The 144,179-nt window shown below is 43.7% G+C and overlaps 4 protein-coding genes across 13 annotated transcripts in view; 2 read left to right on the top strand and 2 right to left on the bottom strand.

Moving 5' to 3' along the window:
• The window catches only part of suz12a (SUZ12 polycomb repressive complex 2 subunit a), a 17,647-nt gene extending 13,397 nt beyond the window's left edge, over nucleotides 1-4,250 (top strand). The window contains exon 16 of one of the 2 annotated variants that reach the window (XM_066641806.1): nucleotides 608-4,250. In XM_066641806.1, the coding sequence (XP_066497903.1) occupies nucleotides 608-854 (247 nt within the window). In that variant the 3' untranslated portion in view covers nucleotides 855-4,250. Of the gene's footprint in view, nucleotides 27-607 lie in introns of those variants that run through there. The other variant, XM_066641803.1, reaches the window with a different exon arrangement.
• A 682-nt stretch (nucleotides 4,251-4,932) lies between these two features.
• crlf3 (cytokine receptor-like factor 3) lies at nucleotides 4,933-34,832 on the bottom strand. 3 transcript variants are annotated; one of them, XM_066642625.1, is made up of 9 exons: nucleotides 34,691-34,832; nucleotides 29,405-29,532; nucleotides 15,529-15,736; nucleotides 13,288-13,375; nucleotides 12,408-12,585; nucleotides 12,072-12,294; nucleotides 10,444-10,582; nucleotides 9,275-9,387; nucleotides 4,933-7,810 (listed from the first exon to the last, which is right to left on the bottom strand). In XM_066642625.1, the coding sequence occupies exons 2-9, from the start codon at nucleotides 29,519-29,521 to the stop codon at nucleotides 7,545-7,547; spliced, it is 1,332 nt and encodes a 443-aa protein (XP_066498722.1). In that variant the 5' UTR covers nucleotides 29,522-29,532; nucleotides 34,691-34,832; the 3' UTR covers nucleotides 4,933-7,544. The 3 variants fall into 3 exon arrangements, with proteins under 3 accessions (XP_066498722.1, XP_066498721.1, XP_066498723.1); XM_066642624.1 differs by lacking the exon at nucleotides 34,691-34,832 and adding an exon at nucleotides 34,462-34,639; XM_066642626.1 differs by lacking the exon at nucleotides 34,691-34,832 and adding an exon at nucleotides 32,293-32,311.
• Nucleotides 34,833-43,987: 9,155 nt separating this feature from the next.
• caskin1 (CASK interacting protein 1) lies at nucleotides 43,988-135,266 on the top strand. Of its 6 annotated transcripts, none has more exons than XM_066641710.1 (22): nucleotides 43,988-44,658; nucleotides 87,032-87,083; nucleotides 93,042-93,139; nucleotides 95,196-95,341; nucleotides 96,330-96,425; nucleotides 97,002-97,132; nucleotides 105,288-105,396; nucleotides 106,510-106,618; nucleotides 107,156-107,250; nucleotides 109,739-109,865; nucleotides 113,202-113,390; nucleotides 116,377-116,460; nucleotides 119,171-119,289; nucleotides 119,612-119,708; nucleotides 120,664-120,764; nucleotides 129,498-129,599; nucleotides 130,302-130,440; nucleotides 131,076-131,251; nucleotides 131,454-132,473; nucleotides 133,034-133,817; nucleotides 133,979-134,465; nucleotides 134,671-135,266. In XM_066641710.1, the coding sequence occupies exons 1-22, from the start codon at nucleotides 44,565-44,567 to the stop codon at nucleotides 134,765-134,767; spliced, it is 4,452 nt and encodes a 1,483-aa protein (XP_066497807.1). In that variant the 5' UTR covers nucleotides 43,988-44,564; the 3' UTR covers nucleotides 134,768-135,266. The 6 variants fall into 6 exon arrangements, with proteins under 6 accessions (XP_066497807.1, XP_066497805.1, XP_066497808.1 ...); XM_066641708.1 differs by having other exon boundaries at nucleotides 133,034-133,865; XM_066641709.1 differs by lacking the exon at nucleotides 43,988-44,658 and adding an exon at nucleotides 81,156-81,315 and having other exon boundaries at nucleotides 133,034-133,865.
• A 6,262-nt stretch (nucleotides 135,267-141,528) lies between these two features.
• traf7 (TNF receptor-associated factor 7) overlaps nucleotides 141,529-144,179 on the bottom strand; it is a 21,996-nt gene continuing 19,345 nt past the window's right edge. For both annotated transcript variants that reach the window (XM_066642665.1, XM_066642666.1), the window contains exons 20-21: nucleotides 143,477-143,596; nucleotides 141,529-143,362 (exon numbers count right to left, since the gene is read on the bottom strand). In XM_066642665.1, the coding sequence (XP_066498762.1) occupies nucleotides 143,348-143,362; nucleotides 143,477-143,596 (135 nt within the window). In that variant the 3' untranslated portion in view covers nucleotides 141,529-143,347. The remainder of the gene's footprint in view (nucleotides 143,363-143,476; nucleotides 143,597-144,179) is intronic.

Genomic DNA, 144,179 nt, shown 5'->3' with positions numbered 1-144,179 from the left:
TGACAAAAGTACTATGTTTCTTGAACTGGTTCCGTTCCTGGTTCTGGAATATTGGTGAACCTGGCTTGAGTTTAGAGGGGAACTGAGGATACATCATCAGCGGGTGGTGCTGTTCTGGCTGAATACAGCACCAGAGCCACAGATAAACTGTTAGAGTCATGACAGAGTCATTGTTTATTCTGTGTTTACCGTGGAGTCAGATCAGAGTGAGATAAAACACTGTAAATGTTGCTGAGTTCAGAGGTGTCCTGCTGAGGTTGTGAACTGCGGAGAAACGTAACCAACGCAGAGCTGCGGCTCTGACCAACGCACACAATGTCGCACCAAACACAGACCCAGAAACACCACAAACGGAGCATGTTCCTGTTTTATTTCATATTATTTATTTATATGAAACAGTGTAAATGACCCCAGGCTCTGAGCTCTTTCTTGAGTTACTGACTCTCCACACGCCCTGGAACTGTACCGGTTCCTCCTTGATGGAAAAGCACTATAGGTTTCAGTGTAATGAGGTCAGAGTAGAACCAGTTGAGAAAATCATGATTTACTGGTTTTAAACCTCAAGACAACTGGAGGAATCTGAGTGAATGCTTGTCTTCTCCTCCAGGTTCATAGCTGACAATCAGATGAACCAGGCGTGCCTACTGTTTGCGGAGAAGTGTGGCCCCATCATCATGGAGAAGAACCTCTGCAGGAACTTCCTCCTGCACCTCGTCAGCATGCATGACTTTGGCCTGGTGAGCACCATGACCATTGACAAGGCCATGGCTCTACTCCGGCAGGTCCAGCTGCGCAATGACGAGATCCCAGGCAGCACCAGTCAAACCTCAGAACCTGGGAAAACCCAGGCTTGAGGAAGCTCACCTTGGGTGGTACCTCTGATTCTGGCTTGAATTTCTGGACTAATTCTGCTCAGGCTCTGGGCTTTTAGGGGGAGGGCTTGTTTCTGGGTTTTTTCTTTTTCTGGAAAAAGGGAGAACTGTGGAAAATAATGGGATTTTCCCATTTTCTGCATCCGAGTTCCCAGCTCCCTGTGTTTTAACCTCAAATCCGTCGTGAAATTGGAGCAGAAACCTGAACAAAGTGATGTTAACAACCTTTTTCAGCAGCAATCAGCGTTAAAAATAAACGTTAAAATATGTTTTTGTGGATGTGACCTCTGGCGTCTACCCTGAGACCTTGGTATAAACTTTAAGATTTGGTGCCTGTTTTGAAAAAGACTTGGAAAGATATTTTAATATATTTTAAATATGGAACAAAGTGGAGAGACTTGGTTTCCTTCTCCATCTTCAGTGGCATTTGGGGAGTTGTTTTATTTTGTACAAATCATTGTCTAAAATTGTTGCTTGGTTTGTCAACGTCGCCCAAAACCAATATCTGGCTGGAATTTGGGAGTGCAGTCCTGGAGGACTGGAGGATGGTGTGACTTAGCATTTAAAGCTGCTTTAAAGAGCAACACCAACTTCTTCTCTGCTCCCTTCACACTCCTTGAAGGTTTTGGACTGTAACTCCCCTCTGTGATTTCATTTTGGGTGGGGCAGTTACAGATATATCCCTCAACGGTCAGATGAAGGTGGGAATTTTTGCCCTTGGAACCTCTTACATCAAAAGTTATTTAATTATAAACCTATCTTGAAATAACTTTCCACAGTTGAGACGGTCAGCAGATTAACCACCAGACCTTATTTCTGTTTCTTTTTCTATATTTGGCTGGTGTTGCTCTTTAATAATTCTGGGTTCAGCTAATTACCAAGGAATATTCCAGCAGTTTTAAACACTTTAAAAACCTTTAATGGTCAGTTACCACCAGCACTTTCAGGCTTTTCCTGAATTTGGGAAAGAACAGAAAACATTCTAAATCTAAACTTGTTTTTACTTGTTAAACAGAAACAGACAACCAGGAGTGGAGTTCTGTCTCTAGAAATTCTGAAAATGTGTATAAATATTTGGTAAAACTAATTCCTGAGGTTTTGTGAAAGATTTCAAATGAAGTTTGAAAGTATTCAAATGAAGGGCATTAATCAGGATTGTATTCCTCTTCACATTAGTAACAGTCTCTACCTGGGAAAGCTTTAGACCATTTGTTGAAACTATGCTGTGAGGATTTGATGGTATTCAGCCTTCACAAATATTGGTGACAATAGCTGTTGATGTTGGATGATTGCTTCTGGATAACAAACACATTCACCACCATCAAGCTGAAGACTTGTGAACAAATATTAATTCATCCCATTAAAGTCATTTAAAATTATGATTAAAAAAGGTTTATCCAAAGTGGTTGCTAAGGAGTTGCCAAGACATTTCTAAGTGTAGTCATCCATATGTATGTTAGGGATTTTGGTAGGTTCTGTGGTATCCCGGGTGGTTGCTAGGGTTTTGTTAGACAGGGGCTATCATATGCATGGTTGTTGCTAAGATGTTGCTAGTTGGATGCTATGGGTACTGCGGTGGTTGCTACTGTCTCCACACCACTAGAGAAATTTGAATTTACATTAACATGTCCTGTTGGGGACACACGTGAACGTTATCAGATCAGGGAGCTAACCGTAACCCAAATGGGTCAGAACTACTGTGTGAGCCAGGGGTCCACTCCAGATGCAGAGGTTAGAGAAAAGATGGACAGTTGTACTAATGTACTCCAGGGCTGAAGTTCTGGAAATGTTTCCTGAAGAGAATTTACAGCCTGGGACACAAACAGGGTATTAATAACACACTCGGGGGAGAGGGTATCAGCCTCCTAAGCAGGAACTAGAACCCTGCCACAATGTTTACACTTCTTTTCCCATGAACCTGTTGGGTCATGGGCTTGGAGCCGCGTTCAGGACATTTTTAACTCAACTTTTTAATCATGCACCGCTTTTACAGGAGCTCCAGCGGTCTCTCTTTCTCTCTCTCGCTCCTCTCTCTTGCTTTGTGTGTGTGGATGGGATTAGTTTTCCGTGGGGAGAGGGGTAATGTCATTTTTCCACAGGACGTCAATAATGTTGATGGTAGATTCTCACTAGAGAAGAAATCTTGAGATGGGAGCAGCTATTCGAATTCACACAGTGGGTCAGTCACAGCGGAGCTACTGGAATTTTTAGACTACCAGCCCACCAATCAAATGTATTATCATCTGCTGTTATTATCCATTTATTTGTAGTAACTTAATGAGTAAGACACGTTCATAACATGTCTGTAGCTGCTGTTGTGCAAGAATCTTCTCTACAGCTGCCAGAATTATCCTGAGATTATCCTCGTACTTGAACTAAATATTTCGCATAATGCCTCCTGCCCCTCCATTCTTGGAAAAAACATTGAAATACTCCTTCAACCCGGGATATGATGGCATATTCCCCACAAGTCAATTCAGAAGGAATTAATATCCTTAGAGTAGGTAAAAGGGCAAGACGAAAACCACTTAGATACCCACCGTAATACTTACTTTAACCCACGTCCACAGGTAAAACTAATTCTGTCTGAATCTGGTTCATGTCTGTTTTCTCTCTGTCTCTGGTTTAGTTTGAGTTGAACAGTTGTTTGAGCTCCTGTTTCTTTTCCCTTTTATGGCAGAGAGTGTATTTGTTTTGACTGCTGTTTTTGTGCCATTCTCCTTCCTGAAACCTGACAGGAGTGTGTTCCACAAAGCAGGATTTCTCAGTTTAGCCAGATAACTTAAGCCACAGAACAGAGCTGAGGGACAGTCGCTGAGCTCCAAGCTGAAGTGATCTGGCCGACAGGTTAATCCTGCTCTCCTGTGTTTTTTTTTTTTATTTTTTATTTTTTTAAATGGCTCTGTTTATTAATTTGTACATAATCTACGTAACAGGGAAGAGAATAGCGCTTTGGGGAAGATTTAATCTCTTAATGGCTTTGTTCTGGGATGTCTTGGGTGGAATTTTACAAACCAAAGGAAGCGACACTGCTTCAACTCTTAATGCGTTCCTTGCTGTTCTCGGGCCGGAGCTTCAGTTCCCGAAGGCGGCGCCGTGTTTCAGACGAAGTGGGACCTGGACCTGGCCGGAGGATCAGCGCAGAGGGATTTTTCTGATTTTTGACTTTACCAGCTTCAGTGACTTATCTATGCTTTCAGTGACTCCAAAAACAAATACAAACCAGCATCATTTGCACAAGATGTGTTGGCCATGAAGGTTAAACAGATTTTAAAGAGATGAAGCAAACTGCCAGGAGTCAGGTCCAACGGCTGCGCTGAGGATGGTGCTTTTGCTCTTTTTAAAGAGTGACAAGAATTTTTTTTTATTATTTAAAAATAAAGATTTTTTTCCATTATTGAGAACTTCTGTTACTTGTCAGTTACTGGAATATGTATTAATTCATGCACTCATTAACCATTTTGTCAGGGTGGTACTGGGTCTAGAGACCACATGGAGGGCAATGACAGGAAAACACTCACCTGTGAACCGCTTCTCACACACACCTGGGGACAGTTTCTCACACACCCAGTTACACCTGTGAACCGTTTCGCACACACTCACCCAGTCACACTTGGGAACCGTTTCTCACACACTCACGCAGTCACACTTGGGAACCATTTCTTACCCACTCACACATGTGAACCGTTTCTCACACACTCACCCAGTCACACTTGGGAATCGTTTCTCACACACTCACGCAGTCACACTTGGGAACCGATTCTTACCCACTCACACATGTGAACCGTATCTCTCACACTCACCCAGACACACACCTGTGAACCATTTCTCACACACACCCACCCACTCACACCTGGGGACAGTTTCTCTCTCACACACACACTCACCCCTGTGGACCTTTTCACTCACTCACCCAGTCTCTCTCACACCTGTGGACCGTTACATTCACCCAGTCTCACATTCACCTAGTCACACACACTCATCCAGTCACACTCACACACAGGATCTAACTTTTAAAAACGCTTAAATGTTACAGATTAAAGCACACTGGTTTGTTCTGAAATGTTACACTTTATTTTTGTGGCGAATGTTCAGTTGTTTCCAGAAGGCACAAACACTAATGAGGTAAAACACAAACAGCCATCACAGTTTTAGATACGTGTCCTCCAGCGACCTGTCAGTCTCGTTCAGGGCCGGACCGATATGTCCACTGTCTATTAACGCCGCTGGAACTCAAGATTACCCAGGAATTACAAAGGTGTTTGGTCGAGGAATAATGGATGAGGAATGTATTAAGATTGGCTGAACTGTTTCACCAAACCTCCTTGACCAATGCATCGGTTGGGATTCAGGCTGTGTGACCTCTGGTGGTTGGGTATGAAAACTACAATAACGTTGTCAGGCGAAATTACCTACTGTACCTTTAATATTTTAATATTCTGTAATTTACTGTAGATTATGATTATGAAGTCTGCTCCAGGCCTGTAGTATAATGTACGTGCAGTGTTCTGAAATTGTAATTGAAATTTGATTTAAAGCAAAGCTTTCAGAGTCGTAGTTGATGTTTATCAGTGATAAGGATCAATTTTAAGATTGTGGGTATCGTATTGGTCAGGCCCTGGGGTGGTGTTCCCCTCCAGCAGTCTCTCCATGGACAGTAGTACGCGATCCAAGTACCTTTTATTTTGAGCCATTCCGGACATTAATGATACTCTAAAAGAATCAATTAATAATCTAATTCTCCGACAACATGGACCTTGCATAGATAATGTCCTTTTATTTTAAATACACAACAAAGCAAGTCAAGTTTTATCAGAGACAGGACTTCAACCCAAAACACTGAAGTTAGTTGTGTTAAGTTTTTTGCTTAATTTCCATCTTCCCCAGTGTTTAGGACTGTCCCAATCCCTCAGGAACATTGGCTAGCATCGTTCTGAGGGATGATTCAACAATAGGAAAACTTTCAGAAAGCTCAGAGAAAGGGCGGTAAGTTGTGGAGAAGAGACTGTCCTGTGTGGAGTCTTATTTGGCAAAAAGAAAAACTAAAAAACAACACCCAACACAAGTATTTTAACCGTTTGTAAACACTGACAGGCTTGTTTTCACATCAGAGGAAAGGTGTCGTTGCGCTCAGACCTCATTGCAAAAAAAAAAAAAAGCTGCTGGTTCACTTTGATCTCTACAGTTTTTTTTTCATACTTTTTTGTGGTAAAACCTGAGCAGCGAGTTTCTGCAGAAAGGCCTCTTCCTGACGATGAGACCAAAAGCCCCATAAAGACTCAACCCAAACTTTAAACACCTCAGAAACACGTCCAGATTTCAGAAGAGCTGCTGAGCACGTTATTAACTCTTGACTTTATATATGAAAAACCTCGAATACACTGTGTAGATAAAACTAAAGGAAGAAACTGATAGCAACTGAAAAATCAACAGTCTTCAGTTACAGAGAAACTTCCAAATAAAAAGGAGATAAACTAAGAGTTTGGGGAATGGTTCCTGTCTCTGAGTTTCAGAGCTGAATTTAGGGTGTGTTCTCAGTGGCACTTTTATAAAGAGCATGTTGGCCTTGTGTTATGTTCTGTATACATTTTCTCTATTACTCCAAGCTTTGGGGGCGGGTCACATCACAATGTTGGACAGTGGCATTGCCATGGCAATGTCAACATCCCTGCGAATCCGCAACGAGCAACCAAGCTGAACACAGCCTGGTACAATCTAACAGGAGAAAATGAAAAAGCACATTTAAACCAGCAGTGTCACTGTCGTGATGCCCAACAGCGTCCCCTTATGGAGCAGGGTCCCTAAGCAGGAGCCAGTGGCCAATCTCTGGTCAGGTTTAAGACGAGCCCCAAAAACACCACGTGACTTTAACCAAACACTAAACACATATGTCTCTGAGATATCGCTCAGCGAAGAGACGTTCCTCTCATCAACATCGACAACAATCAGAGTAACATGAGAGCGCCCCCTAGACCGGGATTCTGTTCCAGATTTTTAAATCAGTCAATATAAACAATGTTCCCACAGGCATGGGCGTAGAAGTTATTTTTTCTTGGAAACCTGAAAGGTTACAGTTTTGTTACACATAGTTGTTTTTGTTAGTTTTTTAAAGGGTTGTAAACAAATAAAGCAGAAACATCACCAGAGCAACATGCAAAGATTCAACTGTGTGACACAGAGAAATCCTTGCATCTCTCCTTGCAAAGTTCTCTTCTTGACTGAAACCTGAACTTAGTGAAGTGATGTTTAAAGGTGCACTCCACTTCTTTTTTCTTATGAAATTCTATATACTGACACCTAGTGGCCTGGATGAGAGATTGTATTTAAATTTTACCTCTCAGAGTCGCAGCGTATTTTCTATAATCACATTCATGTATCTCGTTTGCCTCTTTTAGTTAAGAGTTAAAATGGAGTTGTCTAACTAAAAAATGTCTAACTGCACCATTAAAGATGGGAAATATTAACGCTATGCTCAGAAAACGAAGATGGAGAGTTTATCATGAAGACGATTTCACATCTTTCTAATAAAAGAAAACAATTAAAATAAAACCAATAAAAAACTGCTCACATTAAAAGTCAGATGTTCTGGAGGGTGTGGTCTTTAAAGCTGGAACAGTTTACATTTTAAAATCATTAGAGAGTTTAAAAATCACAGGTAACTCCTCCTTTCCCTCAGAAGACGAGCACCTTCCAGCCGGGGTGAACGAAGGAACAGCCGAAAAACAGGCTGTCCACCACCTGCTCCAGCAGCCAATAGAATACCACCTCCCGGTTCCCTGAGCCAATCGTCACCCTCAGTTTGAAGCTGGCACTGTCACTGGGGTTGTTGTTGTTGACGGGGAATAAACTGACCGCCTCCATGTCGAAGGTCACAGAGGAACCCACACTGATAGCTGGCAGCTGATTGGTCATTTCTTTACCATTTACAAACACCGCACCTGAGAATAAAAAAACAGCGGTTAAAGTTAAAATCACGATTCATATCTTTAACTCATCAGACTCAACACGCTCGGAGGAGAACACTAACCCCTGTTCAACAGCTCAACACGCTCGGAGGAGAACACTAACCTCTGTTCAACAGACTCAACATAATCGGAGGAGAACACTAACCTCTGTTCAACAGACTCAACACACTCGGAGGAGAACAATAACCTCTGTTCATTAGACTCAACACGCTCGGAGGAGAACACTAACCTCTGTTCATCAGACTCAACACGCTCGGAGGAGAACACTAACCCCTGTTCAACAGCTCAACACGCTCGGAGGAGAACACTAACCTCTGTTCAACAGACTCAACATAATCGGAGGAGAACACTAACCTCTGTTCAACAGACTCAACACACTCGGAGGAGAACACTAACCTCTGTTCATCAGACTCAACACGCTCGGAGGAGAACACTAACCTCTGTTCATCAGACTCAACATGCTCGGAGGAGAACACTAACCACTGTTCAACAGCTCAACACGCTCAGAGGAGAACACTAACCTCTGTTCAACAGTTCAACACGCTCGGAGCAGAACACTAACCTCTGTTCATCAGACTCAACACGCTCAGAGGAGAACACTAACCTCTGTTCATCAGACTCAACACGCTCAGAGGAGAACACTAACCTCTGCTCATCAGACTCAACACGCTCGGAGGAGAACACTAACCGCTGTTCAACAGCTCAACACGCTCGGAGGAGAACACTAACCTGTTCAACAGACTCAACACAATCGGAGGAGAACACTAACCTCTGTTCAACAGACTCAACACGCTCTGAGGAGAACACTAACCCCTATTCAACAGCTCAACACGCTCGGAGGAGAACAATAACCCCTATTCAACAGCTCAACACGCTCGGAGGAGAACACTAACCTCTGTTCAACAGCTCAACACGCTCGGAGGAGAATACTAACCTCTGTTCATCAGACTCAACACGCTCGGAGGAGAACACTAACCGCTGTTCAACAGCTCAACACGCTCGGAGGAGAACACTAACCTGTTCAACAGACTCAACACAATCGGAGGAGAACACTAACCTCTGTTCAACAGACTCAACACGCTCTGAGGAGAACACTAACCCCTATTCAACAGCTCAACACGCTCGGAGGAGAACAATAACCTCTGTTCAACAGCTCAACACGCTCGGAGGAGAATACTAACCTCTGTTCATCAGACTCAACACGCTCGGAGGAGAACACTAACCTCTGTTCAACAGACTCAACACGCGTGATGACAGACTCATGATCACAGATTTCAAAAACATGTTTGTTTATTTAATATTTAAAAATAAATATGAATTAAAATTAAGTCCCATCATAGGGAACAGTGACAGAATCTGACAGCTGTGGGGTCATAAATTTCTCCTTTAATTTCCTCTGATTTAATTTCTTTAAAAATGAGGAGATTAGTAGTATACCGTTGGTGGAGATACAGACGGCCTGGTCTCTCTGGAGAGACTCGGATCCTTCGCAATTGTCCACACACACACCAACACTGTCCAGTTTGTGCATCTGGCCAGCTGCAGAAATCCTACACACACACACACACACACACACACACACACGCAGGATGTTAAATGGTACATATGTACATAATGGCGTTAGTCCCCTGGTCACTGCCGTCAGTCTCGGTTCTGTTTCAAACCCAACCCCAGAGCCACCCCCACTCTGTTCCAGAACCTGTGTCCATCTCCCAGAGCAGAACCGGGAAAGTGGGGGGAGCATTAGCGCTGTGGTCATGTGATCTCTGTTGTAAACACAGCAGCAGTGAAGGAGGAGCTTCAGGTTCTGCTCCGTCTCCTCAGTGTCTGGGTTTATTGGAAGACACAGAGACAGCTGAGAAACCACTTGGACTGTCCTGGACTCCAGATCCGGACCTGCTCTGCTAACCACACACAGATAAGTGTCCCTCAGCATCAACCAATCAGAGCTCTGTGTTGTGTCCAGAGACTCCAGCCTGTGTCCTGTTGAGCAGGAGTGGACAGAACACATGATCATGGACCTGAAACAGGACCAGACCAGGCACTGACCAGAGGATCAATGGCAGAACTGTATCAGCCCCCCTTTACACACCGTAATTAGAATTTAATGTGGTATTGAGCAGGATGCTGTTTTTAAGGTAGTATTGAGAGGGAAGCTGTGTTTTTTGAGGTATTACTGAGTGATGTACTGTTTTTAAGGTGGTATCAAGCAGGAGGCAGTTTTTAACGTGGAACTGGAATTAAAAAAAAAAAATTTAACAAGTAGAATATATTTTAAGGCGATATTGTGCAAGATATATATTTTTAATGATAGCACTGTAATGTAAGGATTTTAAAGTGGTAGACATAGACATGAGGCTGTGTTTTTTAAAGGTGGTATCAAACTTTAAATGGTTCTTGGGCGTTGTTCTCCTTGCTACAAGTCTCAGATGGGCATCACAAACTAACCACATTTATAATCACCTATTAGACAACTTTTTAAATCAAATTTAGTCTCATTTTTTTCTATTTTGCTAAATAGTGAATAGACATTTTTAAAATTTTGACAATCTGTGATCTGTGCTGAAAAGGGTGCGTACGTATGAGTGTGTGTTCCAGAGTCTTACTTGAATGTGAGTGTTTGTCCGCAGTAGTAAGTTGGAGAGCTGGAGTAGAGCACTCCACCTCCTCCGGAGTTAGAGTCGCTCCTCATGGCAATGTTCTTCCTACTGCTCAGGATATAACCATCCACTCCTGGACACCACTCTAAACCAGACACAAACGGCAGAGAAACAGAGAACATAATAAAACTGTAAACAACAGCATCTGTGATAAACATCAGAGAAAAAAAAAGAATATTAAACCAACTACACAACAGCATCCACCATCAATCTGTGTCCTCTCTTCACTTTAGTTACAGCCTCCTTTCATTTCATCATGAGATCTGCAAAAGTTCACTCTCAGAAGTTGGTTGTATTTGTTATTACTGATACTCACAATCTGAAAATTCCACAATTAGACAAATATGGACTCATTCATTAAACAAATGCAGTGTTAAGGTGGTATCAAACAGGAATTAAGTGTTTGACTCCAGCAGGAAACTGAAACACTGTGTTTTTAAAGTGATACCAAGAAGAATATCGTGTTTTTAAGGTGGACTCCACATCTGAGACCTCCAGGCTTTATGCTCTAGTGCAGATATTCTTCATTTCTTTCTGTTTCTTTTCTTCCTCCAGCTCCATATGCATGAAACAGAAGAGCTGGATATTCTCTCTCTCAGATGATTGGACGGTAGAGAGATTCAGAACATTAAAGGCATAAAATTAGATGAGGATGTTGCTCTATTCCTACTCCATATGTGAGTAACACTGATTTATTTTTGCTGTTAGTTAAATTATTTAAGGTGGAACTGACTCTAAATTTGGGAGATCACTAACACAATGAAAAAACACACAGCGTGGGGTTTGAATAGCTGCGACAACTGAAGTTCTCCAGAATCGTTTGCAGTGCTGGACATCTGGCAGATATCGATGTGACGGTTTTTTGAGAGCAACACCGGGTCCCACTTCCTCTGTAACTGTGATCAGTTTTAGAACCTCCTTGAGGTTCTTTTTCATAATGCAAGTGTCTTATCCCTCACCCGATCTCCTCAGAAACACCCCAAAAACAGGCTGCTTTAACTGTGTCACACCTTGCTCACTGGTGAGGGTAGTGTGTTCCAATAAGGTTATGGGTTGAGAAAAAAAATATATATATAAATTAATTAAATGATAGCCACAATAGCACCTTCAGTGCAAGGGTGTTTTATTTGGTGAAAGGTGGAAAGGTGTCCAAATTAATGAAAAGTAAGAAAGACAAAGGAAAAAAATATACACAGGGGATAAGAGGAAGCAATCTTTTTCCTTCAAATATACAGTTAAATTCTTGGCACAACTATTCAACCAACTAACCAAACCTCTCTCTCCTACATCTGTATTCAAATCAGTCCTTATATAGACTGGAATCATTGGGCACAAGGTGGGAATACACCCTGGAGGGCCCGCCAGTCCTTCACAGGGCAACACACACACTCACGGACACTTTTGAGTCACCAATCCACTTACCAATGTGTGTTTTTGGACAGTGGAAGGAAACCGGAGCACCCGGAGGAAACCCACGCGGACACAGGGAGAACACACCAAACTCCTCACAGACAGTCGCCCGGAGCGGGACTCGAACCCACAACGTGTGTGTGTGTGTGTGTGTGTGTGTGTACCATGGGGTGTCAGGGTGGTGTATCCCGTCTGGGGAACACTCCATGGGCTCCACTCTGTTCGTCCCTCTCCTCGAGCACACACTCTGAACAGATAATCTGTGTGTGGGTCCAGGTGTAGCACCAGGAACTCACACTCTTTACCCACATAAGCATCTTCATACTGTGTCCCGTTACTACGGCGATACTGCAGGCGATAATCCTGAGGGTTAAAATCCTCATCCACCTGCGCGCACACACAAACAAACAATGTTTTTATCCATCATAAACATCTTCCTGTGGCTATGTGGCCTTCAGGATTCCCAAACGGTGTTGTGTTCTCCCTGTCTGTCTCCCCACCTTGCACCAGCGGACCAGCACTCCTCCGGGTCTCTCCACCAGCTCCTCGATCTGAACCGGAGGGTGGGCAGAAACACTGCCGTGTCTCAGCACTCGCTCTCGCATCACATGCAGAAGGGAGTCGTCCAGCTGTGCAGACACACAGGGGACGTCCACCAGTGCAGGGACCTCCGGCAAACTACACGGACACACACACACACACACTTTGAGACCCAGCTCTACACAAAACGCTGCTATAAATCATAGTCACTGTCATAAATGCAATGAAAATAAGTATTTAATGGTAAGGGCTCTTTAATACAGACCCTTGTTATTCATGTAATCCCCCATCAGCCGAAACTGAACTGCAGTTAAAGAAACCCTAGGTAAGATTTGGTATTTTTGCTCCCCCTAAGTGTAAGCAAAGTGTAATTCACTTTTACAGCACTGTCTTGGGAAAATTATGGTGGTTTCCTACCATCCTACAAATGTTTCATAGTGCAGTTCTGTAGTGCTGAGCCCAGAGGAGCAAGGACAGAGGCTATATTCTCCGTGTTACAGCTCAGTGGAGCATCACAATGACTTTGAAGCTGTAATTTTAATATAAAAACATTACATACTGTTGCTTTAATTCCTGAGAAGACATAAAGCTGATCTTCTGTAAATCTCAGCACAGAACACACCTGCTCACAGATTAACACAGCGTGTGCCAAATGTGTGTAGACACACTTTATAATGAGCTCAGCTGCTTTAAGCCACTCCCGGAGTGGGCAGTGTGTGTGTGATAATCTCTACAACCGAGAGCAGGACACTCTGGAACAACTGCACATGAGTCTGTTACTGCAGTAAAGAAGTGATGCTGCAGGAGCCACTGTCTGGGATTTTTTCAGGTATGTCTCACCTGTCCAGTTGGATGTTGAGGGCTTTCTTAGCGAAGCTGCAGAGTTTATCCTCTTTGTCACTGATCCCACAGCGAATGGCAGCTTCTCCTGAGAACAAAAAAGAGGAAAGAATAAAATGTTATTCAGATGATAAACAAGTAGGTGACATTCTGTACAAGCCACTCGTTTATAAAAAGGTGCTAGAATTAAAAAAAAAAAATGTTCTTTAAAAGGATAAGTCGGCCCCTTTCTCCTCTGATTTTTCTTCTAAGTATAAAACCTGGGTGTGTCAGAGATTCTGTACTAAACCTAATTCATTTATTCCGTCCATTCATTTTCTGTAAGCACGTCATAGTGGATCTGGAGTATATCCAGAATCACTGGACAGGAACACACCCTCAACAGGGTACTAGTCTTCATTCATTCATTAATAAAATTGCTAACTCCATGTTAAGGTAAATTATTTTTTTTTCTAAATAAAGGGTTTGTGTTACATGACTTTTTTTTTGATGATTTTCACTCATTTCACCCCTGATTACCTCTCTCAGAGAGAGAGAGAGAGAGAGAGAGAGACAGAGGTGCTAAACATTAAAACGTGCTAAACATTGTCTCCTGCAGCAGTGGCTTTTTCGTGATGAGTTTTGCCTAAATCAAGTATTTGTATAAGTGTTTGAAGTCAGTTACGCTCTAACGGTGGTCTGTCCTCATGAGATGGATTATTTAGACGCTGTAGTTGGAGAGTGATGATGTCATGGCTTGTTCCCACCCACTGCACATGACCGGTGTTTACTTCCCTCAGCGTTTCAGCGCCATGGAGTCTGCTCTTCACGTGTTCATCCCAACTTGAATTATTTTTGCTCTGGGAGTAGAGATGCGAGTTGTTCTTTCCGCATTAATATTCTGCCAGATTAAGGTATCTCAATAGACAGCATAATAAGGTGTCTAAAAAGTGACAGCCTACACATCAGTAGTTAAACAGCTCACTGGGTTTTGGGACAGTCTCATAATGTGTCCTGGGGCATTGTGAGATATTTCTGCCTTGGAGACGTGTCTCAAACACAGTTCAGTCACAGGTTCCTTCATGTCAAAATGCTGCTTTCTGAGGCACTGACTCATGAGAGAGAACAGGCAGTGAGGCATCAAGTCTCTGCCTTTAGTTTCAGACGTAGTCGAAGACTCCAGTTCTGAACTGAAAGACTGTTAACAAAGGGGCTGAAAATCAAACTGCTCGTGTCCAGCGTCCTCCTTCCCTGCCACTGTCAGTACCTTCTCCAGTCCTCTTTGTCCTCTGTGTGTTTGCTTTGGGCTCTGATAATAAAAGTTAACTGAGCCAAAACAGTGAGTGCTTATCTAAACATGCTTCTGTTATGTCAACATCCTGGACCTCAGATCCCAGAAATACCTCGTAGACTTATAAAATATTTACAGAGCTCGCACATGTGTGGATACAGGGGTTTAATTATAGATGCTGCATCTCACTATGGGTGTGAGCAGAGGCGGCGAATTACTAGTCTCATTTACTTCTACTGCAGGACTCTCTTCTCCGCTCATGCTCCATCTCTAATCCTCTCTCCTGATGCTCTGTGATCGGCTCGCACCACTGACTCTGGAGCTTCAGCTTTTTATTTCAGAGCAGACTGATCCAGAAAGAAGTGAGAGGTCCACTCTTCAGCTCCTGTGCTGAGAGACGCTGGACGCTCTGAAAGTCCACACTCTCTCTGGACTGAAGGGGCTTAAAGTTCAGTGCCACTCCAGGAGCGTTGCCTACCGTAATTCCACTGATCTCACTCCTTGGTATCCTTGGTTCCCATCAAAACAGCAAAATGGCGGAAATGTCGGGGCCTGGTTTACTAGAGAGAAACAAGGTTCTAAGAATCCTAAAGAGTTCTTTGGGTGGAAAAGGGATATCAGTGACTATTAAGCACTGAATAGCACCCCTTGTGGAGCAGTTCCTAAATGTGACTGTGTCAGTGTGTGTGTGTGTGTGTGAGAGAGAGAGAGACACAAACCCATTCCATGAAGTGCTTGCACCTGAAAAAAAGGCCAGTGATTTACAAGTGGGTGTATCCATTACATAAGCTCCACCTCCCTGAGTAGGAAGGGTAAGAACCGTAGGAGAGTTCTGATTTAGACATAATCTGCTCGAAGATTAATATTTATCCATATGACCTATTGTCCAGTCTTTAATCTCAGATGTGTTGAAGCTGTGTGAAGAACTGTGTGTATATGTGTGTGTGTGTGTGTGTGTGTGTCTGTCTCACCCTCTCTCAGCAGCTCGTCTGCGATGCTGACCCCATGTTCAATGAGTTTCTGGCAGTCGTCCAGAGGACTGACACTGTCCTGCTCGATGGCGTCCACCTCCTGCAGTAGCGAGTTCAGTCTGTCCGTCAGGAGACGGTTCAGAGCCGTCTGCAGCTCCTGAAAATGTCTCCGCAAAGTTTCACGAGTGTGAGTGGAGCTGCCTCGAACCTAAAAGTGCACACATGATAAGCACACACTGATTCTCTTCATTCATTAAGTCATTCTTCCCAGTAACACCTTCATCCTGATCAGGGTCACAGTGGGTCACAGTCTACACACACACACACACACACAGTCAGAACAGAGAGTTACAGTGAAATATCCCAATTAAAGCTGAGTGGTGCATGTGCAGCAGTGAGGCATTGGGGAGCAGCTGTTTGTTGTACATTTTAGAAATCCGACAGAATTCTGAGGATAATTTCACTATTTGCACAAATTTGTTAAATTTATCACTGGTTCTTTTAGAAACAGGAAGTTCGTCTGTGTCTCGACGTCATCAGAGTGAATCAGAACTGTGGGACACGCTTTAACACGGGTTTATAACAGTGAGGCCTGTTTATAATGACTGAGCCAGTTTCCGTGTGTGTGTGTCAGAGATCCAAAAAGAGAATAAGAGTGTAAAAGAGAAAGAACCAGAGAAAGAAAACACACACAGAGAGGAGTGAAAGAACAGAGAGAGAGAACAGAGAGAGATGCCATCTCTGTTCACATTTCAGAATTAACTGCTCTTCAGATTCACTCACAAACACAGAGGCAGGAAGTTGGCGGTTTCTGAGTGTGAAGAACACAGTTCCGTTTACAGCAGCTCATAGAGGAACAGCGTTTAGACGCAGAGCAGGACTTTACACTCCTTTAACACACAGTGTCACTCACTGAAACTTACACACCCAATCCCTGCGCCAGGGGACAGTTGTGGATTCAGTGTCCTGCTTAAGGGCCCCTCAGCCGTGGATGTTGAAGGAAGAGACAGCACTGTTCCTTCAATTCTCTCAAATATTCCTGATAAATATGGGGATTAAACCAGCTTTTAAATTTAGCACTGGCCAAATCTTATGCTCCTCGCTCCTCACTGCTGTGCGCTCGGGATCAGGGTGAACAGCGAGTGGATCATTATCATTTAAAGGAACAGGCGCTGAAAGTGGGCGTTCTGAACAGGGCTGTTTAGACAGGGGGAGAACGCTGCTGTGGGGCTTGCAGGTCACAGACGTTTAATTAAGAAACAGAACTGGGTTCCACTGTGGAGACGAGGGGGTATGTGCTTTTTAAAGTTTAATAACTGCTGGGCACTGTGTCCTGTGTAAACACACATCAGGAATGTTTACTCTTTTACAAACAGTGCTTCATTTGAATTTAGTTTCAACCCTAAAACTGAATCGGGACTTTAAATGACCTCTTTAAATGAGAGGAGCCTGTGTGTCGATTGTAGGTCAACTGCATCATTTAGGGAACAAGGAAGATTTCAGTTCTACACTCTCCTCAGGGAGGAAAACACACACACACACACACACACATTCTACAGTGCTATGAAACATTCAAATATCAACACCATGTTTACTTATTTTCCAATAAAATTTGTAATGAATTAAAATATATTTTTATATTATATCTATTTATAATTTTTTTTTTTCAGGAGATACTTCAAAGGGCATCAGATTACTTCAAAAAGGATGAAAAAAGTGAGTATAAAACAAAGTCACTTTCACAAACTGATAAACAGCTGCAGAGAGAGAGGGACCCATAACAGCTGCACAACACCTGGACACTCTCAACAATACCGTCCCCTCAGATACACAACATTTAAAGCATTTATCTCTGAGGAAGAGCAAAAAATCCAGCTCCACTCTCTCCACTCACAATTCAGGTCTGCTGTGGGTCTGAAAATACGTGAAGATGGAGAGAAAAAAACGGCACTGAGGAAAGGGATACAAAAGTAGAACATTTGCACCAGAGTAAGTTTTATGGAATAAATTTAAGAATGAATTTGAAACTGGCTTAAATTTGACTGTGAGAAGCAAAGAATTTCCACTGCATTGTCTTGTCTCTACCAGAAAAACTGTCACTGTGGTGGTACTCTTGAGTGTTTAGGGATCATAATTGTACTTTATACTGTATTAAGATAAGATAATCCTTTATTAGTCCCACAGTGGGGAAATTCAATTAATTAACTGTACATTTTAAATATGTGTTGATGTCATTCACCCAGTTTCATCTCCAGGACTTTTATTGTGTTCTTTATTCTCCACAGTTGTATAAGGAAAGGTTACAGAGATCCCCCTCTCCTTCTGGAGAAGAGAGTGTAATGAACCTTTAGGGAACACAACTGGACTTTAACACCAGTGCTGTACATTTAAAGATACACTACACTGTTTGTACCTTTAGTGACAGTAATGTACCTGCAGGGTACCATTTTTTTTTCTGGGAGTAGATTCAACTCTACCCGACGAAGCTTACAGCAGACTTTGGGCGTTAAACTGCTGGATGTCCAAGTGGTGTTCCGAAAATCAAGTGGGCTTTATAGACAATTGGCTATGTTTTGAGGGCAAGCCTGGTCTTATAGGTAGGGATGGTATCCACCCCACGCGGGAGGGTGCTGCCTTACTTTCTTGCAGTATAGCACATAGTCTTTTAGTTAGTCAGCAGAGTAGTGTAGATAGCTGCTGACAATCCAGAGCCGGGACCAGGCCGCAGACAGACAGGCTAAACCGACCGTCTGCGAACTGTCTTGAGACGTCACCCAGGTTCAACTGTATTGAGACTGTGTCTTTCCCCCGAACTAAATGTAAAAGTAGAAAAACAAAATCAGCCTGTTTCAGCAACCTAATCAATATTAAATCATACACAACACCTAGCAGCAACACCTCAGAACTAAAATTTGGGTTACTCAACATAAGATCACTAAACTCAAAAGCACTCATCGTAAATGATAATATAAGTGATCATAAATTCAATGTTTTCTGTCTCACGGAAACGTGGGTTAAACCAAATGAATATTTAGCACTAAATGAAGCCACCCCCCTAGGCTATAATTATGCACATAGCCCAAGAATATCAGGCAAAGGAGGTGGAGTATGTGTAATTTACCAAAATACCCTAGAAATTAGTCTTAAACAATGTGACACCTTCTCTTCTTTTGAGGTTCTCTCCACTATTATTACAAATCCGGTCACAAAAAAGGACGCATTTTTATTATGCAACATTTACAGACCACCAGGGCCTTACTTAGAATTTCTGAAAGAATTCAGCGATTTTGCTACAAACCTAGCGGTGTTGTTACGGGTTGTATGCCTGTCTCTCTTCTTTTCCTTTTCTTGTTGTCTTGCTATCCCTCCCTGTCTTTAGGTGGAGCTGTGGAGATTTCTGGGATTGCTGGCTACTGAGGTGTTTCCTGTATCTGCCTATAAAAGAAGCAGGAAGCTGAAGATTGACACGCCCCTTTTTCCAATTGTGAATTGCCATGTGTTGTGCACTTGGTGATTGCTTTGTCTCTGTGTGAGGACTATGTATTTCTGGAGACTGTGTGTTTCCCTGTGTGTGTTAACTTGGTGATTGCTCTGTCTCTGTGTGGGAACAGTGTATATCTGGAGACTGTGTGTTTCCTTCTGTGTGTTAGTTGTGAACTTCTGGAGACTGTGTGTTTCCTTGTGTGGGTTGATTGTGTTTTGTTTATTATTTTGTGGTCACCTGTGCCGGAAGGGGGTAAGCGCCTTTTGAGTTTATCTATTTTCTCTTGGTTTATTGTTAGATAGGGAGTCAGGGTTATTTATTGTCATTTATTTGTTTATTTGGTTTGAATAGCAAAGTTAGTGTTGGGGTTGGAGTTAGTGTTGGGTTATGTTTGTTATTTTGGCCGTGGCTTACCCCTGGAGATATGGCTTTAAGTTTTGTGTGTTGTGATAAGATTTGTTTGTTTGATTTTGTTTAATATCAATATTTTCTTTGTAAATACAAGTTTTTTTCATTTATTCTAAACTGTGTGAGTTTCTCTTTTTTTTTTTTTCTCCTCTTTCTACCCATCCCCTAGACTGAAACGTAACAAGTGGGGGCTCGTCCTATTTTTTTGTGTGGGGGCAGGTGTTGTGTGTTTCCATTGGGTGCAGTATGGAGTTTGACCTGGAGAAGTTTGTTTTGTCTCCATCAGTAGAGGATTTGTGGGATTGTCGAAAGGCTGATTTATTGTTGATTGCTGAGTTTTATGACATTTCAATACCTCGCTCAGCTAGAGTAGGTGAAATACGGGATGTGTTGATTTCTCGGCTTCGTGAAGACAGACGTGTGCCTGTGTCCCCTGATACAAGGAGTGCTGCAAGTATAGATCCAGCCATGTTGTCTAGTGTGGACGGTGTTGGTGTTGCCTCAGGTGAACCAGATGTCTCGACAGTGGCGGAGGCTACTGAACAGTCACCAGGTGTACCATCTGGCATAGATCCGGTTACTTCTCCATCTGGAGTTGGTCCACTTAGTGAGATGAACTTGAACTTGGCTATTAAGCTAAAGGAGTTGGATCTTGCTATAAAGCAGCAAGAGCATGCGACACAGTTGCTGCGGGTTCGTGCCTTGGAATTGGAGGCTAATAAGGGTTCCTCCTCCAGGCATACTGCTTCACACTTGCCTGAATTCGATATCAGTAAGCACATCGCTCTAGTGCCTCCATTTAGAGAATCTGAAGTTGACTCCTATTTTACTGCATTTGAGCGAGTAGCAGCTACCTTGCACTGGCCTAAAGATATGTGGTCTTTACTTCTCCAGTGCAAATTACATGGTAAAGCTCAGGAAGTGTGTTCATCCCTGAGTGTTGAACAGAGCCTTGATTATGAAAAGGTTAAGGCTGCTGTTCTAAGAGCCTATGAGTTGGTGCCTGAGGCCTACCGTCAAAGATTTAGGTCACACCGAAAATCTGCAGACCAGACATTTGTTGAGTTTGCTCGTGAGAAAACTGTCTTGTTTGAGAAGTGGTGTTCAGCGTCTAAAGTGACTACTTTGCCTCAGTTGAAACAATTACTATTATTGGAGGATTTTAAAAACTCTGTGCCTGAAGTTATTGTAGTCCATCTAAACGAGAAGAAGGTGTCTACACTGTCAGATGCTGCTGTTTTAACAGACGAATTTGTTTTAACCCACAAAATGGTTTTTCCGTCTGGTAATGCTACCTCTTCTGTAATTGGTGGTAGGGACAAAAGGGGTAAAGCAGGGTGGTCTCCGGTGACTCAAACCTTCCAGAGGTCACCAAGACGAGAGAAGTCTCCTAATACTCCTGCTGTTCAGTCTTCCTTACAAACTTCTGAGAAGCGTGTGTGTTTTTATTGTAGGCAAGCTGGTCACTTGATTGCGGACTGTAAAGTCTGGAATGAAAAACAAAATCAACCTAAGAATGTGGCTTGTATGTCTGCTGCCGCAGCTAATACTATGGAGGCTCTACAAAGTCAGGAGATATGTGATGTTACTTTCCAGCCTTTTATACTGGATGGTTGTGTTTCTCTGTCTAAAAGTGATGAGGGTACTGTGGCAGTTAAAATTTTACGGGATACCGGGGCAGCCCAGTCCTTTCTTTCTAGTGATGTGCTTGATTTGGGTGAACACTCTTTTTGTGGCTCTTATGTGGTGGTATGTGGGATAGATTTGTCCCCCATGAGTGTGCCATTGCATTACGTTCATTTACATTCCGAGTTGGTCAGTGGAAGGGTTAGAATTGCTGTGAGAAATAGATTACCTGTTGAAGGGGTGGATATGATACTAGGTAATGACCTTGCTGGTGGAAATGTGTTCCCCATCCCAGAGGTTGTGTCTGAACCTTCCTTAAATAAGTTGGATGAATTACAAGAAGAATTTCCTTCTGTTTTTCCTGTGTGTGTCACAACTAAATCCCAATGCTCTAACAAGGATGTACTTGATCTTAGCAACTTATTTACAAGTAGTCAGGAAATGAATGGAGATTCCTCTGTTCCTTTACCGGCAGACCACTCTGTTTGTAAAAGGGACTTGGCATTAGCTGATTGTTGTGTGTTGTCTCTTCCTGTTAATCGTGCTGGTTTGGGAGCACTGTGTCGGCGGTGTGCGGATCTGTTCACGGATGTGCCGTGGCAAACAAATGTTAATATTGGTAAAAGTGTTCCAATTAAGAAGAATTACTACCGGGTGAATCCAGCCAAACGAGTTATGCTCTGTCACGCTCTCTATACCCCTAATGAATTTTTTTTGGTGGGGGGGTGTTACGGGTTGTATGCCTGTCTCTCTTCTTTTCCTTTTCTTGTTGTCTTGCTATCCCTCCCTGTCTTTAGGTGGAGCTGTGGAGATTTCTGGGATTGCTGGCTACTGAGGTGTTTCCTGTATCTGCCTATAAAAGAAGCAGGAAGCTGAAGATTGACACGCCCCTTTTTCCAATTGTGAATTGCCATGTGTTGTGCACTTGGTGATTGCTTTGTCTCTGTGTGAGGACTATGTATTTCTGGAGACTGTGTGTTTCCCTGTGTGTGTTAACTTGGTGATTGCTCTGTCTCTGTGTGGGAACAGTGTATATCTGGAGACTGTGTGTTTCCTTCTGTGTGTTAGTTGTGAACTTCTGGAGACTGTGTGTTTCCTTGTGTGGGTTGATTGTGTTTTGTTTATTATTTTGTGGTCACCTGTGCCGGAAGGGGGTAAGCGCCTTTTGAGTTTATCTATTTTCTCTTGGTTTATTGTTAGATAGGGAGTCAGGGTTATTTATTGTCATTTATTTGTTTATTTGGTTTGAATAGCAAAGTTAGTGTTGGGGTTGGAGTTAGTGTTGGGTTATGTTTGTTATTTTGGCCGTGGCTTACCCCTGGAGATATGGCTTTAAGTTTTGTGTGTTGTGATAAGATTTGTTTGTTTGATTTTGTTTAATATCAATATTTTCTTTGTAAATACAAGTTTTTTTCATTTATTCTAAACTGTGTGAGTTTCTCTTTTTTTTTTTTCTCCTCTTTCTACCCATCCCCTAGACTGAAACGTAACAAGTGTGCAATCATAAAGTTATAATTGTAGGAGATTTCAATATCCATTTTGAGAAGGAAAGTGACCCACTAAAAAAGGCATTTACCTCAATCTTAGACTCTATTGGTATTACTCAAAATGTAACAGGGCCTACACACTACTGCAGCCACACTTTAGACTTAGTTCTGACACTAGGTCTTAACATTGACAAAATTAATATCTTACCGCAATCCTCAGCAATCTCCGATCATTACTTAATTTCATATGAGCTATGTTTTATCCATAATATATGTAAGAACCCTCGCTATTCTACAAGGCGTATAATAAAACCATCTACCGCCCTACAATTTATAGAAAACCTACCAGAACTATCGACCCCAGTTCCAACTCCATCAGACCCAATAGACCTAGATGTACTAACTGATTACCTAGAAAATACCTGTCGATCTACTTTAGAAAAGGTAGCACCACTTAAACATAAAAGTATAAGACAGAAAAAGCTCGCACCATGGTATAATGATAAGACCCGTACTTTAAAACAAACATTACGAAAACTAGAGCGGAAATGGCGATCAACCAAGCTTGAAGTGTTCCATTCTGCCTGGAAGGACAGCCTTATAGAGTATAGAAATGCCCTCACTAAAGCTCGCTCAGCATATCTGGCCTCGCTGATCTCCCATAATAAAAATAATCCGAGAGCACTGTTTAGTGTGTTTTCTAGAATTACAAAAAATCAAGCAGGTTCTGAACAACTAATTCCAGCAACTCTCACCAGTAAAGATTTTATGGACTTTTTTAATAATAAAATTGAGAATATTAGACAACAAACTCTAGCCACAGGATCAAATCCATCCTGGCTGCCACCTGATGTGAATGAAATAAAACATAATATAACTGTAAAAGAAAGACTTGAAACCTTTTACCCACTCCCACAATTAGAACTAGAGAAGATTATCACCTCCGCAAACTGTACAACTTGCACACTTGATGCAATTCCCACAAAGTTGCTCAAAGAAGTACTACCAGCTATTATTGATCCTCTTTTAACTATAGTAAACTCATCGCTTAGTCTGGGCCATGTACCCAAAGCTTTTAAACTAGCAGTTATTAAACCTATGATCAAGAAACCAAATCTTGATGCTAGTACACTGTCTAATTACAGGCCTATTTCTAATTTGCCATTTCTGTCTAAGATCTTAGAAAAAGCTGTGGCCCAACAACTTAGTTCATATCTACATAAGAATCATATATATGAAAAATTCCAATCTGGATTCAGGCAACATCATAGTACAGAGACAGCTCTAGTCAAGATAACAAATGATCTTCTTCTTGCCTCTGATCAAGGCCACGTATCCCTGTTGGTGCTTCTTGACCTAAGCGCAGCCTTCGATACAATAGACCACAATATTCTCATAGAAAGGTTAGAAAACATCGTTGGAACCACAGGGACAGCCCTATTATGGTTCAAATCTTACTTAACGGAACGTTATCAATTCGTAAAAGTAAACAATCTAAATTCAAATTATTCTAAAGTAAGATTTGGAATTCCACAAGGCTCTATTTTAGGACCATTATTATTTACATTATACATGTTACCGCTAGGCACAGTTATAAGAAACCATGACATTAACTTTCACTGTTACGCAGACGACACACAATTGTATATTTCAGCCAAGCCCGATGACAAACACCGATTAAAGAAAATAGAGGACTGTGTAAAAGACGTGAAAGGCTGGATGTTGCGTAACTTCCTCCTTCTAAACAGCAACAAAACAGAGGTCCTGCTTTTGGGTCCAAAAGTGACAAGAAATAAATTATCAGACTTAATTTTAAATCTAGCTAACTTTCCAGTTAAACCTGGTTCAGCAGCAAAAAATCTTGGTGTCATAATTGACCCGGATTTATCATTTGATCAACACATAGGTAGTATCACTAGGACAGCTTTTTTACATCTTCGCAATATTGCTAAGATTAGAAATGCCTTATCCCTCCAGGACGCAGAAACATTAGTACATGCCTTTATTACTTCAAGGCTTGACTACTGTAACGCACTACTGTCAGGATGCACCAGCAGCAATTTAAGAAAACTTCAACTAGTTCAAAATGCTGCAGCTAGGGTCCTCACTAAAACTAGAAAATTTGAACATATCAGCCCAGTTTTATCATCACTTCATTGGCTGCCTGTTAAATTCCGCATTGACTACAAAATTTTGTTATTAACATATAAAGCTCTACATGGGCTTGCTCCTGAATATCTTCAAGATACAATTTCCTATTATGAGCCTCCACGTTTACTCAGATCACAGAATACTGGATTTTTAAATGTTCCCAGAATTCAGAAGGCCTCAGCTGGGGGAAGAGCCTTTTCTTATAAAGCCCCCCAACTCTGGAATGATCTTCCAGAAAATGTTCGGGACTCAGACACAGTCACAATCTTCAAATGTAGGCTAAAAACTCATTTGTTTAGTTTATCATTTGGTAGCTAATGCTCCCCCATAGATAAAGGCGGCAGATCCGGGGGGCCCATGGACACAGGGAATTATAGTAAACTGAGACGCTGGTGCTGTCGTCCCGCCGCTTCTCGCGATCACTCAGGTTTGTTGACGGTGGAGCGGAGGGATGCCAGTGTTTCAGGATGCTCCCGTGTCTGTGTGTCCTCCTGGTTCTCTCCTTTTAGTTAATGCTGTCATAGTCAGATCTGCCGGAGTCATTAGCCACACTCTGGAAATTTTCATATTTTCTACTTTACAAACACAAAACAGTTCAAAACTAATTCCATCCCTTTACATCTTTCCGAGTAAACGACTGCCCACCTGTCTGTCTGGACACTGATGTATGACTGTCGAGATCCTCCTCCACGCTTCAGACCAGCTGCCCACGCTCCAGCAACCACCAAGTGCCTTGAAGCTGTCCCTACACTGAAGTTCTCATGGACTACTAACTATCATCACCAGTAGATTGACCAGAGGAGGATGGGTCACCCCTTGTGAGCCTTGGTTCCTCCCAAGGTTTCTTCCTCAGCTGGGGGAGTTTTTCCTTGCCACTGTCGCCCCTGGCTTGCTCACTTGAGGGTTTTACATTTGTTTTTACATTTCATGTCAAATCTTTGTCTTACTGGAATTCTGTGAAGCTGCTTTGTGACAACATCAGTTGTGAAAAGCGCTATATAAATAAATTTGATTTGATTTGATTTGAACTCTACCCAATTGTAAAAGCAGCTCATAAAATTACGCCATGGTCTTTCGAAGAGGTTAAAACGCACAATGGATCTCTGGCTGACATATTGGCTGATAGCTGTGGCATTGGGAACAAACTCGCAATCTCACGACGGGACCAACTCTTTGAAAGTTCTGTCACTCTAGAGCACCTACATGTGATTTTTCACAAGCACAAAATACCGATTAAGAGAGAAGCTGAATGATGATGATGATGATGACGATGATGATGATCATAGTTCATAGATGATAGTGTGCGTGAGTGAGTGCGTGAGTAATGATTAAGGGATTATCAGGGTAGTTGTAGCCTGTGAGTGATTTGGGCTGAATGTGGGAGAGAATGAAAAGAAGCAGAGAGTGAATTTTCTAAACATATCTAGCACTTTCAGATGTGTTGAATAAAGTTTCTTCAGATGGAGCTGATATTTATATTTCAGTAAGCATGTGGATGCATTTTACCTCTTCATCTTCAAAGCCACAACACTTTAATTGATTTGTGAGTGGTTATAAAGGGGGCATGGCCTTAGATTGTGGTGCATTTCAGAGCAATCCAGACCCAGAAGTTTAAGTTCCATAATAAATAATAATATAATTTCGAATAAAAATGTTTACTGTGATGGCCTTGATCCAGATGTTAGTGTATTCCTGGGAACGTTTCGGCTTATCTTGATTTTGCCCGGTGCTGTCCTGGGACTGACAACTCAGCTTCTTCATGTCCTAACTCCACTTCAGACAACGATGTTAAGTGACCACAGAGATAATAAAGGTTAAAGGTTATAACTCCAACACTGAGTCTACTGACTGACACATGCTGCTGCTGCAGTGTGTGTGTGTGTGCTTCTGCAGGTTTATCTGTGTTATTTTAGGCTCTGTCTTTCCGTTTCCTGCTGCAGTGCTATCTCTCTCAAAATGACTGCCGCTGTGTTTGAGTTGATCAATGTCCACAATCCATTTACTGTTTTTTTTGTGTGTGTGTATGAGCGTGCCAGTGACAGTTACAACAGATACCTTGGTTCCTAAGTACATTTTCAGTTTTGACTCTGTCCACACTTTAACTTTGTCACAGCTTTCATTCTTTAATAGACTCACTTTCAGTTTCGTAAAGAGCTCTGCAGCCAGTTCAGTCACAGATAGAGCTTTTCCACTGTGTGGAACGTACTCTACTCAGCTGTACTAGTCTGGTCTGGTTGGTTTCCACAATAAAGGCCCTTTTCCCAAAATGTATCTGGTGTCGTCTCTAAACCCCGTCTCTAATGGGAACAGCAGGCTTTGGAAACCACAACAATGGCAGTGGTAAAATTAAGCTGTGTTGTTTGGGACTGAACACAGCTCCATCATCAGTTCAGACAGATCAGTAGAGTTTGTTCCTTCCTTGTTGCAGAGTCCAGCTCTCACTTCTTTCAATTCTTTCGTTGGCCACCAATTCAAGGAGCGTTTGAACCTCTTCAAAAGACCACGGCGTAATGTTATGAGCTGCCATCGTGAGTCGGATAATTTTGTTGCCAGCAAGTGGCTTCTAATACTTTTGGTATTGACAGTGACTGTAATTGTGGGGCCAGGTCAGGTGTCAGCTATTTTTCTGGTCTTGCTGCCTGGGTGAGGTTATGTTTATCAATCATCTTGTTATCATGAGGGGTGGAGTGGGTTTTTTTTTCGTTAGCTAATGGGTGGGAATGGCAAAGACTAAAATCTGGGTAAAACTGACTCAGTATTTATGGTCTGTAAAGAACTACATTTGTAAATATTGCTGTCTGAGAGAATAAAGTGATGTCCATTGAGAGTGTGTGAGGGGTTTAGACTCTGTATGCAGGATGTTTGGGCTTTTCAAGAATCTCTCTCTCACTCACACTCACACACACACACACACGCACACGCACTTATTTTTGAGTGGTGACCTCATATAAAGACACTACTGCTGCTTCTCTAGATAACAATACAAAGATGTGTCTGATGTGTGCTATAATAAGCGTGTCTGAGTGTGTAGTAAAGAAAAAAAATCAAGAGCAGATATAGTGGAAGTAGAGCAAGAACTGCAACTACCCACACCAGAACAGAACGGATACAGTTTGTGTGAAGACGGAAGGACAGACAGAGTCACTCAGGCCACTTTTGGTCAGTACTGACCACTCACCCATCCAACCCACACATGGGGTTGCTCTGACTAAAACATTATAACCATCACAATGCAGCCATCAGATCCTTACCCTCACCATTTCTCCTGCTCCAACATCAACTTCAAGAACTGACCATTCATTCTCTGCCTGAGATGACCCTTCCACACTCAACAGGGGGTCCCTTCACCTGGCAGTGGTTTTAATCTTGAGGCTGATCAGGGTATGACTAAAAACCCACTAGCACACTAGGCTAACGCACCAGATAATCAAAAAATTAGCTAATAGTGTGTGTGTGTGTGTATGTTTGTGTCAGTGTGAGACAGCTGCTTACCCCCACGGATAGGGTCAATCTGTCAAACTGGAATAAACACACAATCAAAATAGAGAGAGAGAGAGAGAGAGAGAGAGAGAGAGAGACTACAAAGAGAATCATAAGAAAAAGAACAGTGACAGGGAGAAGAAAGATGAAAAGAGAAAATGTAGTAAAGAGTAAGGAACAAGGGACAAAGATAATTGAGAGGAGGGAAAGGGGGGGAAGCTTTTTTCCTAATACACGAGAAAGAGGGGACAGAAAGAAAGGAATGAGAACAAGCAATAGGAGGTGAAAACAGAAAGGAGAAAGTATAAATCAGATGAAAAAGAGAGAGAGAGAGAGAGAGAGAGAGCTGTGTATCTGAGTGAGTGTTATTAGTGCTTCAGGAAATAGATGCATTGTTTACGTGCAGTACGTAGTGTGTGTGTGTGTGTGTGTGAGGAAGTAGCTGGAGACAACATCAGACGGAAGGACACACACTCAGTTTGCCAAACACATACACACACACACACACACACAACTTTATTCAAGAACCAATGTCCCCTCAGATCCAAGTTTAAACTGCCTATTAGACTGAAAAATAAATGAGCAGTGCTCCAATTTGCTGGAAAAGACCACTGTGTGGGACTGGCTTAACAGGGCTGTTTCCCATTATATGAACAGCACGAGGTCTAATCAGTTTCCCACATAGGCCCTCCAACTCGGTACAGCCTGCAGGAACAACGCTCTACAGCACTTCAGCAGCAGTGGGCGGGGCTAAGCTGCTGTATGCTGAATGTGTGATTGTGTGCAATATTTTCATGGGTGTGATGTCACAAGCTGGTTTCTGCCGCTTAGATGCCATATATGGACTGGATCTCTGGCTGATTTCACTTCCTCTCTCTGTGGTAGACTGTGGTCTTTTGCGTTTACATCTCTGTGTATTTATATTTCCCGTTTTTGAGCCTGGCTGAGTCCCTGGAGTCTCTGTGTCGTAGTTTGTTTATGTTTGCATTTACCTGTTTTCAAGCATTGCTGAGGCCCTGGAGTCTATGTGGTAGTTTGTTAGTAATTGTGTACTGGTTTTATTTGTGTTTACCTGTTTTAGAGCCTGGTTGAGGCTTTATATTCTCTCTCTGTGGTAGTTTGTTTATGTTTATTTTTTCCCTGTTTACGTTGGTGTTTATTTGTTTTCAAGCCTGGCTGAGGCCCTGGAGCCTACCTCTCTGTGGTAGTTTGTTTATTTTTGTGTTATGTTGGTATTTACCTGTTTTCGAGCCTGGCTGAGGCCCTGGAGTCTCTGCTGTAGTTCACTCCTGTAATTCTGAGCAGCTTCTATACTCTCCTTCGCCTCCTGCAGCAACACCTCCGCCTCCACAGACATCCTTCCTGCACCTACAACCAAATGTAAAAAATGTATCTATTAAATACATTGTAATTTATTATAAAATGCTGAAAGAAACTTGTGGTTTATGCTTTTTATTGTTTTTCCTCTAGCGATGTAAATAAAGTGTGCAGCTCTTAGCACTGGAACATGAACTTCACTTTTCCAGTCAGTTAACCAGTTTTACAAAAAAATAATAGATTTACGTATTGAGTTTATTTCAGTATCACACAGCACATCGAGTAACAGTGTTCCAAATCTGAGGTTTTTAGTTCTGCTGTTCACACTGTCTCCATAATGTGATCTGTATCTGACACCAGTGTGAACACATCACGCTCCTAAACTAAGCTGCATGCACAAAAGCATGACGCTTCAGGGGCTGAGCAGAAGAAAATGTCAGTTTGTTTCTTACAAAGCACTTTTGTTTTGAACTGAAGGAATGGAACTGGACCGGTGTTTTACTGCAGTGCTGTCACAACACAGCCCGTGCTTTATTCCAGATCAGCTCTGTGTTAAAAACAGAGTATTAATTAAAGACTGTAAAAAATATTAAAATGTAAAGAGATATTTCTTTCACTCCAAGCGCAAACCTCCCAGGTCTCTCACAAACACAGGTATCCAAAGAGAACTAGACGAGCACCAATGAAATGAGTTTAATATTTCCATGATCCATATTTAAGCAGCTTCATACTGACACTTACAATATACAACTGATAAAGAACTACTAAAATAAAAAGCTCTGTGTGTGTTTTATTTTCTCATAACTGAGAGACAGGAAGTTTAAGAAGGATTAAGTGGATTAAGACGTTTCACACGTTTTTCATTGCTTAATATTTTTTACAAAACAAAACTGACCGGATTCTCCACGTCCTAAACACCCCAAGTGAAAATGTTTTGATCGTAGACCGTAGATCATTCTCAGCACCGGAGTGATGTCACACAGAGTCGCATTGCTGCAGATCATATTTCAATACCACGTATGAAAGTGGCCCAAATCGGATTTTAAAAAGTCAGATTCAATAACATTTGTGGTGTTCACACAGGCACACAAACCACACGTCTGTGTCACATGAAGAAACAGATCAGATTTAGGCCACTTTTACCTGCTGTGTGAACATATCCATAGACTTACCTTACAGTGACCCCACAGCCATCTAATGTAAAACCTCAGATCTTACATCACACTGGCACACACTACATTAACCATGTCAGCTGCAACACATGTGAAAATGTTTAATCATTTAACCACTAACTGAATGTATTTTAATTATTTATTGATTAATGATAATGTGGTGTACTGTAAGGTATGAAATCACTACATTCATATTCTAAAGTCTGGGCATAACCTTTACCGTGATGTTTTCAATAGGTTTTCTGACATTTTCACTATTTGGCAAACAACAGTTCACTGACACCCTTTCCAACTGTGATGTTATAAATTATACATTTTTATGTGTTTACAACCTAATCAATAAGCATTTAATAAACAGATTTTAAGCCATTTATATATCTTTATAAACGCGGTCTCATTTTAAAATGGTACTGAAGACAGAAACAAAAAAAATCATACTTTGGACACAAACGGAAATACGTTCTATTCCTCATGAAAATTTAGCAGCAGTGAAAAAAACGGTTATTTCCAAATAATATTAAAACAACATCATAATATCACTGAGGTGCAGCACTGAATGCGAAGCCTCCTTGTACAGCTAATCTTTTCATGTGATTTAAAAGCCAGTTCCATAAGGTGCTTTATATACAAACCTAAAGAAACAATTTGTTCTGATAGAAATTATTTGCCTAAAAAACGTTAATAAAGCATAAAATCATAAAGCCTACAGATGTGTCACTGCGATTTTTCCTGCTCCTATTAAAGAATAGGAGCATAAAATCCTAAAAGGCAGTGTGGAAATGTCAAGCTCTGGAATAACAATAACAGGAACCAAAAATTCCATAAAGAATAAAAAAAAAAAACAGATTTTTTTCCCCTAATAAAACAGAACCTGGTCATCACTGTGGAGTCCACAACTACAGAGAGACTTTGAGAGTAACACACTAGTAAAGTGAAGTCCAAAAATGTTCAATACTTCCACAACACTGTGTATAATCACTGTACATAATGTAGAAAAGTGCTGAAATGACATGGGATGTTCTGGTGCAACTGCACATGAGCAAAAGGCCCCCATACCCAACGCCAAGAGTCCACCAATGGGTATAAAGCAGTGGAGCAGTGGAACAGTGTTCTGTGGTTTGTTCCATTCAGTACTTTTTGGGACGACCTGAAGTGAAGTAGAACTAATGTTTGTGGCTGAATGCCAGCAAATCGTCACAGCAAATGTTCCAACAGCTAGAGTAAAACCTTCACAAACAAGGAGACTGTTACAGCAGCAAATAAGAACAGACTCTTGACTACTGCCCTTCCGTTCAGAAAAAATGCTGTGGGACCAGGTATGGTGTGTGTGAGAGAGGATGTGTGTGTGCTGAATCATAGCGGTGCTAGCAGCGTCCGTTTCCAGGTTTTTGTCACTGGTAAAAACATGATGCAATCAGTTTCGGTTATGACTAAACATGAATCCAAATTGGACTTCACCATTGCCATGGCAACCGCATCCAATCCAACTATGCGTCTCATACAATTGCCAAACATGGTCTGCCATTTTAGCCAAACCAGTCAGCAAGACTCTCTATTGATTTATACTCTACATTCCAAGAAAATAAAGGTATAGTACCTGTATATTATTGTCGTTAAAGGTATAACAGTGTAAATGTACCTTTAAAGGTGACGTTCAGGATCTTAATTAAAAAAATTGTTTATAAAACCCTGAGTGTGTCTCCTCTCCGTGTGCTGCTCTGCAGTCAGTTTGCGCAGGAAACAGCTCTAATGTGTTTATGAAGCCCCAGTGTCTCTAAATTAGTAAAAAAAAACTTCATTGTTTCACTCTGGTATGCTAGGTTTTCTCTCTCACTCCAAACACTGAAAAGCATGAACCGAAATGAGGATGTTACTCTATTTCTGCTCCATAGGGGGGTAACACTGATTTACTTTTACTGTTTCGGCTCACTTAAGATGGTATGTCTACAAATTTGGTAGATGGCTAACTGCCCCACGTACAAACAACAGTTTCTTCCCCTCAAACATATCTTTCATAATTGTGCAAAACTGTGTAAAAATAAAAGAACATAATGTAAGTCCTGGAAATAAAATGAGGTGTATGAAATCAACACAAGTTTAAATAGTAGTTATGTTCCCTAAAGATACTGAATATGTTCACCTAAGGGTACCACCACATTGCCAGATGCATGTGCTTAACCCAGACCTGATTATAAATTACCTGTTTTGAATAGTAACATTGACTACCCAGAATCTATTCTTAAGTACAATACACTTTGCTGGGCTTTTATAAGCTGTGTGTATTATTCAATTCCACCTACATAAGCTTCTGCCTCTTTTTCTCCCTATTACAGCTCACAATGTTTTTTACTTTAAATGCTTTCAAAAACAGCTAGGGCTTTAAATATAAGTGAAAACTTCAGCTACACCATCAGTCCCTGTTATAACTTGTTACTAGAGTAGTAGTAGGTTGTTACTACATGAGCGTTTTCACTTTTTATCTGAATTTGAAAAATGAGAAAAGCACTGCCACTGAGTGAGGACTACTCCCATACAGTGAAAGTGACTGTGGTCCAGAGAAAGGGAGTGGTTGCCAGAGCTAGTCCTCTAATCCCTCTGGTTAGCAGCTAGGGTTCCTTTTCATTCCCCAGAAGTTCCAATCCCATAATCTGGACAAAAAGAGCTTGAAAAAGGCAAAGAATTAATTGATCTAGCTCCGGTCCAGTTGAACCTTTTCCCAAAACTGAGAGGGGGTCAATGGTTGCTGACCTAGTTTTGGAAAAAAGAGGCTCTGCCAAAACAACGATGCTGGGAATTCCAGCTCAGGCTGTTTTTCTCATTTTCACAGCAGTGTGCACATCACACAGAATATATTTATGGGATGAACTCACTGAGAGGTTTTTTTATAACAGTGCTGGATCTTTTGCAGGCGGTATGTCCTGAAAACTCAAGGCCTTCAATTATCACAGTATACTGTTCAATTCTAACAAACAAGGCTGTTTTTTTTATATCCAGAGTGTTTTGTTAAAGTCCATCCAGCACTGCCAGACATTTCACAGCCAGTATGTGTTAAGTGACCTAGCTCAATACAAAATACAAATACAAATATAATAATCTAAAATTATCAGTGGCCATTAAGACCTACCTCATATAAAACAAACAACAAAACAGAAGCACAGTCCCTCAAATTAAAATAAATAAACCGAATAACAGATGCCATTAGGTCCATACTTTAAATAAACCAACAAAACCCCATACATAAAATAAACAAATAAAACCAGAGGTCTGTAAGCCCCTACCTCAAACAAATAAATAAAAAATAGAAGCCTACAGACACATACCTGAAATAAACAAACAATGGTCTTATACCTGATGTTTAGAGATGTAAACAAAAAGATAAAATGGACGAGTAGACAAATTAGTACTAACAATAAAAGTAGCTATTTCTTTCACTCCTACACACTATGCCAAATTAATACAATCAATGCACTGTATGAGGATTACAATAATCCAATGCTTTATAGATAGTGATGCAAACAGAAAAGTGAAAACAGAAGCAGATAGATGAAGAGATATTTTTTGGATAAAACTGCATTTGTCCTTCTAGGAGACTGTTATTATCAGTGAATGTCTGTTGGCACAAAGCTGCTTACACAACTCCAACATGTTCAAACTCGCTTTATAGAGACAAAAAACTTCCCTAAAACAGAGAAGTACCAAACCCTTTTCAGGAACACTGAAAAAATAATGTTTCAAACCAATTTAACCACTTTTATTATCTTTAAAAGTAAAAAAACATGAAAAGATATATTAAGAAATCTCGCCTCACTTCTCCTCGACAACTTGTAGTTGGTTCTCGTTGTAACTTTCCCTTCCACCTTAACTGCTGCCATTTAAGGTGGACCGGGAAATTATTTTCAGAAAATCCACTTCAGCCTCATGTTTTAAACTCTTTCTCCTCGTACCGCTCTTTTAAATTGAATACATATAAAACCTAAACAGATTACACGTTTAGATTATATTAATGCATAAAAAACGAAAAAATGTGTAAAATTTACCTCAGAAAAGTTGTTCTTTTCTCATGCTAACTGCACTGAGGCTATGACAACAGTAATGGCTGGAGCGCGACGGCAGGCGGATTCATAGCAACATAGAAACCAATCAGGATCAAAACCTCCTATTACCTAGCCAATCACAGAACACAGCCTCTACTTAAGTCCCACCTCCTCAAAAAACGATAAACCAATGTTTATTCCCACCCGTATTCGGAATAGTCCCGCCCTTTCTTCGTTGTGATTGTCTTATCCACATTGCAGATCGTTTCACTTCATGCTATGATAGGTTTAAGTGTGTCAAATTTTAGCCAATCACAAATTGAAAAATGTGACGAGGCCATGTACATTTCGCTAGTATTTGCCTGAAACGGGTGGGAATAAAAGCGCCCAACGACGCCTGTTTTTTAACTGTGCTTTATGGTGAATTCAAAGCTGTATATTTGTCTTTAAATTTAATGGTCGTGAAACAAGTACTGAATATTAAACACAAATGCTTTACAATAATTTATTCATCTTCTGTAAGTGAAGTGGGTCTATAGCCCACCCAGAATCACTGGGCAAAATACACACACCCTGGAAAGATCGCCACACACTTACCCGTTCACTCACTCACACCTGCAGACATTTACACATACAGTCACTCATACACTCACACCTGTGGACATTTACACACACAGTCACTCATACACTCACACCTGTGGACAGTTTCACACACTCACCCAATCACTCACACCTGTGGATAATTTCACACATTCATCCAGTCACTCACACACTCACACGTGCAGACAGTTTCACACACTCACCCAGTCACTCACACGCTCACACTTGTGGATAATTTCACACTTTCACCCAGTCACACACTGACACCTGTGGACTATATTACACAGATATAATCGGTCTAAAGTCGTGTGTTTGGACTGTGGGAGGAAAGCGGACCACCCAGAGAAAACCCGCACAGACACAGGGAGAACACACTACACTCCTCACAGACGTAGTAGAGGCTGGAATTGAACCCAACAACATTGAACACCGTGAGATCCTGGAGCTTAGTGGCAGTGTGCAGGGTGATACCCTACAATTATTTATATTTATAACTACATAATAAATATGTCCCATTGTATTTCTCAGTTTACTTCATTTTGAACCAAAAAGTAGCAAATACTATTTATGGAAATGATTTATTTATTTTTAATATAAAGTACCAATCATGGGCGGCACGGTGGCGCAGCAGGTAGTGTCGCAGTCACATAGCTCCAGGGACCTGGAGGTTGTGGGTTTGATTCCCTCTCCGGGTGACTGTCTGTGAGGAGTTGGTGTGTTCTCCCCGTGTCCGTGTGGGTTTCCTCCGGGTGCTCCGGTTTCCTCCCACAGTCCAAAAACAGTAGGTGGATTGGCGACTCAAAAAAAGTGTCCGTAGGTGTGAATGTGTATCTGTGTGTCTGTGTTGCCCTGTGACGGACTGGCGCCCCCTCCAGGGTGTATTCCTGCCTTGCGCCCAATGATTCCAGGTAGGCTCTGGACCCAACGCGATAGCTGGATAAGCGGTTACAGATAATGAATGAATGAATAATGAATGAAAGTACCAATCATGATCATGTGAGATGAAGATAAACATTGCTCTTCTGTACCTGAATAGAGCAGTTCATTTTTTAAAGAGTGGGGACCCCCCCCCACACACACACACACAGTACAGCCAATTTACCATAGATTTAGTGAAGTATCTCAGATGTATCCCTGCTGTGTAACAAATCTTTCATAATGTCATAGAGAATCATGACTGTTTGCTTCTTATACAAATTTAATATTTGATACTGAAAGAACACTATTACAGCTCAGTGGATCATCGTAATGATTTTGAAGCTGTGATTTTAATTTTGGGCGGCACGATGCTGCAGCAGGCAATGTCTCTGTCACAGCTCCAGAGTCCAGGAGTTCCTAAAAATAGGAACATAGAACAGAAGGCTGATACAGTCAGGGGTGGAAAGGACCAGGGTTCTTATTTTTAGTTCTCCCTGTGTCCGCGTAGGTTTCCTCCGGGTTCTCCGGTTTCCTCCCACACTTCAAAAACACACGTTGGTGGTGGATAGGTGACTCTAAAGTGTCTGTAGGTGTGAGTGAGTGTGTGTCACCATGTGAAGGACTGGCGCCTCCTCCAGGGTGTGTTCCTGCCTTGCACCCAGTGAATAAATGAATGAGTTAATTAATTAATTTTACATAGTTTTCCTTTAAACACATTTATTTAACAAAAACAAGAGAAATTCATTTTCTATGAGATGGATCCTTTAAAAAATTAGTTTCATTTTAATGTTTCATTCTTGATACTTTTTGTTTTCTGAAACTTAATATTCAGATGCAAAGCACCACACAAGACTGGCTTTTAACTCACTCAGTCATTCACTTATATACATACTCACTCTCTCAGACTCTTATTCATTCACTCATATATACTCATATTCATTCACTCAGAGACACACTCTAATAGGCACTTACACAGCAATAGGAATTGCACCACGTGAGGCACTATTTATCACATACTCACAATTAGAAACTCCACCAGGGAGTACTGTTCTGCTTCACAACAAAGTCACTTTGTTTCTTTACACATTTGAACAGTAAGAAAATGTTTAAAAGGACTCAAATCTATTCCACAATAAAGTAAATAAATGACTTTAAACACTTAATAAATAATCTATATTTTTTATTAATATGTATATGTATGTATGTATATACACACACATACATCTATCTGTTTGTTTGTTTGCTTGCTTTGAATTGTAAAGGGACCTTGGATAAGAGAGAGAAGACGTAAATTATAATAATTCCTTTTAAAATATTTGTGTATAGCGGTAAATAGTCAGCGCTAGAGGACGCCAGAGGACCGTGCACCTGGAAACAATAATAACTTTACATATCCCATTGATGTCGCCATATTCCCAGATTCATACACTCAGCGCGATTTACAAAAAAATTATTTGTTTGCTTAGATTAGTGATCAGAATCTCACTGAAGTGTACGTGATTAATAAGATTAAAATAACATGAAGAAAACGAGGGAAAGATGATGAGTTTAAAAAAAGAAAAAAGGAGAAAAAAGTAGTGATGAAGAGAAACATTAATAAGAGAAAAAGATGAAGAGGATGAAGGAGGAAGAAAATTAAGGGAATAAAGAGGAGCAAAAATGAATAACAGAAAAAGATATCATTAAGGTAAAGGAGAAGGAAGAGGAAGGAGATGAGGGTGTTGAAGAACATTAGCTCATATATGAAAACATTTATATATTTAAACATTGCTTTGTTTACTGTTTGTTTTAATTTTTGTTTTCGGAGTGAGAGTCCCATCCTCCGCTGAACAGAGCTCACTGCAGCAGACGCTGGAACATCAGTTCTGCTCTCTCAGAAATAAAGGTACGATGCAGGAACATTACTGTCACTAAAGCTACAAACAGTGTAGTGTATCTTTAAAGGTACAACAGTGGTGTTAAAGTCCAGTTGTATTCCCTAAAGGTTCATTACCTTCTCTTCTCCAGAAGGAGAGGGGGATCTCTGTAATCTTTCACTATACATCTGTGGAGAATAAAAGAACACAATAAAAGTCCTGGAGATGAAATGGGGGCAAATGACATCAACACAAATTTAAGTTCCTAATTAAAGATACTGTATATGTTCTACTGAGGGTACCACCATGGAGACAGCTCCTCTGACAGTGTTCTCACATCCTTGGATCAGAACCCGTGAGAGAACAGATCCAGACACAGGGCAGTGATCTGTGGACGCACTTTGGCGTGTTTGATGGCAGTCGGTGTGAGCACAGGAGCTTCATGTTGTATCATTCCATTCCATTATCTGTAACAACTTATCCAGTTCAGGGTCGTGGTGGGTCCAGAGCCTATCTGGAATCATTGGGCGCAAGCCGGGAATACACCCTGGAGGGGGCGCCAGTCCTTCACGGGACAACACACACTCGCACATTCATTCACACACTCACACCTACGGACACTTTTGAGTCACCAGTCCACCTACCAACGTGTGTTTGTGGACTTTGGGAGGAAACAGGAGCACCCGCAGGAAACCCACATGGACATGGGAAGAACACACCAACTCCTCACAGACAGTCACTCGGAGCGGGAATCGAACCCACAACCAGGTCCCTGGAGCTGTGTGACTGCGACACTACCTGCTGTGCCACCATGCCGTCCCATGTTGTATAAGTTCAGCTTTATTTTATTTGTAAACACCTCAGTTCCTGCTCCTTAGGCCTGCAGCACTTCCACGCACAGCAGGGGGCAGAGGCTGTGTAGGGTGAGGGATGGAACAGTGATTATTTAATGATGGGATGAGGACCAGGTGATGTCCACAAGTGACTATGGTCAAGATTTGGTTCAAAAGCCATGTCCAGAAACAACATGGACATTCAGGACGAGAAAAAACGAGCAATGCATCACCACTCCGCAAACGTGTGACAACATTATTGAGATGTTTAGGAACACTGTTCCTCAAAGATTGACAGGCAGGGAGTTTCAACATCTATGGCTCTAATGGAGCTTTTCCACTGCAGGGTCTCTACTCATCTCGACTTGTCTGTTCTCCTCATCCATCAGGTAAATCAGGTCCTGGTTCTGGAAGCGGGTTCATGTTTAGTCGCTGTTCTGTTGTGGTTCAGAGCAAGCTGAGTAGGGACTAAACCATGGCGTGTAAACCTTGCAGAGCGCTGATTGTCAAGAGAGAGTCGTCACTCTACACCACACGATGCAGACGTCCAGCACCAACTCTCCATCTGTAAAATCTCCAGCTGGACACTTTCAAGCACTCACCCAGTCACTCACACACCTGTAGAGAGTTTTAAGCACTCACCCAGTCACTCACACACCTGTAGACAGTTTCAAACCCTGACACAGGTCACTCACACCCCTGTGGACAGTTTCAAGCACTCACCCAGTCACTCACACACCTGTAGAAAGTTTCAGCCACTCACCCAGTCACTCACACACCTGTACACAGTTTCAAACACCCGGTCACTCACACACCTGTAGATAGTTTCAAACCCTCACCCGGTCACTCACACACCTGTAGAGAGTTTCAAGCACTCACCCAGTCACTAACACACCTACACACCTGTAGACAGATTCAAACCCTCACCCAGTCACTCTCACACACCTGTGGACAGTTTCAAGCACTCACCCAGTCACTCACACACCTGTAGAGAGTTTCAAGCACTCACTCACCTGTAGACAGTTTCAAACCCTCACCCGGTCACTCACACACCTGTGGACAGTTTCAAGCACTCACCCAGTCACTCACACACCTGTAGATAGTATCAAGCACCCACTCAGTCACTCACACACCTATAGACAGTTTCAAACCCTCAATCGTTCACTCACAAACACTCAGACACCTGTAGACAGTTTCAAACCCTCACCTGGTCACTCACACACACTCAAACACCTGTGGACAGCTTCAAACACTCACCCAGTCACTCACACACCTGTGGACAGTTTCAAACACTCAACAAGTCTCTCACACACACACACCTATGGACAGTTTCACACACACACACACACCTGTGGACAGTTCAAACCCTCACCCCATCACTCACACACATGTGGGTAGATTCAAACCCTCACCCGGGCACTCACACACCTGTAGACAGTTTCAAACCCTGACCCGGTCACTCACACGCCTGTGGACAGTTTCAAGCACTCACCCAGTCACTCACAGACCTGTAGACAGTTTCAGGCACTCACCCAGTCACTCACACACCTGTAAACAGTTTCAAATCCTCACCCGGTCACTCACACACACTCACACACCTGTAGACAGTTTCAAACCCTCACCCGGTCACTCACACGCCTGTGGACAGTTTCAAGCACTCACCCAGTCACTCACAGACCTGTAGACAGTTTCAGGCACTCACCCAGTCACTCACACACCTGTAAACAGTTTCAAATCCTCACCCGGTCACTCACACACACTCACACACCTGTAGACAGTTTCAAACCCTCACCCGGTCACTCACACACCTTTGGACAGTTTCAAGCACTCACCCAGTCACTCACACACCTGTGGACAGTTTCAAACCCTCACCCAGTCACACACACACACAAACACACACACACACACACACACACACACAAACATACACACACACCTGTAGACAGTTTCAAACTCTCACCCCATCACACATACACACTCACACATTTGTGGACAGTTTCAAATGCTTCCCCGATCACACACACACACACACACCTGTGGACAGTTTCAAACACTCACCCGGTCACTCACACACCTGTAGACAGTTTCAAACCCTCACCCGGTCACTCACACACCTGTAGACAGTTTCAAACCCTCACCTGGTCACTCACACACACTCAAACACCTGTGGACAGCTTCAAACACTCACCCAGTCACTCACACACCTGTGGACAGTTTCAAACACTCAACAAGTCTCTCACACACACACACCTATGGACAGTTTCAAACACACACACACACCTGTGGACAGTTCAAACCCTCACCCCATCACTCACACACATGTGGGTAGTTTCAAACCCTCACCCGGGCACTCACACACCTGTAGACAGTTTCAAACCCTGACCCGGTCACTCACACGCCTGTGGACAGTTTCAAGCACTCACCCAGTCACTCACAGACCTGTAGACAGTTTCAGGCACTCACCCAGTCACTCACACACCTGTAAACAGTTTCAAATCCTCACCCGGTCACTCACAAACACTCACACACCTGTAGACAGTTTCAAACCCTCACCCGAGCATTAACACACCTTTGGACAGTTTCAAGCAATCACCCAGTCACTCACACACCTGTGGACAGTTTCAAACCCTCACCCAGTCACACACACACACAAACACACACACACACACACACACACACACAAACACACACACACACACCTGTAGACAGTTTCAAACTCTCACCCCATCACACATACACACTCACACATTTGTGGACAGTTTCAAATGCTTCCCCGATCACACACACACACACACCTGTGGACAGTTTCAAACACTCACCCGGTCACTCACACACCTGTAGACAGTTTCAAACCCTCACCCGGTCACTCACACACACACACACACCTGTGGACAGTTTCAAACACTCACCCGGTCACTCACACACCTGTAGACAGTTTCAAACCCTCACCCGGTCACTCACACACCTGTGGACAGTTTCAAGCACGCACCCAGTCACTCACACACTTGTACACAGTTTCAAGCACTCACCCAGTCACTCACACACCTGTAGACAGTTTCAAACACTCACTCAGTCACTAACACACCTGTAGACAGTTTCAAGCACTCACTCAGTCACTCACACATGTAGACAGTTTCAAGCACTCACCCAGTCACTCACACACCTGTAGACAGTTTTAAGCACTCACCCAGTCACTCACACACCAGTAGACAGTTTCAAACCCTGACCAGGTCACTCACACACCTGTGGACAGTTCAAACCCTCACCCCATCACTCACACACATGTGGGTAGTTTCAAACCCTCACCCGGGCACTCACACACCTGTAGACAGTTTCAAACCCTGACCCGGTCACTCACACGCCTGTGGACAGTTTCAAGCACTCACCCAGTCACTCACAGACCTGTAGACAGTTTCAGGCACTCACCCAGTCACTCACACACCTGTAAACAGTTTCAAATCCTCACCCGGTCACTCACACACACTCACACACCTGTAGACAGTTTCAAACCCTCACCCGGTCACTCACACACCTTTGGACAGTTTCAAGCACTCACCCAGTCACTCACACACCTGTGGACAGTTTCAAACCCTCACCCAGTCACACACACACACAAACACACACACACACACACACACACACACACAAACACACAAACACACACTCAGTCACTCACACATGTAGACAGTTTCAAGCACTCACCCAGTCACTCACACACCTGTAGACAGTTTTAAGCACTCACCCAGTCACTCACACACCTGTAGACAGTTTCAAACCCTGACCAGGTCACTCACACGCCTGTGGACAGTTTCAAGCACTCACCCACTCACCCACACACCTGTAGACAGTTTCAGCCACTCACCCAGTCACTCACACACCTGTACACAGTTTCAAATCCTCACCCGGTCACTCACACACCTGTAGATAGTTTCAAACCCTCACCCGGTCACTCACACACCTTTGGACAGTTTCAAGCACTCACCCAGTCACTCACACATGTAGACAGTTTCAAGCACTCACACACCTGTAGACAGTTTCAAACCCTCACCCGGTCACTCACACACCTGTAGACAGTTTTAAGCACTCACCCAGTCACTCACACAAGTAGACAGTTTCAAACCCTCACCCGGTCACCCACTCACTTGTAGACAGTTTCAGCCACTCACCCAGTCACTCACACACCTGTACACAGTTTCAAATCCTCACCCGGTCACTCACACACCTGTAGATAGTTTCAAACCCTCACCCGGTCACTCACACACCTTTGGACAGTTTCAAGCACTCACCCAGTCACTCACACATGTAGACAGTTTCAAGCACTCACACACCTGTAAACAGTTTCAAACCCTCACCCGGTTACTCACACACCTGTAGACAGTTTTAAGCACTCACCCAGTCACTCACACACCTGTAGATAGTTTCAAACCCTCACCCGGTCACTCACACACCTTTGGACAGTTTCAAGCACTCACCCAGTCACTCACACAAGTAGACAGTTTCAAGCACTCACACATCTGTGGACAGTTTCAAACACTCACCCAGTCACTCACACACACTCAAACACATGTGGACAATTACAAACGCTCACCCGGTCACTCACGCACTCACACACCTGTTGACAGTTTCAAACCCTCACCCGATCACTGACACACACCTGTGGAAAGGTACACACATTTATCCGGTCACAAACACACACACACACCTGTGGAAAGGTTCACACCCTCACCCAGTCACACACACCAGTGTTGTGAAAGAGTGTGTAACCAGAACAGTACAGAAGCATAGTTCTGTGTGCAGTTGTCTTTGGTGTAATATCAGTAGATCTGTTTGTTGTGTAGACCCTGTAAAGTGTTATTTAAAGGACCATGACTGTGGACATATGAAGAACACCAGCATGTATTAATTCCAGTGGTCCTGTTAGCACCCAAATGTTCAGTAGAACCATCCTTTTAGGGTCTACCTCTAAAACAGAGGGCCTTATACATGACGTAAGCAATGTTGCCCAATCAGAGCGCAGGTGGGCGTGTCTTGTCTGAAAACGGGTGGGCTCTCACACGCTGTTCACAAAAAACAAAACCCACCAGAGAGCGAGAGACCAGCTCTCTCTCTCTTTCTCTCTCACACACACACACGGCGCAGCTATGGCAGCACGCGGCGGTTCGCCACGCCTCGGCGCTACGCGAGCGGAAAAATAACAACCACAACGTTTACTGCATTCGTTTTTTTCTCTCTCCCGTTTTCGTTGTTCCGCTACTGTCAGCGAGACTCCTCGGTTTGGCGTCTGCGTTTTCGCCTCGCGCCTTCGACAACGCCGTGATTTCTGGAACAACCAGCGCACTGAAAACAGCTCGAAATTCATGCATGTGTGGGAATGATTAGGGAAACGCACGCACGCACGCGCGCGCGCATGCAGGGGATTGTGGGAGAAGCTCATTTGCATGCGGGGTCTCGAGGCTGACGGGGACCGGAGCTCACGCGGCTGTTGATTTGAGCCGGGATTTGTGGGTGCTGAGGATCTGTGAGGACCTGGTTTCGTTTGGGGGGATTTCTGTGGGCCCTGAGCATCCCGCTCCCCGGCCCTCCCCCTCCCTCTCCCTCTCCGCCCGCGCGCTCTAAGAAGATGCTGCGGATGCTGTGGGAGTGAGAGCGCCGCGCCGAAGGAGCCGAAGGATGGGGAAGGATCAGGAGCTGCTCCAGGCCGTGAAAACCGAGGACCTGCTTACGGTGCAGAAGATCCTGCAGAGACCCAAACCCGGGAAAGCGAGTAGGTGCAGCTTCGGCATCAGAGTGGGCTTTGATCTGCTCTGATCTCTACACACATGCAAAAACACACTCCCGCCCACACACACACACACACACAGTGAGAAACAGGGCAATACATAAACCGTTTATGATATTCTCTGTGACAATTCACAGTGTGTGTGTGTGAGGGGGGTGTAGTTGACGATGGTGGATTGTGTATGTATTCCAGTTTTCTGTGGTTTATTCTCACACCTACACGTATATATATATATATATATATATATATATATATATATATATATATATATATATATATACACATACATATATATATACATACATACATACACACACCCATCTGTGTCAGTGTGATCAGATTTTAATCCGGTGCAGCTCTGCACAGAGGACATATTATATTTATACATTTATATATTTACATTTGAACTGGACTCTTGGTGTTATTTATTCCCTTTCTTGTGTGTGTCTTTGTGTTGGAATATTGATGATATTCCCCTTCTGATCTCGGCTAAAGACCAGTTTGTTTTTGTAGAGTATGTACATTTATATTCACTGGACACTAATGATGTTACATTACACACACACACACACACACTATATATATATATATATATATATATATATATATATAGGATCAATATAGTCTCATCTCAAACACACACACACACACACACCCTGTACACATCTATATATATATATCTATAGCTGTCTCCTGTGTCTCTGTATCTCAGCTGTGTGTGTGTGTGTGTGTGTATGTTTGTGTGTGTATGCAGTGGATCACTGGAGATTATTCCTCTCTTGAAATAAACTGAGTCTGATCTTGGGCTCAGGATGATTTTATCCCTGTGTGTGTGTGTGTGTGTGGGTGGGTGTGTGTATGGGCAATGAACCATGGTGTAAATCATATTCTGCTTTATTTATTATTAATAATGATTACCTTCTAATAAAACATGTGTATTAACAGTACTTTAGAAGAGTCCACAGCGCATTACAGTGATCCACAGAACAAACAGCATCAACAGCAAACAGGAACACAGTAATACTGAGGAACAGAGCACACACACACACACACAGATACACACTTGCACACACATTTGCACACAAACACACTCACGCACACATACACACACACACATCCGCACACAGTGAATCATAGTTCAGGAAACTGACCAAAACATTTCTCAGCAGGTTTCATTTTGTGGCTGATTGGTTCATATATAAATGATGTAGGTGTAGACAGTGTCCTGAGAACAGAGAACACGCATGTGTGTGTGTGTGTGTGTGTGTGTGTGTGTGTTAAAACACACTGGAGCCTCATGGTTCTATCTCGCCCAGTTCTCCACAGCTGTCCGTTCTCCTTTGAGTGAGGACCTTATTTTTCTCTTTATATTTGTCTGTGGCACTTACATCTCTCACCTGGGATCAATAACACTATAATACAGGCTGTGTGTGTGTGTGTGTGTGTTTTATATAGACACTATCCAGATGTTATTAAGGCTCCTGATGTGTCCAGGTGATGTTTGTTTGATCCCGATTACAGTGTTTCTCCTGAGCTTTGATGTCCTTGTTTATGAACTGTAGCTTAAAGGAATAGTCCATCATTTTATCCATGTTATTATACAGACATTATACTGACTCTTATGGGTCTGGAGGTGTCAGAGATTGTGAACTAGAGGAGGGCGATGGTTCTGTAAGGAGGACGGTTCTGTGAGGAGGGGGATGGTTCTTTGAAAAGAGAGAGAGAGAGAGAGATAGAGAGAGAGAGAGGGAGTATTTGGGAATTTGAAGTCTTCAGCTTTGGATGGGTTAAATCATCTCCATATGTTCTCCAACATCTGCATCTCACCTGTTTCACTCAGTTCCACTCAGTTCTACCTGGTTCCACCTGTTCTTTACCACTCCACCTTCTTTAACCTCATAACAACGAGACAAACTTTGGAGTCATGGTTAGTGTGTGTTGTGCTGGTGTGAGTGGATCAGACACAGCAGTGCTGCTGGAGTTTTTAAACCCCTCAGTGTCACTGCTGGACTGAGAATAGTCAACTGGCCAAAAACATCCAGCCAACAGAGTCCTGTGTCACTGATGAAGGACTAGAGGACGACCGACACACACTGTGCAGCGACAGATGAGCTACTGTCTCTGACTTTACATCTACAAGGTGGACCAGCGAGGGAGGAGTGCCTCACAGAGTGGACAGGGAGTGGACACGGTTTAAAAACTCCAGCAGAATTGCTGTGTCTGATCCACACACAAACACACACAGTGTTCTCCTCTCAGTCTTTGTCCTGTGAGTGAGTTATCAGTGAGAACAGCTGTGTTGGGTATTAATTGTGTGTGTGTGTGTGTGTGCGCGTTTGTGTGCGTGTGTGTGTGTGCGTGTGTTCAGGATGGTGTGTGAAACAGTGTGGAGTTGCTGTTGCACTGGAAAATGACCGTAATCCATCAAACCCTCAGTGATTCAGCAGCTGATCTGAATCCTGAGTTTGTGATGTCAGAGCAGTGTCCACCTGTGGTCACTAATCATTTTAATGTTTTTAATCATTTAAACTCTGCTGTTATTGGCTGATTGTCCGCTGTTTGTTTTCTGCAGTAATTCACACTTTAATTATTTCCAAAGGGTGAATTACTCTGGCACTTTTCTTTAAAGAGCTCCTTCTTCAGGGGCCTGTATTTCCCTGCTCTGATTAACAAGGGCTGGGTTCCAATCCTTTAGGGTGCTCCCTTGTTCCATGCTCCCTACAGAGGCAGGTATAATAGGGTTAAGCACTCCCACCTGCTGCACTAAATCATTTTACTATGACTCTGCCATGTGGGGGACCCACTCTGTGGAGAATAAACTGGTTCAATCAGAGACGACAGCAGCTCGACCCTTGGACTTCTGTGGGCGTTTCATATTGAACGCAATACAGAAATAACTAATAATTGTATTCACAAATGTTTCAGAGATTTCCCATTAAAGGGGAATTATTATGAAATATATATATGTGTTCATAGCATGTGTACAGGTGTACCTGGAGCCCACGACCCCACACACTGTGAAACAAGACCCCAGTCAGTTTACTGTCCGCTGCCTAAATCAGAAAACACGGGATAAAACGAGCTGCTCTGATTCTGCTCCACTTCTGACGTTAAGTGCAGAGGCTTAGAATGGTCCTGTCCCCTCGTCTAAGTCTGTTCAATCACATCGCTGGACCTGCATTTATGTGAGAGTGCAAAGATGAAGTTAAACAGCAAAACAGACACATCGAGTGTGGAAAAATAAGAGCACTGAGTAAAAACGGAGAAAATGGAGAAGGAGAACCGAGCGAAAACCGCTAAAAACCAGAGCTTCTGCTCCTCGCTCCTCACTGCTGTGCACTCAGGGTCAGGGTGAATGGCTCATTGAGTAGCTCATTATCATTTAAAGGAACAGGCGCTGAAAGCACAGGGCTGTTTTGGCCTGTGATAGGGCCACTAAAACAATAATAATTATTATAATAATAAAGAGGCGAGTCTCTGTTCTCTGGTCTAGGGTTAGGACGGTTATTTCTGGCTCGACACGTCTCTGTCTTTTCACCAGCTGCTCATTAACATGATCTTCATGCTGCATCTCTCACTTTATAAAAGGACAGCATTCTGCTCTGACACAGAAAACAATGGCTGATCATCGAGATCATTCCACACACACACACACACACAGAGTAAATAAGCACACTCAAAGACAGAGGAGAGTGTGTGTGTGAGAGATGTATGAGGGAGAGGGAGAGAGTCTGAGAGGGAAGGAAAGAATGAGAGAGAGAAAACACACACACTGTACTACACACATTGGGATGATCGAGTTACAATACAAAAGGTAGAGAGAGAAGCAGAGGAGAAAGAGAGAGAGGGAGATGGAAATGGAAAATAGAGAGTGAGAGAGAGAAGGGGAGAGAGGGAGGAGAGAAGTAAAGAGGGAGAAACATAAACAAATGAGTAAAGGATGAGAGCATGAAAGAGATACAAGAGCAAATGGAATTATGATAGAGACGAGAGAGAAGGTAAAGAGGCCAGGAATTTGTGTGTGTATGTAAAAGAGAGAGAGAGAGACGTTAAAGTCTGTCCGGATGCTGAGCACCGCTGGGAGATGTGAGTGGTGTTCAGTAACACTGTGGGAAGGTGGGATAAAAGCATGAAGGCGGTAAAATGAGAGGTATTCCCTTTAAAGGGCCCATAATCCACATTTTTCCTGCCAAATGTTTGTGGATACCTGCTTGTCCAGCGTTTTTCTGAGGGACATTAACCCTCTGGTCAACACTTGGTATTGGGCATGGTCTTAGCCTCATGTGCAGCTGCTCTTGAGTATCCCATTTTTTAATGCTTTGCTATGAAGAAGTAGGCAGGGATAAAATGATGGGTGTTTACACACTACCTTAAGAAACAGGTATGTTAAATCACTGTATTTCTTGGTACTGTCTCTTTAACTGCAACGTTAGGGCATGTCTCCTCAGAGCAGAGGAGAAAGGGTTCTGTAACTTGGCTCCAATCCTCTCTGCTTCCTTTCTGCTCCTGTTTAAAGCTACAATCTATGATTTTGGACCTGAATCTATGTCTCCTGTTGAATTAGAGGAAGGGTGGGAGCCATCTATGATAAACTCTGGGGAGAAAAACAAATTCAGAAATTTCATCCAGTTCATCCACTCAGTCACGAAACACCAGCTATGGCTTTAAACTAGAGCTGCCTTTAAATTAGAACCAAACAAACACCACCAGGCAGTGCTCACACAGAAAGATTCTTTACAGCTTTTATGTTTTTTATGTTTCACATTCTATACATTCAGTGGTCTACATGTGAAACTCTGGCACCTTCATTCATTCTTTGATCTTCTGTAAGCACTTTATCAAGCCCACCCAAAATCACAGGCAGGAACACCCCCTAGGCATCACACACTCACCCTGTCACTCACACACTGACCCAGGCACTCACACACACTCACCCAGGCACTCACACACACTCACCCAGGCACTCACACACACTCACCCAGTCACTCACACTCTCACTGAGTCACTTACACACACTCTCATTCAGTCACACACACTCTCACCCAGTCACTCACACACTCAACTGTGGACAGATTCTCACACACACACACACCTGTGGACAGTTTCACACACTCACATAAACACACACACACACCTGTGGACAGTTTCACACACTCACACACACACCTCCCTTACTCGCCCCCTTGCTTCTCTCAGTGGTATAGTCACTGTATATGAGACTGTAAAAGGGTAAACAGTTCTTTAATAGATTTGAATCAGACCTGACAATAATAACATAAACAGGATTTATTCCACTATAGGCCCTGTGTGTGTGTGCAGGAAACCCTGAGGAAATTCCATATTTGCAAGAACGATGCATTTATAAACATCCCCCGTCCAGATTCAGAGCTGTACTCATCACAGAGCTGCAGTTCCTCCTCAGTGTTCCCTCATACGGCCTAAAGTCACCATGATCAATGCCAAGAGTCCACCAGAGGGCTGTGAGACTGTAGCCTCAACAATACACAACCTTCCTCAGTTTCACTCCCCTTTTCTGACTTTAATCTCAGAATTATTCTGAATGTTTTATCTGTATAATTTGCTCTTCCAAGTTCATAAAATTCATTTCAATAGAAGATTTGAAAATGCAAACATTAAATAGTTGCATGAAGGTTTGTGTCTTAAACTGTGCCTTGTTCACTGTTCCCTACAGTGGACCACTAGATCACTACATAGTGCACTGTTGTAAACAGCAGTGTTAGTGAAGGCAAGGCAAGGTTTATTTACAGAGCACCTTTTAAACACAACAGCAGCAATGTATTAAAGCATTTGAACATTCTTGAAGTCCTCAGAAAGGCTTTTGCATGGAGAGTAACATTTATAAACAAGATAAAAAGGAATATTGAAAGAGAGATTATATGAAAAGATATTAGTGAATGATTTGGGACACCACCTCTTTCTCTCAGCGCTCTGTTCTCTGAGCTGCGTCAGCACCTTCACCCGCCGTCTCCAACTCCAGTTCCATCTGCTCTTGGTGCATCTCTCACCAGTTACATAGCAGTTGTCACACCAAAACAATGCAATGAACTGTGGGTAGTTTTGTTACCTCTAGGGTACATCGTATGAGCTGTAACTACTGCATTGTGGGATTGTTGTAGTGCAATGTAAATTCTGCACTAGGGTTTGTATTTGTGTTCTGCAGAGAAAACATTGTTGAGAGTTTACCTCAACAGCGGCCTTGTGACACTGAAACATCGATTTTTCTGGTGGCTCTCGTTGGAGATTCCTGAAACAAAATGTCCCTGTTCCTCAGGTCAGGTCTGGACCAAACTCTGGTCCACTGTTTCTTAACGCGAATGTCATTGTACAATGTTCAACAAATATGTCTCCTGCATTAAACCCTTCATGGCGTGAACTCACACACAGCAGAGATTAAACTATTACAACAAGTATTTATTGAAAACCTGTTTTTCATAACGAACAGAAGGTGAGAACTAAAAACGGTTCATTTGAAGATGAGAACTATGACAAAATATTTTGCACTTTTTCTGAGTAAATAAAAACTAAATGATAATGTCAAAGGCTGATAAGTGACCTATAATTTCTGATTAAAAACAGAAGAATGCAAAGACGTAAAAACAGGAAAATGCTCTGTGTGTTTGCTGTTGTCAGGACAAGAGAACTGCTGGGCGAACAGCGAAAAGGAGCACACACACTATTGCAATAGGGACAGTGAACACATACCTGGAGCGGCGGGCAGCCATTGTTGGCGCCAGGGGGGCAGCTGTGTGTGTGATGTCTTGCTTAAGGGCTTCTCAGCTGTTCCTTCACCCCCGTCCCCAGTTTTCCTGCCGGCTGTGGAAATGGTACCAGCTCCTTTCCATTCACCCTGCCCCAGTGTGTGTGTATGTGTGTGTCTATATCGGATCTGATTTTCTTTTTCCTTTCTTTGTTCTTGGACACGTGAACATAACTTGGGCTGTGGATGTATTTTGACGTCCAGCAAAATCCAAAAAAAGTAAACCGGCAAACTGAAACCTGGCACGTGTTTATAGACACCACTACGAAGGGCGCAGAGTCGGACACGGCAGTGGTGAACCCGCCTGGCTAACACACTGTGTGTGTGACGTGTGTTAGAGCAGGAACGCTCGTCATCAGAAGAGTGGGAGTAACCCTGCATTGAAGTGGGGGGAATGGTTCTCTGCTGACGACTGTTTTACGACTGTGTTATAAAGAGCGCCTCGCTGGTTATTAGTGGTCATTGCCTGATGAGCTGTAATGATTTATGGCGAGGGCCTTGTGCCTGTTCCTTCGGTCCCCAGTGGTGATTAGGACAGAGGAACTTCAGCTGGAGGAACACATGGAGCTCCAGGAAAAGAGGAGAGCATTCATTAAGCAGCTCAGATACTGTGGCTTCTCTCTGCAGCTGTGTTCACTGTCAACAACTAACCATCACCAATCATCCTCATATAAGGAGCAGTGGGTGTGGCTGGATGCCCATATAAGGAGTTGTGGGTGTGGATGGATGTCCAAAGAAGGAGTTGTGGGTGTGGCTGGATGTTCATATAAAAAGTTGTGAGTTGCTGTATGTCCAAATAAGGAATTGTGGCTGTGGCTGGATGTCAATACAGGGAGTTGTAGGTGTGGCTGGATTTCCATATAAGGAGATGTGGGCTTGTCAGTATTTATATGAGACAGAAATGTACGTGGTGGTTGAAAACTGTGGTTTATCATTTATGTAGACATCTGTTTTAAAAACGTCTTAGGATTATCATAAGACCCGTGTTTAAGGACATTATTATGAACTTCTTGGTGTTTATATTAAGATCCTTCGTAGGTTTTTCCTGTTCAGTAAAGGTGACGTTCATGATTTTAATCTAAACCCCTGTGTATAAAGCTCTGAGTGTGTCTCCTCTCCATGTGCTGCTCTGCAGTCGGCTTGCGCTGGAAACTGCACTAATGTGTTTACGAAGCCCCAGTGTCTGTAAATGGGTAAAAAACAAAGTGTCTGTGTCTGGTGCGAGGCTTTCTCTCTCTCTCTCTCTGCTCATTGCAGAGAAACTCTGGATCTTTTTAGACAACAAAGAGACTCCAAACGCTGGAAAGCACCAACCGAGATGAGGATGTTGCTCTATTCCTGCTCCATAGGGGGGGTAACACTGACTTATTTTTGCTGTTACAGTTACATTACTTAAGGTGGAACTGACTCTAAATTCAGGAGTGCGTTAACTGCATGAAAGTAAACAGCGAAAGTGCTACAAATCTAAACAGCTCGAGTTACACATGAGTTTCTGTGGGAATTCAAACAGTGAATAAACACTTGCAGACAATTTACACTTCAGACACCAACAAGATACGGTTGTTTTTCTCCATCTTAGAATGTCCTGTTCGTTTGTGCCTTAGAGAACTGCAGCTCAGACCTGGAAGTCCTTATATTGGCATGATGTCCACTGTGTACTGGCCACATGGTTTCCCCGGTGCATTATGGAGCTGTCGCTGGTTCTCCTCTGTTTTTCCCTCTTTTCTCCGGTGCTGGTTTCTCTCTGCAGGATTTTTTTCTGTAGATTTAGAGGGAAATAAATTTGCTGAGTGATGGAGGGCCTGCAGTGCAGAGCTGATGGATGGATCGCACTTCAGGAAAGTGATGATGCTGCTAAAATGTGTGGGAGGAATGGAAGGAAGTGTGTGTGTCTATGTGTGTATGTGTGTGTGTGTGTGTGTGTGTGTAGAGCTGGACATTTTCCTTCCCAGGCCTCAGCAGCAGAATGCTGTGTATAATTATCAAAATTAAAAATCTAAAATGACGATGCTGTTTCTTTCTGTGTCTGTGCACTAACCTGATTAACACACACACAGCTGCAGGGGCTCAGGGTCCTGGGTGGGACCCTCTCCTCGGGTCACGGTGAGGGGTGTGGTGTGTTCTCTCTGTGTCTGTGTGGGTTTCCTCCGGGGGCTCAGTGTGAAACTGTCCACAGTGCTGGGTGAGTGTGTGATGTCCATGGTGGGTTCCTGCCCTTTTTCCAATGACTCTGGGAGAGCTCTGGACCCAGTGTGACCTGGATCAGGATGAAGAGCTTACAGAAGATCAATCAATCAATCAATAACTTAGTAAGACCTTTTTAAATGGCAGTGAGTAAAGGCAGTGGTGTTCAGATGCTGTTTATTCTGAATGTTATTTCTCAGCTCTATTTGAGTTCTCCATTCCACAGTAAATGTTGTTTTTCTGTATCATCAGATGATGTCAGTTTGAGTTTTCATTAATCCGAAAATTCAAACTGCACACTGCAGCCGTGGGTAATTAAAGAAACTTTATTTTGAACAGTGAGTTCCTCTATGCCATGTAAGTAAGTAAGTAAAATGTATTTCTAAAGCACTTTTAAAAACAACGTTTTTTGACCATTTCTGTAATGGGCTTTGTCTCACTGCACCCCCTCGTCTCCACATGACCTTAATCTCGGACCCATCCCTCTCTGGGCTGCTTTAGATCTCAGTCACCTCCCCCTGATGTGGCTTAGGACCACCCAGGACTGTCCCCAAACATGTGGCATGTCTCTCCTCTGTGCTACAGTGGACCAGTGGTGGGGCAGATTTAAATTTGATCAAAGTAGGGCAGCAATGTCAGACAGAGTGTGCGGGTCATTATACATTGAGGGTAAAATCCATATTAACACTGATGCTTAACTGGCAATATCAAACAACGTTGATACAAGCAGTCATTCTGACAGCATGTAATACACTACAGGAAGAGTAGGGAGCGATATGACACTCTAATATTCTTATGATCTTTACAGTCATTCTGACAGAGTTTAATACACTACAGGAGGAGTAGGGGGTGCTATGATTTGTTCTTGTTCTCTTTGGCCACGTGAATGTGGAGGACTCGCTCTATGGACTCCATGGTATTCTGCACCTTTGTCTAGTTTGAGTTACTCTTTAGTAAAATATGTCAACATGAGAATCACTTGAATAGTTACTTTGCTACGTTTTGGTGGTATAAATAACTGATCGCTCCTTTAAATGGACAGAGTAACACTGGCCGGGCAGAAGGCCAGGATATTACTGGGCGAATGCAAATGACAATGAAGTGTCGGATTCCCAGCACAAATGGAGGAAAGGGAGGTGGAAGAAGGCCGATGGAGCTGTTATATAAGAGCGGTAACAGTGGAGTGGGGGGGGGGGGGGGGGGTGGATACATAGCTGGATCTCTGTTTTCCTTCTGGAAAATAACCTGTAACTGCAGTGTGATCATGAACCAAACTCTCCACTTCATAAAGTGAGTAATATCTACACTCGTCCTGCTGATGGAGGAGCTGTGTGAGCTCTGAGCAGAGATAACACAGAATTGTTTATGGGTGCGGCTCTTAACAAGAATGGTGTCAAATTAAACACAGACTTTAGTGTCCTGAATGAATCTAGACAAGTATTACCTTTATAAACCACACTTTTTGCACAGTCTCTTCATACGGGAACAGGGACCGGTCAAACACCAAGTGCTGCTGCAAGGTTAGAAGTACAAGGTTTACCTGATTCAGAGGGTGTTTGTTTTTAATTTTATCTGTGGTTATGGGGTAAAGTAAATATTCTCAGATTATTTTAGTGTTTTAATCAGAGTAAAATATTTCAGTCAAGCTGCCGTTTCAGGGAAGACTCCTGAGCCTTTTACCTACTGTAAGCATATTAATCCCTTCTGAATTGACTTGTGGGGAATATTCCGTCATATCCCGTGTTGAAGGAGTATTTCACTGATTTTCTCGAGAATTGAGGAGCAGGAGGCATTAAGTGAAATATTCAGTTAAAGTACAAGGATAATCTCAGCTGCTGAACAATGCACCGCCCTCACATCCATGAAACGACCGGAAGAATCAGTGGAAAGAGATTTCTGGCAGCTGTAGAGAAGATTCATACAGCAGCTACAGGCATTGTGAATGTTTTCCTACTGTTAAATGTGTACGTTCTGAAGTAGGTGACACTCTGAGAGTTTCTGTGGGGTATGCTTTGTGGCTAAGCTACTATGTACCTGCATGTTTTCTTATAGTTATCTAGGGCAGCTCTAGCAGGGCAGAAAGTGGCATCTTTAAAGTCACCTAATGGTACTTCTGCTACTTGGTCCTAACTCTACACGACTCAAATCTACTAGTTTTTTCCACTTCTCAACCAGGTAAATCAGGTCCTGGTTCTGGAAGCGGGTTCTTGTTTAGTCGCTGTTCTTTCGTGGTTCAGAGCGAGCCGAGTAGGGACTAAACCGTGGCGTGTAAACCTTGTAGAGCGCTGATTCCCCAGAGACTCGTCACTCTGCACCACACAACGCAGATATCCAGCAAAAAACTCTCCATCTGTAAAATCTTCAGCTGCAGCAGAGATCACATTTGTTTTTATCCGACTCATGATGGCTCCTTGGATCGGTGGCCAATGAAAGAATCCAGCAAGAGCTGGACGCTGCAACAAGAAAGGATCAAACTCTACTGATCTGTCTGAACTGATGACGGAGCTATATTCAGTCCCAAACAACAACAACATGCCAATAGACCATGAGTAAACACTGCTTAACATTACCACTGCCGTTGCTGTGGTTTGCAAAGCCCACTGTTCCCCTTAGAGACGGGGTTAGAGACAACACCCAATACATTTCGGGGGACAGCTGTGGGAGTGGAAAACCAACCAGGGACCAGGACTGAAAAGCGTGTAGAGCCAAGTTGAGTTGAGTAGATACCATGCAGTGGAAAACACCATATGAAAGAGAGAGAGAGAGAGAGAAACCTTACCCTGGAGTCACAAACCTGAGGCTGGGACAGAGACAGACAGACAGATACAGAGACAGACAGTGTGATGCAGTCTGGTGTGAACTGGGTCTGAACAGAAATAGCTCAGCTGTTCTCAGTTAGTGCTCAGTGGACTCTCTGCAGAGAGAGAGGGAGATTAAGGGATGGGGAGGGGTTGGAGGTGTGTGTGTAGATACAGTGGGCGGATGCAGAAGCTCAGTAAAGTCTACCAGGATCCAGCAGGACACACAACTGCTCTTTTACTCAGAGATTACACACTGGCCCTCCTTTACCACAGCTGTGTAAACCCCAGCGCAGGATCAGAGTGCTGAACCACACACAAATTCTTTAGCATCTGATTCTGGAAGCTTTTATAGGATGTGCAGCGAGAGCAGATCTGAGCGCAGTTGTTAAATCAGCTTCAGTCCCTGAAACCAAGCTCCACCTACCAGCGCCTCATTTACATATGTATCATTTACATAAATCATGCATATATTTAAATAGAAAGAATTAATAGTTCAGAGGCTCCTGAGCCAATGGCTGCACTTGTAGGTGGAGTTTAAGGTGAAGTGGTGAGTGCACTGTGCCCCCTACTGACAAAACTGTATAGAGTTAAACTGAGGGCGGAGAGTGGAGTAAATGGAGCGTGCTGTAGAATGTAGAATGATGTGATGGAGACGTGTGACTGTGTAAACAGTGTGTTTAGAGGCTGTGGCTCCACCCACTGTGTTTAGGGTGGAGTTTGTGGGTGGGGTCAAGTGTCTTTAACTGGAACATGGAGGAGGAGCAGTGTGTGTTTATATCAGTGCACATGGAAATAAAACTCCACTTCTGGACTGGAGCCGTGTGGAGATTATTAGTGTTTAATTAGTGTGTAATGGACTTTGAAGTTTGTTTGGGGCATTTCTATTGGTCTATGGCTCCTGAAATTTTAACCCAATGTAAACAGCCACTCTCAAAATTAAATGCCATTAAAATAAAATGAAACTATATGAAGGTGGTGTGGGGCAGCGCTGGTCCGTGTACAGCGTTAGAGCTGCTCTCAGACAGCGGATCAGTAACGCTCGCCCTGCGGGAGATTTTCATTTATTTTGTTAGGGACTCTTATGTAAGCTGAGCGTCTGCTGCTGCAAGAGCTGAGCGGAAAATAAGCAGGACACATTTTTCCATGTCCTCCCTGCTTTTTTCTCCAGACCCTGGACTGTGTAAAAGCAGTGTCCACTGGAGAGGTATCTACTGTCCTTTACTTGCAGAGACTCTCCAGGCTCCTCACGTGTGGGGAACACATGTTGTTTGAGTTTCTGATTTTTCAGGGTGTATCCAAACAGCTCCACGCTGACAGCCCTCCCCCCGAACTCCTCCCCCTCGTCCTCAGACCCCTGTGGAAATTCCTCCTTCTCGTTATAAAGCCATAGTTCAGTGATAAATCGGATTTATACACGTTCTCTCCCCTCCTTTATTTCAAAATGCAGAAAGTTCCACTGACCACACAACACACACACTCCGGACTAAAGCAGCTCAAAGAGCTCAGATGTTTTGGCTGAAATGAGTGGATCAGACACAGCAGTGCCGCTGGAGTTTTTAACCCTGTGTTCACTCTGTGAGACACTCCTCCCTCGTTGGTCCACCTTGTAGATATAAAGTCAGAGACAGTAGCTCAGCTGTCGCTGCACAGTGTGTGACGGCCTTCCTCTAGTCCTTCATCAGTGACACAGGACGCTGTTGGCTGGATGTTTTTGGTTGGTGGACTATTCTCAGTCCAGCAGTGATACTGAGGGGTTTAGAAACTCCAGCAGCACTGCTGTGTCTGATCCACGTTCACCAGCACAACACACCAACACATCAGTGTCACTGCAGCGCTGAGAATGATCCACTACCATATCACACCTGCTCTGTGGGAGTCCTGAGTGCTGAAGAACGGGGGAAGGGGGCTAACAAAGTGTGCAGATCAACAGATGGACTACATTGTGTAAGGGCAGAACTACAGAGGGACCGGAGTGGACAGTGGAGCTGAGAGAGTGGACAGTGGGTGTAGAAACAGGGTAATTTCAATGTTATGGTTTTGATGATAACACACAGTGATTAGTGAGAGAATAAATGATGTCTGCAGGTAAATTACTTTATAGATGAATAACCAAATGATCTAATTTGTTTTAAAGATGTGTACACTACATAAAACTAAACACTGTCCACCTCAAATGCCTTTGATCTGAAAAACTTTCAGTGGTCCGCAGCTAGCTCTCCTGCTCTCTGGATATTTATAGATAACAGTGTTGTACAGTGTCAGTAAACCCAGAATAAAGAGAGAGAGTGTGTGTTTGTGTGTGAGAGAGAGAGGGAGGATTCCCTGTTGAGAATAAAGAGTTTCTGTTAGTTCAGAGGGGGATTTCCTCCAGGTTCAGAGATCAGAGTTCTGTCGGAGGTTAAATTCACACCCGTCATCATGGCAACTGCAGATATCCCGTTGCCACAGCAACTACATGATATCCTGCATATGCGCGGCCTTTGTGTTTTGTGTAAAAGTAGTGACAAAATTTGATGAGTACTGCTCACAGTGAGCAGCCATTTGAAAACATTCAGACACAGTGTTGCATTAAAACTATAAAAACTTTGTGCTCAGGGTAGTGTTACTTTGGTCTGGGAAAATCTGGTAAGAGAATCTAGGGAATCTGTGGGCTGTGGTGGGACTCTGAGGCTGTACACAGTGTGTAAGAGCTACACATGGGTGTTCTAGGGAGTTCAGATAGTATATAGAATCTAGGGAGAGTCTGGAGAGTTTAGATAGTGTATAGAATCTAGGGAGAGTCTGGAGAGACTAGGTAGTGTGTTGAATCTAGGGGGAGTCTGTGGAATTTAGATAGTGTATAGAATCTAGTGGGAGTCCAGAGAGACTAAAGACCCCCACAAAACGGTTTGTGGTTTGTGGAAGAGCAAGAGTCGAGACGAGTCATGTAGGGACCCTGCCGTGGAAAATTGTCAGTAGCTGTGTGTGTTACTGGTATGTGTTACCTTTGTGTGTTAGCCGTGTGTGTTAGCTGTGTGTGTTAGCGGTGTGCGTTAGCTGTGTGCGTTAGCTGTGTGTGTTAGCTGTGTGTGTTAGTGAGTGGGCAGATGGTGCCACGACTCAGAGACTGTAAAACTGGCACAGACTCAGCACCAGAGGCAGGAGGAGATAAAAGCTGCCCAAATGTGTGGGGCAGGGGGCAGGAGGAAATAAAAGCTGCCCTGGCGTGAGCTGTGGGATGTTGTGGCCTCCACCCAGCGCTCAGAGAAACTCAGATCTGTTCGGTCCGTTAATCTCAGAGGACTCTCTCTGCAGCTGGAGCTCAGGGTGTGTTTATGTCTGTGGTTCCGTTCGGTTCCATTGTTCTGGACCAACACCTTTACCAACACAATGGTAAAAGTCCTGACTGCTCCTTAAATGCTCAGCTGTGATGCTCGGCTGTACAGCTGCGTGTGTTACGAGTCATGCACTGATGTTCACCTGTGTGTGTGTGTGTGTGTGTGTGTGTGTGTGTGTGTGAGAGAGAGAGAGAGAGAGAGAGAGAGAGATACGGCAACAGTGATACACTCAGAGAGACAGCTTTACACTGCCTTTATATACCCCCCCCCCCCTCTCTCTCTCTCTCTCTGTGAGTCATACTCCAGGTCTAAATCACTGAACAGTTTTCCTCGGGCGAGCAGATGCTATATCACACTGCATCAGCCTCACACACACACACACACACACACTTATCTATTACATACACACACACGTACACACACACCTACAGTACACGCATATACACAAAGAAGTCAAGTTCTGTGGAATGTGTCGTGTCCATATAAGGAGTTCAAGGGTCTGTATTTCTCTGTGAGAGTGTGACGGAGGGGAGGTGGCAGAATGCCTGTGTGCAATAGTTTATTGTGTTTAAGTATGATATCGTAGTCAGGACAGACTCGGGTCGGACCCACAGGCTGCGTCCAGAATCAGGCTCTACACACTGTGCACTTGTTTGTGAGGGTAGTACACACTATTCTCATGTTGCACTCAGTGCTGATGTTGACGTGGTCAGATAAATGAGAGCCCTGCAAGCTCTTAAAATTCAACCAGCGACAAAGTCCTTAAAACAAACACAGTGTCAACAACAACATCTGTTAGTTTACAGCATTTTTAAAATCTATAAGAATTACACCCACACAACACTGGCATTATGGGATTGGATAAGGTCCACAATTCACATTGTAAACGAAAGATTTCAGACACACTGAGCAGTTTGGGTGTATCATATAATTAAAATTCAAACATTCTCCTGCCGTTTTGTCATTTTACTTTACAACTTTTTTGTAGTTTTAAAAATGATCATTGTTAAAATCTGATTTTATTCAACAGAAAAACTATAAATGAAGCCGTGTGAAAATTGAAGAGTTTATTGCGCGCTGCATTCATTCTGAGCTCCATCAGGAAAAAGCTGCAGAAGACTGTGATGAGTTTGTTCTGTTCTTGGGGATAATACTGTGTCCAAAAGTCCGTGTGAGTGTTGGTTTAGACGATTTACAGATGGGGACAGTGTCAGAGATCGGGAACTGAGTGCATTAACACTCCACTTTTAGGTTATTTTCTGTTGAATAAAATGAGAATATGATTTTAATACAATGCACAGTTACTGTAAAATGACCAAAGAGCGGAGAGTGTTTGAAGTTTGAATTATGTAAAACAAACACGCTTTAAAACCTATTCACTTTACACCTACATCTACAGAAGATTAGATCTAGATCTGATCTGAGTTTAGAAGATTGGAACCAGATCTGATCTGAGTTTAGTAGATTAGAACCAGATCTGATCTGAGTTTAGTATATTAGAACCAGATCTGATCTGAGTTTAGTATATTAGAACCAGATCTGATCTGAGTTTAGAAGATTGGAACCAGATCTGATCTGAGTTTCGAATATTAGAACCAGATCTGAGTTTAGAACATTAGAACTAGGTCTGATCTGGGTTTAGAATATTAGAACTAGTTCTGATCTTGGTTTAGAATATTAGAACTAGTTCTGATCTGGGTTTAGAATATTAGAACCTGATCTGATCTGGGTTTAGAATATTAGAACTAGTTCTGATCTGGGTATAGAATATTAGAACTAGATCGGATTGTGTTCTATTTTGTTGAGTGGATGGTGTATGTAAGTTAACCCTTAATGAAACCTATAGAAACAGATGAATTATTTTAATGTGTGATTGTGGGTAATGTTGGGGCAGGGCTATGGTTAGGAGCGGGGCTATAGGGTGGGGTTAGAAGCAGGGCTTTGGTGTGTGGTTAGGGGTGGGGCTATGGGGCGGGGTTACACGGCTGCTTTATAAGATGTTGATGACGGTGGTGTGGTCAAACAGATCTGATCCTGCTGATTGTTGTGAAGTGAGGCAAATAAATGAAATATTTAAATGAACCCTTTCCTGTCTTATTTGAATCCAAACCCCAGACTTTGGATATAGGGGCATTCTTCTTGCTGCAGTACTTTAGAAACAGAAGGGACACTGTCCACTCCACAGTGATTAATCTGTCCCTCGCTTTTCACACTGTCTCCCTCGTCCTCCGTCACAGTGCGGAGACTGTTTGGAGTCTGATGGAGCTCTGTGTCTCAAACACTGACCTCCAACGCCTCAATGGAGCCATTGTTCTGATGGTAACTTTATCAGAGTCTAACTGGAGCCCTGCAGCAGATAAAACACTCCACCACAAACCTCCGCCACATTGGTCCTGAGACCCCACAGGACAGGCTTACTTCTCAGCTTGCTCATTCATGTCTCAGGAGATTTCATTCATAAGATTCAGGAGAAATAGCACAAAACCAAAAGGAGTTATGTCTAGCATCAAACCTGAGCGAGCTGTGAGCACTGGTGAGAATAGGTAGAACTCTGTCTTTAGTTCAGCTGAGGATAAACAGGAGTGTTATTGTCTCAGCACTGAGCCCAGTGTGAGACACCACTGAGACCTCCACATAAACTGCAGAGGAGACACTTGGGACTCCTGGATTCTTTCACTTATAGGAGAAACATCTGAGCAGCAGAACACACAAGCTACAGTCTCCACTATGTCTCCATCTGACCCAAGTGTCACTCCTGAGATATTAATGATTCTAGAGGTATGTTAAGGTGGAATTACAGAGATATTAAGGAGACACTACAGAGATATTAAGGAGACACTACAGAGATATTAATGTGGAACTAGATAAATATTAAGGAGACTCTACAGAAATAGTAATGAGACTAGAAATACAAACCGGATTCCAAAAAAGTTGGGACACTAAACAAATTGTGAATAAAAACTGAATGCAATGATATGGAGGTGCCAACATATAATATTTTATTCAGAATAGAACACAAATCACATATCAAAAGTTTAAACTCAGAGAATGGATCATTTTAAGGGAAAAATATGTTGTTTCAAAATTTCATCGTGTCAACAAATCCCAAAAAAGTTGGGACAAGGCCATTTTTTACCACTGTGTGGCATCCCCCCCTTCTTCTTACAACACTCAACAGATGTCTGGGGACAGAGGAGACCAGTTTCTCAAGTTTAGAAAAAGGAATGCTCTCCCATTCATGTCTAATACAGGCCTCTAACTGTTCAATCGTCTTGGGCCTTCTTTGTCGCACCTTCCTCTTTATGATGTGCCAAATGTTCTCTATAGGTGAAAGATCTGGACTGCAGGCTGGCCATTTCAGTACCCGGATCCTTCTCCTACGTAGCCATGATGTTGTGATTGCTGCAGAATTTGGTCTGGCATTATCTTGTTGAAAAATGCAGGGTCTTCCCTGAAAGAGATGATGTCTTTAAACAACTGCCCACCTGTCTGTCTGGACACTGATGGATGACTGTCGAGACCCTCCTCCACGCTTCAGACCAGCTGCCCACGCTCCAGCAACCATCAAGTGCCTTGAAGCTGTCCCTACACTGAAGTTCTCATGGACTACTAACTATCATCACCAGTAGATTGACCAGAGGAGGATGGGTCACCCCTTGTGAGCCTTGGTTCCTCCCAAGGTTTCTTCCTCAGCTGGGGGAGTTTTTCCTTGCCACTGTTGCCCCTGGCTTGCTCACTTGAGGGTTTTACATTTGTTTTTACATTTCATGTCAAATTCTTTGTCTTACTGGAATTCTGTGAAGCTGCTTTGTGACAACATCAGTTGTGAAAAGCGCTATATAAATAAATTTGATTTGATTTAATTTGAGTCTAGATGGGAGCATATGTTGTTCTAGAACCTGAACATAGTTCTCTGCATTAATGGTGCCTTTCCAGACATGCAAGCTGCCCATGCCACAAGCACTCACGCAACCCCATACCATCAGTGATGCAGGCTTCTGAACGGAGCGTTGATAACAACTTGGGTTATCCTTGTCCTCTCTGGTCCTGATGACATGGTGTCCCAGTGTTACATAAAGAACTTCAAATCGTGACTCATCTGACCACAAAACAGTCTTCCATTTTGCCACACTCCATTTTAAAAGACCCCTGGCCCAGTGCAAATGTCTGAGCTTGTGGAGCTTGCTTAGAAATGGCTTCCTCTTTGCACTGTAGAGTTTCAGCTGGCAACGGCGGATGGCACGGTGGATTGTGTTCACTGACAATGCTTTCTGGAAGTATTCCTGAGCCCATTCTGTTATTTCCTTGACAGTGGCATTCCTGTTTGAGGTGCAGTGACGTTTAAGGGCCCGGAGATCACGAGCATCCAGCAGAGTTTTACGGACTTGACCCTTATGCACAGCAATTGTTCCAGATTCTCTGAATCTTTTGATGATGTTATGCACGGTTGATGATGGTAACTTAATTGTCTTTGCTATTTTACACTGGGTAACACCATTCTGGTATTGCTGCACTTTCTGCATCTTTCTGCGCAACAATGGTGGAATTGGTGATCCTCTTACCATCTTGGCTTCAGAGAGACACTGACACTCTGAGCTCTTTTTATACCCAATCATGTTGTCAATTGACCTAATTAGTGTTATATGTTCGTTATATGCTCGATTTCCTTTTTCCAGCCACTTATTGCTACTTGTCCCAACTTTTTTGGGATTTGTTGACACTGTGAAATTTAATCAACATATTCATTCATTCATTCATCATCTGTAACCGCTTATCCAATTCAGGGTCGCGGTGGGTCCAGGCCTACCTGGAATCATTGGGCGCACCCTGGAGGGGGCGCCAGTCCTTCACAGGGCAACACACAGTCACGCATTCACTCACACCTATGGACACTTTTGAGTCGGAGCACCCGGAGGAAACCCACGCGGACACGGGGAGAACACACCAACTCCTCACAGACAGTCACCTGGAGCAGGAATCGAACCCACAACCTCCAGGTCCCTGGAGCTGTGTGACTGCGACACTACCTGCTGCGCCACCGCTAAATCAACATATTTTTCCTTTAAAATGTTACATTTACTCTTTAATTAAACTTTTGATCTGTCATCTATGTTCTATTACGAATAAAATATTGACATTTGCCATCTCCACATCATTGCATTCAGTTTTTATTCACAATTTGTTTAGTGTCCTAACTTTTTTGGAATCCGGTTTGTATATTAAGGTGGAATTACAAAGATATTAAAACACTACAAAAATATTAAGGGGGAGACACAGATATAAAAACCTGCAGATATTAAGAAGACACTACAAAAATATTAAGATACCACTATATAAATATTAATGAGACTACATAGATATTGTCAGGAGCGAGGGGCGGATTGAGGGAGGCGGACGCACTCGCTAAAACACAGTATATTTAATAAAGGATTATAACAACATAACGAGACTTAAACGGAACGAAAACAAACGGAGCAAAGCAGGCTAAATAAACACGGGTAACTAGACAGGGTAAGCGTGACAGACGGACAAAAAGCGAAAACAACGACAAAGGAAAAGAGACGGGGAGAAGCTGTGGAGACAGACGGACGAACAGACAAGAAAACACGACCGACTAGAGACATGAGAAATGTACGACAAACAGGACGTGACACAATAGGGCTTAAATACAGACACAAATGAGAAACACCTGGACAGATAACGAGGACTGGTTAACACATGACACGGACGAGGAGGCGGAACAAAGGCGGAGACTCGAACATAAACAAAACATAGCCATGTGCTAAAAAGAGCACATGACCGGGGACAACAGACATGACGAGACGAAGGCGTGACAGATATTAATATGGATCTAGATAAATATTAAAGAGACACTACAAAGATGTTAAGGAAAAACTAAATAGATATTAAGATGGGACTGTAGAATTATTAATGTGGAAGTACAGAGATAATGAAGAGGATTCTCTTGTTTTTTTTTAATACTGTAATAACAAGTTATTTGAAATGTTCCTCGTCTGTCTGATGAAGCTGTAGGCGCTGAAATCCCACAGTTCCCCACTATTTTTAGTGTAGTGAACATTAATGAACCCGAAGCTAAATGTGGAATCAACCGACTCATTTTCAAGTCCCCAGGCCTGAGGTTTATATTCAAACAAAGCTGATACACAACACAAAGGTTACACAGGAATTACACTAGGTTTTCTCTAACTCGGTGTGTGAGAAGTGGACTCTGTCCTAGGGGACAGTGGTGGATAGTAGATCCTCAGATTTCTATCTGGTGCTGGTAAACACCAACACACTCCCAAGATTTTATTCCCTCTCTAGTAAAGACAGCACCCTTTAACGTGGAGCAGCAAAAATTCTTATATTTGCTAAAATGCAGATGTTGTACTACTTAAGGTGGAATGGAGAATTCAAATGGATTTAAATAGTACATTCTGGTCCAAAACTTTCTGCGAACTATGGTCAAACATCAGCCGTGTGTCCCCCACGGTCTACTGTCCTCACTTTCTGTGACGGGTTTTTAGAGGAGGACTTCTGGTTCCATTCACCTCCATTGTTCACTTTACCCACCATCTACTGTCCTCACTTTCTGTGAGGGGCTTTTAGAGGAGGACGTCTGGTTCCATTCACCTCCATTGTCCATTGTCCCCCACCGTCTACTGTCCTCACTTTCTGTGAGGGGCTTTTAGAGGAGGACGTCTGGTTCCATTAACAGCCACTGTCCACTGCTCTGACTCCAGAAGTGTCTCTAGAAACAGTATTCTCCATCTCCTTGTTTAAAAGCGTATCCCACCCAGCCAGATCTTTTCAGAGTGCTGTAATCCAGGACGAGGCGAGGGAACGGAGTTATTGTATTAACCTGTGCTTCCGGTTTGGCCTCGGGAGAAAACACCACATTAATATAAGATACAGAAGCTCTTCTGTCTCTTTCTCCACATTTAATATTCATGCTGCACTTCAGAGGGACGGTGTTGGTCTGGAAGCGTGAGGAGCACTGGAGGAAGGGCACAGTGGGAGTGTTCCAGACCTTCAGTGTCTGTATCAGTCCGGGATAAGCACATCTACACAGACCAGAGGAACAGGGTTTTCTCAGGAAGGGGGGATTACAACAGTACGATTGGACAACAGTGTCCAGGTGGTTGCTGTGGAATTGCTGGGTGGATCCTATGGTATCCCAGGTGGTTATTATGGTATCTTAGGTAGTTAGGAGGTTGCTATAATATTGATATAGTGTCCTGAGGGTCTGGGAGTCAGTGGTCCCGGGGCAGTAGTCTGAGGGCCAGTGGTCTGAGGGTCTGGGGTTCGTTAGTGAACATTAATCCATTTGGTTTAATCAGAGTTTGCTGATGCAGCTTCATCACACTTTAATTACACACACACCACTGGGTCCTGATTGTCCTGCTGCATCCCTCTCTCTCTCTCTCTCTCTCTCTCTCTCTCTCTCTCTCTCTTTCTCTCTTTCTCTCTCTCTCTCTCTCTCTCTTTAGTGAGAGAGTAGTAGATTGTGATGTGATAGTGTCTGACGCTGTGTGAAAGCTTTGTGCTGAAATCCAGTTTATCTCTGGAGTTCTGGAATTATTTTAGACTATAAAAACTCTCCACAGCAACACCCTAAATTATGCGGGGGATGCTGGGGACTGGGGTCTAGGGACTGGGGACGCTGGGGACTGAGGACTCTGGGGATACTGGGGGCCGCGGACTGGTCCCCATCACTTTCTGCAGCAGCTGGTTATGTGAAAGTTTGTCTCGCTGAAGAAGCGTGTGTGGGAGCGGCACTAGGACCATGCGGAGCGGTGTGTGGTCAGAACTGATCCTCCACCGTCAACACCACACCTCCCTCAGGTTTAGGTGAAGGCTTTCAGCCACCATATCCTCACAGCAAAGGTAAAGTCTTCCCAGGAGAGCAGTGGCTGCTCCTGCAGTAAGGAACACACTCCTGATTAACCCCTTCAGGTCAGGAGAGGTGCTGCACGAGGGACACTTTTGTCCGTATGGTGCTGGACTTTTTGTCCCTGGGTGTCAGAGTGGATCAGAATGAAGCTGATCGAGGGGATTGATTACCCACCGGCAAATTACAGCATTGTTCCATCACTAACACTCGCCTGATTAAACCAAGTGTGTGTGTGTGTGTGTGTGTGTGTGTGTGTGTGTGTGTGTGTGTGAAGAGTGTATCCGTGATAAACGGATTTTATTTTTGAGCAGTGACAAAGGCTCTGTTCTCCCTGTTACAGCTCCATGTAATTTAAGGTACCATTACAGCCTAAGCCCAATCTGTAGGGGATTAAATATAACTCTGTAATTCTCTAGTGTACAAGGCTCCTCTGTAGTTTTTTTCTTTTTGAATCGACCGTGTCTGCATTTATTCCCCTGACATCCTCTGAGAAAAATACAGTCTGAATTGCCTATTACTTTTCACTAAAATCAGTGCTCATCTGATAAAGTTTAATCCTGTCTGGATGCAAATCACTGTGTGTCAGATCTCACCTAGCATTGGTTAAAATACACTGCTGTGTACCGTATTTAGCCTCTGAGTGCATGTTTCCACAGACACAGACACTCAGAGCAGTGAAAGAATAAGCAAATGGAAGAGTATTGAAACAGCTACATGAAGTTCTCCAGACTTCTCTTAGGAAAGCTTCATCATTGATTCATTCATTCATTGTCTGTAACCCTTATTCAGTTCAGGGTTGCGGTGGGTCCGGAGCCTACCTGGAATCACTGGGCACAAGGCGGGAACACACTATGGAGGGGGCACCAGTCCTTCACAGGGCGACACACACACACATTCACTCACAAACGGACACCTTTGAGTCTCCAATCCACCAACCAACGTGTGTTTTTGGAGCGTGGGAGCACCCGGAGGAAACCCACGCAGACAAGGGGAGAACACACAACGCTCCTCACAGACAGTCACCTGGCGCGGGACTCGAACCCACAACCTCCAGGTCCTTGGAGCTGTGACAGAGACACTACCATCAGAGGAAGGAGAAAATAAAATCAGTGAGAAAAGGGAGATGACGCCAGATGATTATATATTTTTATATACTTTAAGTTCATAATTTCATCACCGTGATCATGTGGTATAATTCGGAAACTAGAACCTCGCTCGTCCTCTGCTTTTTTGTTGTTGTCTGGATACGAGAGATTCATCACAGAGGAGGGTGTAATATTTCTATTAAAGAAATATAATGAAAATATAATTAAATCTAACTAAACCTGTGTAAGCCTCCTGTGTAACACTCCCAGCCTGAGGGAGGCTCACTGCATCTGGAGCAGGAGCTGAAATTTTGGACTGGAATTTCTGCTGGACTGTAATGTGTGTAATGGTATTGTTATGAAGGCAGTTGTGTTTGTTGGTTTCTTTTGTTCTCTCCATATTGTCGTCTTTCACCTGATCTCCACTCTCCTCTAATGCTAGTGTAGCACAGTGTGAGCATTCCTGCGGAACACACACACACACACACACGTGGCCCTCAGCTGTGCTCTACTCTGTACAGCACACACACTACACAACCTAAAGTCTGTGGACACCTGCTCCTCCAACATTTCTCCCTTGTTCCCTTACACTCTCCTGGGGAGGGCTTAACTCTACACACTGGAACATTGGTGTGAGGATATGATGGTGTTCAGCCTCAGTGCAGAGGGGTGTTCACACACGTCTGGACACTGTGGTGTAGCTGTGTGCATTAATCTGGGCCTTGAAGGACATGCTTCTTCTTTTCTAGCTTTCCACATTCTTACATTTATGTGTGTAAAACACAGACACACACAAACACACACACACATACACACAAACATACACACACATCTACCTTAAATGGAGGTTTAAATTGAGCTGCCTTTACCAGATTACACAAACATCTCCTAAACATCCTCTAACTGTAAACAAAGCTGATGAAACACACACACACACACTGCTGTAAACCATTACCAACACAGTGATATATAGCAAAACATAGGAGGAGGGGGAGGAAAACACACCCACACACACACACACACACACACACACACACTCACACTTTGAGCTCAAGCACAGAGTGGGCGGGGCTGTAAAAGAGGTGGGGTTTACTTTATCCACACAAAAATCCATTTGTAAACAACCTACAGACTCCATCTGCACCCAGTGGAGCAGCTAATGACAGACTTCAGAACATCACACACACACACACACAAACAAACTGTAGAAACACACACACACACACACAAACTGTATACACACAAACACACAGGACTGGCATGCAAGCAGAATATCTTGGTTGGCACCACCACTCTAAATGTAAACAAACACACACACACACAATAGTCTACAAACACACACACACAGACACACACAATAGTCTACACACGCACACTGCACTCTCTTCTGATTGGCTGCTTCTTGTTTGTCCCTAAAGTAACTGTTACGATGTGGTCACAGTCCTGCACTTTCAGTCCACAAACAAGTCTGCAGTAAACAACAACAACAAAAAAACTTGGAGTAAACAACAACAAAGGTGAGCAAGAGAAAGAGAGAGAGAGATAGAGAATGATAGAGAGGATGCTTAAGAGATGAAAAAGAGACAGAGGGGGAGAGAGAGAAAAGAGGATATAAACATGAGGCAGATAAAGAAGGGAAGTAGAGAGCAGGTGAAATTAAAGATCTGTCCCAAACCCCACTGAGCTCCCTGGGTAGGCAGTGAATCTATATTTTTGCTCTGGGAGAAGAGAGAAATAGTCAGACGTTGTGCTTGTGGTGCGTCATGGGATTGCCTTCACAGCTGAGGAACTTTTAGACGCCCCTTTAAAATTCAGTCAGATTAAGGTATCTTGGTAGGCAGTGTATTTTATGTGTCTAAGAATTGGGATGGGTCAATAGTATTACACACTATGTACAATGCTCTCAGTGATGACAGCTCACTGGGTTTTGGGACAGACCCAATATGGGACACTATGGAGCCGCTGCACATGAACCTAACCTCACCGTACTCAGTGTAAAGTGTCCTCCATCAGAGCACTAGTGTGTGGAACAGTGGAACTGTGTTCTCTGGAGCAATGGAGCCCCTCTGGTGTTTGGAACAGTGGAACTGTGTTCTCTGGAGCAATGGAGCTCTTTTGGTGTGTGGAACAGTGGAACTGTGTTCTCTGGAGCGATGGAGCTCCTCTGGTGTGTGGAACAGTGGAACTGTGTTCTCTGGAGTGAGTTATAGTGGAGTGGCAGAACTCATAACCAAAACCAGTTCCTCACCTCATTCTTATACGTGCCATCAAACCCTCACAGCAATGTTTCAGCATCATCTGTACAGCCTTCCCCAGAGACTGTTCCTCCGGTCAGAGCCGTTCAGATTGTCCACTGAGATTTGGCTGTGTGTTTCTGTAGTGTGTGTGTGTGTGTGTGTGTGTGTGTGTGTGTGTGTGTGTGTGTGTATTTCTGTAGTGTGGAGTGTGTGTATTTCTGAAGTGTTTGTGTGTGTGTGTGTGTGTGTATATTTCTGTAGTGTGTGTGTATGTGTGTTGGTGTATTTCTGTAGTGTGTGTGTGTGTGTGCACAAACTGAGAGGAATTTTCATACTCAGAAAAAAAAGCTTAATTTAATTGCATCATCTTCAAAGAGCAGTGTGTGTGTGTGTGTGTGTGTGTGTGTGTATGTGTGTTTTAGAAAGCAGATGCTGTAGTCGAGGACATCATTACCGTGGTGTAGTCCTGTTCTGAGTGATGGCTATTTTAAACCCTCAGGGGGTTTTATTTGAACACACAGCTCTGTATATTTCATGTGCCCTAGTGAAACAAATTAAGCTTATTCATTTATTAATCCATTTATTCATTCAGTCATTTATCTTCTGTTAGTGTTTCATCTTGTTCAGATTTGCAGTGGGTCCAGAGTCGACCCAGAATCACTGGGCTTAAGGCAGGATCACACACCGTACAGAGCATGACACTCACCCTGTTTCTTACACACACACACACACTTACCCAGTCACTCACACAATCACCCAGTAACTCACACACTCACCCTCACCACATCACACCTGCTCGTTTATTACAGTCCTGTTTTGAGCTCAGCAGTTATATACTTTATTTGTTTGTTTATTTTTCTGGGCTCTGGACACTGGAGTGTTTTAAGGTGGAAGTTCCTTTAAGGTGGAAATTGTAAATATCAGGAGGTTCCCACATCCTGAAGTGTCTGGAGCTCAGAGTAAACACAGTGTGGAGACTCAGTCACCCATCAGCACTGTTTACCACAGCACTATGGTAATATATGCTAATGTATGCAAATATCCTCCTGATCTGTGCTGGGAGACTGATGGGGTGAGGGAAGTGTGAAGGAAGTGTGTGTGTGTGTGTGTGTGTTTGTTTGAATATAAATGGCAATCAAAGATTCACTGTTAAGGATTCACTGATTATATCATAGGAATTCCTTTAGATTATTTATATAACTCCTGCCAGTGGCCTCTTTATTAGCTCGCCCGTTTATAACTCCTCCCACTGGCCTCTTTATTAGCTAGCCCATTTATAACTCCTCCCACTGGCCTCATTATTAGCTCATCCCCCTTATAACTCCTTCCACTGCCCTGTTTATTAGCCCGCTCCTCACAACTCCTCCCACTGGCCTCTTTATTAGCCCACCCCCTCATAACTCCTCCCACTGGCCACTTTATTAGCCACTTACCTTTTAGGTCTGCCCATTGGTCCCTTTATCAGAAACCCCCTCCATTGTAACTCCTCCCACTTGCCACTTTATTAGTGTCACCTCACTTTTAGCTCCGCCTACTGGCCACTTTATCAGAAACCTCTGCAGTACCGGTTAGTCCTAGAGGAGCAGTCTGAGTGTATTGTCCTGAATGGAGAGAGACCTTTAAATTCTGGTGTAGAGAGAGAGAGAGAGTGTGTGTGTGTGTGTGTGTGTGTAGTGTATGTGTGTTTTGAATGTTAATGATGTATAAAAGCTGTGTTTCTTCAGTTAATAGCCTGTAGTTGTTAAAGCTCTGAGGCCATTCACAGATTCATAAATTCACTCTCATTAAAGAAAAATTTCTTAGTCAGTGAGACACTCTGAGACAAGGAAATCATTCCCCTGAGACATTGTGAGACATTAAAAACTTTATTTACCTTTATGAGAATCCCTCACTTCATACTCTATAAGAACATCTTCACCACGTTCTCTATAAACAACAAAAGAAACTCACTCACTCACTTACATACATACTCACACACTCATGCTCACTCTCACATGCACTCACTCAGTTATATCTTATATGCACTCATTCATTCACTCACATACTCACTCATTCACATTTAAGAGAATGCTCTACAGAGGGCGCTCTGCAGTGTTTTGGATCATTAGAGCTGTGTCCTTATTTTGTTTCTACCACTGACCCTCCCATGTGTATACAGATATATTTAAATACAAGGTTTTTGTCTGTATTTCAAGACGTGTGTAGTGCACTACTGAGTGAGTATGGAGTGATTTGGGATTAAACCTCTGTTTCTCTCATGCTTCGTGGTGTTTTGATGTCTTTCTTTAAGAAGTACGATGGCCCCCTACTGGACTGGTGTGTGAATGCAGCCATGTTCGTATTTGTCTGAATAGGGACATTTTTAAAAATGGAAAGAGGAAAGTCTTGGTTTGTGAAATATCTGGATCTGTGTGGAGGGGGCCTGAGTTCGTTCTACACTTTGCAGCGTCCATCACCCCTCCCCATATCACTCAGCAGAACACTAGCTAACACAGGCATCTTCTGTCTGATGTAAATAATTCCATATTAAATCGCTCCACCTTAAATCACTCCACTTTAAATCACTCCACCTGAACTGGTGGAAGCTGTGAGGTTGTAAGGGTACTGTGCTGAATATTTATATCTCCTGACATTTACTTTGACCTGCTGCATTCCTCTCTTAAAAACACAGCCTTTAAATGCTCTCTCTCTCTCTCTCTCTCTCTCTCTCTCTCTCTCTCTCTGTCTCTCTCCTTGTCACTTTCTTTCTGTCTCTCTCTCTCTATTTCCCTCTGTCTGTCTTCATCCTTCTGTTTCCCTCATCATGGTTCTCTCCCTCTACATCCTCCTGTCTTCATTCCTCTTGATCACTTTTTCTTTTTTCTGCTTCTTCTTTGTGCGTGTGTGTGTGTGTGTGTGTGTGTTAATTGTCCTGGATGTGACACAGTGGTGTGTGTTAGTTTAACTGATTGAATCTTATTTCACAACAGTGTTTCAGTTCTGAGTGGCTGATGTATGTGTGTGTGTGTGTGTATGTCTTTGTGTACTGAACTGTGTAACAAGCAGGTGTCATCACACATTGTCTTTTGTTATCTCTCTCTCTCTCTCTCTCTCTCTCTCTCTCTCTCTCTGTTGTGTGTCAGCACTCCCTCACATTCACACACCTGTCTGCTCAGGGGAGTATCACTCAGCAGCAGTGTGTGTGTGTGTATGTGTGTGTATGAGGGAGTGAGAGAGAGAGAGAGAGAGAGAGAGAGAGAGAGAGAGAGAGTTAAAGGACTGATCCACCCTAAATGTAGAGTTCAGTGTTGTTCCCAGGGAGGTTTACAATCAGCTCTAAGATTGTCGATGATGTGTTTATTGTAGATGTGTCTGGGGTCAGGGCCTCTGTGTGTGGTCCCGCTGCAGATGTGTGGGAGTGTTTATTTATTTATCTCTGGAAGATGATTTAAGATTTGGAATAATAAACACACTCCCGGATAGCCTTGGCACTGAGGAGGCGGTTGCTAGGAGACGAGATCTGCTCTGGTTTTGGAGAAGATTGAGTGCACTGGAGATGAATGCATCAGTAGAATGTTGACGATGGAGCAGAGGGTTATATTCTTCCAACTTTTAAAACTCAAAAATGATGAAACTCCACGAGGACAACCATTGGCTCAGCAACTGCAGGCTGCTTTCCTCTTATTGGCTCACTAACAAAACATCTGCATGCCACATTTGTACAATGTGGAAACAAGCAGAGATCTGAGCATCAGCTTTAGCGTGTGATATCAAGCTCCGCCCACCAGTACTTCATTTACATGTCATTAACTTGAACCTGAACTTGAGCTTGAACCACATCCTCATTCATGTAGATGATTTAGTAGTGACTCAATGAACAGCTGGAGTTCAGAGGCTTGTGACACCGTGGCTGTGCTTGTAGGCGGAGTTTAATGTGGTGCCCCCTACTGACCAAACTGTACAGAGTTAAACTGAGGGCGGAGCTGGGAGGTGAGGAAGTAAACATCGCGGTAAATGGAGCGTGCTGATTGGATGGAGACGGTAGAATTTTGTTATGGAGGCATGTGAGGATGTAAACAGTGTTATACTGCAGTGGATTAGAGGCTGTTGCTCCACCCCCCTGTGATTAGGGCGGAGTTTGTGGGCGGGGTTAGTTATAAAATAAAAGTACAGTGTAATGTATCTTTAAACGGAACATGGAAGAAGAGGAGCAGTGTGTGTTTATATCAGTGCACATGGAATATATAACTCTACCTACTTCTGGACAGGAGCTGTGTGGAGATTATCAGTGTGTGCTCCTGTTCTTGTTGTTCTGGCTGTTATTGATGATAGTGGTAGTCGGATATTCTGGTGTGTGGAGATCCAACGCTGTTTTTTTAAGGTGGCGCTGTGGCTGGTTGTTAACAGAGAAAGAGAGAGAGAGAGAGAGACAGCAAGCGTCTGTCGAAGACCTCTCTCTTTTTGAGGAGAAATGGGATCCTCCCGTTGCTGGAATCAATGAGTACGGTGGAGCAGAGGAAGGTCGTCTTCTACACAGTGAAGGACAGGAGATTTATCTCTGGGATCTGAGGCTAGTGATGGGTGCTGATACACAGATGCTGATCCCAATACAGACTATAAAATGTAAAATAACAATGCAACCTTGAGTTTGATGCCTAAAGCCCAATTTATACTTCTGAGTCGAACCTACGGCACAGGCAACGCAGGCGGTGACTGTGTAACTGCACAGCGATGCAAACACCAACACAGAAGAATAAACACTCACAACGGTGTAGGCTCTGTGTTGAGTCAACGCTGAGGTATAAATCGGCCTTAGGTTTTAACATTGAATCACTCTTGTCCTCTCATTGCTGAGGATGGTGCTCCATCGGTGGGAAACACTGACTTATTTTTGCTGTTACAGTTACATCACTTAAAGGCAACATCTACATTTGTGGGGAAACACAATTCTCTCGGGTGTTTATATTCAGTATTTTAAGGTGGAAAGACGTGATTTATCGACTGTTGTTTGTATGCAGCTGAAGTTTAAAATGTCTGTATGTTTTTCTTCATTGTTTGAATCACCATAGAAACTCACATTGGTAGGTGGATTAGCTGCTCTATTGTCTATAGGTGTTAGTGTGTGTGCTCCTGCGATGGGCTGACGCCCCCTCCAGGGTGTGGGTAAGTTCTGAATCCACCGTGACCCTGAACTAGATATACACTTAAAGACAATGAATGAATGAATGAATGAATGAATAATCATTTTTATTAATTAAAAGCCATCTCTGAACTCAGTCAAGTGCTTTATAAAGGAGGAGGAGACTGGTCACTGGTTGATAAACAAATGGTGAAAAAGCATCTGTTTACAGTGAAAGCCCCACCCCTCAACAAATCAAAGATCGCTGGAAAACCAGAAATAAATGGAATAACTGAAGATGAAATTGAGATTTAGTGCAGTGCTAATTGAAGGAGTATTAGCTTCTGTTATTATGGAACTTGGTGTCCTACCAGCCAGTGAGTGTTTGGAGAAAGCTCTGTCCTCACACACACCGGTAACCACCCTCAACACAGAGGATCATTTTATTGCTCATAGGTTGCTCTATAATGTCTCAGGAGACATAACTGTGATTTTCCTTTAATTCCTTAGGAGAAACAGAGCGGGACAAAAGTAGATGTGACGAGATAGAGATAAAGGAGATCAAGGAGAAGGTAGGGTTAATTTATCTGGCAAATCTGAGCACAGACTGAAACATTACTGAGATCTCCACTAAAATTCAATGGGAAACACCTGTGAGATCGCTGAGTTCTTTATCTCAGAATTTCTCATCTGAGCAAGAGACTTATGCTAAAAGTCTTGTTCAAAATGAAAACTTTCTAGTTCTTTCCTTTCCAGTTTCTCCACAGTCCGCTGTCACTGCTGTCTGATTCTCCTCTTCATGACGACCACAGGTGACGGATCTGGGTGCAGATCCACCCTCTGTGTCTACGGAGACATGCTCCTGGAGCACATGCAGAATGAGGCCTGGCACCGTCCTGCTGAAACAACCACGGACTTCCCTGAAAAAGGAAAAAGTGTCTAATGGCAGAATGTGTCTCTTTAAATCCTAGTGTATTCCTTTTTTCCAAACTAGGATTGAAAAATGGTGTCATGCTGTTAAATGTCTGTCTCTCATGCTCTCTCTCTTTTTCACACACACACACACACACACACACACACACATACACACACACACACACACACATACACACACACACAAACACACTTTCACACACCCTCATGAATAATGCATGATGACCTGACAGTGAGAATCTTGCCAGAAAAGAGTCAGGTTTCTGTTTTTGGCTCAAAATCACATCCCTGAATTCTTTATTATGCTTTTATGTTGCATTTATTTATTTATATGTGTATTATTAATTATTTAAATGTTTTATTACAGAACTAAAATAATAGGCTGGACGCACTAAACACAACAGACATCTGTAAGAGTTCAACATAGAACAGAAGGCTGATACAGTCAAAGGTGGACAGGACCAGGGCTCTTGTTTTTAGTTCTCCCCGTGTCCTCATGGGTTTCGTCCGGGTGCTCCGGTTTCCTCCCATGCTCCAAAAACACATGTTGGTAGGCGGATTGGAGACTCCAAAGTGTCTGTAGCTGAGAGTGTGTGAGTGAATGAGTGAGTCTGTGTCATCCTGTGGACTGGCACCCCCTCCAGGGTGTGTTCCTGTCTTGCGCCCAGTGATTCAGGGTAGGCTCTGGACCCACCGCCGCCCTGAACTGGATAAGGGCTCCTATAATATTATATTTTAAACACCTGTAGGTAGAATATATTTTTAAATGCCTAATGAAGTACATCTTTAATTGAGTGTGTTTCCTGTGTTAAAAACCCAGGACATTTCATGAGCCGAGCTCCTACTGTTTTACTCTCACTGTCCGGTTAAAGCCGAGAGGACGGCTGTGGTCAGCGAGTGTTTTACTGACCTCTGTAAATGAGCGTGAGCCTCTAATCGGCCTCGACCTTCGTCACACCCTCTCTGATTAAACACAGGCCGTTCACCCATTCATCGCTCTAAGACAGCTTCAGTGGGGAGCAGGAAGGTGTCAGCTCTGTGTGAGGGAGACACTGCTGCAGCTTTTAAGGTGGAATGGAAGATTCCAGTCAGAAACACTGTGCTGTTTAATGGAGGTTTTAACCAACGAATACACATATCTAAAATAATATCACACACTCAATGATTTAATCAAAATCAATATTCACTACTGTGACATTTCTGCTGCTTTCACCTTAAACACGCACTGTGCTCGAAAGGTGGACTTTTGTGATATTCCAAATGTGATGGTGGTTCTGGATTTTCGGTGATTTATAAGATGTTCCAGGTGATTTCTTATGGTGTTCCATATAGTTGCTATGGTATTTTCAGTGGTTGCTAAGGCATTGCCAATATGTTTGTAAGTCTCTGTGTACGTGCTGTGGTATACCAGGTGAATACTAGGGTGTTTGCAGTGGTATTTCAATTGGTTGCTAAGGTGCATCTAGGTGGTTGCTATGGTACCAGGTTGCTGCTTTGGCAGCCTCTGTTGTTGGTTGGGTGTTGCTAGTATGTTTTTATCCTCGTAACAGAATTAGCACCCCATACATTCTTATGGAATTTGTTCAGTTGCAAATTATGTTGCCTCTCTCTCTCTCACACACACGGCAGATTTGTTCTGTTAGAGGCAGTGTCTGACAGTAATGTGTCCCACAGTGAAGGCCATGACCTGAGGAGACCTAGGAGAGAGAGAGAGAGAGAGAGAGAGAGAGAGAGAGAGTGTGTGTGTGTGTTTCTGAAAGCAGCAGAAACAATATGTCTGAGTTTAACTTGAAAACGCTGGATGAGCTGGTGTCAGACCTTTGGCAGTGCAGTGTCACAGCTGTGTTCTGGGGTTTCAGGATTTCTCCCTCTCCCGGGACACAGCGTCTCCGTCTGTGAGATGTGACTGGTTCTCCCACCAGGACAGAAGGAAATTTATTAGGAACTGATATTTTCCAATGCTCCTGAGTCAACGTTCTCTCTCTGTTTCACTTTTGTTTTTGGGTTTGCTTAGAGACGAGCAGAACCGATCCAGAACCATTGGGAGTAAGTCACAGATGACTGGACGTCCAGTACATTTCACGCTCTCTTTAGAAAACAGTAATATCAGTCCGTAAATCACACCTGTCCTGATTTAGAGACAGAACCCAGACATGAGGTTATTGTGTATTTAAGAAAAGCTCCACCAATATATTCAAAATCACCATGTTAATTAAAAGATGCGACTGTAATCGCATGAAGAGTTTTTGAGTTTTATTGGGAATAAGAGCAGTGGACATTGAAGGTGAATGGAGACGTCCTCCTCTAAAAGCTCCTCACAGAAAGTTATCAGGTAAATCAGGTCCTGGTTCTGGAAGCTGGTTCTTGTTTAGTCACTGTTCTCTCGTGATTCAGAGTGAGCCGAGTAGGGACAAAACTGTGGCGTGTAAACCTTTGATTGTCCAGAGAGAGTCCTCACTCTACGCCACGCAACGCAGACGTCCAGCCCCAACTCTACATTTGTAAAATCTTCAGCTGCAGCAGAGATTACGTTCTCACGATGGCCGCTCGTAAAATTACGTCGTGGCCTTTTGAAGAGGTTCAAACGCTCCTTGGATCGGTGACAGACGAAATAATCCAGCGAGAGCTGGACGCTGCAACAAGGAAGGAACAAACTCTACTGATCTGTCTGAACTGATGACGGAGCTGTGTTCAGTCCCAAACAACCAATACACCATGAGTAAACACCGCTTAACCTTACCGCCACCGTTGTTGTGGTTTCCAAAGCCCACTGTTCCCCTTAGAGACGGAGTTAGAGATGACACCCGATACATTTCAGGGGGAGCTGTGGAAAATGGTCCAGAGTGGAGCAAAGCTGAGGGGAGTTGAGTAAGTACCATACAGTAGAAAAGCACCAATGCACTGCAGACGGGGCACAACTGAATACTGCCTATGCACTCATGTTGTTATGGAAGTAACTTATTCTCTGTGTTTACGGATGCTACTGAAGTGGAGGATGTCAGCAACTCTGTAAACACTGGGATGCTAAGTGGCATCTGAGCATTTGTTGCCTTGTCCTTGGGGTAAAATCTATCTCAGAACAATAGGAAGAGTTACAGTCCACAGATGACACTAAACAAAACAAAACAGAACGTCTGTCCAGAAGCCAAGTAACAACAGCACAACAGGACTGATTAACGAGCGGCTAAAAACAGACTCATATCTTAACTATATGTAACTATGTAACTCTAAAACACTGCTGTTTCTGTAGTGGGGAGATGGTAGCGGTCTCAGCTCTTGATGGGGCTGGGGGGGGGAGGGGTGAGGGTGACATGGCTCTTCAGACTGAGATTGTTTCAGTGTTCTAACGGAGGGTTCTGACGGCTTGTGAATCAGCGGCGAGATGCTGCTCAGGGCCCAAAGAGACCCACAAATTCAGAAAGAGACCCACAGTCTCCAAAGAGACCCGCAGTCAGTATTTCCTCCTTTAAACTCTATGATCCCCAGTGTATTATCTGAGTTTAATGTAAATTCAGTGGATTATGGCCTTTACTTCAGAACGAGCAGAAAACAGCACGAGGAGCAGCTGAGTCTCGGGAGTTAGCTGTAAATTTACAGGTCCACCTTAAATAGTGTAAGAATTACATTCTAGCACCTGATGCATTTAAGGTGGAGCTGGAAGTTTGAACAGAACTCTGCAGAATGAGAATCTGAACTGAGCTTCTTATCACAGAAGAGTGAGGAGAGGGGGGTAATCTCTGATTGTGGAACTCTTCTGAAGCAGAATGAGTCCCTAAATGTAACTTAACTCCAGCAGCTCCTCTGATATCACTGTAGACTGGTGCAGAGCTGCTACAGAGTGGCGCTAAACCCTGGGAATGAAGCACTGCTCTGTTTTTATTTTGTGTTCTGATGATGTTTCAGGGTCTTGAAGTGTCGTCCTGTGTCGAAGGGGGAGACTTAACCACTGCATGCTGTAGCTCCAAAGGGAGAGAAGACACTCAGAAACAAGGGGGATGGGGGGAAAGAGGAATTCACATGATCCTAATGTAATGTGTTTTCTGGAGTGATGGGGGTCCAACTGATTGTGTATACCAATAGCTCTGCTTACAATTCTGTGTGTGTGTGTGTGTGTACAGTAACACAGTGGATGCTGTAAAATGTGGTTAAGCGCAGTATGTAAAACCAAGCCCCTGCCTCCAGTACATCTGTAACAGCCTGTGGAGAAGAGGCCAGGATCCAGATGTGCTTTAAGACAGCCAGATGTGTTTTAGGGCATCCATATGTCTGGTGGGGAGAGATGAAGCAAACAAAACAGGAGCAGAGAGGATGCTGGGTAATTAAATCAGAAAATGCTGGTCAGTCTGGCCTTCCGCGTCTCTCTCATTACTCTGTTTATTTATAGGGCCCCTACAGTAACAAGACCACCACTGACCCTTCAACTCTTCTGTTAAATCAGACATGGGTATTAAAACATTGCTGTGAGAATTTGATGGCTTCACACACCACTCTAAGCCTACGTTCACATTAAAATCTCAGATTTTTTTGCTCAGGTGGGATTTAGCGGATCTTAATGGTTCACATCCCTAATGTAAGTGTCCTGTGTCATTTTTGTGAGACGACTCGTATTCAAACAGTGCGTGTACAGTAAAAAAAATGCAATATGTATTGGATCTATTAGCACAAATGAAAGTGATTCAAGTCTGTTTTGACAAAATCACATCAGACATGTCCACATTAAGACAAAAATATATATATATTAGATTTGATTCACTTCAGCCTGTAAAGGATTATTGGATGGAGCTCCATCACTCCAGAGAACAGACATCCACTGCTCAACATCCCTGTGTAGGGTGGGATTTTAGTGCGATCCGGAGGAAGGCCACACAGACACAGGGAGAACACACCAAAATCAGGATGAATATATGAACAATTGGAGAACAAAAGACAGAGAGATCTGAAGATCTGAGAGAAATGAAGACCCTGCAGTTTCCTGCTGTTTCAGAAAATACTGCTTCTTGGGTTCAGGAGTTTATTTAAAACCCTTTATTGGGAACATGTTTTTTTTCCCATGTCTCTGTGTTGTCCTCTGATGTGTTTGTTCGGACAGGTTCAGAGCAGAGAGAGCTCCGAGCACAGTCTCAGTGTGTCTCTCTGACTGTGGCTCAGTCCAGTCTTAGTGTGTCTCTCTGACTGTGAATCAGTCCAGTCTCAGTGTGTCTCTCTGACTATGGCTCAGTCCAGTCTCAGTGTGTCTCTCTGTCTCTGACTATAGCTCAGCCCAGTCTCAGTGTGTCTCCCTGTCTCTGACTGTGGCCCAGTCCAGTATCAGTGTGTCTCTCTGTCTCTGACTGTGGCTCAGTACAGTCTCAGTGTGTCTCTCTGTCTCTGACTGTGGCTCAGTCCAGTCTCAGTGTGTCTCTCTGTCTCTGACTGTGGCCCAGTCCAGTATCAGTGTGTCTCTCTGTTTCTGACTTTGGCTCAGTACAGTCTCAGTGTGTCTCTCTGTCTCTGACTGTGGCTCTGTACAGTCTGTGTGTCTCTCTGTCTCTGACTGTGGCTCAGTACAGTCTCAGAGTCTCTCTCTGTCTCAGACAGTGGCTCAGTACAGTCTCTCTGTCTCTGTCTGTGGCTTAGTATAGTCTCTCTGTCTCTGACTGTGGATCGGTACAGTCTCAGTGTGTCTCTGTGTCTCTGACTGTGGCTCAGTGCAGTCTCAGTGTTTCTCTCTGTCTCAGATTAGAACTATTGCACTTGGATTAGAACTATTCCACTCAGTAGAAAAGTAAACTCAGCTTAAAACCATTACACACAGATTAGAAAAGTACACTCAGATTAGAAAAGTACACTCAGATTAGAACCAGTACACTCAAATTAGAACCAGTACACTCAGATTAGAACAGTACACCCAGATTAGTATCATTACACTGAGATAAGAAAAATACACTCAGATTAGAACAGTACACTCAAATTAGAACAGTACACTCAGATTAGAACCATTACACTCCTTTTAGAACCAGTACACTGGGATTAGATCCAGTACACTGTATACTAGAAGCATTCCACTCAGATTAGAAACATTATATTCAGATTAGAACCAGTACACTGTAGATTATACCCAGTACACTCAGATTAGAACATTCATTCATTCATTCATTATCTGTAACCGCTTATCCAGTTCAGGGTCGCGGTGGGCCCAGAGCCTACCTGGAATCATTGGGCGCAAGGCAGGAATACACCCTGGAGGGGGCGCCAGTCCTTCACAGGGCAACACACAGACTCACACACTCACACCTACGGACACTTTTGAGTCGCCAATCCACCTACCAACCTGTATTTTTGGACTGTGGGAGGAAACCGGAGCACCCGGAGGAAACCCACGCAGGGAGAACACACCAAACTCCTCACAGACAGTCACCTGGAGCAGGACAGATTAGAACCATTACACTCACATTAGAACAAGTACACTCACCTTAGAACAGTACACTCAGATTAGAACCATTACACTCACATTAGAAAAGTACAGATTAGAAGAGTACACTGAGATTAGAAGAGTACACTCAGATTAGAACAGTACACTGAGATTAGAAGAGTACACTCACATTAGAAAAGTACACTGAGATTAGAAGAGTACACTGAGATTAGAAGAGTACTCTCAGATTAGAACAGTACACTGAGATTAGTGTGTGTGTGTGTGTGTGTGTGCGAGTTAGTGTGTGTGTTGGGGAATGGGTGTGTGTGAGTTTGTGTGTGTGAGTATCAGTTTGTGTGAATATGTGTAGGAAGAGGTTGAATAAGTGTGTTGCCTAGCAACGTTGCTACATTTCTACAGAATGTATGGTGTTAGTAAAAAAACAACAACAATACAGACACACCAGGCACTCGCTTTAATCTCTCCCTCTCTCTCGCTCTCTCCCCCTCTCTCTCTCTCTCTCTCTCTCTCTCTCTCTATATATATATATATATATCACACACACACACACACACACACACACACTGTGATGGAAGTATGAATATTGTGTGTTTTGAGTGTGGGAGAATGTGTGTGTGTAAGAGAGTGTGCGAGTGTGTGTAAGTGTGTGTGTGCTCATATTAAGGAAGGTGCATATAATTGATAATTATAATAATTTTTATGTGATTATTGATCTATCTGTGTTTCCTACATCATAAACTACAGCGTGTAAATGAGTCCAGTCTCTGTGTGTGTGTATGTGTGTGTGTGTGTGTGTGTGTGTGTGTGTTAGAGGACGTCAGAGTGTTTTATTTTTAAACTGATGTTGGAGTATCCTCGTTCAGCTTTAATGGGCATCTGGCTCTTATTTTTCCACTTTGTCACAAATACTACACTAATATCACACACACACACACACACACACACAGTGAGAGACAGACAGGAGGGGGAGGGACAATGAGAAAAAGAGACAGAGAGAGAGAGGGAAGCTGGGATTCCATCCAAAATATTATGGGCAATAAAGAAAAATGTGAATAAATTCCAGAGGGTGAGGGCTCTGTGATCAGGGGCTCCACCGAGACGAGGGAGAGGTCTGAGTGGGGTTTACTTTCTTCAGAATCATATTTAGAGAGGTTTATATGAGAAACACACTCTGTATCAGTGAGAGTGGTGTGATAGTGATGTGGACGCTGCATGTGGAGCGTGTTCTGAACATATTTATAGGACAGTAAATAAACACTGTGCGGTCTCTGACATATGCTCAGTGCTGTGTGTGTGTGTGATTTACACACGCTCTAAAATCAGACACCCAGGGGTTACTGCTGTGAGAACAGAGAGTTCTAAAGCACAGAGAATCGGGTAAAGCCTGTGGTCGTGGGGTTAGTCCAGGGCTCTGGGGCACAGCTTTTTCAGATTCGTGCCTTAGCTTTAATTTTTCAACCTCTTCTAAAGATCTTTTTGTAATTTTTTTCATAATTTGCAATAACTCTGGATGGAAAATCTGAGAGAGAGGGAGGGGGGTGTACTTTTAATCTTATTTCACTATTGGGTTTGGTTGGGGATACAGTGGAAAATAATCCCATCAGATTGTTTGTGGTGGACTCCAGGACCCGGACTGAAGGCCTTACACCAGGGCCATCTTTAGATGCAATTCACTGTCACAGCTCCAGGGCCTTTTAGCCTTTATAAACCCATCTCCCCCTGCTCTCTCTCTCTCTCTCTCTCTCTCTCTCTCTCTCTCTCTCTCTCTCTCTCACCCCCCCCCCCTACACACACACACACTTAGAAATATAATAAAAGGAATAGTTGAAATGATATTCTGATTCCCTCTTCTTTAGAGGTACAAGAACATTGCAGTGAGGACCTGATGGCATTCAGCCTTCACCTGAGCATCAGTGAGTGCAGGGGCTGGTGCTGGTGCTGGCTTCTGACCTCCTGAGTCCTCTAGAGGTACAGGGTGGAACTCCAGCACTCTCCACAGCCCAGTTCTGAGGAGTGACACCTCTCTGGCTGACTCCTGGCCTTGGGGCTGAGTGTGTGTCTATAAACTCTGCTGCAGAGCAGCCAGACTCCTCATTATCAGGGGGTCTTTATTTGCTCTGACCCATATTTTATCCAAACGCATACTTTAGTGTAGAACTAATGAGCAGATTCTCCCCAGTCAGCTCTGAACAAAACCCACCCATAATTACACTCATACGCTGTTACACACTGTACATAAACACTCCCTAGGGGCAGGCCCACCTCCCTTTAGCCCCTACCACAGACCACTGTACCAGGACCACCTCCCTTTAGTCCCTCCCACAGGCCACTGTACCAGAACCACCTCCCTTTAGTCCCTCCCACAGGCCACTGTACCTGGACCACCTCCCTTTAGTCCCTCCCACAGGCCGCTGTACCAGGACCACCTCCCTTTAGTCCCTCCCACAGGCCACTGTACCAGGACCAACTCCCTTTAGTCCCTCCCACGGGCCACTGTACCAGGACCACCTCCCTTTAGTCCCTTGCATAGGCCGCTCTACCAAGGCCACCTCCTTTTAGTCCCTCCCACAGTCTGCTGTACTAGGACCACCTTCCATATAGCACCTCCCACTGGTCTCAGTACCAGAACTACTTCCTTTAAAGCAACACTAGGTAGTACTTTTACCTTAAAATTACAGCTTTAAAATCATTGTGATGTGCTCCACTGAGCTGTAACAAGGAGAATAGAGCCTCTGTCGCTGTTGCTCCAGGCTCAGCACTGCAGAAGCTGCACCATGTAGGGGGAGCCCAGGAGCAAAAACCCTGCCACTAGCCAATATAAATTCTTCCTTTATAGAACCTTGCACTGGTGTGTGTGTGTTTGTGTTTGTGTGTGTGTGTGTGTGTGTGTTTGTGTGTGTGTGTGTGTGTGTTTGTGTGTGTGTGTGTGTGTGTGTGTAAATGGAGGAATGGATCAGATTAGGGAGTAGTGAACATTTATGGGTGTAAACACAAGCCTTGATGTGTGATGAAGCACTCACACACACACACACACACACACACACACAGTGGCAGTGACATCATTATCATCACACACTGGGCCACGGCGTGTGTCTCTGTGTGTGTCTTTAAAGGGAACGTCACATGCGTGTATGTGTGTGTGTGTGTGTGTGAGTGAGTCATGACAGGAAGCAGCTGGATGTCCTACTGCTGTTGTCTCCTCTGTCTCAGTTCAGTCTCCGTCATTGCTGCTCATTAAGAGCCATGGCTTCACAACACTTCTCTAACATTTACAGAGGGACTCCGCCGCTCCAGAGAACACAGTTCCACTGTTCCACTGTGTGTGTCTGTGTCAGAGAGTGAACAGATAATACTGTGTGCGAAAGAGTGTGAAGGAGGCAGTGAACTAACCTCCTACAGGATACAGAGACAATAGAGACTTTCTCTCTCTCTCTCTCTCTCTCTCTCTCTCTCTCTCTCACACACACACACACACACACACACACACTGTGTAACTGTGATCTATAATCATTGATAGTCTATCAGTTTCTGTTCTTGAAGTTTTACACTGTCTTAAATACACTTTCTCTCTCTCTCTCTCTCTCTCTCTCTCTCTCTCTCTCTCTCTCTCTCTCTCCAGAGTTGCTGGGTTCTGCTAAGAAGGTGAACGTTAATTTCCAGGACACAGATGGGTAAGTGTGTGTATGAGTGTGTGTTTGTGTGTGTGTGTGTGTGTGTGAGAGAGAGAGAGAGAGAGAGAGAGAGAGAGAGAGAGATTGTTTACATCTGAGGTATTAAATATGCAATGACTCTTCAGATGTGTGTTATTCTGTTTGTTAGTTTTTAACGTTAGAAAGTAGTGTCATCTGATGCTTCATTTGCATATGATTTACATTAAACACATTTGAATATATATCATATTTTAAATATTACTCAGCTTCAACCAGAGAAAATAAAGACCCCCCCCCCTCTCTCTCTCTCTCTCTCTCTCTCTCTCTCTCTCAGCACAGCTCATTAATATTTAGTGAATGGAAATAAAGGGTCTTTCCCATGATTAAATATTCATGAGGCTAAATATTAATTAGGGTCATTCTGATGTCATTGTTAAGGAAGGAAGCAGTTTAGTGGAAATAAACTCTCTCTCTCTCTCTTTCTCTCTCCGGATGTAGAGATAGAGAGCTACTGCTTTTCACAAAAGTAATCACTGCTCTTGGCCTTGATTTTATTCTCTGATAGAACCACAGAACTCTCCTCGTTAGAACCTGAGATCAGGAGACAGTGAGTTCTCTGTTACCATCAGCTGTGAGTCTGATGGCAGTTCTGGAGGCTTCTGTTGGTCCCAGAGGAGAGCAGCTGTTGTGATGATGGTCCAGTTTGGAATCACTGCAGCACGGCTTATACTGACCCGGCTAACGCCCACATGATGGTCTTGGTTTGGGTTTTACACCAAATGCCCATCTGGGACCAGCAGCAAGGGCTCACAGACTAGCGCTGCCCCTAGTGGACACGGGGAGAGCACACCGCTCTCCACACAAACAGCTGCAGAGACCCATGAGAGATCCATCAGATCCTCACAGTAATGTCTCAGCCTCTGGACCAGAGCCTTCCCAGGACAGCAGAGACGTTCCTGCTGTGAAGAGACAGAGGAACACTCTCCTGTTCAGAAAAAGTGTCCACACACTTCTGGCCATGTGGTGCGGTGTGGTCATGTGACTTTTCTTTGTTCTGAGATCAAAGACGTGCCTTGAGCTCTTGGCTTCGGTCATGTTTTCAGAAGCTGGGACTCGTCTGAAAATATCCCCCTCTCTGAGCACAGATCAGAACAAAGGCTATGTTCATCTTCATCTTCATCCTCTACTGCTACAATAACACCCCTGACCTGATCTGCGTGTACTGACCAGAGACTTCAAAAATGGAGGAGGACAGGTCATCGGTCGATAAATTCATTTGCATTTTGAGTCACAAAGACAACAGACTTTGTGACATTCATCTGACAAGACCCAAGTCAGTATATTGTGTACTTTCTAATTCAGAAAACAGGCTAAAATGAGGTATTCTGATTCTGCTCCTCTTCTGACATCAAGTGCAGAGACTTTAGAATGGCCCTGCCCCCTCGTCCGAGTCTGTCAAATCACAGCGCTGGACCCGTGTTTATGTGAGAGAGCAAAGACGAGGTTAAATGCAGCTAAACAGACACAATGAGGGAGGAGAAATAAGAGCACTGATTAAAAACAGACAAAATGTGAACGGAGAATAAAGAGAACCAAGCGAAAACAGCTAAAAACCAGAGCATCTGCTCCTCGCTCCTCACTGCTGTGCGCTCTGGGTCAGGGTCAACAGCGAGGGGATCATTATCATTTAAAGGAACAGGTACTGAAAGCATGGGTTCTGAACAGGGCTGTTTAGTGCTTGGCTCTAATTCAATGTGTTAATAGCAGTGTGTGTTTAGTGCTGTTTCTCTGTGTGTGTGTAATCTGTGTAAGGTTTATATTGGAGGTGATATTAGATCAGATTATTCTCTTTCTGATCAGGATCTACAGCAGCAGGGTCAGAGGCTAAAGCTAACAAAGCTAATTGATCTGATTAATCACTCACTCCTCATCTTCAATGACGTGATTATAGCAGGAGCTCATCACAGATCGGGCTCAACTAATCTCCTAAATCAGATTAATTCCAGAGATTAATTCCAGAGTGTTTTGTGTAAATGATTATCAGCATTTACACAGAGAGCGATGGAGTACATCTGGTGTGTGGAACTATGTTCTCTGGAGCGATGGGGTTCCTCTGGTGTGTGGAACAGTGGAACAGTGTTCTCTGGAGTGATGGAGTTCCTCTGGTGTGTGGAACAGTGTTCTCTGGAGTGATGGAGTACCTCTGGTGTGTGGAACAGTGGAAAAGTGTTCTCTGGAGCGATGGAGTTCCTCTGGTGTGTGAAACAGTGGAACTGTGTTCTCTGGAGCGATGGAGTTCGTCTGGTGTGTGGAACAGTGAAACTGTGTTCTCTGGAGCAATGGAGTTCCTCTGGTGTGTGGAACAGTGTTCTCTGGAGCGATGGAGTTCGTCTGGTGTGTGGAACAGTGGAACAGTGTTCTCTGGAGCGATGGAGTTCCTCTGGTGTGTGGAACAGTGTTCTCTGGAGCGATGGAGTTCCTCTGGTGTGTGGAACAGTGGAACAGTGTTCTCTGGAGCGATGGAGATCCTCTGGTGTGTGAAACAGTGGAACTGTGTTCTCTGGAGCAATAGTGTTCCTCTGGTGTGTGGAACAATGGAACTGTGTTCTCTGGAGTGATGGTGTTCCTCTGGTGTGTGGAACAGTGGAACTGTGTTCTCTGGAGTGCTGGAGTTCCTTTGGTGTGTGAAACAGTGGAATCCTGAATGATTTCCCTCAGAGTCACCTGTTCTGTGTTTGCACCGCTCCACACTCATCTGACTATATGAGTGCAGTCATAAATCTGTACAGTGTGCGCAGACATGTTACTGTAACCTGCACTCAGTCACATATCCAGAGAAACAGATCAAACCCAGTACAATGATGGTGACGGTGATGAGGAAGGTGATGAAGTTGATGAAGGTAGTGATGGTGATGAATATGGTGATGAAGGTGATCATGTGATGGTCATGATGAAGGTGATGATGGTGATTATGGTGATGGTGATAATGGTGAAGAAGGTGATGATGGTCATGGTGATTATGAAGGTGGTGATGGTGATGATGGTGATTATGGTGATGATGAAGGTGATGATGGTGACGGTGATGATTAAGGTGGTGATTGTATTGATGAAGGTGGTGATGGTGATAATGGTGATGAAGGTGATGACGATGGTGATTATGAAGGTGATGATGGTGATCATGAAGGTGGTGATGTTGATGATAGTTATGAAGATGGTGATGGTGATTGTGATGATGATGGTGATGTTGAGGGTGATGATAGTGATGAATACACAGCTCCTTGTTCAGACGTTAGTCTAGACTATCTCCCGTCTAGACTATTGCAATGCCCTCCTGACAGGTCTGTGCTGTGCTGTGAGACTGCTACAGATGATCCAGAATGCAGCAGCACGCCTGGTCTTCAACCAACCAAAAAGAGCACATGTCACGACCCTATTAGTTGAGCTGCATTGGCTACCCTTAGCTGCTCGCATCAAATTTAAATCACTAATGATGGCCTTCAGAGTATTCACTGGTTCTGCTCCCATCTACCTCAATAGACTCTTAAAACCATACGTTAGCTCCCGCCCTCTCCGTTCCTCAAAGGAGCGCCAACTAACACGACCAACCCCCCGTACAGGTCAGTTGAGGCTATTCTCATTTCTGGTACCACGCTGGTGGAACGAGCTTCCAAGCACTATCAGAGCAACAGAAACCCTCTCTGCATTCAAGAAATCATTGAAAACCCAGCTCTTCCGAGAGTATCTTTTGCACTGAATGTCTTTCTTTAATGTACTTATTACTTGCTGGCATATTGCACTTAATGTAAGGTATTTTATATAATTTGTGCTGTAGTTTGAATGTTAGATGGTGATGATGGTGGTGGTAATGGTGATAAAGGTGGTGATGATGATGATGATGAAGGTGGTGATGGTGATGATGATGATGGTGGTGGTGATTATGGTGATGGTGATGAAGGTGATGATGGTGGTGATGGTGATGAAGGTGGTGATGATGATGATGAAAGTGGTGATGATGGTGATGAGGAAGGTGGCTGTTTCGGGGAGCTCCTCTGGAGGAAAGCCTAAAGCTGCAGTACTCTAGTACTCTCATTACAGAAAGTAGGTCACTGTGTGTGTGTGTGTGCGTGTGTGTGTGTGTGTGTGGAGGGGGGGTGGGGGTGGGGGGTGCTGGGCGTAGGACAGAGGGAGAGAGATGTTACACATCTTTTACCTCTGTAACAAGCATCAGATTCTCTCTTCTCTCTCTCTCTCTCTCTCTCTCTCTCTCTCACACACACACACACACACACACACACACACACACACACAGATGATGCTGCAGTGTGAGAACTGCACAGCTGTGATATTACTACTGCTCCGAGAGAGAAGGGGAGAGGTGAGAGTGGGAATGAGAGACGGAGAGAGAGAGAGCAGGGCAGAGGCTGAGCTGAAGACTGAGAGATGGAGAAAATAAAAATAGAGAGGAGCTGAAAGGAGTGGAAGAGAGATAAAGAGAGAGTGAAAGTGGGGTCACTGAGGGATTGTGTGTGTGTTTAGTATTCTACTCAGCATCATTCCTCTTCTCTCTCTCTCTCTCCTCTCTCTTTCTCGCTCCCCCTCTTTCGCCCTCTCTTACAGCCGTTTCCATGGTTACAGCACATTCCACACACCAATGGTGGTGATTGAGCTGCATTGGAGACTGACCAATCAGAGTGCTCCGTCTGGCCCTCCAACTCAAAAGCACACACACACACACATCTGCATAATAGAAAGGTTTTATACCATCAGTGCTACAGTAACGCTAATCCGTCTGGAGTGGGGGATTATGGGATATTTCCTGTCCTGTTTTTATGAAAGTGAAAATGACCTCACTGAACCTCATGATTATAATTGGATTGTTTGTGTGTGTGTGTGTGTGTGTGTGTGTGTGTGTGTGTGCGTGTGGGTGGGAGGGGGATTCGACCCACCCATGCAGGGTTCTGGTGTGAAGTTGTTGATGGTTGAGAACCTTGTGAGGTGGGTTCTGCACAGAACTGGAACTGATCTGTATTACCTCAGTCCTATACACCGGAACCATAAAATGAGTTATGGGTGTGGCTAGACAGCCCTATAAGGAGTTTTGGGTGTGGCTAAACATTTCTATAAGGAGCTGTGGGTGTGGCTAGACATCAGTGGCAGATGCTGGTCTTTCAAGGAGGGGAAGCTCATTTTCGGCCTACATCATAAAATGTGTCGGTTTATTTATACGTAAATTCTACCCTCCGTTCCTTTTTAAGAAAATGATCTGAGACCCTGTCGTACCAACAAGGCGTCTTTTCCAGGGACTTGACTAGTGTCCTTTCAATGGCCAGCAGAGCTAGGCTGCTTAAACAGCCCTGGCCCATGTGAAGTGTGTCCGCCTGTGCTCCCACGGATCTTTACACCAAAGGAACGCTGATTCGCTCATTTCGCTGTCAATCAAAAAGGGATTCAGCCTCAGACAGATCATCCAATCATCATGCAGAAGCTGAGCATCCGGGCCAGCCGAGGCCAGCCCACTGCCCCATAGACACCCAGAGACGCTGAGCGTCCGATGGGCGGGACAAAGCCTAGCATTTATCCAATGACTCGTCTCGTTTCGCTGCACTTCGCTGCTTCGCTATTGAACTCTGTTTAAAGACTGTTTAAAGCACTTTGAGAATGATTGAGAGGAAAGCCGCATCTTTACCAGCGATAAGAGGCTGATTCTGAACAAAAGTTGAGTGCGTTGTAGTGCATATTTATGTACACACAACAATATATATTTGATCACTTATTTTTTTACATTTTAGGGGAAGCTGAGCTTCCCTTGCAGTCTTAGAGCAATCGCCGCTGCTAGACATCTCTATAAGGAGTTGTGGGTGTGGCTTGTATGCAGTATATTGGTGATTATACTGGAACTTAAAAATAAGTATAAAAAAAAAGTAATTTCTTGTATACTAATATTAACCTGGAGTGTGTGTGTGTGTGTGTGTGTTTCAGGTTCTCTGCGCTACATCATGCTGCTCTTAATGGGAATCTGGAGCTCATCTCTCTGCTGCTGGAGTCTCAGGCCATGGTGGACATCAGGGACCAGAAAGGTCAGAGCTCTAAACTCTTTATTCATTTGAGACTCACAAGTAGCTCACGACGTCTCTGTCCATCTCTCCCTCCATCTCTGTTGTTTTCAGGGTCATCGTAGCAACAGTCACTTTCAAAGATTAGCTGTGTTTAACATAACAACGATTAATAACAGCATTCACTCAGATATCGGAAGATTTGTGTCACTAAGATTTCTGATGAACAGAGTTTAGTGTTCTCCTCTAAGCGTGTTTAGTCTGATGAAGAGTTTAGTGTTCTCCTCCAAGCGTGTTGAGTCTGATGAAGAGGTTAGTGTTCTCCTCTGAGCATGTTGAGTCTGATGAACAGAGGTTAGTGTTCTCCTCCGAGCGTGTTTAGTCTGATGAAGAGGTTAGTGTTCTCCTCCAAGCGTGTTGAGTCTGATGAAGAGGTTAGTGAGTGTTCTCCTCCGAGCATGTTGAGTCTGATGAACAGAGGTTAGTGTTCTCCTCCGAGAGTGTTCAGTCTGATGAAGAGGTTAGTGTTCTCCTCCGAGCGTGTCGAGTCTGATAAACAGAGGTTAGTGTTCACCTTCGAGCGTGTTGAGCTGATGAACAGAGGTTAGTGTTCTCCTCCGAGCGTGTTGAGTCTCATGAACAGAGGTTAAAGTTCTCCTCCGAGCGTGTTGGGTGTGATAAACAAAGATTAGCGTTCTCCTCCGAGTGTGTTGAGTCTGATGAACAGAACTGTTAAGTCTGATGAACAGAGGTTAGTGTTCGCCCCAGAGCATGTTCAGCTGATGAACAGAGGTTAGTATTCTCCTTAGAGCGTTTTGAGTCTGATGAACAGAGGTTAGTGTTCTCCTACAAGCGTGTTGACTCAGATGAAGAGGTTAATGTTCTCCTCCGAGTGTGTTGAGACTGATGAAGAGGTTAGTCTTCTCCTCCAAGCGTGTTGAGTCTGATGAACAGAGGTTAGTGTTCTTGTCCGAGCGTATTGAGTCTGATAAACAGAGGTTAGCGTTCTCCTCCGAGCGTGTTGAGCTGATGAACAGAGGTTAGCGTTCTCCTCCGAGTGTGTTGAGTCTGATAAACAGAGGTTAGCGTTCTCCTCTGAGCGTGTTGAGTGTGATGAACAGAGGTTAACGTTCTCCTCCGAGCTTGTTGAGTCTGATGAACAGAGTTTAGTGTTCTCCTCCGAGCAAGTTGAGCTGATGAACAGAGGTTAGCGTTCTCCTCCGAGCATGTTGAGTCTGATGAACAGAGGTTAGTGTTCTACTCCGAGCATGTTATGTCTGATGAACAGAGGTTAGTGGTCTCCTCAGAGCGTGTTGAGTCTCATGAACAGAGGTTAGTGTTCCTCTCCGAGCATTTTGAGCCTGATGAACAGAGGTTAGTGTTCTCCTCAGAGCGTGTTGAGTCTGATGAACAGAGGTTAGTGTTCTCCTCCAAGCTCGTTGAGCTGATGAACGGAGGTTAGTGTTCTCCTCAGAGCGTGTTGAGTCTGATGAACAGAGGTTAGTGTTCTCCTCTGCGCATGTTGAGCTAATGAACAGAGGTTAGTGTCCTCCTCAGAGCGTGTTGAGTCTGATGAACAGAGGTTAGTGTTCTACTCCGAGCATGTTGAGTCTGATGAACAGAGGTGTTATGTCTGATGAACAGAGGTTAGTGTTCTTCTCCGAGCGTGTTGAGTCTGATGAACAGAGGTTAGTGTTCTTCTCCGAGCGTGTTGAGTCTGATGAACAGAGGTTAGTGTTCTTCTCCGAGCATGTTGAGTCTGATGAACAAAGGTTAGTGTTCTTCTCCGAGCGTGTTGAGTCTGATGAACAGAGGTTAGTGTTCTACTCCAAGCATGTTGAGTCTGATGAACAGAGGATAGTGTTCTCCGAGCGTGTTGAGCAGAAGAAAATGGAAATACGAATGAAAATCAACAAAATATAAACATAGGACTCACCGCCTTTATCATCAACATCACCATCATCACGTTCATCACCATCATGTGTGTGTGTGTGTGTGTGTGGGGGGTGTTGTGTGTGTGTGGGTGGGTGTGTGTGTGTGTGTGTGTGTGTGTGTGTGTGTGTGTGTGTGTGTGTTGCAGGTATGCGTCCTCTACACTACGCAGCATGGCAGGGGAAGTCAGAGCCCATGAAGCTGCTGCTGAAGTCCGGTTCCTCTGTGAATGGTCAGTCGGATGAAGGACAGATCCCCCTCCACCTCGCTGCTCAGCATGGACACTACGACGTGGTAAAACATGTCAAACATGTCTGTCCTTTCCCCAGGGTGGGGGGCAGAGGAGTAGAAGAGTCAGCACAAAGCTGCAGACACTGTCGTGAACTCCTTTACCGCAGCTACTCTCTGCATTTTTTAAAGTGAATAAATAACTCTGGGGTTTGAATTAAGTTGTGTTTGACAGAGAGGTGTGTGTTGTTGTGTATGTGTTTGTGTGTGTGTTTGTGTTTTTATGTAGTGCGGATATATATTAAAGTGTGGGGACATCATCTATTTGCAGACTTAAACTGGGGGGAAATTTTTCTCCTTATTAGGACAAAATTTAGAATTTAGAATTACACCAGTGGTTTCAAAGTGTGTGTGTGTGTTTTCTGTAGAGTATGATTTCAGTAATGTAGAGAGGGGTGAGTTCCAAATCAACACTTTCATCATCATTTCCTACTTTACTACTTCTGTCTGCAACAACACAGAACTGCTTACTCACTACTGATCTCTCTCTCTATCTCTCTCTGTTTCTCTCTCTCTTTCTCGCTCTCTCTGTTCTCTCTCTCTCTCTCTCTCTCTCTCTCTCTCTCTCTCTCTCACACACACACACACACACACACACACACACACACAAATAATAATAATAATAATATACACCAGAAGGGCAAAGGAACAGAGGCCTGAAGCTCTTCAGTTCCTTAATAGATTAAATGTATTAAGGATGTTTATGGTGTGGACATGACTCAGTGTGTGTGTGTGTGAGTGTGTGTGTGTGTTGTGTCTCTGTATTTTGTGTGGTTCATATAATTATTAAATCATTGGGTGTGTGTTTTCTTCTTTATGTTGTGGGGTTTATTGAATGTGACGTGTGTTTTGTTGTGGGTTGTGTATTTTATTGAACATTGTGTTTAACTATGTTAATGTTTTGTATTTTATATGTGTGTTATGTTTGTTTAATTGCATGTGCTATGTATTAATTGTGTGTGTGTGTGTGTGTGTGTGTGTGTGTGTGTTGCAGTCGGAAATGCTGCTGCAGCACCAGTCAAACCCATGTATCGTGGATAATGCTGGAAAGACCCCGCTGGACCTGGCCTGTGAATTCGGCCGAGTCGGAGTGAGTAACTGCCCTTTATTTCCCCTGACATCAGAAAGATCACTTTAAATAGATTTTTTTTTATTTTTTTTTTCTGAATCAGTTCAGTTTGAGCTGTGACGGGGAAAAACTGAAACTGAGACCTGTTTAATATTTGCCATCTTCTTGTTAGATTTTTTAACTCCACCTTAAATATTGCACCAGTTATGTTCTGCCTCCTGTCCACCTTAACTGATCTATTTGTTAAAATCTGGGGCCTCTGGTCCAGCTTAAATGCAACAGTTACTTTTCCCTGAGTACTAGAACATTACTGCCACATCATTTAAAGTGGAATGACCAATTAGATTACGAAGCCAGCTCCAGGATGTTTTAAACAGACTGTAGTTCTTCAGGTTCTGTTCTTTGTTCTCTCCTTCTCTGGTTCCATCACTGTGAGAGTCGTGTGTGTTCAAACAGTGCTCTGTTAGAGGAACTACTTTTTGAGGCGGAAGGATGTGGAGCAGGACATATCTTCAGTGTACGGAATGTCAGACCTGAGCACTGTGAACTGTGATTAACCGGTATTTAAATAATGTGTGTGTGTGTGTGTGTTCATAGGTGGTCCAGCTACTCCTTAGCAGTAACATGTGTGCCGCTCTGCTGGAACCAAAGCCCGGAGACTCCACCGACCCAAACGGAACCAGTCCACTCCACCTTGCCGCCAAGAATGGACACATCGACATCATCAGGTACCAAATAGAGAGAGAGAGAGAGAGAGAGAGAGAGAGAAAGAGAGCGAGAGATTGAGAGTGAATGATTCATTCATTCATTGTCTGTAACCGCTTATCCTGATCAGTGGCGCAATGGGTCCATGGGCACTGCACCCTGGACTGAGCACTGCACACTCACCCAGTCACTCACACACCCACCCAGTCACTCACACACTCTCACCCAATCACTCACACAATCACCCAGTCACTCACACACTCACCCAGTCACTCCCACACTCACCCAGTCACTCTCACACTCTCACTTGTGGATAGTTTCACACACTCACTCAATCACTCACATACTCACACAGGTGGAGTGACTGTGTAAAACTGTTCACTAGTGTGAGCATGTGAGTGACTGGGTGTTTGTGAGAGTGACTGGGTGTTTGTGTGAGTGACTGGGTGAGTGTGTGAATGACTGGGTGAGTGTGTGAGTGACTGCGTGTGTGTGTGTGAAACTGTTCTTTTAAGAATTAATTTGTATGCCTGTACCCCCCCCCCCCCCACTCACACACACACACTTACACACTTGTGTAGAGAAATATGGGTTTCTATCACCATAGTGACAGTGCCACATATGAGCGATGAGATGTGTGTGTGGGTGAATGTGATGAACTTTTACACACACACACACACACACACACACACTGGTAATTGTGGTGGAATGAGAGTGTGATGTCCGGGCTGATTTACTGTCTGTCTGAGAGAAAAAGGAAGTGACCTCCAGGAGGATAAATACTTTTATTTATTCTGTTCAATAAAGTTTATTTGAGTTTAACACAAACAAATAATAAGTAATGAAGCTTAATAAATTCACGCTTAATTACAATTTTGGGTTAGTTTCAGGATCAGGCCTAAGCCCAGGCCCATTCCTCATTTTTCCTCCTCTCCCTTGTTTCTGAGTGTCCTCTCTCCCCTTGGAGTTACAGGGTGCAGTGGTTAAATCTCCCCCTACGACACGGGGCGACCCTGATACGTCATCAGAACACAATTAAAAACAGAGCAGCGCTTCATTCCAAGGGTTTAGTGCCACTCTGTCACTCCCTCGTCTCGTCGTGTCTGTTTTCCCCGGTCATGTGCTCTTTCTCAGCACATGGCTATGTTTTGTTTATGTTCTTGTCTCTGCCCTTGTCCTGCCTTTGTTCCGCCTCCTCGTCTGTGTCATCTGTTAACCCGTCCTCCTCGTTATCTGTCCAGGTGTGTCTCATTTATGTCTTGTATTTAAGCCCTCTTGTCTCACGTCCTGTTGGTCGAACATTACTCATTTCTCCGTTGTCTTCAGTCCTGTCGGTCATGTTATCTGTCTGTCTCCGTAGTTTTCCCCGTCGTTGTTTCATTTCCTATTGACATCGTTTCGCTTTGTTGTCCATCTGTCCCGTTTACCCTGTTTATTTTGTAGTGTCTAGTTTAGCTTGTTTACCTTCTGTTGAAAGTCTCTTTGTTTTTTTACTTTTCCTTGAATAAACGTTTACTGTGTTTTAGCGAATGCGTCCGCCCTCAGTCAGTCCGCTCCGTGATCCTGACAGAATGTTCGACCAAACTATGGACGCCGCTCCTGTCCTCTTGAACGTGGCGCCAACGGCCGCTCCTGTCCTCGTGAGTGCGGCGCCTCCAGCCGCGCCTGTCTTCATGAACGCCGCGCCTGTCCTCGTGAACGCGGCGCCTCCAGCCGCGCCTGTCTCCGTGGACGACGTCGCAGATTCCTCTGCCTCCGTGGACGTCGTCGCAGTTTCTCCTGTGTCCGTGGACGACGTTGCAGATTCCTCTGCCTTCGTGGACGTCGTCGCAGTTTCTCCTGTCTTCGTGGACGACGTCGCAGATTCCTCTGCCTCCGTGGACGTCGTCGCAGTTTCTCCTGTCTCCATGGACGACATCGCAGATCCCTCTGCCTCCGTGGATGTCGTCGCAGTTTCTCCTGTCTCCGTGGATGACGTCGCAGGTTCCCCTGCCTCCGTGGACGACGTCGCAGGTCCCCCTGTCTTCGTGGACGACGTCGCAGGTCCCCCTGCCTCCGTGGACGTCGTCGCAGGTCCCCCTGTCTCCGTGGACGTCGTCGCAGGTCCCCCTGTCTCCGTGGACGTCGTTGCAGGTCCCCCTGCCTCCGTGGACGTCGTCGCAGGTCCCCCTGTCTCCGTGGACGTCGTCGCAGGTCCCCCTGTCTCCGTGGACGTCGTCGTAGGTCCCCCTGCCTCCGTGGACGTCGCCGCAGGTTCCCCTGCCTCCGTGGACGTCGTCGCAGGTTCCCCTTCCTCCGTGGACGTCGTCGCAGGTTCCCCTTCCTCCGTGGACGTCTTCGCAGGTTCCCCTGCCTCCGTGGACGTCATCGCAGGTTCCCCTGCCTCCGTGGACGTAGTCGCAGGTTCCCCTGCCTCCGTGGACGACGTCGCAGGTTCCCCTGTCTCCGTGAATGTCATCGCAGGGCCTCCTGTCTTCGGAATGGCAGCTCCCTCAGCCGCTCCTGTCCCCATGACTGTGGCTACGGCTGCTCCTGTCCCCGTGACTGTGGCTACGGCCGCTCCTGTCCCCATGACTGTGGCTACTGCCGCTTCTGTCCCCATAGCTATGGCCGTTTCTGCCCCAGTGACTATGGCTTCGGCCGTTTCGCCACCTGTGACTGTGGCTCCGGCCGCTCCTGGTCGTGGCCAAGGGACGGTCCCTAGGACTACGGGGCCGATCCCCAGAACTGTGCCCAGGCTGGTTCCTCAGACTGCCCCACAGACATTTGCCAGTCCTGGGCACACTTCAGTTATATTGGTTCCCCTGTCTGTCCCTGTCTTGGTTCCTGTCTATGTCCTTGTCCCTGTGCCTGTGTCTGCCTTTGTCTCTGTCCCAGTCCCTGTCACTGTATTCGTGTCTGTCCCCTTGAATGTCTTGGTCCCTGTTCCCCTGCCAAGTCCAGTCCAGTCTCCTGTGAGTCCTGTCCAGTCCTCTGTCAGCCCTGTCCAGTCTCTGTTTCAAACCCCTGTCCAGTCTCAAGTCCCGTCTCCAGTCAAGTCCCCGTTTCAACCCTCTGTCTTGTCTCATGTCCAGTCCCCTGTTAGTCCTGTCCAGTCCCTGTTTCAACCCTCTGTCCCGTCTCCAGTCCAGTCCCCGTTGCAGTCTAGTGTCATGTCACCTGTCCTGTCTTCTGTCCAGTCACATACCCCTGTCCAGTCTAACGTTTCTGTCCGGTCCAGTGTCTTGTCCCCTGTCTCGTCACCAGTCTCTGCTCCCGTTCATTCCCAGCACCCAGTCCTGTCATCTGTCCAGTCTCTTGTCCAGTCCCCGTATCCGTCCAATGTTCAGTCACATGTCTTGTCCCCACTCCAGTCCCATGTCCTGTCACCTGTCCATGTCCAGTCTTCTTTCCCCAAACCTGTTCAGTCCCCTGTCTTGTCACAATTCCTGTCTAATGTGCAACCCCAGTCTCTTGTCAAGTCTCATGTGTCCACTTCTGTCCTGTCCAGTCCGTTCCAGTCTCTTGTTGCCCCCCTTTGTCAGTCACCTGTCATGTCCCATGTCCCGTCTCAGATATTCGGTCCTGTCGTGTCCCCAGCTCCTGTGTCTGTTCCCGTCCTGTCCTGAGTCCTGTCTCCCATGGTTCCTTGTCTTAGTCTGTTTTGTTTTCCGTGCCCTCTCCTGTGCCAACTCCTGGGGGGTTTAGGTGTACGCGCCCCGGGAGTTGCGCGTTCATAGGTGGGGGCATCTGTCACGCCCTTGTCTCGTCGTGTCTGTTTTCCCCGGTCATGTGCTCTTTCTCAGCACATGGCTATGTTTTGTTTATGTTCTTGTCTCCGCCCTTGTCCTGCCTTTGTTCCGCCTCCTCGTCTGTGTCATCTGTTAACCCGTCCTCCTCGTTATCTGTCCAGGTGTGTCTCATTTATGTCTTGTATTTAAGCCCTCTTGTCTCACGTCCTGTTGGTCGAACATTACTCATTTCTCCGTTGTCTTCAGTCCTGTCGGTCATGTTATCTGTCTGTCTCCGTAGTTTTCCCCGTCGTTGTTTCATTTCCTATTGTCATCGTTTCGCTTTGTTGTCCATCTGTCCCGTTTACCCTGTTTATTTCGTAGTGTCTAGTTTAGCTTGTTTACCTTCTGTCGAAAGTCTCTTTGTTTTGTTACTTTTCCTTGAATAAACGTTTACTGTGTTTTAGTGAATGCGTCCGCCCTCAGTCAGTCCGCTCCGTGATCCTGACACACTCTGTAGCAGCTCTGCACCAGTCTGCAGTGATATCAGAGGAGCTGCTGGACTTTAGTTACATTTAGGGCCTCATTCTTCAGAAGAAGAATTCCACAATCTGAGATTACCCCCTCTCCTCACTCTTCTGTGATATGGAGCTCAGTTCAGATTCTCATTCTGCAGAGTTCTGTTCAAACTTCCAGCTCCACCTTAAATGCTGCAGTAGCATCAGGAGCTAGAATGTAATTCTTGCACAATTTAATGTGGAACTGTAAATTTACAGTTAACTGCCGAGGCCTCAGCTGCTCCTTGTGCTGTTTTCTGTTTGGAAACATCTCAGATTGAAGAGCCATGTCGCCCTCACACTTCATCCCCCTGCCCACCCGTCCCAACAAGAGCTCAGACCTCCAGGGGAGGGGTAAGTGGTAGGGGCCTGGGGGGAATGGGATTCAGCCTAAGGTTTAATCTTAGGGGTAGGGTTAATTTGGGGTAGTTGTGGTTAAGGTTTGGGTGAATCTCCACAAATTGATTGTAAGTCTGTGTAATGTCCTCTGAAAACTGTGTCTGTGTCTGTGTGTGTGTGTTTGTGTGTGTTTGTGTGAGACAGTTAAATATAGAGAACAATGGGAGGAGAGCAGAAAACCCAACTGTGTATAAACAGCTCAGGACAGCAGAGAACAATGGATTAAAGATGAGTGAGAGGAAGGTGCAGAGTTCAGAAACTGTTTAAACATGTTTTTGTTTCTAGAGACTTATTTATTCTATAATAAATCAAGTTAAGTTATTAACTTATTTAGCTATTTTAATATTTGAGTGTGTGTTAAAATGAATAGCAGTTGGCAGATGATCTTATTGTGAATGATGTCACAATATATTACACGTCTTTTCCAGGGACTCTTATCAGTTATTGGTTATTGATAATGATCAATATTGATAACAACCTTAACCCTTTAGCGTCAGTGCAGTAATGTTCAGCACCACTCTCTGTTAGTCATGTGACGTCTCAGTGCCTCCAATAATAAAAGCAGCCTCCTGCATCTTTTATACTGTGATAGGAAACAAGTGTTGGTGAATAGAACCAGACGTCTCCACGTCTCCAACACACACCCAGCATTATTCCCTCTCCTCCTCCAGCAGCACTCCCTCTGTCAACGGGGTCTCTGTGGAGAGATGGTGATGATGATGGAGGACAGTGGACACCCCAGCTCAGCAAGTGTGTGTCCTTCACAGCGTCCAGTACGTCCCTCTCCACCAGGAATGGGTCTAAACACCACCCCCTTCTCCCAACTACGCTCAGACACCAGCCGTGTGTCCCCCACTGTCTACTGTTCTCACTTTCTGTGAGGGGCTTTTAGAGGAGGACGTCTGGTTCCATTCATCTCCACTATCTACTGTCTCCAACCGTCTAATGTCCTCACCTTCTGTGAGGGGCTTTTAGAGGAGGACATCTGGTTTCATTCATCTCTACTATCCACTGTCTCCAACTGTCTAATGTCCTCACTTTCTGTGAGGGGCTTTTACAGGAGGACGTTTGGTTTCATTCACCTCCACTATCCACCGTCCCCCACCGTCTACTATCCTCACTTTCTGTGAGGGGCTTTTAGAGGAGGACGTCTGGTTCCATTCACCTCCACTGTCCACCGTCCCCCACCGTCTACTATCCTCACTTTCTGTGAGGGGCTTTTAGAGGAGGACGTCTGGTTCCATTCATCTCCACTATCCACTGTCTCCAACCGTCTAATGTCCTCACCTTCTGTGAGGAGCTTTTAGAGGAGGACGTCTGGTTTCATTCATCTCTACTATCCACTGTCTCCAACTGTCTAATGTCCTCACTTTCTGTGAGGGGCTTTTACAGGAGGACGTTTGGTTTCATTCACCTCCACTATCCACTGTCCCCCACCGTCTACTATCCTCACTTTCTGTGAGGGGCTTTTAGAGGAGGACGTCTGGTTCCATTCACCTCCACTGTCCACTGTCCCCCACCGTCTACTATCTTCACTTTCTGTGAGGGGCTTTTAGAGGAGGACGTCTGGTTCCATTCGCATCCACTGTCCACTCCTTTGACTGAAGATTCTCTACAGTGGAGAGTGGGATGAATTTCCTTTTAAGGTCAGGGTTAAGGTTGTGTGTGTGTGTATGTGTGTGTGTGTGTGTATGTGAGAGAGTGAGTGAGAACTGGAAACAGCAGGTCAATGATGAGGGTCAATAAAGGTCAATACAGTTAAAGAGCTGGAGTATGTGATTCTCCACATTTATAAACCACTGGACTTGATCTGAAACTCTGGACAGCTACATCCTGAATAAACAACTGCACTGTGACCCCCCCCCCCCATCCCCCAGCACTGTGCTGTGGAGCAGTGGAACGTTGTTCTATGGAGAGATGGATCTCCCTCCTGTTCCTGTGGGATGAGTTGGAGTGGTGTTAGTGATCCAGAATTTATCTTCCAACCTCACTGTTCTTCAGGCTGAATGCCATCAGATCCTCACTGCAGTGTTCTGAAGTCTAGAGTAAAGTCTTCCCAGATGAGTGGAGGCTGTCACTGCAGTGAATAGAGGAATACCCTCCTGTTTAACCCCTTCGGTTCTGAGGAGGTGATGGACGAGATGGGATCCACAGTACAGCATTAATCCCTTCCTTCTGAAAGTGTACTCTGTCACCCCCTGGAGGCCTGCAGCTCCAAGAGAGGATGAAAAAGGAGGAGGCTTTGATGGCAAACTGATAATCAGGCTTCAGGGTGGATGATTTTAGCTTTGTGATAAAGGTAATACTGTTTTTGGAGATACTAATTTGTATGTGTTTATGTTAATAATATGTGTTGTTATTTTTTGTTTTGTTTTTGTTTGTAGTGTTTCTTTGACACAGTAAAAGATGAGGGTGTGATGACTCCGGTATATTTAGAAAGAATTATTAAAGACTCTTAATATTTATTTTTTTACATGCTACACAAGTAATCACACACACAAACACACACACACTGTCAGAGCAGTGTTACCTTGTAGCATGTAGCATTATTGATACAGAGCTCCTTAATGTGCTGATGATTCAGAGCAAAACACCCAGCCCCAAACTGGGATGTTGGGGATTAGCTGTGTGGCTCCTCACTGCGACAGGTGTGTGTGTGTGTGTGTACTGTACTGCTGTGTAGTGATGATAAAATTCACATTTCACAGATATCCAGATTAGTGCGGACCTTGGACCCGACATAAATCCCACTTCAGCGTGACTTTATGGCTACAGTGTTTTGTATGTGTGTGTGTGTGTGTCGTGGGTCGTGTGGATATACAGGTTCCCGCTGCAGAGCGAAGGCAGTGATTATGCCATTAATTTAATTTCACTGGGGTTAGGGACACCGAGCATGAATTTATTGATCCGAGCCGTGGGTCTGACCCTGACAGACAGAGGAGTGTGAAGAACTCCGGACAACTCAGAGAGAACTGTCTGAAACACACATTCCGAACTTAATATGCTTACTGAATAACACAGGAATAAAACACACAACGTGGCCCTAGAAAAATCTGACATATTATATGAGAGAGAAAACTGAGTAAAAATGGTGAAAACGAGAATGGAGAAGAAAGAGAACCAAGCAAAGAGAGCTAAAAACCAGAGGTTCTGCTCTCTGCTCCTCACTGCTCTGCGCAAAGGGGCAGGGTGGACAGCGAGCGGTTCATTATCATTTAAAGGAACAGGTGCTGAAATCGTTAATACAAGGGGCGAACAGTGCTGTGGGGCTCGTCAGGTTTGGACCAAAGCAGGTCACAGACGTTTCATTAAGAAACAGAACTGTGTTCTACTGTGAGACACAGAGACACAGCTGTGTTACTGAATGAGAGAGAGACTGTCAAACAATTTGTTAAACCAAGATTGCACCTGAGTTAGAAAGCGGTCCAAACTTAATTAAATAATACGAATAAAGCACAATATTCCTGTTAAAATATGTTGACTCTCTCTCTCTCTCTCTCTCTCTCTCTCAGACTGCTGATCCAGGCTGGTATTGATATAAACAGACAGACGAAAGCTGGCACAGCCCTCCATGAGGCGGCACTTTGTGGCAAAACAGATGTGGTGCGCCTCCTGCTGGATGTGAGTAAATCTGCACCTACTGGAAAACTGTATGTTTGTAGCACCTCCTCAGTGTGTACACAGTGAGTGTAACCTCTACAGAATATCCAGTGAAATGAGACTCTTTCGTAAGCAGCCTAGTCATTAGATTTGGTGGCTGAAGTAGACACCAAATGGGTAGTTCCCCAGAGCTAGTGTATGGAACAGTGGAACTGTGTTTTCTGGATGTTTTTGGTCAGTGAACTATTGTCAGTTCCGGTTCCGCAGTGACACTGAGGGGTTTAAAAACTCCAGCAGCACTGCTGTGTCTGATCCACTCACACCAGCACAACACACAGTAACACCCCACCACCACCTCAGTGTCACTGCAGCGCTGAGAATGATCCACCACCACATCACACCTGCTCTGTGGGGGTCCTGAGCACTGAAGAACAAGGGGAAAAGGGGGGGGGGTTTACAAAGTATGCATAGCCATGGATGGACTACAGAGTAACTTTTTATTAAAGCATCTTCAGCCTTAGTTCTGGGTGGATATATAGCACATAAACAGAGCAGAACATACCATAATATTCCCCAGTGAGACAGCCACACTGCTTCCGTGTGTCCCACCCACTCAGCGCACCAGATCAGACAGAGGAGAAAACCAACCCACAGCTCTCAGAGGAGCTTCTCCAGCAGCTTCGCTCGCTCTGGCTCAGTATTTCTACCTGCCTTTCATCTGAAACATCTCTACCTGCGACATCAGCCCTCAGCAATACACAAAGCCATAGTACACAGGATTTTTACCACCAAAAATTAGCAAACAATATCTATAAAATTGATTCTTTATTATTATTTTCATTGTTTTCTATAAAGTCCCTCGACTAGTTTGTGCTCCACAGAGTGGGTACCTCGTATGACGTGGATATGTTTCAAATATTAGTTTGTTATAGATAGAATTGTTCATACATGCAGGCCACTAGGTGTCAGTATTATATTTGTTCCATAACATGAACTAGAATCACTGGAGAAATGACTGACTATGTATTTCATGTAAAAATGAAGGCTGTGTTGTTTGCTATTTATCAGCTGTGTTTCACTGGTAACAAAAACAGTTTGTGTGATTATTTCTCTGATGTTCCTGGGGTTCTGCAGAGTGGCATTAATGCGACGGTGAGGAACACGTACAGTCAGACAGCGCTGGACATCGTTTACCAGTTCACAGCCACTCAGGCCAGCAAAGAGATCAAACAGATGCTTAGAGGTAAACACACTGAACATAAAAACACATCCACATCTATCACACAGAAATACAGCGTAGACCTCCTGCAGGGTGACAACAGGACTGCAGCTGTGCCATATTTATTTTCTCTCAACCAAAGTCACCTTTAATTTGAACCAGGAAACAGAGGTAGGACTGGTGAAACATGGTGTTCCTGCCTAAGCTGGGATTTGAACCCTGTAATATATTTGTGATCACTTTATTCACATTAGCTTTAAAATAGCTTTACCTACTTTAATAATGCAGTATTAGGAGTCATGGCTGAAGTCTCTTTTTATGTAGCACATTGTTGTAACCCGAGTGGGTCACTGAACCCTGCTGCGTAGAAGAGTGTTGTGACCCAAAGTATTCACCAACAATTACATACTTTAAAACATGCTACAATTATAGCATTCTAGCCCAAGGAACTCTTATTTTGTAGTAAATTATGGTTAACTGTGTAGGGCAGTGGACCCTAATCTGTAAAGTACAAGGACTGCTCTGAGAACTCTGTGTGTGTGTGTGTGTGTGTGTGTGTAGATGCCTCGGCAGCCCTGCAGGTCAGGGCTCTGAAAGATTACTGTAATAACTACGACCTGACAAGCCTCAACATCAAAGCAGGGGACGTCATCACGGTAAGACTTTTATTCTGTATTCATTATGATGTACATTAGCTGTGGCTGTTCTTCCTCAAATACAAATCACACAATAACAACACACAGAAACTTTTAAAAACAATAATTCTCCTGAATCGTTATTTTCTGTGCTGTCTCTGAACTGGAGTGTACTCTGTAAACATAAATACAGTTAGAGTCTGACGCCCGCTGCTCGCTCCAGAAGGAGCACACACAGAATGAGGGCTGAGACCGTCCTGCTGAAACAACCATGGACTTCTCAGGAAAGACACAACCTTCATGGCAGTGTGTGTCTCTAAGAGCGTTTTCACACTTGTCCCTAAGTGACTGATTGTGGGTTAATTTGGGGGAGGGACTCATTTTAACTGGTTAGTGTTCACACACAGGAACTCCATCCGAATCGTGGTTTGATTGCACATTTCCAAACGTCACTTTTCTGTGTGTACGCTGCCAGAAAATGAGTCACTCTGGTGGTAAAATGAACGAATCACATGAACCCAGGCGGGTGGAGCTTCCACACCTGCAGGGGGCAGCACCTCCAGACCTCCAGACCTCCAGACCCCTGAAGCGCACCAGGGTTCAAAAACTGCTTTCACACTCGACCAAACAAACTGGATGTGTGTCTGTGGAAATAACTGGTGTAAAAACACCTTTAAATCCCAACATAACCCTCCTCCATCTGTGGTACCTTTACTCAGACACAGGTTCCTCATACTGCGGAATGCCGATGCCCACCCAAGACCACAACACACACTGGATTTTGCTTCTTTTGCTGAGAACAATCTGAATGACAAATCAGTGTGTCCCTCTCTTTACTGCACCCTTTAATCTTCGAGGAACACTCAACTACAGACACAGAACATGGCTCACTGCTGTGAGGATTTTATGTGAGCTCAGGTGCTGAAGTTGGATGACAAGTTCCCCACTCTACTAGATATTAATATTTCTGCTCAGTTTGGCCGTTTGTGGAAGAGTTCTGCACTTAAAGGTGGTGGAAGCGTAGTAATCTTGCCTGTAATTAAAGCAGAATTCCGTTCCCCTCGGGGAGCTACAGTGATTTGTGTATTTTCTGATAGCTGATCCACAGGGGGTGCTGTTGCTCTTATTTGTTCAGACGCTGCAGCTGGTAATTTGCTCCTAATTAAAGCAGCTTGTTATGTTCTGTAGAGTTTATCAGTGCAAGTCCTGCATGACTTTCACACTCTTAATCTTTGAATATTAATGAACTACACTCAGGAGAGCTGAGCTCTGATTCGTTAACGGCTTTAATCAGCGAATAATCAGGAAAATCCAGAAACAGAATATCCAGAATAATTCTGCTGCTGTTTTAGTTCATTTCTGCAGGTGCCGCGTCCTCTTTTACAGACCGACAGGCAAAAGTTTGTGCACCCCCTCAAATGACAATTATTTAGGCATTCATATTCGTTCTGTAATGTGCTTCTCTGTGTGTGTTGCTGTGTGTAATGTGACTGGGTGTGTGTGTGTGTCTGTGTGTGTGAGATAATGATGATTTGATGATTCTTAAAGGGACTCTGGCTTTTAACTTTTTTATATTTAATAACATAATTAAAACTGCTTTTTATCATCTAAGAAACATATCACATGTGAGACCCTCCTTCCGCTAGATGACGCTAAGGTATTTTCTCGCCTTGACTAAGGCACTACTGACTGAACATCATAAAACTAAGCAACATAATTACACCAGAGCAAACTCAGGGTCAATTTTAGCTTTACTTCACTAGTGGGTTTCATCCACCAAGTTTTTGCGAATTATGAAAAGGCACACGAAATTCCTGAATGGAAAAGTCCCAAAATTCTCAAAACACACCCAGATATAACAGAGTTTAACGCTCGGACGCGGTGGAAAAGTCTGACGATTGCTAAAGAACAAATCTGCAAAGAGCGATCCAAACGTATCTAAAATAAACAATGAGGTTTCAGCTGGTTCAGATGGACTGCACACACAGCACCCCCCAGAGCCCCACACTGACCCCGCGACCACAGGCTTTAGCAGACTCCATCCAGTTCCTCATCTCTCCTCTCCACACATTAGGACCGCACTGTTCTTGCAGCAGCGCCCCCTGGGTGTCTGATTTTAGAGTGTGTGTAGATCACTGTACAAATACAGCAGATACAATGATACAAATACAAAGTCAGAGACGGCACAGCGTTTATTTATTGTCCTCTAAAGATGTTCAGAACACGCTCCACATGCTGTACCTTTTATCTGCTTGTTCTCTGTGTATGAAAGGTAGAATATAAATAAAGCCTGTTATTACAAACTGGTTCACTCAGGGACAACAGTAGTTTGAACTTTATGGAAAAGTAATATGTTCATAATTAAAAATTACTTTCATCATTATTGTTTACTGATAGATATGATTTATTGCACCTTTAATGGGTTATTAAATATCATTATCTCATACAGGTCTGTTTACTGCTGTTTATACTACACTATGGTATTGATTTGTTTAATTATTCCCAACAGGTTTTGGAGCAGCATTCGGACGGCAGGTGGAAGGGCTGTATCCATGACAACCGAACAGGAAATGACCGTGTGGGCTACTTCCCCTCCAGCATTGTGGAGGTCATTTGCAAAAGACCAGGGACTACAGGTGAGAGAGAGAGAGAGAGAGAGAGAGAGAGAGAGAGAGAGAGAGAGAGAGAGAGGGAGGGAGGGAGAGGGTGTGTGTGGCTACAGAAAGAAAAAGAGACTAACCTGTTGTACACATATGTGTGATGTGCAGAAACTTTGGCATCTGGTGAAAGGTATAAACGCTGTATGAATCTGTGCAAATGTGAATGGGGTTGTAATGATGAGGAGACAGAAGGCTGTATCTTATGTTGATTTATTGTGGTGCACAGAGAAGTGTGGTCGCCCTCTGGAGGTTTGGAGGATTATTTCTGGATTTCTGTCGCTGCTGTTGCTATGGCAACCCCGTCTCTACAAACCAGTCATGAGGTCTTTATTTTTTAACAGAGCTGTGTTTTAATTTTGCCCTGGTATTTTTGATGCATTTGAAAACAACTGCAGGTTATAAAATAATAATAATAACAATCCCTTGATAATAATCAGGGGAGACCATGAAAGAAGAAAAAAGGAGAAGATGAGTTACGAGACAGAGGAGAGGAATGTGAGAGAAAAGTGGAGAAGTCTAAACAGAAGAAATGATGTGAGAAGGAGATGATGGAAAAGAGAAAAGGAGAAGAAAGCAGAATGACTGACAGGAGAAGGCAGGAGAGATGAGAAATGACAAGGAAGAAGAGAAGAGAGAGAAAATGTAAGAGAAGATATAAAGAAGAGATAAAGAAAAAAATCAGCCAAGGAGAAGAAAAAACGATGAGAGGAGGAGGAGAGAGAGGAAAGGCCTTTAATTTCAGTTTTAATTGAAAGAGAGGCGGCTTTAATCTCAATGATTATTTGTGTTCAGTGTTTTATGTGTTTAACATTATGTCGGTCAGCGTTTTCATTTCCAGTGCTCTGTCTCTATGTCCACCGCAAAATAATCATCCAATATTTCACTCAATAAATTCTTTGGATTAATGGGATTATAGAGCTATACTTATAAATCACAGAAATATAGAATGTAGATATTTTTTATATATGGTTATTTATAAAAATCCCCATAAAAAATAGAAAAAAACTATAAACCATGTGTAAACCTTTAATTATTGAACAGTGCAAGCTTAGCATTTTTATTTACCTCAGAGGATCAAAATTTAGTTAGCTTAGCCATTTACTTTTACCCTCAGAGCATTAATGTTAGCTTAGTGTCATCAGGGCAGCAAAGTTAGCTTAGCATTTACACTTAGAACAAAATTAACTTTGAAGCAGCATTTACCTCAGAGAATCAAAGTTTAAAAATTAGCTTAGCATCTAATTTTACTTCAGGGCCTTAATGTCAGCTGAGCAACATTTACCTAAGGGCACTAATGCAACCCGGTACCACACCTACTCGTGATATAGTCACATATATAGGATACTGCAATTTGTGACATAGTCGCATATTTTCGAACATTTTATGCGACAATATCACAATCATAAGTGTATGGGTAATTACCATACAAACACTATGCGACAGTAACATGAAAACTCTTCCTCATTACAGGTGTCATTACATAGAAAAAGGCATAATGTGAATTACATAACATAGGTAGTTATTCCAACAAAGGCATAAAGTATTTTATTATCATAATATGATTATCCTAAGCAATGCAATATTATTGGTGTCCTACTTTAGCTTTACCTCTAACAAGAAAATTTCTTTCACTTAACGTTATTTTGACATTTTCAAAAGGTTAATACTGAAAAGGAAATTTTTCTAGCCATGATTTGCTTTGATATTTTAGCAATTAATAAATTAGTAAGGTTATTTTTTCCGTAAATAAAAATAAGACAGTGGTATTAATGGATGGTAATGACGCCTTAATGAGGATGTTTTTTTCGAGTCACTGCATAACACAGGGCCCTGATATGAGGGTTATGATATGGTAATTACCCATTCACTTACAATTGTGATATTGTTGCATAAAATGTCAAAAATATGCGACTATGTCACAAATTGCAGTCTCCTATATATGTGACTATATCACAAGTAGGTGCGAGTCCGGGTTGACTAATGTTAGCTTAGTAACATTTACTTCAGGGCAGTAGCTTAGCATTTACACTTACTTAAGAGCAGAATTCTGAAGCTACAGAACCTTGCAACACTTTATCTCAGATTCACAGCTCTGAGTATGAGAAATCTTTACCCTTCAGCTGTAAAAATGTATTAATAATAATTATTATTATTAATAATTATTTATAATAATTATTATTATAAATAATACTGTCCATCAGGGGCGGCACGGTGGCGCAGCAGGTAGTGTCGCAGTCACACAGCTCCAGGGGCCTGTAGGTTGTGGGTTCGATTCCCGCTCCGGGTGACTGTCTGTGAGGAGTTGGTGTGTTCTCCCCGTGTCCGCGTGGGTTTCCTCCGGGTGCTCCGGTTTCCTCCCACAGTCCAAAAAAACACACATTGCAGGTGGATTAGCGACTCGAAAGTGTCCGTAGGTGTGAGTGTGTGAGTGAATGTGTGTGTGTCTGTGTTGCCCTGTGAAGGACTGGCGTCCCCTCCGTGGTGTATTCCCGCCTTGCTCTGGCTCTGGACCCCCCGCGACCCTAAATTGGATAAGCGGTTACAGATAATGGATGGATGGACTGTCCATCAGAATAATTTCAGAAATAATGTTTTTTAAAAGTTCATGGTGTTAACATGGGCAAAATATGGGCATTAACTGTTTATACTTAAATATAAACTTAAATTCTTTTAAGTTCTTTTAATTACATTATACCACCAAGATTAGAAGTTGTTTATCCTCCAGAGGTCTTTGCCGTACTGCACCAATATATTTACTGCTTACTACATATATTTTCATATTCAAGTAGTATGTATTACACCATTTCGAATACATCCTGAAAATGATGACAGCAGTAAAAACAGGAAACTAAGAAGATGGAATAGAGGAATTGATTAAAGTACATTTACAATGATTAGATTACAAAAATAGTAGATAATAGAAGGGAATTAAAGACATTTATTTCAACAGCTCAGTTCAGACACAAATGGAGTTCAGCGTGCAATATGAAATGGTTTATTCTAACTTACACAAACATATGTTCCTTTTCCACTCATCGCCTTCATCTGTGTTTATGGCTGGGACAGATATGTGTGTATTTGTTGTGAGGTCATTCTATTCCTGTCCGAGCTAATGATTAGAAACTCACGACTAACAATCCTCCTTTGTGTGCTTTTATGATTTTTTGCTGTTTATTTTTAACATTTTGTTGTTGTTGTTGGGATTATTTTCCTCCTTCTGTTAATTTGGTTTTCCCCTCTCTTGCGTGTCCCTCTTGTTTTTGTTGTTGTTTGTTGTTTATTTCCCTGTTTGGGTGCTGCTGATGTATCTAGGTTGTTGGAGCACAGTGGTTTGTAGTCAGCAGTATCACACCGTGCCGCTGTGTCTCTCTCCCGGGGAAACGTTTCATGAGATTCAAATCCAGCCTCATCCATCCGCGCCACATGCCCATCAGCCACTTTTCACTTCCTTCGGCTATAACAGGTCACAAAGCAGCTCAGCCAAGCCCCCCGGCCAACAAGGTACACCCCTAAATAAGTACTGTAATTTTATTATTATTTACTTTATTTCCCTTTCTTATTTTATTTCCAAAACTTTAAGGAATGCCTAAACCTTATATGGATCATATTTACTCCATAACACATAAACACACAAAAATCTAAATACAAAATTTTCACCCCAGATGTAGTTTATCAGTCAAACCATGTTTGAACCATGAACTCTGCTGCTTTACCTCTGCTCTGAGACTAAAATAAGAGTTGCCTTAACTGATTCCTAGTCAATAGACCCATATGGATCCCATGTTTATTTATTTATCCCGTATAGTCATCCCAGTGGGACCACCAGCCCACCCAGAGCCATTGACTCATCATGAACCCTGCTAGCCCCTGCAGGCCCATTAGATACTTATAAAGTATCTGAGTAACAAGGTGATAAACGTAAACAAACCGCAAAGTCTCTCTGTAATGAAATGGGTATGCTGGGAAATAAAGTAAAACTCCTCCAGCAATCATCTGAGGTAAGAATTACTGCTTAATCCCAGTTAAAGACCAGAGACAGTTTAGTTTACTGGTAAAACGTAAATAACTACTACTTGAAACTTTAATCTTATACTCTGCTTTAATATTATACTTTAATTTTGTAAACAGTGACAAAACAGTACAGTGAAATGTGGACTTTGCAGCTAAACTCTCCATGGCTATGAACAGACAAAAACTAGGGATTAGGGGCAGTGGAGCGGTCGCCAGCTATTGCATCTGGGGGCAGTTGGGGGTTAGGTGCTTTGCTCAAGGGCACTTTGAGGATGTTGTGGGAGGAGCCATCTCTGTTCCTCCACTACCACCATGCTGTCAAGGACGCTGAGTCGGACTGACGGAGGCGGATGCACACGCTACAACACAGACTTTTATTTACAAGAAAATAACAAAACAAACACAAATGGACTCGAGGGCAAACACGAAGCGAGGAAAGAACATGACTAGGAATTCAAACAAAACAAGATGACTAGGTATACAAACAAAATGAGAAACAGCATGACTAGGAATTATAACAAAACGACATGCCTTGGAGTAGGAAACAAAACGAATGACCGATACAATCAAGTGACACCAGGAAACTTAAATACATGAACAGACGAGACACACCTGAAACAGATAACGAGGATGATGGACAAGGAGGTGGAACAAAGGCGGAGACAAGGACAATACCAAACAGAGCCATGTGCTGAGAGAGCACATGGCAGGGAAAACAGACCAGACAGGACGAGGGCATGACACATGCTCTTTTTTCTGATGGTCCTGGGTATCAAACCAGTGATTTTCCATCTCCAAACCCCTCTCAAACCTCAAGGCCATGGCTTGAAGGTAACTACCTTCTTTTTATTTAAAGTACTACCTTCTTTATAAAATAACAAAAGCAGAGAAGAACTCTGTCGACCAAACGGGTCTCTGACTGCTGGACTACATTTGGCCCAATGTTTGGGAGATTCTGAAAGTTAAAGTTCAGTAAACAGTAATAGTTTCTGACATTCCTTTTCGTTTTGTGAGCGTTTCTCTTTATTTTCCACATTATTTTTTATTTCTGGTCGGCAGGTTACCAGCGGGTCGTGTGGGCTTCTGTGTGCTTTTGAGCGGCCTTGTTGTTTCTGATCTTTGCCTGACCTCTGACCTCTCGTGCTCCTCTCCCACTGTCTCTGTACTGATGTGGGCTTGTGTTACACTCAGAGAAACATCGGGCAGCATGGCCTCCTCTCTCCTTTTTCCTCCGTCTGTGTCTCTGTCCAGTTTTCTGCATTATTCCTCTCCATCTGACCTTCCTCTCACCTCAGAGTAATCCCGAATGTGAGAAATGGACTCTTTTAGAGGAAAAGGCTTTTTCACGGACACAGAGGATTCCTCTCGTAAAGAGTAATAAAGATCCCGAAGAGCGTCTGTGTGAACCTTTCAGAGCTTTGCCTATTTTTCTTGTTACTGTGTATGAAGTAGTTAAAGTCAAACTGTTACAACCCCTGTTTCCCAGGTAAGAGATCTCACCTGTGCACATGCTCAGAATACTGTAATAGTGCTATAGATAATCCTTTGATATAAATTTCTCATTTAGACATGGATTTATGACCCTGATAACCCTAAAGAACCTTGCTCTCGTGATGCACTGCAATTCCTATCCTCTCTAACCTCTTCACATATATAATTATATATATATATATCTGTATATATTATATATGTACTTATCTCTGTGTACATGTGCCTCCAGGCATTTATATATGTATATACTCTAATATACATGTCGTATTTATATATTTATGTACTAATGTATATAAATGTTCACATATATTTGTGTTCAGAATTGTTATTATTTTGCATGTGTGTGATGTGTGTGCTCTGTTTGTGTGTGTGTGTGTGTGTGTGAGAGAGAGTGAGAGAGAGAGAGATGCTAACATGGATAAAATAGATGAGATAGATTTGTTTAGTGAATAAGGCCAGAAACACACCCCACAAAACTTTTCTAAAATAGATGCTCTGAGAGACACAAAAGATTTCTGTGCTTCATAAAACTCTGAAAGAGTTATGGAATGTGTAAAGGGTCCTCAGGATATTTCATTATTGGTTGTTAGTGAATGTTTCTGGTGGTACCCGAGGATTGAGTGGATCTCCTGACCAGATAAGGGCAGTGTAACAAACATGAGAAACAGTGCAGTATAATGTACTATACCTGGGTGCTTGGGGTGAGTTTCTGCTAATATTGGAGGACTTGGACAGTTCTCAGAGTAAATGAGTTTCCCCGGGCAACACTTCTGACCAGCAGGAGGCAGTGTAACTCTTTGAGTGGGGTGTGTTTCTGGTGATAATTGAGCAATGGAAGGATCAGGTCTACCTGGCAGCGTAGGCCTTTATATGGGAACTGGGCGTATCATAAAGTAATCAAGCGTCCCTCAGGTGTCCTCCTGAACAGTGGGGGCGGTGTAGGCTGAAGCAGGGTGGCGGGGTTAATGCTGTTTCTGTGTTGAAGGTTCTCGCGGTTCAGAGTCCAGCCCACACGGTTCTCCGACTCCCAGCAGTGAGGAGATCTGGGTCCTGCGCAAACCTGCAGCAGGTAACAGCAGGGCCTGAACTCCTCCTCTTCCTCCTCCTTCTCCTCCTCTTTCTCCTCCTCCTCTTTTCCTCTCAAGCCATGCTCCAATCAGGCCACTAGAACCGAGCCGTACAGACACCCAGCTCGCTTGCAGTACAGAGGACAGCAGCCTGTTTCTTTTTAACTCTGTGTATAAGCCAGATGTCCTGCAGCTCTGGGCCACCTCTGGCGGAGATGTGGTTCTGCTGGACCACTGTCGGTTCTGCAAACTCATGGGAACCAATAGGGCCCCACATATTACAAAAGCTCTTCAGCTGTGTCTGGCCCAAAAGGTGACCTCTGGCGACATGTGGCCTTCTTTTGTTGTTTATGTCGCCCTCATATGGCCAGTGAGGGGGTTTCGCCCAAGGGCCATTATTCCATATGGCACTGGTTCCCAAATATTTGCTGCAGTGCCCCCATTTTATAGATTAGAATCCAATACACACACACACATCTTTAAAACCCTAACTTATAGCAAACTACAACGTCTAACGGGACAAATCAAAAATAAAAATACAAATCACCTTTACAGTGGAATTATTACAGATGACATGCATTATGTCATTCATTTGCCTTGCTGCACCTACTCTAATAGCTCTGCCCACTTTGGGAGCCACTGCCGTACGTGAAGTGGGCCATGAACGTGGGGCTGGATGTGGGCCGGACCAGGGCCAGAATCGTTTCATATGTGGGTAAACTCTTAATTTCAGAATCCCGTAAAACTAAATCCTTTCAGTCTTTTTGACGTCCTTCAGGAGTGAAACATTGTTCAATTATTTTCAGTTTTCAGCTCAATCTCTGCAAGACATTTTGGAATAGTGTTACATTCTTCTTTGATTTTGGAAAATAACTACCTATAGAGCTGGACAATCATTCATTCATTCATTGTCTGAAACCACTTATCCAATTCAGGGTCGCAGTGGGTCTGGAGCCTACCCGGAATTGGACAATAATTCAATATCAATAAACATCACAATATAAAATGTTTCATAATCATAATATTTTAGTACACATTATTTACAGCATCTGTCACTGATTGACAGTCATTAGAGGGCGCTGTCGTCAGTTCAGCACTTTTAATTTAGTTTAAAAATATTAATATTGACAAAACCAATAGCTAAATGTTTGATGGTGATGTCATGTTTCTTGGCAGTTTTTCTGTCTTTTGTTGTTTATATTGATATCAGAATTATATCATATGGACTAAAATGTAGAAATATATAAATATATATTTATATATAAATTGTGATATTAATTTACTGAAATCACTGTTTGTAAATTTCTTATATTTCATTTTTAGGGAAAAAAATGTAATTATGTTTTACTCATTTTTTTTGCTCATATCTTATCGATTGGAGCATCCTTCCTCTCCTCCTCTCCTCTTTCCCTCCTTCCTCTCTTCCCTCGCTCGCCCTGGTCTGTCCTGCTCTTTGTCAGGCCTCTGTTTTTCTGCCTGAACTCAGATGCTCCTCAGTCTCCATCCGCTGTGTTTTAGAGAACTCTGACTCAGAGCATCAGAACAGATCGCTTCTCTAATTTGTCATGGACACTGAAGTCGTATCACACTTCTATAGTTGGAGTCTTGGCCATTAAAGGATTTCTGTGTGAGCTGGAGGCCCATATAAGGAAATCCTGCTCACACCCACACCTCCTTATATGGGCATCCTGCTCAGACCTGGAACTCCTTATATGGACATGATGCTGACTATAGAATAAAGGTACAGCGTCAGTGTTGTGAAGAATGTAAACTCATTAGAGGCCATTAGATCCTCGTATTCCTTCCACTTTGTTTTGTCTCTGTCAGTCTGTCATTGTCTCCAGTTTTTGTGACTTCATGGTGTTCCTTTAAAGGCGTAGTTTGGCAAAAAAAAATCAATTTACATGACTTTCCTGTTCGGCAATGTTTGAACTGGTGGTCAAGGTTTTGGTATTTGATTTTATAATTCAGCACTGAGGTTAAAATTGCAAACAAGTAACAGAAATCTACAGTTAGGTCAACAAAGCACTGCTGATCCTGAGAGTCGTAAAAGAATTCAGGTAAAACACTCTAAAACAAAATAAACCTTTAAAAAAAAATTAAAAGTAATTTTCCAAACTTTGGAGACTATTTGTGTCTGTTTTGCAGCATTTAACCTTGTGTTTGCACTCTCACATAAATGTGGGTCCAGTGCTGTGATTGGACAGACCCAGATGAGGGGGCGGGGCCATTATAAAGTCTCTGCAATTGATGTCAGAAGTGGAGCAGAATCAGAACAGCTCGTTTTATCCCATTTTCTGACTCAGGCAGTGCACAGAATACTGACTGGGGTCTTGTTTCTCAGTGTGTGGGTTGGTGGCCTCCAGATCCAGACTTTAATCCACAAATCAGCAGACTACGGGACAGTTCTGGACTTTGCTTCTGTTACTTGTTAGCTGTGTTACTGAGGTAAAAATGAGTGACCACATGATGGAAATAAAGAGAGGAAACTGTGAAACATTTTTTACCAAACTGTGTCTTTAATCGTCCAGTGCCTGAAGTCCATGATTGCAGTGCATCCTCAGTCTCTTCACGCATGTCTCAGTGTCAGTGCATTGCAGTGGAGCTTGAGTTCAGGGAGGGGTAGGAGTGGTCTGGACTCACTGTCTGTCTGTCTGCCTGTCTCTCTCTCTGTCTGTCTGTCTGTGTTTGGGTATTTGTGTGTGTCTTTAGGTGGAGATCGCAGTAGTGTGGGCAGTTCAGGAAGTGTAGCCAGTGCTCGATCCTCAGGCAGTGGACAGAGCGCTGGCAGCAGTTCCCACATCCTCCACGCACAGGCAGAGGGGGTGAAGGTAAGGGAAATGACTCCCACAAAGCAAGTACAACACCCAGAAACTACCTCCATGACACCGGTACAACAACCAGAAACTACCCCCATTACACCGGTACAACACCTAGGAATTCTCAGATGTACACAGTCTGAGCTCCGGGGACCTGAGAGAAGGGAACAGGGGCAAAGTGTAGCAGTGATGTGAAAGTTCACAACCAAAAAGAAAACCTCCAACACCAAATATACCTCATACTTTATGTTTGTGATAACATAGAAAATGAATCAGATTTTAAGATTATTTTGTTAATGAACGATGTGCTGTTGATGTGATCTTTGTCCTGCAGCTTCTGGCTACGGTTCTGTCCCAGTCGTCTAAAGCTAAAGAGCATCTTCTGGAACAGTCCAAGTCCCTGGAGCACTCTTCTGTCACCACAGCTAAGGGTATGTTCAAATTGGAACCAGGTTTAGAAATAAATGAGTTCAGGGGATTTTTGTACTGAGCCTGATTGAGAAAAGTAAGGTGCCTCCTGCTCCTGAGGAAAATGAAAACTTCTAAACATGTGTGAGTAAGTAAACAAAGTATTCATTCATTCATTATCTGTAACTGCTTATCCAATTCAGGGTTGCGGTGGGTCCTACCTGGAATCATTGGGCGCAATGGAGGGGGTGCCAGTCCTTCACAGGGCAACACAGACACACACACATTCACTCACCCCTACGGACACTTTGGAGTCACCATTCCACCTACCAACGTGTGTTTTTGGACCGTGGGAGGAAACCGGAGCACCCGGAGGAAACCCACGCGGACACGGGGAGAAAAACACCAACTCCTCACAGACAGTCACCCGGAGCGGGAATTGAACCCACAATCTCCAGGTCCCTGGAGCTGTGTGACTGCGACACTACCTGCTGCGCCACCGTGCCGTCCCAACAAAGTATTAATGATAAATAATAAAGGATTAAAAACTATGAAGAAAGAAAGTCAGCTAAACCTCCACAGTAAATAATCATTTGGAAATGATGTGGGAGCCTGTGACTTAAAGCAGGTGTTTAATCTGGTAAAAGAAGGGTTTCAGTTTCATATTTCCTCAGACGTGTGTTGAGCTACGTGGTGAAAGTCTAATTTTTTCAGATTTAAGGAATTAATTTCCGCTTTTTAATCTTCTCCCAAACCCAATGATATCACCTAGGCCTCATGTTTTCACAAATGCTCTATTGGTGTCGCTGCTCGGCGCAAGGCTGTGAGGCTGGTACAGTGCAGAGACTTGGACGGCGCTCTGATGTCCAGATGGACGTGGGAGGAGAGCTGGTCAAGAAATGGAGACGTGGAATGGTTACAGCCTGCAGTAACACTCTAATGTGTGTGTGTGTGTGTGTGTGAATGCTCTTTCTCCAGGTCCCACCTCCCGGAGTCAGAGTGTGTCGAGTTGTCCACTCCATGAGACTCCACCATACTCAGAGTCTCAGAGAAAAACTGAACTCATCAATGAGGGCAAGGTAACACTCTCTCTCTCTCTCTCTCTCTCTCTCTCTCTCTCTCTCTCTCTCTTTCTTTCTCTCTCTCTCACACACACACACACACACACACACACTCTCTCTCTCTCTCTCTCTCTCTCTCTCTCTCTCTCTCTCTCTCTCTCTCTCTTACACACACACACACATGCTCACACAAACACACACACCCACACAAACACACACTAAGGTGTGTGTTTATAAACAGTGGTCAGGATGCTTTTGCAGCATTTCCTGTGTCAATTTGCATCATCAGTGTTGCAAGCTTTGGGCTTCAGGAGGGACACGGTGAGTTAGATACACTCTAAATCTGTCTGTCTCTCTCTTTCTCTGTCTCTCTCTCTCTCTGTCTGTCTTTCTCTGTCTCTTTCTCTCTCTATCTTCCCCTCTCTATTTCTTTCTGCCACTGCAGTGAGCAGTGTGTCTTTCCTCCTCTACTTTTGTTCTACCACATTTCATCCGGTTCCATCACCTTAAATCTATTTTCCATTCAACCTTAAATGCTGCAGCAGGTACAGGCTTGTGCCAGTCCACATTAACAGTCTCAGTGTGAGAAACATTGATCAGATATAAAGTGATTTATTCTCCATTTCCAGTCTTTTTCATAATGAGCTGTTTGGAGAGATCCACTATGATTTTAAAGAGGAAGGGTGTGGAGTGTTTGAAGTTTGTCTCATAGCGAAACAGCGGGAGTTGTGAGAGTTAGGAAACGTTGGATCCTGTAAATCCCTCTGTTCCTTGGAAGCTCCCAGATGGAGTGTTGTGAAAGTACAAAACATATTTTGCAAAATATTGGGACAGAAGCATAAAACAAGAGTAAAGTTAGTTTATAGAACTCTCCAGTTCTGAAGTGTTCCTCTATCAACAGGAGAATATCAAACAGATTACTCATAGAGAGTGAGAGTGTGTAAACCTGTGTGAGTGACTGTGTGAGTGTGTAAACCTATGTGAGTGATTGTGTGAGTGTGTAAACCTGTGTGAGTGACTGTGGGAGTGTGTAAATTGTGAATGTGTAAACCTGCGTGAGTTACTGGGTGAGTGTGTAAACCTGTGAATGACTGGGTGAGTGTGTAAACCTGTGTGAGTGACTGGGTGAGTGTGTAAACCTGTGTGAGTGACTGTGTGAGTATATAAACCTGTGAGTGACTGTGTGAGTGTGTAAACCTGTGTGAGTAAATGGGTGAGTGTGTAAACCTGTGTGACTGTGTGAGTGACTGGGTGAGTGTGTAAACCTGTGCGAGTGACTGAGTGAGTGTGTAAAACTGTGTGAGTGACTGGGTAAGTGTGTAAACCTGTGTGAGTGACTGCGTAAGTGTGTAAACATGTGTGAGTGACTGGGTGAGTGTGTAAACCTGTGTGAGTGACTGGGTGAGTGTGTTAACCTTTGTGAGTAACTGTATGAATGACTGTGTGAATGACTAGGTGAGTGTATAAACCTGTTTGAATGACTATGTGCATGACTGGGTGAGTGTGTAAACCTGTGTGAGTGACTGGGTGAGTGTGTAAACCTGTTTGAGTGACAGTGTGAGTGACTGGGTGAGTCTGTGAATGGATGAGATGCCCTGTGGAGGACTGATGCTCTGTCCTGTGTGTATAGTGACACTGATCTTGACGGTGTGGTTACAGGAGATGAATGAATGAATGGAGGACAGACTGTGTGAGATTGGACAGAGTTGGACAGATTGCTGCAGTTCTCAGAACCCACAGTTGTCCATTTGTGAGGGGAGTCCTGTCCCCTGGGCTCCTGTGAGGACGTGAGCCGTGTCCGATGGGACATGTTTTCGTTTCCCTGAGACTCACTGACGTCATTGCTTTCTCAGTCTGACAACTACAGGGTTGTCTGAGAGACATTTGTCCCTGAGGCTGAGACGAGTCTGTGTTTGTGACAGGATAAACCTTAAGGCAGGCAATAACCTGTGTGATTTAATGTGCTCCTCCAAGCCTGTAGAGCTGATGGAATGAAATTGGCAGTTATGGAGCTTTTCAACGGCCTGGAACCTACTCGACTCAACTCCGTTCTTTTGCTTTTCCACTGGCCAAATCTGGTCCTGGTCCTGGAACTGGTTATTTTTTATGCACTGCTACTAAATTGTGAGGAGTAAACTCTGTAGAGCTTTGATTGGCCAGAAAGACCTGTCAATCACCATGAAATGCAGAGCTCTGGCACAATCCCACTCACAACAGCAACTTGTATCATTCCCCCGAGGGCTTTTTGAAGATATTCAAATGCTCCTTGGGTCAGTGGCCGACAAAAATCTCGGCGAAAACGGAACGCGTGACAAGGAAAACTGCTCTGAACGTGTGACAAGGAAAACTGGAGGCAGAGCTGTGTTCAGTCCAAACAACAACAACATGCCACACAAAGAGTAAAACAGTGCCTGATTTTACCACTGCGTTGTTGTGGTTTTCAAAGCCAGCGATTCCTGTTAGACATGGGGATTTGCGACATCACTGGCTCCATTTTGTGGGGGAGCTGTGACAGTGGAAAAGTAACAAGCTTTAAACGAGCCGAGTAGAGCTCCAGTGATGTAATGACTGTGTCTGCTTGAAAAGAAGTCACACAGCCACATGATTAGCCCCATTTTAATGTTGAAGTGTTTGTGTAGTGCTCAGTTTTCTGGTCTTTCCTCTGATTCTGATCCTGATTCTGACCCTAATCCTGATCCTGATCTTGACCCTAATCCTGATCCTGATCATTTCACCTCTGGGACAGAGACAGTGACCCACTGCCTCGTATCTTTTCTCCTAGAGCTCTGAGGCTGTTAGCGAGTGGCTGAGTCAGTATCAGCTGCAGGCCTACGCTCCAAACTTCATCAACGCCGGCTATGACATTCCCACCATTAGCCGAATGACCCCCAAGGTAAGAGTTAATCCCCCTTCCCAAATGCCCAACTGCCCCCCTCCCCAACCCAGATCAGCATGTTGCGAGAGCCTGAAGCTGATTGGTCCCAGTCCTGCGGCAAGAGTGGGCAAGCTGGACTCTCAGTCAGAAACTGGCAGAGTCTGAGCTGCTGGAGATTGCATCCATATGGCGTTCTCTTCTCCTGTCTGTGTGTGTTTGTGTGTCCCTCTCAGTGTCATTTACTCCTCCATGGGGCTGGATGGTCAGTTGTTGTGTATATGATGCTGAAAGAACATCTCAGTTCATGAGGCTACATGAGCTTATCGTGGCAACTGATATAAACCTACGCAAACATTCGTAAACACTTTCTCTGGTAGGTATTGTCCATCCTAAAGAATGCTTGTTTGAACTTTATCATTAAGCTTTTATAAAACATCTCAAATAAAAGAATCCAGCTACTATCCTCTGGAGACAAGAATGAGTCCAATCCTAATACTATTAATGTTACCAAGTCCAGGATAAGACCCAGCAGAAAAACTTTGAAGACAAGAGTCTGTGTGGGTTTCCTCTGGGTGTTCCGGTTTCCACCCATGCTCCAAAAACACACGTTGGTAGGTGGAGTGGTGACTCAAAAGTGTCCATAGGTGTGAGTGTGTGAGTGAATGTGTGAGTGTGTGTTGCCCTGTGAAGGACTGGCGCTGTGGAGTTCCTGCCTTGTGCTCAGTGATTCTGTGTAAGCTCCGGACCCACCGTGACCCTGAACTGGATAAGGGTTACAGACAATGAATGAATGAATGAATGACTGAATGGTGACAAAGACCCTAAGGTCCAGATTAAATACAAATGGGAACAAAATCAAGACAAGTCAGAGTTTCAACAATCAACAATTTTATGACACTGGAAACTCAAGAGTGCAGGACCTTGGACTCCAACTCCAAATACACATTGGAAATAGAAATATTACAAAAACATGGCATGAGTACCATTCAACCATTCAAATAGTCTATAATCTAAAAACCCTATAGACTTAGACTACATTCAGTATGAACACAATCGATACTGTAGTGAAAATAATTATGCCCCATGTTGTGGTGGCATAAATACTACATAGTTATCAATGATAATTAATTATTTGACTAATAATTAATTATTTAATTCATTTTGTTAAACTCCATGTTTGGGAGCCATGAAATAATATGTAGTGTCTTTACCTGTCCAATTTTAGCTTGGACATGTAGGTCATCATGTTGGATGACTTTACATATTATACAGCAGAATTTGCTAGAATTAATATTATTATTATAATAATATATTATGCTCATTGACCCGCTGTAGGTTCATGGCTCTGAAACTGAATCTGAACTAAAAGTAATAGTTCCGTACAAGAAAGGTGCGCACAGAAACAAATAACCAAGGATTGGTTTTATCACACAACAGGTTTATTAATAATAATATCAAATAATGAATATTGATTATACATTCATATAATGAAATGGGTTACAGCGATACATGAGGGAACAGGGAGATTAATATATGAGGGAATTTTTCTATGATAATTACCCTAAATTTTATAGTTATAGTTTATCCCATCAAAGGTTCAGCATCAGCCTCCTGAGTTATGAATGAAATGAAACCATGTGAGCTTACGTATACTTGGAGATGGACTGGAGATAGCTGGGAGTATGTCACTGACGCGCAATGCTTTCTGGCGCTGGGCTTCCTGGAGCACTGCAGATGCAGGCCTGTAGCACTACAGCCGCTGGCGTTCCTTTTCTCCCTCTTGGCCAGAGACACAATGACCACTCCGTCTGAGCTGGTGGTATTCTGAAGGTTTCTGTGGGAATTCTCCGTCATCGCTGATCTGCCTTCTGGTGAGAGACACGCCCATGCAGGCCTTTGCTCATGGGCCTTTGCTCATTCTGAGGGTGCATGTGGCCTTCTCCATCGCTGATCCTGGAGCTCTTGGCATCACTTTTTAGGGTCAGAGGTCTGAAGTCTCCTTTATGCTCTGGGAGGCATTGAATTTTGCTGGAATAAACTATAGTCCTTTTAACTATAGTTTTCTACTAGAGATAAAATTAAAATAAAACTTCTGGTTGGAAGTTCTGGGTGCTGGGGCTCTCCCTTAACTGACTACCTAGCTGAGAAGCATTGCCCACTGGAAGCAGGAGAGAGAAGTTCTTCCTACATTTTCTTTCTGTTCTTCTCCAGTTTTGTTCTGAGAGTGTGAGTTAGAGAGAGTTCTCCCTTGTTCTTCCTCTCGAACATTCTCTCTAGAAATTTCATGCCACTGGGTTTTTAACCAGAATTTAGAAAACCCACCTGGAATGCCTGATTGGTCCTCAGGGATTGAGGATTGGAGCATCTCTTGCTCCTGATTGGTTGTTTCCTGTACCTTGGTAGTACTCCTGTACCACATCCAGTATGAACAGTATCGAGACCTAAACCACATGCAGTATGAACAGTATCAAGACCTAAACCACATCCAGGATGAACAGTATCGAGACCTAGACCATATCCAGTATGAACAGTATCGAGACCTAAACCACATCTAGTACGAACACTATCGAGACCTAAACCACATCCAGTATGAACAGTATCGAGACCAAGACCACATCCAGTATGAACTGTATCGAGACCTAGATCACATCCAGTATGAACAGTATCGAGACTAAGACCACATCCAGTATTAACATTATCGAGACCTAAAACACATCCAGTATGAACAGTATCGAGACCTAGACCACATCCAGTACGAACAGTATTGAGACCTAGACCACATCCAGTATGAACAATATCGAGACCAAGACCACATCCAGTATGAACAGTATCGAGACCTAAACCACATCCAGTATGAACAGTATCGAGACCAAGACCACATCCAGTATGGACAGTATCGAGACCAAGACCACATCCAGTATGAACACTACCGAGACCTAAACCACATCTAGTATGAACAGTATCGGGACCTAAACCACATCCAGTATGAACAGTATCGAGACCTAAACCACATCCAGTATGAACAATATCGAGACCTAGACCACATCCAGTATGAACAATATCGAGACCTAGACCACATCCAGTATGAACACTATCGAGGCCTAAACCACATCTAGTATGAACAGTATAGAGACCTAAACCACATCCAGTATGAACACTATCGAGACCTAGACCACATCCAGTATGAACAATATCGAGACCTAAACCACCTCCAGTATGAACAGTATCCAGACCTAGACCACATCCAGAATGAACAGTATCCAGACCTAGACCACATCCAGTATGAACTGTATCAAGACCTAGACCACATCCAGTATGAACACTATGGAGACCAGTGATAACTCCCTGTTAAAAAACCTGATATTTCAAGGTGGTATTGTGAGATTAGAGACACTTTAATGACAAACAGCTGGCAGAAACATCTGTGTGAAACCTCACACTAGCTACTGCTGCACTGGTTGTGTTTGTATTGTGTGTGTGTGCATGTTCCTCTCTGAGGTGGTGGTGTGTGCTGTGCTAAGGCTAAATTAAGATCATCATGGTAGCTGATTACTACATAAAGCCTCTGAGTGTCAAACACAACACAGAGAAGACTGAGTTCCCAATGTAGGATTCCCCATAGAATTAGAAACTTTTTAAAAATATACTCAAGGAATGAGGCTTAAAAATGTGGTGCCTCTCTGCCCTCTTCTGATACTTTCAGAAACGTAGCACAGGAGCCTGAGACATCACAGGATCATAACCAGAAGTAGATGAGCAGTGTAGGTGATATATCAGACTGTAGTTTATTTTTTGCTTAATTGTGGCTTAACTAAAGTAAACCTTTAAATCTGAGGGCATAGTTCTGAATGGAGAAACAAGTTTCTGGTGAATCAAAGGTTCTCTGTTCAAATCGTTCTAATTTATTGCTGTTACTTTGCCTTCATCTTGTTTTAGACGTTCTTTACATCGATGCTACTCACTTCGTCATCAACAGTGTGATGATTCAGATTTTTTCATTGTTGTATTTTTTCCAGTGTACATTTGTTTGGGAGAGGATTATGTTCATCTTTCTAAGATTCAAAACATTGTTATCATCTTATCATAACAGTCTGAGCTCTACTTTCAGTGTGAGGACAGAAACACTGGGTTATTTCTGTTTATCAAGCTATTAATAATCAACTGCCTTCATATTTATTTGCATTTTTATTGAGCTTTATTTAGATTTTTAGATAAGTTAGAATTACAAACCAGATTCCAAAAAAGTTGGGACACTAAGCAAATTGTGAATAAAAACTGAATTCAATGATGTGGAGATGGCAAATGTCAATATTTTATTCGTAATAGAACATAGATAACAGATCAAAACTTTAATCTTAGTAAATGTAATATTTTAAAGGAAAAATATGTTGATTCAAAATTTCACAGTGTCAACAAATCCCAAAAAAGTTGGGACAAGTAGCAATAAGTGGCTGGAAAAAGGAAATTGAGCATATAACAAACAGCTGGAAGACCAATTAACACTAATTAGGTCAATTGACAACATGATTGGCTATAAAAAGAGCTTCTCAGTGTGTCAGTGTCTCTCTGAAGCCAAGATGGTAAGAGGATCACCAATTCCACCATTGTTGCGCAGAAAGATAGTGCAGCAATACCAGAATGGTGTTACCCAGCGTAAAATAGCAAATATTTTTAAGTTATCATCATCAACCGTGCATAACATCATCAAAAGATTCAGAGAATCTGGAACAATTGCTGTGCGTAAGGGTCAAGGCCATAAATCTGTACTGGATGCTCGTGATCTCCGGGCCCTTAAACGTCACTGCACCTCAAACAGGAATGCCACTGTCAAGGAAATAACAGAATGGGCTCAGGAATACTTCCAGAAAGCATTGTCAGTGAACACAATCCACCGTGCCATCCACCGTTGCCAGCTGAAACTCTAAAGTGCAAAGAGGAAGCCATTTCTAAGCAAGCTCCACAAGCTCAGACGTTTGCAATGGGCCAGGGGTCTTTTAAAATGGAGTGTGGCAAAATGGAAGACTGTTCTGTGGTCAGATGAGTCACGATTTGAAGTTCTTTATGGAACACTGGGACGTCATGTCATCCGGACCAGAGAGGACAAGGATAACCCAAGTTGTTATCAACGCTCCATTCAGAAGCCTGCATCACTGATGGTATTGGGTTTCTCTCCCTGCATTTTTCAACAAAATAATGCCAGACCACATTCTACAACAATCACAACATCATGGCTACGTAGGAGAAGGATCCGAGTACTGAAATGGCCAGCCTGCAGTCCAGATCTTTCACCTATAGAGAACATTAGGCACATCATAAAGAGGAAGGTGCAACAAAGAAGGCCCAAGACGATTGAACAGTTAGAGGCCTGTATTAGACATGAATGGGAGAGCATTCCTATTTCTAAACTTGAGAAACTGGTCTCCTCTGTCCCCAGACGTCTGTTGAGTGCTGTAAGAAGGGGAGATGCCACACAACTTTTTTGGGATTTGTTGATGCCATGAAATTTTGAAACAACATATTTTTCCCTTAAAATGATACATTCTCTCAGTTTAAACTTTTGATCTGTGATTTGTGTTCTATTCCGAATAAAATATTAGACTTTGGCACCTCCACATCATTGCATTCAGTTTGTATTCACAATTTGTTTAGTGTCCCAACTTTTTTGGAATCCGGTTTGTAAATAATCTGCAGAAAATTGGAAATTGGAGCAGATTCTTTTCATTTCATTGATTGATTGTATTGCTATTGTTTAGAAGTGGAGCACAGGAGTGGGTCTCCCACCTGAGGATGACCAAGTTTAAAATAGGGTCGAGTACAGAATCTCTGACTCCTTCTGCCACTAGGTGTCAGTATACAGACTGTTTTTATTATTTCAGGACCTGTCAGCCATCGGAGTGTCCAAACCTGGTCACCGCAAAAAGATGACTTCCGAGATCAACAAGCTGAGCGTTACAGAGTGGACACTGGACCAAAAACCTGTACGTCGCACAAACATAACACACAAGAGAAACGATGAACACACACAAACATTGGAATAAGATTTTTCTGCTTTGATTTTTCAGACGAGGTTGAACAGTTAAAGCTAAAGCACAAATCCGTGATGGAATTTTTTTTTCGCATAAACCATTAGGCTTCAGCTGGTTCAGGCTGCACAGCACCCCCCGGAGTCCTAGACTAACCCCGCAACCACAGGCTTTAACAGACTCCCCCTCGACTCTCCGTTCTCTCCTCTCCTCCGTCCTCACCCTTTAGGACCCCTTTGTTCTCACAGCAGTGCCCCCTGGGGGTCTGATTTTAGAGCGCGTTTAGATCACTGTACACAGCACTGAGCATAAGTCAGAGACCACACAGCGTTTATTTACTGTCCTCTAAAGACGTTCAGAACACACTCCATACATCACTATCACACCACTCTCACTGATACAGAGTGTGTTTCTCATATAAACCTCTGTAAATATGATTCTGAAACCCACTCAGACCTCTCACTTGTCATGGTGTGGTGGAGTTTATGAGAGAGAGAGAGAGAAAGAGAGAGAGAGACAGAGAGAGAGGAGAGAGAAAGATGGGGGTCAAAGCTTTATGAATGTGAGCCAAAATCTGAATGTATGATTTTGATCTGAATAATATTTAAATGTGTGTATGTGTCTGTGTGTGTGTGTGTGTGTGTGTGTGTGTGTCAGTCTACTCTTGGCGAGTGGTTAACGATGATCGGACTGAGTCAGTATTACCAGGTTCTGGTCCAGAACGGCTATGAGAACATTGAGTTTATTACAGACATCACATGGGAGGACCTGCAGGAGATCGGCATCACCAAACTCGGTAAATATACAGAAGTTATAAAATGATGAGTTACTATACTATCAAGATATTTTTGTGAACTGCTGCCAGTTTGGGACACTAGGTGGAGCTCTGTTTCTTTCATTCTGTAGAAGGTGTGGAGGGAGAAGTCTAGTCATTGACTTACAGTAGCACAGAGCTGTAGAGCCCGAGGAATTATCCCACTAGCGAGCTGCCATTTCCACTGACTGTGTTGGAATTACAGGGAATTAAAAAATGAACAGCAAACAGCAGCAAAAAGGCCGTGTGTGGTTCAGAGCAGTGTGAAAAGTGAAGAGTTTATTAGGTGCTGCATTGGTTCTGAGCTCCATCAGGAAAAAGCTGCAGAAGACGGGTGATGGATTTGTTCTGTTCTTGGGGATAATACTGTGTCCAAAAATCAGTGTGAGTGTGGGTTTAGATTTACAGACGGGGTCAGCGTCAGAGATTCGGAATGGAGCGCAGTAACACTTAAGTTTCAGGGTACTTTTTAATAAATTGTATGTAAATTTGATATCAGTAAATCACACGCAATACTCCTTTGTAATTTTTGATAATGAATTATACCAGACAATGTGAGAACTCTTTATTGTTTCTTGTCCTAACTGTCCTGTGCTCTGTTCTCCTCGTATCCCCAGGGCACCAGAAGAAGCTGATGTTGGCCGTGAAGAAACTTGCTGAGATTCAGAAAAATTCAGAAACTCGGAACGCATCTCGGAAGAAGGCTCCGGTGTCTCAGGACACGATGGCCATCGAGAGTCCACCTCCTGTGGACACTGGGGAGTGCATGTCCCCAAAGATGACCACCTTCCAGGTAGAGATCAGGACACTTTTGCCTTTTAAATATGAACAGGATTAAATTAATACCAGTGGTGTGTCGATAGATCACAACATTTAATCTGTTTCTTTGAGATTTTTCTGTTTAGATTTTATTTGGTTTCATATAAAGTGACCTGCTTTTCGTGTTGAAGTCAGGTGCGTTTCTGTTGAAATAACCCCTCCTATCCTAATTTCAGGACAGTGAGCTGAGTGGTGAACTCCAGGCCTCCTTCACTCGCCCCATAAACATTCAAGACGGACCTGAAATCAGACCCAGTGCCAACGGAGGACCAGTTCCTCAGCAGCGTTCACGGAGCCTCCACGAGAACAGCATCAACAAGAGCCGAGACTGTGAGGAACCAAGCGGTCCTCCGAGGAAAGAGGCTCGTACGATGCGTCAGAGCAGCCAGGGCCAAAGGTCCAGCGTTTCTCAAACCAAACCGAGACAGAGTTACCCACAAGGCAGTGGGCCTCCGTACACTCCACCTCAGACTCCGACCAAAACCAAACCGCCATCCTCTCAGAGCGGGGGATCATCCCAAACCAAGCCCAGGCCCAGCCCTCAGCTCCTGCAGCAGGAGAGACCTATATCTCCACGATCTGTTCCTCAGTCTCCGACTCATCGTGCCAATCAGACCAATCAGCAAGTCTCACACCCTGCAGAAAGCGTGGAAACACCTCAGTCGTCGCCGGTCGTCTCTGTGCCACTCCTGTGTCTGCCACTAGAGGGCGAGACTGATGACGAAGTCTCGCCGAAGAGGCGCTCTCACAGTCAACAGCGCTATGCTGTTTCTGACAGCGAACAAGACAGAGAGGACATGAAGGTAACAGAAACAAGTGGAAAATACGCCACTGTCCAGCCGCGGGTGAGCAGGAGCAACTCCGTGAAAGGACAAAGCGATAAAAACGTGAACCGCAGCCAGTCGTTTGCTCTCAGGCAGAAGAAGAAAGGTCCACCCCCACCTCCACCCAAGCGCTCCAGCTCCGCCATCTCCAGCTCCAGCAGCAACTTAACCTATGTCCCGCAGGAACGTAGCCCCACGGGACACATGCTGGACGTCTGCTACCAGCCGCAGCGCAGAGCCAGTGACCTAGGCGGCGCTGTTGACACAGGCAGCGCAGGCAGTGTCCGGAGTATTGCCGCCATGCTGGAGATGTCCTCCATAGGGGGTGGAGCTAAAGGTCTGGCACAGAAAACTACAGGACATTACTTACAGGTGAGAGAGTGGTGGACATGTCTTCTTCACAGCAGAACACAGTTCTGGGTCTTAATGAAACGTCTGTGACCTGTGTCTGTGCCACTTTCAGTGCCTGTTCCTTTAAATGATAATGAGCCACTCACTGTTCACCCCAACCCCGAGCACACAGCAGTGAGGAGCAGAAGCTCTGGTTTTTAAGCTCTGGTTTTTAAGCTCTGGTTCTCATTTTCTCTGTTTTTACTCAGTGTTCTTATTTCACCGCGTTCGTTGTGTATGTTTAGCTGTGTTTAACCTCGTCTTTGCACTCTCACATACGAGGGGGCGGGGTCATTCTAAAATCTCTGCATTTGATGGCAGCGCACCGAAAACTGACTGGGGTCTTGTTTCACAGTGTGTGGGTTGGTGGGCTCTAGATTCACACTTTAATGTGAAATTGCAGTTTGCAATTCATAGTATATCTGCTTTACATTTTATATACAAATACAGAAGTACCTGCAGATTTATTTTCTTTTTGGTGTAAGAAGTTCAGCAGATGTGAGAACAAACTTTTGTGTAAATCACCGTCTTGTTCTCCTCAGGTGGGCATTGGAGGAGGGAAGCAACATGACGCCATTGGTTTGGACGGAGAGGTGGTGAACCGGCGTCGAACCATCAGTGGTCCGGTCACGGATCTGGTGGCAGCAGCAAAGAGAGGATCACAGCCGTCTGCGCAGCAACCTCCACAGCAAATCCACCCTCAAGTCCAACAGGTGCAGCAGGCCCAGCCGGTCCCGGCCCAGGACAGAGCAGCTGTGGAACCTCAGTCTGGTTCTACTGGAAACTCTGCAGAAAACCTGCCCTTTGCCGAGGACGGGAACCTCACCATCAAACAGAGACCGAGACAGGGCAAGGGCGAGGGTGAGGACGGAGTGGACGACATCTACTCCATTCCTCAGGAGGACGTGTCACTCGTGGACGGAAGGGAACCACTCAAGAGCAGAACCTGGAGCTCTAAGCAGCACCAGGATGAAGCCAAGTTCCAGCTCACGGAGTCCAACACGGTGAAGAGACGTCCTAAAAGCCGAGAGAGTAAAGAGCCAGAAGAACCACAGCTGGAAGAGCCATACCAGAATGGTACAGGGACCATCAAGAGACGTCCGACTTCCACATCAGAGGTGACCGTCTCTGAGCAGCCGCGGCCTCAGGAGCACGTGGAGAACAAGCCTCGGAGAGACAGCGCCGATGAGAACACGACTCGGAAACCCGTCAAACCTCCGGTGTCTCCCAAACCTGTCCTCGCTCAGCACCTGAAGAGGCAGGGACCTCAGGCTGCCGCCGTCAAGAAAGCCCCCTTCCCGGGCCCGGGGGCGCCTGGCAGCCCAGGTACTGCTCAGTGTGGCCCTTTCTCTTGCCCTGTCTTTACACAATTATGTGAGTATCCTCTAACAAAGGCTATAACGCCTTTCTCTTCTTGTCGGACCCAAATTTTGCTCAGGCAAGTCTTTCTTCCCATCTCTCTCCCTCTCTCTCTTTCTTTTATGCAGTCGAAGGGAAGAAGGTGCCTCCTCCGGTGAGTCCCAAGCCCACACCTCCTCCCACGGCACCAAAACCGTCTAAAAACACCCTCCAGGTAGTCAATGCCCCGTCCAATCAGACCCTGGCAGCGTGCTCAGGGAGAACCCCGAAGATCGAGTGTCCGGTCTTGACCACAAACCCAGGGAAATCCCCGACTCCTCCGGCCCAGAGTCCCCAAACTCCACACACTCCTCAGACCCCCGTCGCTCCTCAAACTCCCCAGACCCCGCAGACCCCCCAGACCCCGCAGACCCCCGTTCCGCCACCAGTGAAGCCCCCACGTTCCTCCATCAGCGGGGTCTCCATGGACAGCGGGCAGGGGCTGGGGCTCGGCCTGGGGCCGGGGGGGGTCCTCAGTGCCGATGCCGTGCAACAGAAGATCGAGGAAACCAGCGCCTCGCTCGCAGCAGCTCTACAGGCCGTGGAGGAAAAGATTAAAGAGGACAGACACAGAGAGTGAGTACTCAGTGTTCTCCTCAGAGCATGTTAAGCTGATGAACAGAGGTTAGTATTCTCCTCCAATAATGTTGAGCTGAAGAACAGAGGTTAGTTTTCTCCTCCGAGTGTATATATTCTGATGGAGTGTTGACAGTTAGTATTGGGTAGAACTCACACTACAGTTGTAAGTAAATACATAAACGTTGTGTTTGTTTCTCTTCAGCTCTGTGGTGGAGAATAAGAGCACAGTGAGCATCCTGGATGATATCGGCAGCATGTTTGACGACCTGGCCGATCAACTGGATGCTATGCTGGAATAAAGAGCACAACCTCAGGGCCCAGGAGAGCACAAAAGGGGAAAAGAAAGAAATAAAACCTGAACTGACAAAGAGACAGTGTCCCACAGAACCTTCAACACCTTCGAAAACCTTGGAGTCCTCCGACCCTCAGCATCCTGCACCTCCCCACCTCCCCACTCCTGTGATCCTCCATTTCTCTCCCTTTCTATGGAATATTCCCTCACTCCCTCTGTCTATCCCTAAAGTTGTTTTGCACACCCCTGCCACAGGTGAAGTGACCTCCAGAGCTTTTTACCCAGAATACAAACTCCACCCCCTCTGTTATTTTCCGTCTTAATAAAATGCTACAGTGAGGAATGACTAGCAAAACAATACCAATAATTACTGTATATGAAATTATAGTTATGGTATGTGTACATTGTAAGCATGAGGAAAGTTTGTATCTATAAAAAAATAATCTCATAGTGAGAGTCATGCATTAGTACAGTAATATATATATATGAGTATATATATATATATATATATATATATATATATATATATATATATAAAAATAAAATCTTTTATTTTGTTTTTAATTTCATGGTTAAAAATGGTACAAATACAGTGTTGCTATGTTTCAGATCTCTATGGACTTTGACGACAGAAATGATTTTTTCTATGACCAAAACAGAGTTTAAGAAAAAAGTAAATAAATATAAAAACGCTAAGCTAGCTCGTCAAATATATATATATATATATATATTAGCCGTGCTCAGTAGAGGGCAGTAGTGAGCCGTGTTGATTTTCGTGACTGGAGTTCCTGTGTAAATCCTACTCTGCTCTGTGTGCTTTACCTCTGTCTTTAAACTTTTGGTTCCATTTCATTCTGCATGGACGAGTTCACACTAGGGATGGATATTAATTAAGTTTCTTTTAAGTCGGAATGTCACCATTTACAGTATTAAATGGAACAGCACTTAATTCAAATTTCCCATTCCACCTTAAATGGAACATAAGATACATTCTGCCAAATGTTTTTAATTTTTCCGTCCCACCTTAAAATGTTCAGTGGTTTCGTTTCCGACATTCAACAGAGTTCCCATACCACTTTAAATGGAGCCATCAATTAACTTCTGTTGGTTTGAATTCATGTTCCCCCCTAAATGCTGCAGCACTTACATAATGATACCTTTATTTAAATTTCCCATTCCATTTAAATGATACAGCATCTACATTCTAATGACCTTATGTAAATTTTACATTCCACCTTAAACAGTAGATACATTCTGCCAACTTTATTTAAGTTACCAGTCCCCCTTTAAATGTGCAGCAGTTTCCCTTCCAACATTCAGTTTTGTTTTGTTTATTTATTTGAACATCCCATTCCACCTTAAATGTCTGTCCCTTGTGTGTCCCCGTCCTGCCCCGGGTTTGCCTCATTCTGGCCCTCCCTTCCCCGCCCTGCGCAGTGTCCTGTGTGCCTTAACAGACAGGTGACCTCAGCGCTGACACACACACACACACACACATGGAATGTGGTGTTGGCCAGTAGAGGGCGCTGTGAAGATTTTCAAATGTTTTTTTATCCGAATATGAATAACTACAAACCCCAGTCATGTCATCCATTGTCCAAGCCACTCCCCCATGACATCATCACAGCTGTTCTACAAAAGTTATAGAACCTATTGCTCCACCTACAGTCTGTAACACAGTATTGATATGTTTACATAAATATTTAGTAATTGATTATTCCCTGTTGTTTGAGTTAGTGTTAACATTAATGCTTATATTAGCGTTATGCTAATCAGAACAAAACTCAGATGTGTGGAGGTGGACGATAAGGCCAAAAGGAAATCTTGGTAAATAAATACTTTCATAATTCATACTATTTATCAATATTTCAATGCTGTTGTGTCCAGACTCCAAAACCTATAAATGCCCCAAAGCTGAGAAAATAAAAAAGAAAATGAGAAACAAATCAATGAGTAGCGACACAATTAATAAATCTAATTCCAGATCATTTTCACAGATAGAGTCATAAATGCGTAATGTGACATAATTAATTATTATAATTACAATCAATTTAAAATCTTTGAATTACCTTGGTCACATGGCGTCTCTGTGCTGTTCAAAGGAGATCAGAGCTGTAGCTGCCCGATTTGCACAGACATTCACGCATTTAGCTTATAGCAGCAGAGAGACTGTTTCCCAAAGGAGAGATTTAACTTGAAGAATGAGTAAATCTAAACACACATTAACATGAGCTAGCCTTTCCTCGCTGTCCTTTACAGTTTTAAACAACTGGAGTACCGGCAAAGTGTGTTTATTTACAACCGAAGCTCTCCGTATTGAGGTAGACTTTTATTTAAACAGAAAATGACAAAAACCTATGTGGGATACACATGACGTTCAACCAAAGAGGGACATGTCTCATTCTAATTTAGAAATTAGTAAAATATCGGAGCTATCAGCAGAGAGTACACAAGCACGGTGTTCTGCACATGCACAGTGCAAATCTGGCAATGGTGTAAATCTGGTAGCGACAAGAGCCACTGCTATAACAAAACCGTGTTAAACAGTGTCTCTGCGTGTGGACAGGAGCAGCACAGCGCTCACGGTGGATGTCTGCTGTACTGCAAAGTAGGCGGAGCGTGGGCGGGGCCGGAAGGTTGGAGTTAGTATCTTGTCCGTGGCTAGCGCACTGTGGTAAGAGTGAGGACATTAAAACAAACACGGCCTAAAGCCTCTGCTGTGAAACTGTGGTGATGTGGAACAGACTCATCTTTATTTAATGGAAGGTTTAAAGGTTTAGTCCGGGATCAGTGAAGGGTTCAGAGAGAGACGCAGAGTTTCTGAATCTGACGGAAACTAAAAGGGTGTTAAAAGTCCTAATTAAAAGTCCTAAAGAGGAAGAGATCAGAGACGCTTTTAGTCCATGGTTTTGATGATGTCGCCTTTCAGTTTCTTCTGGCTTTATTCCCCTTCTTTTCACTTAACACAGAAATAAATCTGAAAACTAACATCAATTCTCTGGAAACCATTTCATATTTCTTAATGCAATATCACATAAAACCATCCCATAATTAAATGTTCTTTTGGCTAAACCCAACTTCTCTCTGTAGCTGAAGGCAATGCAGGTTCAGAGCAGGTTTGCAGTGTGAACAGGAACCAGATCATCATCATCCTCATCATCATACAGCACAATATTCACATCCAGAACCCAGACTCTGGTCAGCATCCTCACTCTGGTTGCCATGACAATCTCCCACCTCCTCCTCATCTCCACAGCAATTGAGTGCTAGAGTTAAAGGTGCAATCAGTCATTTTTTCCAATAGAAGTTTAGCCATTTTTATGAAATGAATCACTCATTATTTTACACGTGTTTCTTGTTGTACCTGAATGAAGCGATTTATTCTCCATAGACCAGGTCATCAACAGGGGGACAGACATATTTCAATAGGTTTAGTACAGAATATCTGACACATCCAAGCCACTAGGTGTCAGTATAATGCAGAAAAAATGACTGATTACACCTTTAAAAATTAGATGTGGGCAAAAATAGAGAGAGCAAACATTTACGGAACCATGCTGTTAAAAAAAAAGGAAAGAAAAAAAAGAAAGAAAACGCAATTAATGTTGCCCCCTGGTGGACATGAGAATATGTGTAAGGTTATAAGTTGTAAGTTTAGATTATATTCTTAAAGATGTTTTAATAAAGGTATTAAACGCTGCACAGCGTGATGAGGGCTTCAGGTGGAACTTTTACAAAGTTAAATAACTGTAAATTAATTTAAAGATTTAATTTCTGTTTTTTTTTAAGGTAGGTTTCCGTGGCCAAATTTGACATTTCAGAGCATCGTACATTAGCGGACTGAATTGAGTTGTATATTATGCAATGTTTTATTTTCCTTCTTTGGAGAAGTGTATGTGCCTTGCTTTAGTTTTCAGCCGCTTTGTGGTTCCTCCTCTGTTCCTCTTTTATTTTGTTAATTTTTTTGTTTGTTTTCTGCTGGTGGCGGGGAGCGGATTCTAATTCTGCTCTGAACTCTGAGAGACTGTCGATGGACAGTTTGTGTTTATCCAGTCGTTCTGAACATCCTGCTCCTCCTCGGCTTCTGTAAATAGCTGAATGTGTTGCTGTGAAAAATCATTCCGTTTATTCTTAACGTCTCCATTTTATATTGAAATGAAAAAGCGCGTTATTGTCATTTTTACGTCACGGTTGTTTATCTCGCGCATTTCCGCTCTTTTTTTTTTGCATATAAAAGAATATGAATTAGGATGTCCTGCTGGACGCGGTGCATTTGAAGACAAACGTTTCTTGGACTCTCTCTGCTGGGAAGCGTGGTTAATGGTTAAATATGCAGATGAAGGGGCGTGTCCTGCTTCCTGCAGGTGTGTATTGTGTTGATGTTGATGTAAACGATGACATGCTGCTGTAACTGACGTTGGGAACGTGGTGTGCTTTACAGTGATGCACAACAACCACCTGCTCTAAATAAACATAAATGTTCTATACAAAATAATGGTCTCTTATTTCTCACCTGTTCTGTATTACACACATCTCAGGTCTCATTTATTTCTCACCTGTTCTGTGTTATACACAACTCAGGTCTCATTTATTTCTCTCCTGTTCTGTTTACACACAGCTCAGGTCTCATTTATTTCTCACTGGTTCTGTATTACACACACCTCAGGTCTCATTTATTTCTCACCTGTTCTGTATTACACACAACTCAGGTCTCATTTATTTCTCACTAGTTCTGTATTACACAGCTCAGGTCTCATTTTATTTCTCACCAGTTCTGTATTATACAACACTCAGGTCTCATTTATTTCTCCCCGTTTCTGTATTACACAAACATACACACTCACACCGTCACACCCCCGCCATCTACTGTCCTCTGGTTCCATTCACATCCACTGTCCACTGCTCTGACCCTTTATTTAATCTTATATTTAATGTCACAGTCAGGAAAGAGACCTCGTATCTCCAGAGCAGCAACAACCAGAAACAACTGCTTTAAAGCAAGTGAATTAATTCTGTTTGTAGAAGTATAAAGAAAAAGCAGATACAAAGTTTATATCCAACAGTGAGAACATGGTCAGGGAAATGAACAGAGGCTGTAGCTCCATGGCGAGACACTAGAGGAAGACATACACACACTAACACAGTGAAGATCATCACACACAAGGCTTAAAATAGACACAGCTTTAATGATCAGACCAGGAGTGTGAGTTTGTACAGAAGTTCAACCCCCCCACCCCACCACAGCCCCCCAGAAAACAAAACACCCCCTTGACAGCAAATAAACCCCAGGGTCTCTGAGAGGGACCCTGTCCGTCTACTGCAAGAACTACAAAACCAACAAAACCAGAAAAACTGCAGAAAGGTTTAGTGGGTTTTGTTCGAAAGGCGCATGGCGAGAAATCACTTCCATCAGAAAAATAAAAAACTATTAAACACTGATTTTCAAAAGCATTGGCACCAGGTTCCAGTCTCTGAACCGGAGCACAGAACCCAACACACCACGCGTTCAGAACTGCAAGTCAGAACCAGAGAGGACCAGAAATGTCCTAAAAACACAATAATGTCAAAGTCTTCCTTAATTATTTCATAACAAAACAATGCCACACACCGTCTGAACTGAACACAGAGTAATATTTCACTGACGGGAATGTGGTCATAGTCTCTTTGGGAATGTGTGGTACTTGCAGATTACTTATGAATATATATTAGCTCATTACAATATTAGGAAAGTATTATATCACTCCTCTGTGATTGGGGCTTGTGCTGAGCTCAGTTTACAGATTTATTTCAGTGGCGATGTTTTCCAGAGTCAGGTCAAAGCTCACTTTTATTAAAGCAGTGATGGACCTGAGGGGTCACTGTGCTGGGAGAGGAAGGGGTTTAAATCAGAATTTCAGTTTGAAAGAGCTCCAGGTTTAACTCTTGCCTGTGTCTTCATCGTTAACCTTTCAACAGTGTGCAATGTTGGGTTTGAGGTTAGAGAAGTGAGCTTGAGGCTGGAGTGTCGCCGGGTCAGTTCCCGGGATCGGGAAGAAAAAATTCACGGCTGAAGTACCCTTGAGCAAAGTGCCTAACCTCCAAACTACTCCCAAGCGCCGACGTGTTCACAGCCCCCTGCTCCAGCTGTGCGTGTGTGTGTGTGTCCAATCAATCAAAATGGATTTATATATCGTTTTTTACACTGTTCTCCACTGTGCCCCAAGTGTGTGTTTGTGTGTTCACTGCCATGGACGGGTAAAATGCAAAGAAACAATTTCCCCAATCGATCAATAGTCATGGTAAACTCTGACACTGTGCTCACTTGCTCTCTGGGTTGAGGACCATCTACCCACCCTAACCCTACCCACCAAAATCTACAGCTTCCAGCCCCGGACCCTTTGCCAATTACACACCACAACTGAAGTAGAAATGGTGGCAGCACTGTTAGTGTAGCCCCAGATTCATGTCACTATTATTATTATTACTACTACACTGTAGCATATTGACACTTAACTGGTGATAGTGTAAATTTCTATCAATAGTGTGATCAGAGGAGGACAGTCCCCTCTGAGTCTTGGTTCCTCCTGAGGTTTCCTTTTCTGGCCTTGAGGGAGTTTTTTTCTGCCGCTGTCACCTTCGGCTGTTCGCATCAGGCTTTGATTCAAATGATCTGTTTTGATACTAAATCTGTGAAGCTGCTTTGTGACATCGTCAGTTGTAAAAAGCCCTATATATATATATATATATATATATATATATATATATACACAATTTGATTGATTGAGTTAATGTGAAATTACAAGTAAAACTGTTTCAAAATTATTTCTAAACCAATATCCTTGTGTTAAATAAACCAGTTTATAAAACCATCTGTAAATATAACACAGTCCCCAGGGGAAACAAGCTGCTGCATCATCAATAACCACATTTACACTTTATACACTTCCAATTAAAGGTCAGTCATTTTCTCTGCTGCATGTTAAACTACAGGTGTTATACTGACCCCTAGTGGATGTGTCAGAGATTCTGTGCCAAACCCCAGTTTAAACAGACTGTTGTGTGGCTTTGTGGCAGTAAAACCACAGACTGCAGCTTTAACTCTGAAAGTTTTTAGGACACTTCTAGAACATGGTGGTGTTGGATTCTGATAAACGTCCCTCATTAAGGGCTTTAGGTTCTAGATCTCTGATTACTGCACTAGTCTGTGTTAGCATGTTAGCCTTAGAGCAGAGAACCGCAGAGTGGGCCAGTGTAGGACCGCCGTAACCGACTGGATAAAGCGGATGCCCCGGTGACAGAGGCCCAGCAGAAGTTCTGAGACACTACTTTAACAGTCACTTTCTAAAGAAATCCTGTGGTGGTCAGAGCTGAGTCTGAACCAGCGCCGTCCTCATGCCCGGGTCTGTCCCTATTCCAGGCTGTGGGTCGCTCTAAATGGTCCAAAGCAGAGTTAAAAACCTGGAAGCTCTCAGTGACGACCGAAATGTAGTCAGGTCCAGAGCTGAGCTGGGCTTCTTTAGGGGAAAATTTATTTCATTTATTGCATCATTGATATTTAACTCTTTAATGCCCTCAAACTCAGAGCGCGGGACTGTGGTTTGTTGTTTCCCACAGAACACAAAGACAAATGCATGCCCTTTGAGATCTATAACATTTATCTATCTATCTGGACACCTAGCCACACCCACGACTCCACATATGGACATCCAGCTAACTGTTTGATCCAGGAGTTTGATGTATGATGGTAGGAGTCTGATTTCCACTAACGGAGGGAACTGGAGACGGCGAATATTTGGGTGAAAATTCATCACCTCCACCAACCCACCCCCATGCTCTGAGATGAGGGGAGGACAAGGGGCACCCCCACCCACCCAGAGGTGACTCAGACCCTCGGAGGGCTAAGGTATCACTGGGGCTGGAACTGCGGAACATTCGGGAGACCCTCCTCCAGACTTTGTAAACTGAGCGCTAGAAACTGAATGAACCTAAAATAAACAGAGACACTGCTCACAGGGCGCTATCTGGAGACATTCTGCGCATTCGTCTGGGTTTGTTTGTTTGTTTGTTGATTTGGTTTCATCAAGATGCAAACAACAGAGTATCAAATAATCCTAAAGTTATTTCTGAATATTTCACGTTACATTCTGTGAGCGTTCGGTGTGTAACGGCCTTCAGCATGTTCTATTTACAAAAAGAGCAGAGTTCAGCGTTGCCACTGAATCAAAAACAGCGAAATCATACTGTTCATCAGAGACAGACCGAGTTCACGCAGCCGTGTTTTTGCCCCGGGTCTTCAGCTCAGACACTCCCCGCCGAGTCCACATCCACAGCATGCAGAACTCAATCAGACTCCATACTGGTCCTGGTCGCGTCAGTCAGAGACCCGATGGAGTCTGAACAGAACCCAGCACTGCCTCTTTCAGATTCACACACACACACACACAGAGAGAGAGAGAAAGACAAAGTGGGGGAGAGGGAGGGAGAGAGACAGGGAGAGAGAGAGAGAGAGAGAGAGAGAGAGAGAGAGAGAGAGAGAGAGAGAGAGAAAGAAAGAGAGAGAAAGAGACAGAGAGAGACTGAGAGAGGTGTAGTGTGATAACGGGATCCTCTAACACGTCCAAACCTGGGGGTGGGGGAGAACACAGTCAGTCTTTGGTTCCAGAAAAGATCTAACTTTGTGTTTGTATTTCATTTTTGACTGAAGAAGTGATTGAGAAGAGAGAGAGGAATGACCAACCTTGACAGTGCTGTCCACTGCTCCGGAGAAGAGGCGCCCCCTGGAGACAGCGAGTGCTGTTACACTGCCCTGGTGCCTCAGCAGGGTCTGAGTGCAGATCATGTTATCCATACTCCACACCTGTACATGTGAGTAAACACAAGGACCAATCAGAACACAGAGGTGTGTCAGAAGTGCACACGTTAAATGAACCACACTGCTCTGTTTCCTGAATTCTAAAATAAAACATTTAAAGATTTTAGGTTCAATTCCATTCGTCATTCCCCCTCTCCCCCTTGTTTCTGAGTGTCCCCTCTCCCCTTGGAGTTGAGTTACAGGGTGCAGTGGTTAAATCTTGCCCTACGACACAGGACAACCCTTCAAGACCCTGATTCTCAGATTTTCATTCTGCAGAGTTCTGTTCAAACTTACACTATTTAAGGTGGAACTGTAAATTTACAGCTAACTCCCGAGACTCAGCTGCTCCTCGTGATGTTTTCTGCTCGTTCTGAAGTAAAAGCCATAATCCGTTGAAACTACATTAAACTCAGATAATACACTGGGGATCATAGAGTTTAAAGAAGGAAATACTGATATCTGTGGGTTTCTTTGGGCGCTGCACAGTGTCTCGCTGCTGATTCACAAGGAATCATAACCCTCTGTTTAGAGCGTGACTCTAAATAATCTCAGTCTGAAGACCCATGTTGCCCTCACACTTCACATC

Source organism: Hoplias malabaricus, chromosome 13 (genome assembly GCF_029633855.1).
Source record: "Hoplias malabaricus isolate fHopMal1 chromosome 13, fHopMal1.hap1, whole genome shotgun sequence".
In the NCBI taxonomy this organism is placed as follows: Eukaryota; Metazoa; Chordata; class Actinopteri; order Characiformes; family Erythrinidae; genus Hoplias; species Hoplias malabaricus.
Note: the sequence above shows the minus strand (reverse complement) of the source record. Positions and strands in the feature narration are given on the sequence as shown.

Excerpts from the sequence above, each read along its gene's own strand:
- caskin1 (XM_066641708.1), top strand. The coding sequence starts at position 44,565 with ATGGGGAAGGATCAGGAGCTGCTCCAGGCCGTGAAAACCGAGGACCTG. Across the intron at positions 106,619-107,155 it reads GATCAAACAGATGCTTAGAG|ATGCCTCGGCAGCCCTGCAG; the intron begins GTAAACACACTG and ends GTGTGTGTGTAG. Across the intron at positions 120,765-129,497 it reads AACTCATCAATGAGGGCAAG|GACCTGTCAGCCATCGGAGT; the intron begins GTAACACTCTCT and ends TTATTATTTCAG.
- crlf3 (XM_066642624.1), bottom strand. The coding sequence starts at position 34,525 with ATGGCAGCAGTTAAGGTGGAAGGGAAAGTTACAACGAGAACCAACTAC. Across the intron at positions 12,586-13,287 it reads CTCAACATCCAACTGGACAG|TTTGCCGGAGGTCCCTGCAC; the intron begins GTGAGACATACC and ends GTGTCCGTGTAG. Across the intron at positions 10,583-12,071 it reads CACCACCCTGACACCCCATG|AGTGGTGTCCAGGAGTGGAT; the intron begins GTACACACACAC and ends TGTCTGGTTTAG.